Source organism: Sminthopsis crassicaudata, chromosome 5 (genome assembly GCF_048593235.1).
Source record: "Sminthopsis crassicaudata isolate SCR6 chromosome 5, ASM4859323v1, whole genome shotgun sequence".
NCBI lineage: Eukaryota > Metazoa > Chordata > Mammalia > Dasyuromorphia > Dasyuridae > Sminthopsis > Sminthopsis crassicaudata.
The window spans coordinates 88,632,553-88,776,731 of NC_133621.1; the positions used below are offsets into that span (position 1 = coordinate 88,632,553).

The 144,179-nt window shown below is 33.6% G+C and overlaps 1 protein-coding gene across 3 annotated transcripts; it reads right to left on the reverse strand.

Moving 5' to 3' along the window:
• Positions 1-17,757: 17,757 nt before the first annotated feature.
• On the reverse strand, positions 17,758-100,462 carry ACTR3B (actin related protein 3B). Of its 3 annotated transcripts, none has more exons than XM_074267407.1 (12): positions 100,158-100,462; positions 80,673-80,728; positions 72,316-72,440; positions 68,682-68,792; positions 64,829-64,924; positions 63,812-63,919; positions 56,240-56,383; positions 50,022-50,195; positions 45,517-45,609; positions 20,858-20,983; positions 19,385-19,468; positions 17,758-18,663 (listed from the first exon to the last, which is right to left on the reverse strand). In XM_074267407.1, exons 1-12 carry the CDS (start codon positions 100,199-100,201, stop codon positions 18,568-18,570), a joined length of 1,257 nt encoding a protein of 418 aa, XP_074123508.1. In that variant the 5' UTR covers positions 100,202-100,462; the 3' UTR covers positions 17,758-18,567. The 3 variants fall into 3 exon arrangements, with proteins under 3 accessions (XP_074123508.1, XP_074123510.1, XP_074123509.1); XM_074267409.1 differs by lacking the exon at positions 100,158-100,462 and adding an exon at positions 100,028-100,129; XM_074267408.1 differs by lacking the exons at positions 50,022-50,195; positions 56,240-56,383 and having other exon boundaries at positions 100,158-100,456.
• Positions 100,463-144,179: the final 43,717 nt, after the last annotated feature.

The following is a 144,179-nucleotide window of genomic DNA, read 5'->3' on the forward strand; positions in this document are numbered from 1 at the left end:
TTATAGAGTATTTAATGTATTTGTTCATTAGGTCTTATGTCCACAATAAATTAAGTGTTATGGGCAATCAACACATCTTTGCATGATATAATTAAAATGTTCTGGATGAGAGTTTTAAAATGTTTTTGCTATGGCATACATAACTTAAATTTCTCCTAATGACAAAGATTAACAGCATTATAAACTTTTTGGTTATGTGGCGCTCATATCTAAGTTGATTTATAATTTGGTGACTGTAAAGAGCTGATAGCACTTATGAGGAGATTTTTATGAATAGCATTATTTCCAAGTATGGAGGCAGCCACAAAACCATTCACAATGATACACAGTTTGATGTGACAATACTCTAGAAATTGTAAGATTTGTGATATAGCTAACCATAGGGATATATGATTCCACAAGAGAGTTTAGTGAATCAATTGCATGGAAATTGCCTAATAACCACAGAAGATCTTCCCACTCCATTTTTCCTTTCATTTTAGAATAATGCTGAAGTATCCAATTCAGTTTAACAAACATTTATTATATGCCTATCAATGACAAGGTACTATACTATACTATACTTTGACTATGTATAAAAGGGCAAAAGGTCTTTAGTATCTTTTATTCTTGGGGCAGCTAGGTGGCGCAGTGGATAGAGCACCAGCCTTGAATTCAGGAGGACCCGAGTTCAAATCTAGTCTCAGACACTTAATACATTGTAGCTATGTGACCCTAGGCAAGTCACTTAACCCCAGCCTATAAATAAAAAATAAATAAATAAATCTTTTATTCTTGAACTTTTGAAAGAGATAATCTACTTTATAGAAAAACAATTATTTGTTTGGGAAATTTTCTATGATATGAACAATGGAATTATATCTAGTCAGACCATAAGCAATAATATCTTAACTGTCACCAACATGATACTAGGAACTATGATACAATTTGAAATTATGCAAATAGTGTGACTAAAATGTCCAAACTCTTTGAACCAGAGAGTCCGTTGCTAGACTTATATCCCAAGGAAGTCTTTAATAAGAAAAAATTCCCAAAACGTTTTAAAATATTTATAGCAGCATTTTTTGTGATAGCAAAGAACTGAAAATAAAGCAGATGCCCATCAAGTGGGGAATGGTTTACTACATGAATATAATGGAATATTACTAAAAATAGAAGCTATATATGTTATAAATACAGAGAAGCATGGAGATCTATATGAACTGATGCAGAGTAAAGTAAGCAGAGCCAGAAAAATACAGCAACTACAACAATGTAAATAACAGCTACAAGCCAAAAAAAAGTAAGTGAATGAAAAGATATAAAAGGATACTCCCAATCTACCTCTTCACGGAGGTCCAAAAGTATTATATATTGCACGTGTTTTCAGACTTCAATAGTTTGATCAATTGTGCTGCTTTTTTTTCCTCTCTAAAAATACTATTTGTTTTAGGGAATGGCTCTCTGGGAAAAGGAAGAGAAGAAATACTTGGGGCAGCTATAATAGTATAAGAGACAAAATACCAATAAAAACTTATTTTGAAAAAGTATTATGTGATAGCTGAACATGAAGTTGGTATTACTGACTTACTGTTATTGAAGCATGGGTATGCTCCAAACTTCTCTGAAAATTACAGATGGAATAGCATTTAATTAGGAAGTCAAAAAATTTCACAATAAGAAGACACCTTTTCAGAGACCACTTAGTCTGACCCATATACCTGCAAAAAAATCTCCACTATAACATTACCAATAAGTGATCATCCAGACTTTGCTTGAAGACCTCCAGAGAGAAGAATAGTTACTGCCTCCTGTGGTAATCCCTGATAGTTCAGGATAGCTTTAATTATTAGGAAGTTTATTCTTTATGAAGCTGAAATCTCCTGTGTAACATGCATGTTTTATGGCTCTTTGTTCAGTTCTTTGGGACCTGGTAGAGTAAGTTTATTTCCTCCTATGTGATAATCTCAAAAGGGGTTCTGTTTCAATAAATGTAATTCATTAGGATTATTTGGAGAGAAAAAAACACAATTAAATAATCAATGGAACTATGTTTTCTTTGAAAAAAGCTGACCAGCAAAATCGTTGTGTAGTTAAAGGTTGTATAGATGACAGGAATTTCTAATCTTTTTATATTATGTACTCCTCTAGAAGCGTAATAAGCCACAGGCCCCTTTAATTTAAAGAATAAAATAAAATATGTGGGATTTAAAAAGAAAATCAATTGCATTGAAATACAGCTATAAAAAATTGTTTTTAAAGTTCATCAATCCTAGATTAAGAACTTGAGAGTTAAGAAAACTTAGTTTTCAGTTCCTGCGTCATCACATATTTAGTTTTGTGATCTTGGGTAAGTCATTAAGTCGTTGAAAGCCTCAGTTTCTTCATCTGTAAAGTTTTAAAACCAAGCAATTCAGTTGCAAGGCACTCTGTATGATCACTGGCACAAAATGAGGAGTGGCTAGTATTAAGAGAATGATGGTGACTTCCAGGAGCTGAGATGATAAAGTAGCAGTAAATCTCACATAGTCATCTTCAAACAATAATGCCCAAAAACAAATCCTGGAAAAACAGAACCAGCCAAAGTATGGGGTGAAACAAAAAACCCAAGAAAGCAGGAAGATGGGCAGGAAAGCTCTGTCTCCCTGAGGAAAAAGGGGAATACAGTCCAGGATAAGAAGCCCTTCCTCAGCAACCCCAGCAACAGATCCTGATTCCAGTGCTTTGGAGCGAGCAGACACCAACCCCAGGACTCCTCATATGCCGTAGCACAGGCTGGGGGAACAGGCAAGTTCCAGCTCTGAGGATCACCACCTGCTTCAGCGTAGCCCTGGGCAGACAGGCAATCTCCAATGGCCAGACTCTGTGCTTCAACAAAGCCCCAGGAAACACACAAACACTGGACCAGCTTCAGCATGTGCCAGACACCACCACTAGGATTTCCACAAGGCACCAGCTAAGCTGCCAAAGCCTTTAGGCGTCCAGCAGCTCCAGCCATTGGGAAACACCACGGGCCTCAGGGCAACCTCAGTGCAGCACCAAGTAAACAGCCGGGACAGCAGCCCCTGGCACAAAAAAAGATTGAGACAAGCACAAATGGCAGAGAGAAACCATGAAGTTCTTTGAGTTCCCCTTAGTTTTTCTCAACATTAAATCAAGCCTCTGAACAGATTCTGGGGTGACAAAACCCACAAGAAGATGGAGTGAAACAATTTTCTAGCTTAAGATAACTTGAAAGGACTTCAGGAAGGTCTGTCTCACCTGAGTAAAGGGGGAACACAGCCCAGCACAAAGTCTAAACAAGCCAGCAGGAGCCTCAGCAACAGCACAGAAGCAACTAAGGCTTCTTGATCCTAGCTCAGCATGTAAGTGGCACAGAAAACCAGATATGAAGCTTTAAGCCTCAGGGTAGAAGGCAAACTGTGACAGATAACAGGTGCAAGAAAGCTGGACCACTCCAGCAGAGTGGAGTACCTTAAATTGTGGCAAGGAAAGCTAGTGACCTGATCCCCAGCAAAGTTCAACTTTAAGTTACAAAAAATAAGCTTAAAAATGAATAAGAACTAGCTGTATGACCCTGAGTAAGTCACTTGACCCTAACTGCCTCAGCAAAAAAAAAAAAAAAAAAAAAAAAAAGAATAAGAAACAGAAACAGAAAAGATCCCTGATCCTAAAAGGCTATTATGGTGCCAGGACAGATCAATACACAAACTCAGAAGAGAACAACACTGTCAAAATGCCTATGTATGATACAAAGCAAAAGCAAATATGTAATGGTTTCAAGTCCAAAAAAGTCCTCTGGGAAGAGCTCAAAAAGGATTTTTAAAACTAAGAGAGAAGATATATTAAGAGAGTTATGCAGAAGTATGAAAATAGAGTTAACAGGATGAAAAGGAAGCACAAACATTGACTGAAGAAAACAACTTCTTTAAAAGTAGAATTAGCCAAATAGAAAAGGAGATGCAAAAGCTAATTGAAGAAAATACTTCCTTAAAAATTAAAAATAGGCACATGGAAGCTAATGATTCTATGAAACATCAAGAATCAGCCAAACAAAATCAAAAGGATGGAAAATATCCAATAGAAAAACAATTGACCTGGAAAACAGATTCAAGAAAAAGAATTTAAGAATTATTGGACTATGTGAGAGCCATGATCAAAAAAAGATCCCAAGATATCTTTCAAGAAAATATCAAGGAAAACTGTCCTGATATCCTAGAACCAGAGAGTAAAATAGCCATTAAAAAAATTCACCAATCACTTCCTGAAAAAGATGCTAGAATAAAAACTCCAAAGAGCATTATAACCAAATTCAAGAAATTTCAAGTCAAGGAAAAAATTCAGAAAGCAGCCAGAAAGAAACAATTCAAATATCAAGGAACACAGTTAGGATTAAACAGGATTTAAGCTGCTTTGACATTAAATTAGGCCTTGGAATATGATATTCTGGAAGACAAAGGAGATTAGACTAAAACCAAAAATCAATGATCCAATAAAATTGAGCATATTCTTTCAGGGGAAAAGATGAACATTAAATGACATAGGAGACTTTCAAATTTTCATTATGAAAAGACCAGAAGTGAACAGAAAATTTGATCTTCAAACACAAGACTCAAGAAAAGAATAAAAAGGCAAACAGAAAAGGAAAAAAGCCATATTATTCAATAAGATTTAACTGTTTATGTCTCTATATGGGATGATGATGATAAGAGAGAGACAGAGACAGATAAAAAAGAGAAAGACAGAGAGAGAGAAAGAGAGAGAGAGAGAGAGAGAGAGAGAGAGAGAGAGAGAGAGAGAGAAGCTGATTAACACAGCACTCCATGTAAGGCAAGTAACTAGGCAATATATGAATTTTTTTTTAATTGCTACTATGGCTACTACAATTGTACTTAACGGATTGTCACTAAAAGAATTGGACAGAGTTGATGAGAGGGGATACTCTATAGACTCATTCTTATTCCAAACCATGAAGTGAAGAATAAAATGGGAGAAGTTGAAGTTTCCAAAACAAAATTCTTTGATTTTTTTATATTATTTTGTATTGTGGAAAGAAAAGAAATGATAATGATTCTTTTTGGACCTTAGTGATAAATAATTAATGAAAATTTAGAGTTACAGATGGTGTTTTGGTTCTTTGTAGAAAGATGATATTGAGTATAATGGACATCTTTTCATCTAATTTTTCATTACTTTCCTGCATTCATCAATCATAGATTTTGCATGGGAAAAATCTAATCCATTTATGTTTACATCACATCACATTTTAGGACATCTTTTTCCATGATAAAATCCCAATGTATTGAAACTTTATTGCATTTATAAATAAAATTTTCAAAAGATAGAGAAATTAGAAATGCTAATGGCATGTATGGTGCTAATTGGATATATATTTGTATCGTGCTAATCACTATGGCATCTAGTTGCTATTTTTAAGGAAAACAGAATACTTCATGGAGCTAATAAAAACAAGAATGGCATGTGATACTGTGCTAAAAAATCTTCCTTTTTTTTTTTTTTTTTAAACAGAAACCATCATTTTCTTTATTTGATCCCAAGTCTTCTAAGTTAAATGCCTTCAAAATTTCTCAGTGAAAGCAATGGATTGCTGTCTTTTATGTCAGCAATTTGAGTAGCTGTCATATTTGGATAATAGCAGGATGAAGACTTACTTAATGTCATCCAGTTTTAATGTATTTTTGGACCTTTCCATGCCTTTCAATGTCAGAATTTGAAGAATACAGTGAATTATCAATTATTCAGGCTCTTTGGATTATTCAGAGACTATTTTCTTGCCTGTTTGTCCTTTGATTATTGCATTGGCCATTAGTGTTTCTAATAAAGCATAATAAGAAAAAATAAAAGGAGATGACCTTTAAACTGTTCTGATTTTTTTTCCTCCTCTTGGGTTCTGGGAAAAAAATATTTAGTGTAAAAGATTGACTACGATTTCAACCTAATCAGTCTCATGATCATTGTTTTTTCCTCCCCTGTGTTGGACTTTTGAGTCAGAAAGACCAAAATTTAAAACTGACCTGAAACACTAGATGTATTTAACCAGAGCAAGTCAATTAACCTTTCTTGATCTATTTCTTCATCTATAAATTAGGAATAAGAACACCTACCTCATAGGATTATTGTGAAAATAAAACATTTATAAAGTGCTTTGCAGACTTAAAGCATTATTTAAATGCTAGCTATTATTGTTTTTCAGTGGCTATCCCTACTTTTGGGGAAAGGCTCTTACAAGCTTTCCTGTTGCCCTTAGTTCCTTTTGCCCTTTTGGGAGTTTGGGATCACAAAACCAAGAGTCTGTGACAGAGGAGTCCTCTTGATAGGATGACAAGAATAAATTTAATAGTGCTTGGGTAATAGTAATCATTGATGTTTAAAGTACTAGTGAAGGAGCCAGTGAGTGATTGCCTGGATACTGGTTTCTACCCACCACTAGAGTTTATGAATATTCAACTTCTATTTCTCTTCTAAATCTCTCACACTGCCTCAGCTCACACCCTATCACCAGGAGGCGGCTTTCTGTATCCCTTCTCTGTGTGTGTCTGTCCTGTAGTAACTAATTTACATGACATCTTACCAATTACAGTGCAAGCTCTTGTAGTCAGAGACAGCTTTTATTATTACTGCTGTTATCCCAAGTAGCATACCTGGCAAAATCAGCTTTAGCCAAGTTCAAACTCTTCATGATCTATTTGGGGTTTTCTTGGCAGAAATAAGTGCTTTACCATTTCCTTCTCTGGTTCATTTTACAGAGAAAGAAATGGTGGCAAACAGAGTTAAATGACTTGCCCAGTAAGTATCTGAGGTCAAATTTGAACTCAGGAAGGTGTTTCCCGACTCTAGCCCCGGCACTCTATACTCTGAACCAGCTAGCTGCCCACCTGACAAATATAGAGCATACAGTAAATATTTGTTGACAGAATGTGAGACTGGTGAGGTGGGAATGGAGGCGCTCATGACTCCTTTTGACTTCCAGACATGCATACACTGGAATTAGTACTGAATGAACCATGGGAGATTAGAGAAAAGCTACTCATGAGCACTGTTAAAAACTTGGTCTTTCAAGAGGGATAAGGTCTACCAGAAAGATGATTAGGTCTTAGTGCTAGTCAGCTAAATAACCTAAAGGGGAGACTTACATGTTTGGTGGCAAAGGGATGGCTATCCTATTTCCTCCAAATTCCACTCCCTTTCTTTGGAACAGGGTGGGGATGTTGTGGGCCTCCCTTAGAGCAGATTGTCCCAGAGTCCTGGTGCTTCCAGTGAAGCCTGAGCTTAGCAGGATGTGGTTAAAAATCAGAGTAGTTCAGAAACAAACAAGACAACTTCTTCAAAAAAATTTGCCAAGCAGCCCTCTTTGTAGTGGCCAGAAACTGGAAACTGAATGGATGCCCATCAATTGGAGAATGACTGAATAAGTTGTGGTATAGGAATATTATGGAATACTCACTTCCAGTTGATCAATGATGGACAGAAATAACTACACCCAGAGAAGGAACACTGGGAAGTGAATGTAAATTGTTAGCACTACTGTCTATCTACCCAGGTTACTTATACCTTCGGAAGCTAATACTTAATGTGCAACAAGAAAATGGTATTTACACACATATATTGTATCTAGGTTATATTGTAACACATGTAAAATGTATGGGATTGCCTGTCATCGGGGAGAGGGAGTGGAGGGAGGGAGGGGATAATTTGGAAAAATGAATACAAGGGATAAAATTATTTTTTAAATTAATTAATTAATTAATTAATTTTTTTTAAAAAATTTTAAAAAAAAGGGAATATTATGGAATATTATTGTTCTGTAAGAAATGACCAGCAGGATGATTTTAGAAAGGCCTGGAGAGACTTACATGAACTGATGCTGAGTAAAATGAGCAGAACCAGGAGATCATTATATACTTCAATACCAATATTATATGATGATCAATTCTGATATATGTGGCTCTCTTCAACAATGAGATGAACCAAATCATCTCCAATAGAGCAGTAATGAACTGAACCAGCTACACTCAGCGAAAGAACTCTGGGACATGACTATGAACCACTACAAAGAATTCCCAATCCCTCTATTTTTGCCCACCTGCATTTTTTTATTTCCTTCACAGGCTAATTGTACACTATTTCAAAGTCTGATTCTTTGTGTACAGTAAAATAACTGTATGGGCATGTGTTTAATACAATATTGTATTTAAGTTATACTTTAACATATTTAATATGTATTGGTCTATCTACCATCTGGGGGAGGGGAGTGGGGGGAAGGAAAGGAAAAATTGGAAAAGGTTTTGCAATTGTCAATGCTAAAAAATTACCCATGCATATATCTTGTAAACAAAAAGCTATAATTTTTAAAAAATATTGTCAAGGAGGATTTCAGAAAAATCTGGGAAGACTTGTATGAACTGAAGACAAATGAAATGAACAGAACCAGAACATTGTCCAAAGTAACAGCAACATGGTGAAATGACCATTTATGATAGACTTAGCTCTTCTCAGCAATACAGTGATCAAAAAGAATTCCAAAAGACTTACGATAGAAAATGCTATCCATATCTAGAGAAAGAACTATGGAGTCTGAATGAAGATTGAAGCATATTGTTTTCCCTTTTGTTCTTCTTTTTTCACATGACTAATGTGGAAATTGTTTAATATGATTAACCTATGTGTAACCTATATCAAATTGCTTGCTCTCTTGGGGAAGGGGAGAACAAGGAGAGAGAAAAATTGGAACTCAAAATCTTATAAAAACAAATGTTGAAAATTATCTTCAAGTGAGGAGAAGAAAAATGTTGTCAAGAAAACAAAAACTTTTTCTCTAGAGAGAAAAGCAACTATAAAAATCCTTTCAGACTCTGATCAATGCAATAATAATCTCTGGATTCATAAAAATGAAGATGAACAATACTATTCCTTTCCTGCAAAAAAAATTGATAAATTTAAAAAATAGAGAGGGAAACACATTTTCTGGAGCCAATATGGCAAGAGATTTTGGTGGTCTAAGTATATTTGTGATGAAGGTTTTGTTTCTGATTTGATTTGGGAGAGGAGGGCTTTCAAATTTTTCATTTTTTTTGTTGTTAATGGGAAAGAGGAAAATGAGATTGTCCCAGATTATGAATTACCAAAAATAGAGAAATGTATTTGTTCATTTAAAAATAAATAAATACATTTGTTTCTTTGTTGAAATAAACAAAAAAGTAAAACAAGTTCAGGTCTAGCCCAGTACCCATTAGGTATTCAGTTTATGCTTAAGGATTTGAATTTTCCATTTGTCTAAGGAAAGCCAAGGAGGGGAAGGAAAGGAAAGAATAATGGAAATAAATAGAAAGGAAATAAAAAAGAGAAAGGAGTTATAGATTTAAATGATTTATTTAAGTGTATCTAACATATGTGAATGGAACCTCTTCCATAAAGATTTCCCTGACTGCTATCCTTCTTCAAATTTATTATAGCTATTTAAATCTGTCCTTTAAACAATCAACAAATTTTTATCAAGGCATTGATGTGCTTTACTAAGTGTTGGGAATACAAGGAAAGGGAAAAATCATAAGAAGCTTTTACTCTAATGGGGAACACAACTTCTAAATAACAAAAACATCAGTATCAATTAAAGGCAACCATAGAACAGAGTGCTCTATTTATAAAATTACCCATGCATCTATCTGGTAAATAAAAATTATTAAAATAAAAGAGAGTGCTCTGAAGGGTAGGGGAACAGAAATGTATCCCACAAAAGGGAATGTGGGATTCTTGGGTCCTTAGGGAAGCCAGAGATTCTAAAAAGTAGAGGTGATAAGGAAGAACATCCTAGACTGGATGAAATAGTCAATGCAAAGATACTGAGCTGGAAGGTAAAGTGTTGTAGGTACTGAATAAGCAAGTAGCAATATAGCTAGATCATAGAATGCAATCAAAATGTTTTTTTGCAATAGTCCAGGCAAGAGTTGATGAGACCTTCATTTAAGGTAAGGGGTCTTTGTGAGAGAAAAACAAGTAGGAAAAATTTTGTGAAGGTAGAAATGACAAGATTTGGCAAATTACTGGATATATGGGGTACATAAATAAGACTGAGGAGTCAACATTGACACCAACTTTAAGAGATTTGAAACTTAGATGACTAAAAAGATGATTGCCCTTGGCAGATGAAGAGGGAAGTGGGGCAAAAATATGAATTCTGATGATCAACAGGATGATTTCAGAAAGGCCCAGAGAGACTGACATGAACCGATCCTAAGTAAAGTGAGTAGAACCAAGAGAATATTTGTACACAGGAATTTCAATAGCAAGGCGATTCAGGTCAGTTCCTATGATCTTGTGATTGAAAGTCATCTGCACCCAGAGAAAGGACTATGGGAACTGAGTGTGGACCACAACATAGTATTTTCACTTTTTTGCCTGCATTTTGTTTTCTTTCTCATGTTTTTCCTTTGTGATTTAATTGTTTTTGTACAGAATAATTGTGGAAATATGTATAGAAGAATTGCATCTTTTTAACATATACCAGATTACTGCCATCTAGGGGAGGAAGGGGGAGGAACAGAATAAAAATTTGGAACAGCATTTTGCAAGGGTAAAAGTTGAAAATTATGCAGATTTTTTTGAAAATAAAAAGTTATAAGAAATATGAATTATTTTAGATGAGTCAGATAGACCTGTAGGACATTAAATTTAAAATATCTAGACAGTTGGTGATACAGGACTAGAGTTCAAAACTAAAAATATTTATCTGGGAATCATCTATATAGATATAATATCTAAAATCACAACAGCATCTAACATGTGAAAGATATAGTGCAGAGCACTGGGAATATAAAAAAGAGCAAAAGCTAGTCCCTGCCCTCAAGAGCCTGTACATGAGACATTACAAATATAGAACTGATAGGTGCTGGCAAAATATTGGATATGGGGGATGAGAGACAGCAAGGAGTTGTGATTGCAAACCTGAGGGACTAGAAGGATGGTTTTGCCCTGGAAAGTAATAGTGAAGTCTGGAGAAGAGTTGAGGTAAGGAGGAAAAATTAATAAGTTCAATTAATACCTTCAGGGTCCTTTTAGCTGGCTAACAACTGTGTTCTAAAAGAGCTTTTGGCAGTGAAGCAGAGAGGGAGACAAAGTCAGAGACAGAAACAGAGACAGATTGACAGACTCACAGACTCAGAGACAGAGAGAGAGAGTTTTAAAAGCTGAGATTCTGGTCTTGGAAAGAGAAGAGAACTTAAGAGAACATCTAGGACAACTAGATGACAGTGGATAGAATGCTGGCTGTGCATCAAGGAAAACATGGCTTCAAATCTAGTCTCAAACACTTATCAGTGATAAATCTGCCTCAGTTTCCTCATTTGTAAAATTAGAATAATAAATAGTACCTACCTCCAACACAGGCACAGGAAGCTTGGGAATAGAGGCATAGAGATGAGAGAGAGGAGAAAATACAAGGAGAAAATGGAGAGTATTACAGTTTGGCCATTATGTGAAATGGAAGCGTATGGGATAAAACAAGAAGGGCAGGCTTGAGCCAGATTGCAGAGACTTGAACATTAATAATGGCTAGCATTTATATGGTTAGCATTTATAGACTTTAAATTTACAAAATATCTTATACACATTATTTCATTTGATCCTCACTAATATCTGATGAGGTAGACTCTAGAGAGCATTCACTATATTCATGACCTGTTGAACTCCATCGAAGGTAGTGACATAAGACTGGTCAAGGAATCTAGTAAACATTTAATTATTCAGTCATACATAAAACAAAGAAAAATCTCAACTGAACTACAACTGCATCACAACAATTTTTATTCTTCCCTAATCAACAATCCAAGCTATTCCAAAACTTCTGTTCTCTTCTCAATCCCATCTATACCTTTCTTCCTCTCAACCAAGAATCTCACCTTCTACCTTCCTGGGAAAAAAGTCTATGGCATTTGCCCTGTCTTTCCTCTTTTCTCCAACTCCATAATCAAATTTTCTCTTTCTCATTCTCCATTATGTCCTATGCTATAATCTCAGAAGAAGCAGTGGTCCTTTTCCCCAAAGCTAGCCTCTCTACCTCTGGCTTTGATGTTTCCTCTTTCATGTTTTTTTCTTTGATCATTTTCATCAAATCTCATCCTCAATATTTCTTTATCAATTTCTCTTTTTTTTCTCCAACACACCTAGATCTCTTTCCATCCTTAAAAATATTCACTTCTCCCTGCCATCCCCTCTGGCTATTGTTTTATACTTCTTTTCACAGGCAAATTCATAGGGAGAAAAAAATTATACTGGATGCTCCCACTTCCTTATTTCTTACTGATATTCAAGTACCCGGCTTTTGATTCCACCATTCAATGAAGATGCTCTTGGCAATGTTACTGATAATATTGCTAAAATTAATCCTTCTCCTGAACTTCATTCTACTTGACCTCCATAAAGTTTTCCATATTACAAACTATATGTTATAGTCAAATAGAAACAGGAGCCACTAAGCCATACATACATATTCCTTGCAGCCACATATTAGCAATTTTGAAATGTAATGTTCTTTTATTGTATTTTTATTTGTTTTGTCAAATATTTTCAATCACATTTTAAGCTGGCTTCACAAACCAGGATTTGACAACTCTGCTGTATAGCACTCCTACTTCTTTGACATTCTTAAATCACCTTGACTTCCGTCCTACCACTTTTTCCTGGTTTTCTGATTACTCTATCTTTGCTAGATTTTCATTCATTCTCAACACCCTAAATGTAGGTGGCCCACAAAGCTCTTTCCTAGAGTTTCTCTCTTTACATTATCTCCCCTGATAATCTCATTTGTTCCCATGGATTCAATTTCCACCTCTGTTTAGGTAACACATATATATATATATATATATATATATATACATATATATATATATATATATATATATATATACATATATATATATATATACATATATATATGTATATATATATATATATGTGTGTGTGTGTGTGTATGTATTTATGTACATATGTAATCTCTCTCCAGAACTCCAATCCCCCTCCACTAATAGTCTATTGGACATCTCCACCTAGATATCTCATCACCATCTCAAATACAATGTAATCAAAATGGAACTCATCATGTGAGGCAGTGATAAATGTGATAAATGGTTAGAGCATTGTGTCTACTATAAGAAAAACAAATTTAAATGCTGCCTCAGACACTTACTAAGGCACGTCATTTATCTTCTGCCTCAGTTTCCTCAACTGCAAAATAGGGATAATAATAGCACTCACCCGCAGGTGGTTGTGAAGATCAAATGTGATATTTGTAAAGTAATTAAGTCCAGTGCTTTATAAATAGTGGGCTCTTAACATTCATTCCTTTATCCCTCCTTCTTTCCTACTCCATCCATCCATTTTATTTCTTTTGATGACATCACCATACTTCGACTGACTCAGATTCACAGTCATGGAATCATCCTAAAATCTTCCTGTACCTCAATCACCATAACCAATTGCTAGGTCTCATCCACAACATTTCTCCCATTCATTCCTTTCTCTCAGTACACAGTTAAGGTATTTTTCCCCTCTTATTTGGACAATTATAATAATTCTCTTGTTTCTCTATTGTCCTAATTGATTCTCCACGTTGCTGCCAAAATAATATTCCTTAGGCAGCAATATCACTGTTATTTCTCTGCTAAAAATCCTTTAAGTTCCCTATTATCTGAAATATAAATTTCTCAGCATGGTGTTTAGAGTCCTCAAGAATCCAACTCCAATCTATTTCCATTTTGTTGTACAGTCATTTTCAGTTGTATCCAACTCTTCATGACCCTATTTTGAGGTTTTCTTGACAAAAATAATGGAATGGTTTGTCATTTCCTTCTCTTGCTTATTTTACATATGAGAAGACTGAGACATACAGGGTTAAGTGATGTGCCCAGAGTCAAATAGCCAGTAAGTATTTGAAGCCAGGTTTGAACTTAAGATGAGGAACCTTCCTGACTCCAGGCCCAGCATTTTACCCACTGCACCACCCAGTTAGCCTAATTCATATCTCACTCCAATTAAAGTATCCATTCAACCAGAATAACTGCCCATTAACTTGACATTCCATCTCCCAATTCTACAATTTTACACAGGCTTAATAAATGCTTTCCAAACTGCAATAGCTATCTCCCATACCTGGACATATTCAATTCCTCCTCTTCAAATAACTTCTTTTTAAGACAGCTCAAATGCCATCTTCTCCTCCAAATCTTTTAATACTCTCTCCCTCCTCAGAATTATGTTGTATTGATTTACCTCTGAACTAGATGTATTTCACCAATAGAATATAAGTTCCTGGAGGATGTGCTTGAGGCTGTGTCTTGCAAATAGTAGACAATAAATGTTTGTTGAATCAAATGCCCATCCCAAAGTATAGATTTTTCAGCCTTAATAAAAAGGCTGTTATACTGGAATGAGCTCTGTACTTGGTTTCCAAAGATCTGTATTTCAAATAAAGGTTCTGATTTATTATTTCAATGACCTCTAGCAAACTAACCTTTCTGAACTTTAGTTTCTCCATCTGTTAAAATACGGATGTTATGTTAAGTGATGATCAAGGTACTTTTCAGTCCTTAATTTTATGATCATATCTGACTTAAACAAGTGAGACTGCTATCATTGTCAGTTTTAGTACTGAAACAATTATTTTTCCTCCAATTTTCATGTTCTAAGTAAAAGGCATTGCAGATAAAAGTTAACATTGTAAAATAATCTTCAATTAAATGGAGAGCTATTTAATAGATAAATATTTTTAATGAGGCTTTCCAGTGGTTTTAAATAAGATGTGCACTCAATCATTCTCACATGTTGCTTTGGCACAACCATATCTTTTACAAATGATTCAAGACAGAGTGATCATAAAAAAATGAATTAATCAGGAGGAGTCAAGATGGTGAAGGAACGTGAAAAAAGTATAGCTGAAATTTCTGTAACTCAACTTTGGCACAAAGATAGAGAAAATATACCAGACCCAACCTTGATCAGGCAATCTAAGAAAACAAAACATAGTGAATCATATTTCCAGTCTACGTCAGCACAGAGAAAAACAAGATCTCTATGGCTACAAGGGATGGGGTCTGAACAATAGTGCACAGCAATGGTGACTTGCAACTTAAAGGAACTGAAAGACATCTGAGACTGTACACCAAGGCAAGATGATATCCAGATTCATAGAGACTGAAAAAAAATAAAAGAAAATGTGAGGTATCATACAGAAAAACAGATGACCTGAAAAATAGATTTAGGAGAAAAAATTATACCTCTACAACTATCAGGGAACAGTCTAATTGGGATGTAGGATCTAGAAGGATATTCAAATCATATCCAGTTTGTTATCTTTCTGATCAGCTGAAAGAATAAGAAGGTTTAAAATGATTATCCCCAAATATAATACTTTTCCTTTTTCAGTTTAACCAAATGCTACAAAACACAAAGAGCAAGTCAAGAATCTATGATATCTATGATATCCATCTATGATGGATAGACATAATTGGCAAGTTAATCAAATTTGTAGATCGCACAAAATTGACAATGAGTTGCCAAAATTAACAGCTTTGTTTGCTTTCAAAGTGACCTGGAATATAGCATTGGTCTGACCACATCACACACACGCACACATAAAATCCTCATTTTATGTTCAGAGCTCATCTTAAACTGCCCTCCTCCCTACTTTTCTAGTTTTTTCTTATATCTTATATACCCCCATCATAAGCTCTGTGACCCAGTGATTTTGACTTCCTTGCTCCAGTCTGGGCATTTTGACTCAGCTTGTCCTCCCTCTCTAGAATGTTCTCCTTCATTATTTCCTATACCTCCTGGTTTCCCTAGATTCCATCAAGTTCCAGCTAAAATTTGGCTTCAAAAGGAAGCCTTTCTCAACCCTATAATTCTAGTACCTTCTCTTTGTTGATTAATTCAAATTTATCCTGGATATAGCTTATTTATACTTGGCTTTCTGCATGTTATCACCCCCATTTGGCTGTGAACTATTTGAAAGGAGGAACTATTTGAGAATCATTTGGAGGAGGGGGGATATCCCTAACACTTAGCATAGTTCCTGGAACATTGTTATGGTGGTTGTCTAGTTTTGTCTACTCTTCATGGCACTATTTGGGGTTTTCATGGTAGAGATACTGTACAGGTTTGCATTTCCTTCTCTAGCTCATCTTACGGATAAGAAAATTGACCAACAGGGTTAAATGTCTGAGACCAGATTTAAACTCAGGAAGATGAGTCTTCTTGTCTCTAGCACTCTATCCACTATGCCATCTAGCTACTTTTCTTCATCTCTCTCCCTTGCCAGCTGCCTATTAATAAAAAGTGCAGAAGGCACTTTTTAAATATTTATTGAATGATTGCAAAGTGCTTTGCAAACTCCATCTCATTTGCTCCCCACAACAATCTGATAATGTAAAAATAATAATAATAATTCTATTAAAATATTTTTAAAATTTTTTTTCAAAGGCAAAGAACCCCAATCTAGAAGATAATATTTCTGAAGTACTGTGTCTTGGTCAGAATATATTTGAAGTAAAATAAATGATTATGAATACCACATTTAATAGGGGATGTTGATAGGCTAAAAAAAACTCTGAACAGGAAAGTGAATGCCAGTAAATTGTGATGAAGTAGAATCAATTGAAGGAACTAAAGGTGATGATTATGAGTTGAAGCATATTTGAAAAAACCATGAAAGATATTCTCAAGTATCTGAAGTAAAGTCACGTGGAAGTGAGGTTAGATTTATTCTGCTTGGCCAGAGAGTATTACTAAGAGCAATGGGTGAAATTACAAAGAAACAAATTTAGACTTGATTACAAGAAAAACTTTATAATAATTAGAGCAATCTAAAACTGGAATGGGCTGCCTGAAGTAGTAATGGACTCTCTCTCATTACAAAAGCTAGCTGACCACCTGTTAGGTTTATTGTAGATGAGGAATGACTAGAACTAAATAGCATCTAAGAATCTTTTCAATTCAGATACTGATGGAGTAATGAATCACTCCAGTTCAGCCAATACTTAACTGTGTAGATCTACTATACTGTGAGAAAGAAAGAAATCGGCTGTCTCATTTACAGCAATAGGGAAATTGAGAAAGGACAGCTGTAAAGGGAAAGATTATGAGCTAAATTCTCAAACTCTCAGTTTGTGATGTTGTTAGGATACTTTTATTGTTTCCAAAAAGTATATGTTTCATTTTTCACACTTAAAGAACAAGACCAAATATTTCATAAAGAAGGAAATAGCTACCCAATGTGGTATTAATACAATGTCTATTACAGTAAAACAAAAGTGAATATAAATTATATGAGAAAAATGAAATAAAATGCAAGTCTGTGAAGCTATCCAAAATATCACAAATTAAAAAGCATACCTTTTGCACATGAGCACAAAATTTTAAAGTTAGCACTCTATTTTAAGAAAATTATAAAATTATTATTAACACTTTATAAAGAAAATCCTGATGAAAGAATTGAACTGAAAGGTCATTTAGCCCAAAAATCTACTGAGTGTGGGAATTTCCCCAACAAGCTCATGGATATATAGCCAACTATTCCTCACCTATATAATTCCAGGGATGGAAATGTCATTACTTAATAAAGCAGCCTATTTCATTTTTAGAAAGTTCATTCTGCAACTTAAAAAATAAGCTGTAAATATCCCCACATATGAATGATACCTGTGAGTGGATACACATACACACACACACACACACACACACACACACACACACACACACACACACACATTTGTAAAGATGTTAACAGCTTTTATTATAATAGTGCAACATCGTATTCACCCACCACTCATCAACATCAAAATGTTGTCTTCTATAAAACAGCTTCAGAAATTTCAAACAAGAAAACTAAAATAAATATCAGTTGCAATAACTTTTTATACAACACGGTATAGTATTTCAATTTCATATTACTCCAAACAAATCATAACATTCTCTAGCAGATGTGTAGCAAACATTTTTGCCCACTTTTGTTTTTTTGTCCACAAAGACACTGGCACATGCCTTACAATGAAAAACTCTTTAGAATAGAACTCCATAACAGGAATAACTCGTGCTCATAACTCATCATTCAGTTGTACCAAATATCATAAAATACAAAATGATATGAAATATAAACATCAATTTGCATTGTAATTTTTATTTACAAAAATAGGGTGTGGGAGAAAAGGTTTACATCCCCGTTTCCTTTCTAGGGGAAAGAAGATTGCCATTATATCATTTCTCTAACAATTATTTTAAACAATGTTTACCCTTTCTCAGAAAATGAGAGTTACTTTTAAACTAAAAGCCCACATTTAGGAAGGAAGGAATAGGTAGGCTTAAAACAGTCAGGACATCAATGGCTTTCCTTGAAATGATTTTGGATTGTATGTAGATTCAGTGCTTCATCAACTTTGTGATCCAAGCACTCCCATAGTTTATGGACATAAACATCTGATCATATCACTATTTACAGCAAACTTGTATCTTCAGTTTCAAAGGACACTTCTTGACCTAAAAGAGACTACCTGAATTACTTTTTTTTTCAAAAGGCAAACACTATGACATAACTCCAAAGACAGGATTGTGACGACAAATGCTAGGGCCATATTCTTCATAGTCTTTCTTGGTGTGGCAAACTTGAAAGAATTCCGGCTAAGAAAAACAAAAATAAATTCAGATTATAGACATGCTTCAATAAATAAAGTGAATAACTAAAGTAATAACTAAAGTAAATCCAAGTATTTGATCAGTAACAATTTATTCACATCCTTCTCTTTCCCCTTACTACTGTTGTTATTAGAAGCTTTTACTTATACATATAGAGTCTATAATACATAATATCATGAGTCTCACAATAAAACTGTTTGATACAGTGTCAAAATTATTCCCATTTTATAGATGATGAAACTAAGATTCAGAGTAAATCTGAAAAAACACAATTTATTAAGTGACAGAGCTGGGACTAGAATCCAGGTCTTATAACTTCAAGTACAAATCCACTACATGGATTTTTTAGTATATTTAATTTTTTTTCTTTTTTAGTAGTTTCACCAGATAATGGCTGAAGCAAATAGAAAGGGAATATGCTTGATGCTTGCAGCTTTGATTCACAAAGTGACTAAAACTAATGACTAACATGAGATTTTTATATCATTAATGGATTTCATTTCAGCTTTCCCTGTTCCCTAATTAATAAGGATATTGAAAGCTGACTAAGCTAAGATCATTAATGATATGACTCACTTTTATGAAGTACATAGTCAATTATATAAATACACAATTTGAACATTTTCAGAAGCATGCTGACAAAATATATTTAAAATCATAAAAGTTAGCATGGAATTTTCAAAAAGCATCTTTCAAATATACTTACAGTTGATGCAAGCATGGAACCTCCAAACCATACAGCATAGCGCTGCATATGGTGGGTTATAACTTGAACTTCTACAGGCTTAGGCTAGAAAATAAAATGTAAAACATTTAATTCAAACACTATAATTTTTATTCCGATAACACAAAAGATACTTCAGTCTGAAAACAAAAAAGGCTGGTCCCTAGTTTGTGTTCCCTTTTTCCTATTACAAGACACAATTTTTACCATTATAAAGTAATATTTCTTAGACATATCTGTTTTCAGAACCTGCTTCTTACTCTCTAACATGAATAAATCTAAAGAAATTAGTATATCTAGTACATAGTATATCTTCTTTGGGGTTATAAGCTTAGGCTTTCTCTCCAAAACTCTAACCAATTGAAAATGTAAAAAATTAAATCAAACTCTAACTGAATTGACCGGATGTAAAATCACAGAGAAAAATCACTGAATAATATTGCCCTGAACAAGCAGAGAAAATTAAATTCTAAGTGTCAGTATGTTCTTCTTGTTGTAAGTTTTTAATTACAGGTAGCATGTAAGATGGACAGCATTTAGAAGAGGACAATCAGGATGATTGGAAAAAGTATCAAGATCCTGCCATATAAAAATAATTAGTGAAGGAAACAGAGATGTTAGCTTAGAGGAGAGAAGACTTAGTGAGACCATAATATTTGTTTTCAAATCTATGAATGGATATCATAGACAAAAAGGATCAGATTTGTTCATTTGTCCTATGAGCACAGAATTAGGAAAAATTAATGGAAGCTGCAGAAAGACAACTCAATATTAGAAAATTTAGGTTTCATGTTAAGAAAAACTCTAAGAATTAGAGCTATACAGAAATGGAACCGGCTGCCTCAAGACTTTACTAGAGGTGTTCAAAGGGAAGCTTGATAAACTTACTGGGGCATGCTATGAAAAGAATTTTTGTTCAGGTATGGAATCAAGTGGATGACCTCTGAGGTCCTTTTTGACTTGGGATGGATACCGTATATGTGTTTCTTCCTAAGACCAGTAGCTCTGGTCAAAATCTCAAAGAAAGATAATAGAAAGTTATAAAGCATATCTTTGAGAAATATATTCTAACTCCCAAATTATTCTAATTTAAGAAAGTATTCTTAAAGGACTATATATTGCATGAATTTCCTTAGGATATTGGTCATTATCACTACATGCTTGCTATCCTTCAATATAAAAAAAGGGAATTGCCTTCAAATATGGGTCAGTGACAGTATAAAATTGTTGTTGCTGCATCACTTGATATATCACTCTTAATGGCATACTTGGAATACATTCAGACAATAAACCTCTGAATGCAATTTTATACTGTGAGTCAGAAAATGATAAAGATTTGTTTTTATTTCACGGTACCAAGCGAAGATTTTTCAGCTTCATGTTATAAGGTAAGAATCACTTATTTCCAACACAGACATTCTACTTATCACACATATAATTCTTATTTTTAACTACCTTTATCCTTCCACCACTGAGCTCCTCACTAAGTTTCAATCTGGCATCCACCACTCTTTTCAAATCTCTCTGTAATCGACGTCCAAAGTCTCTGAACATTGTGGATCCTCCTGAGAGAACAACATTCTAAAAGGGCAAAAAGAAAAGAGGAAGTCTTCATTTAGAACAAAATAAATGTTTATTGGGACAAATATAAATCACTTTAAAATAAATATTGCTACTTATCTCCCCTCAAAAAAAAAAACAACAACAACAACAACAAATTAACCATTTCATAGAATAGCATCTTAAAATTTTATAAAAGAATGTTCATTAGATTCAAAGTTAATGTCACTAAACTAATTTAAACTAATTTTATACCCCACAAATGTATATCTAGTTTATCTTCAGAAACTGCAAGGGCATAGTAGTTAGAAAGCTGGCCTTGGAATAAAAAAGACTTAAATTCAAATCTATCTCTGACGCATACTGGTTCTTTGACCTTGACTAAGTCCCTTAACTTAACTTAGGTAACTAATTTTTTATTTTCATTGTAATATGAACCATTGCAAACAGTCAGAAAACCCATGACAACTGTAATAAATGTTTTGAACATCATGAACTATTGATGATTTGATTTTAAGTGAAGAGCCATTGTTGTTGTAGAGTTTTTCTTCCCCAAATGTCAATGCTTTCTTTTTATAAAAATGCTTTAAAAACTGCCCACATAGACACAGGCATAAAGATATGGTAAGAATAAAATCTTTTTCAGACTTATATTCAAAAGAAACTTATAGTTCAGTAAAAGAAAGAGATCAAATAACTTTTCTACATTAAATTCCATTAATATATAGGACTGCTCCTTTTTCACACAATTTTATCACCCCAGAGCAACTCTGCTACATATACTATATTTTTTTCATGGTTAGCACTGTTAGTTTATTAGCTTTTCATGTCCAGTAAAATATGATAACAGGTTCCAGTTTCAGGAGAACAATGAACTTAGAAGTCTAATTCAATGAGAAGTGCTGGAGAATTAGAGCATTCCATAATATGCTACATATGATATAGGGAGAACATTATCACAATCTGAAATGAATTTTAAAGTTGTTCTGGGTTGCATAATGCTTCCTACAGAAGGAGATTTTTTTAGTAATTATGTAGAATAACCTATCTTAAGTATTCTTTTGTGGAAAAAAATAGAAAACAAAAGGAATTAATCAATTCTATAGAAAAATAAATATGAAATGAATAAATTTAAAATTTTTAAATGTTTCAAATATTTCTAAAAATTGTACTTACATTTTTCTCAAACAAATTACTAAAGGGAGGTTAAAAAACATTTTCAAGTAAATCTATAGGGTGATGAATATGTTTATCAGAAAGATTGGCACTTGAATTGTTTTTAATGGCATTTCTTATTTTTACATCCCCTTTATTTTACAAATATACCTTTCCTCTTTCCCTTTTCCAAAAATCAATCTTGAAACAAAAAACAATTTAAAAGGGAGAAGAGGGAAGGAAAAGTTTAGCAAAACTAACCAATACATTTACTCAATCTAATAAGGTATATAATGTTCTCTACCCACAATGTTTTATGCCTACTCCTGCAAAGAAGAGAGGAAAGTTTCCATTTACATTGTTATAGTATAAATAAAAAATAGAATTAGAGTTAGAGATAGAAATATTTCTGGTCTGCTTATTTTCCTTTTAGCAGTTTGTATGTCTTCCCACATTTTCCTTTATTGTTTACATTCAAAGTATAAGCCATTCCTCATTTAATGGGCTTTTACTTTTGTTTCCAGTTCTTAGCTATTACAAAACACTCTGCTTTAAAAATTTAGTGTATTGGGGACCTTATGTTTATTTCTAACATCCTTAGTCAAATATGACTGGCAATAGGATATCTGAGTCAAATAATAGGGACATTTTAGTCACTATCTTGTTATAATTCCAAAATTTATCTCCAGAATGCTTAAACTAATTCAACATTTTGCCAACAATGAATCAATACACTGTCTTTTTACAACCCCTCCAATGATGCTATAGAGTTTTTGATTAATGACAGAAAAACTGAAACTGAACTAGAATAAAAACAAAAATAGGACCAAGAGTTTTTCTATAAGCATTTAGTTGGTTTGCAACAATATCTCATATGAGAACAGTAATCTATTCCTTAACTTATATTCCCCACTATCCCCCATCACCTCAAAGGAAGATATTAAGGAAACTAAAGTTCTAGAGACTTTTGTTTAGAGTTATTCTAATTACCATCTTCCTTTAACTCCCTAAAGGTATATTTTCATAAAATGATTACTTTCAATGAGAAAATTAAATCAGTATATAGCTACTCCTAGAATAAAAATTGTAACTCAGTTTTATATTATAGTTAAATAGCATCTTATATGACTATATTTGACCTTCATAATAATTACGGAAATAGTGAAAGCATTTTCATCTCCATACTATACCTGATTAAGATAAGGTTCAAAAAGGCTGAGTTACTAGTAAGGGAAGGAGATCTTGTGCCTTGTATTACCAAATGTAGGAGTTTTCCAGTCCAGCACAACATTCTAAATAGTACCCTACTGATCTGAAAGATTAAATGCAGCTTTAAAAAATATATACTTTTTTCATGGGGAAATTTAGATGGTATAAATCATCATTAAGAATATCTTGTTAACATAATGAGATCAATTTTAGACATGTTTAATTTTAGGCACTAACAATGCACATTAGTGAGGGTGGCTTACAAATAACAAAAAATAATTGCCTGAAGAGAAGGGAAAGGTCAGCACTGAAGATTTTAAACTCTTTATTGTCATCAAAAAGAAGTATCTTTGGAAATATAATAGGCCTTTGCATGAACTGCATTTCACTAATAAGGCAAAATTATGCCATATTCACAAAACAGTCAGCTTCTTGACTAGTAGGGAAAAAAATGTCATCTGCCTCAAAGAAAAGCTAAAATTTTGGTATTTTTTAAAAATAACTGGAAAGCTAAAAAATGGGAAAGTGGTAGATAAAGATGATCACATATACACATTTTCAAACACCACAAATGTCATTCAAAATATAAAATCTAAAGCATTAGCAAAACAGACATTGAAATTTGTATGAAAGGATATTTATGAGGCAGCTACATGGCTGAGTGAATAAATTCAATGACCTAGAATAAAGCAGACCTGAATTCAAATCTAGTCTCAGATGTTACTAGCTATGTGACCCTGAGCAAGTAATTTTAACTACTGTTTCAGTTTCTTCATCTGTAAAAGGGAGATAACAATGGTATCTGCCTCCCAGGGCTATTATAAGAATATATTTGTAAAGTGCTCTACAAATCTTAAAGCTATATAAATACCATCTATCATATAAATACTATATAATATGTAAATGCCAGAAATTATTATTCTCAATTCCAAGAGTTAAATTTACAAGGCAGATCTTGTTTGTAAGAGTTCATTAAGTATTTCTTAATGAGGACTGGTTGCTTATGCACTATTATTAATTCACTATTACACTCTCAGAACTGATATAATAAAACAACTAACATATAGGTGGCTAACATCATAGGTTTCTCTTGTTTAGTATTGTAGAAGATCAAACACATAAGTAAGACTTGGTTAAGCGTGATGATGTTCATGCTGGGTCCTCGGCACATTACTCAAACAATAGAAGTCATGAAAAGGGCATATACAAAGCTCTTTGTGAGACTCTGGGGAGGAATGGGAAAGAAAAAGGGGAAAAAAAAGGTGGAAGGGCAGGGGAGGAGATGGGGTAAGAAGGAAGAAGAGAGATAGGGATGGAAGGAGGGAAAGCATTCTGACTTGGGCCCAGGTCAGAGGAAAGCAGGACTTTCTCCTTATAGTCCATAAGTTATCATAATTTCTATAATCTTATTAACAAAATCCAAGAGGAAAAGACAAAATGAGAAACTCCATTTAACATAACTGCAGAAAACAAAAAATACTGCTAAGACAAATCTAGTTACTATATGAACACAATTACAAAACACTTTCCAAACAATACAGACCTCAACATTTGGAGAAATATTACTTGCTCATGGGTAGGCCAAGGCAATATGATAAAAATTATATCCAAAATATACCCAGAAAATATCTACCTAAATCAGTTTTCTTATCCAGTGACATACCAATTAAATTACCAAAATCAAATTACCAAAGAATTATTTTATAGAGTAAAAGAAAAATTACAAAACTTATCACAAGAACAAAAGAACAACCTTAAAAAAAAGGTTGAGAATATGAAAGGAATCAATAAAAAAAACTGAAGGAAGAAAGCCCAGCAGCACTAGATTTCAAATATTGCAAAGTGTAGATCATCAAAACAATCTGGTCCTGGCAAAAAAAGAGAATAGTAGAGCGGTGGAACAGAATAGGTATATAATACATAGTAGTTAATAATCATAATAATCTACTATGTGATAAACCAAAAGATCCAAATTTGGGGGGCAAGAACTCATCATTTGACAAAAAGTGCTAGGAAAACTGCAAAGTGGTTTGATAGAAATTAGGCACAGAGGGACACTAATACATTGTTGGTGAGTTGTGAAAGAATCCAGCCATTCTGGAGAGCAATCTGGAACTATTCCCCAAAAGTGATCAAACTGTGCATACCCTTTGATCCAGCAGTGCTGCTACTGGGCTTATATCCCAAAGAAATACTAAAGAGGGGAAAGGGACCTGTATGTGCCAAAATGTTTGTGGTAGCTCTTTTCGTAGTGGCTAGAAACTGGAAGGTGAATGGATGCCCATCAATTGGAGAATGGTTGGGTAAATTATGGTATATGAAGGTTATGGAATATTATTGCTCTGTAAGAAATGACCAGCAGGAGGAATATAGAGAGGCTTGGAGAGACTTACATGAACTGATGCTGAGTGAAATGAGCAGAACCAAAAGATCACTATACACTTCAACAACAATACTGTAGGAAGATGTATTCTGATGGAAGTGGATATCTTCAACATAAAGAAGATCCAACTCACTTCCAGTTGATCAATGATGGACAGAAACAACTACACCCAGAGAAGGAACACTGGGAAGTGAATGTAAACTGTTAGCACTACTGTCTATCTACCCAGGTTACTTATACCTTTGGAATCAAATACTTAACATGCAACAAAAAAATTGGATTTACACACATATATTGTATCTAGGTTATACTGTAACACATGTAAAATGTATGGGGTTGCCTGTCATCTAGGGGAGGGAATAGAGGGAGGGAGGGGAAAATTTAGAAAAATGAATACAAGGGATAATGTTATAAAAAAAAATTACTCATGCATATATACTGTCAAAAAAATTTATAATTATAAAATTAATTTTAAAAAAAGAAAAGGAAGTAGGCACAGACAAGTATCTCATAACTCATGCCAAGATAAAGTCAAAATGTTTAAATGATTTAAACAAAAGGGGTGCTATCATAAGTGAATTAAGGGAACATAGAAAAATATATCTGTCATATCTATAAATTAGAGAAGAGTTTCTGACCAAATAAGAGTTAGAAAGATTCACAGGAAATAAAATAGATAATTTGAATTACATGAAATTTTTAAAAATGCACAAATAAAACCAGTGCAGCCAAGATTAAAAGGAAAATAAGAAACTGGATGGGGTGGGATGGATTATATAGCAACTTTCTCTGATAAAGGTCTTGTTTTTCAAATACATAGGGAATTGAATCACATTTATAATAAGAATTATTCTCTAACTGATAAATGTCAAAGTATTTGAACAGGAAGTTTTCAGAAGAAATCAAATAGTCAACAGACAAATAAAAACTGCTCTACATCAGTAATAATTAGAAAAAATCATATTAATATGACTCTGAGGTACCTTCTCACATCTATCAGATTGGCTAACATGGCAGAAAAAGAAAATGACAAATGCTAAAAGGGATGTGAGAAAACTATAACGTATAGTATAGTATAATATACTAATAAGATACACTAATTTGTGAAGTTGTGAAACTTATCCAACCACCCCAAAGAACAACTTGGCACTATGCTCAAAGAGCAAAATATACTCTATAATATCTCACTCCACTTAAATATAATGCTCATTTCAGCACACTAAGTTATTTTCAAACCACATCTATTCTAATGACTAATTTTTTTCTTGTAGGAAAGTTTTTAGTAAATAATAAATCACAGGAGTAAGTGTATGAAGCAAAATTATATAGGGTGACCCAAAAACTCTAGTGCATTTTTAAGCCATTAAAACTTAATTATCAAGCTATTAAAGCTTAAAACTACACTAAGACTTTTAGGACATTCTGTGTAATTATCTGTGGCAACCCCATTAGAACGCAGGATACCTTAGAATCAGCCAGAGTCAGGATAAGCAAAAGTCTTTATTCTTGGTCTTTAGCAGTAGAAGTGAAGGGGAGGGAAGCACCCAGAGTCTGGCTAGTCTCACTGCACCTCCTACTCTCTGCCACAATTCTCTGCATACACCAAATGATTGGGCCAGCTCAGGATAGTGGGAAGGGCCATTTTCCAAGCATATTCTTTTAGAGTATTGTCCAATCAGTAATTAGCCTCAAGTGCTCAATTGTCCAATCTCAATGCATTGACTCAAGAGTTTCAGCCTCTTACAATTATCAATGTAACTTTTCCAACAATCACTGGTTATTATAAAATAATAATTTTAGGGAACATTCAGAATTCCCTCCAATAGTATATTTGGAAAGCAAAACCTATTGGACCATGACTGAAATATCCTTCTCTTTAAGGGGTGCTATGGCAGTTACGAAGGTTACTTCTACTAAACAATTTATAAACTAATCTTCATAAAACAAAATATATGAGTAATAGTAAGTGTATACATTGCACACAGATGGCCTGGAGATCAAGGAGATATTAGAATGCATTACTTGGTCACCAATTTCAACAGTTTGAGGGCAGAGAGAGCTCATAGAATCATAGCTGTGGAGCTGGGGGAAGAGGAAGGACCACTCTGAAAGCCTCCTAGTCCAACCTCCTCATTTTACAGAGTAGAAAACTGAAGTTCAGCAAAGGGAAATAGTTTACCCAAGGTCAGACAGTAGTAAGTGGTGAACTCAGAAACTGAGCCAGGTTCTCGGATTCCACCTCCAATTCTGTTTCCATTGTGTCATAATGACTGTCTAGAATGCACATACATGCTGGATGAATGAAAAGATACTCATGAAACTCAGGACAGAAACACTCAACCCCACAGTACTGCCAGGTTAATCTGCACATCAAAACTGTAGTCCAGAGAAAAGAGCAGAAGTTTGTGATCTTCCTAAACCATACGGGAAAGAACTACATGCAGAAATTTTACCACACAATTCATGATAAAGAAAGGCAAGGGTAGAAGATATAGTGAGGGTAGTTTACTTCTTGAAAAATCCATCCATCCACACAGACAATATGTGGACCATTAAATGTGTAAGCTAGAACCCACAGGACCACAAATGACTGACATGAGACTGAAAATTCATTGGTTTAAGCCAATGGCCCAAATGTTCTGGCATATAAACACTAAGGACAAAAATCATCAATTACAGCATTTGGTGACATCTATATTTTCATCATGTCAATTAGGAATAGAGCTGCATCAATGGACACAATCCCAAAATTATACATACTAGTCAGGGGACAAATTCTCCAACCTCATATTCAGTGAGGGCCTCTAATTTTTTTTATGCAAACTCTTATCTTGTACCTATAGTAACTCTTCCACTCTATCCCAGTTGTTCTCTACTAAACACAATGGAATATTTCTTCCTGCAACCTTGCCTTTGATTATTCTGTCTTGATTGCCTTTTTAAAGGAAAGGGGAAAAAAGCAATGCAGCAGAATACTTGTTTTAAGACTTGGCTCAAAACGAATTTCACCATGCAATCTTCTCAGTTAGACTGGTCTTTTCCAGTTCTTAAGTCTACCATTTGTTTTAAGGATGCTGAACTGTGAATCAAGAACAAAAGACTGAGAGAAAAAAATCATTGAAAAGTGAATCATATCTAAAGAGTTCAAGATTTGAAGTCAGATGATCAGGGTTCAAATGCCTAGTTCTGTTACTTAATACACAGATGTTCTCAGGTAAATTACTTAGACTTTGTGAGCCTTAGTTTCTTCATCTGTAAAAAAGAGTATTCACATAGATGACTTTTAATCTTCCTTTTTCTAAATCACAGATTTAAATCATTTTACTAATTAGGAAAAGGATTACTACACTAACCAACTTATGCCCCCCATTAAAATCATCCACAGTTCTAATTTTTAAAATAATTATTTCCTAATACCACTGTAAGAGTATTAAAACAATACAATATAATATCCTCTAAATGGAACCCCATAAAAATTATTTCATTCATAAAGAAACAATTATCCTGAAGAATTTCTTTTATATCTCTCATCCTCAATAAATGTCTACCTAACTAATTACTTTCAAGTATGAAGAAGACAAAGCTCCAAGAGGAATCTCTAAGTTTGAAAAAAGACTTAGAAGATTATCATGAAAAAATGGGGAGAAGGGAATATCCCAAGGTAGTTTTTTCTAAAAAATAATTTAATTTAAACTGTAAGTGGTTTTCCATCATATAAAATTTTTACAATCAGTGTATCTTTTAAGAATTCCATCAATAGTCCCATTAAAAATATTTTTCCAATGCCTAATGTTAATCTTTTTAACAAATCTACTGAAGATTCTGACTTGAAATCTACTAATACTCAAATAACTATTTAATTAATAAAACATTTTGCCAGAAAGTATTTCTTTTACAAACTATATAATCAGAGATTCATCTAATTCATTAAAAATAGACATTAAATACAGTTTATCCAATTCATTTAAAGAGACATTAAATACAGTCTCATTTGTCACATCAAGTTAAAATAAAATATAAATTTTTACTTTTTTATTTTAAATTTTTTATTTAAATTTTAAATTTTTACTGCTTTACTTAAAGCAGAAGAATATCAAAAGTAAGCAACCAATAATATACAATTGAAAAACATGAACTTTATATAAAGTCCAATATAAAATTTTAAAATAATATATGTAAAAGTACTTTAAAATTATAAAGGATTATATAAAGTAGTACTATTACTCAGGTGATTAGGGATAATGATAGAAATATTACTATTCCATGTATGGATATTTTATTTTTAATTTGATCTTGGAACCATGAATAAAGTTCTAAGTATTTTCATTGTCATAATTGTCATAATAGGAAATCCCCCCACAATTTGACATCTTTGAGAAGTATAGGGATGAAATAAAAAGGCTGTTAAAATCAGCTTTGTGATTTGTTGCTATAAAAATTGTTCAGGTCCATCTGGCAATGGATATTTCAATAGGGTATGATTACATTATTCAATACTTAAATGAAAAATATTTGCTATTTTTCATAAAAGTGATAATAATGATTTAGCATCAACACCACTTACATTTTACAACTATTTGATTTGTATAGAGTTATTTACTCTCTGAAACCTTTTTTCCAATTCCCCTTGCTACAAAAAAGCACATATGTGCAAGAGAGCTGGTCTAAACCAAGAAAGGAACCAGTAGGCATAGAATACAGTGAAGTTTTACAGCTCCCATATGAAGCAACTGTAAGTTTATATCCTTATTAACTCAATTTTATCATCACTGAAGCAAGCCAGCCAGAGACATTACAAGCATGTGATGCTGCTCAAAGACCCACAGAAATTTTACAGCAGTTACAAATTGCTAAATGAAGACAGACCAGGACTTTGAACCCAAAAACTTTAGAAGAACAGTGCTCCCCAGACCATCACCCCTGCTTCAAATCCACTCCCCACAGTCAGAGTAGCAACTCTGGATACATGACCTGGTAACCATATCTGTAGGTGCTAACGTCCCCACCTCCTCAAGCAACTACAGTTTGTAAAGACAACCCCCCCAGCAAAAAATGTTGACCCTAAAGCACTATCAAATGATTCAACATCAGAAACAGATATAATTTCATCAATGGAAACAATTTTAATGAACATGTATTAACTATCAAGTGTTCATGAGTAGACTGAGCTAATATAATAAAAATGACAATTCTACCTAAATTGATCTAATTATTCAGTGCCATGCCAAACTGCCAAGAAATTACAGAGCTTGAAAAAATAATAATAAAATTCATCTAGAAGAAGAAAACATCAAGAATTTCAAGGGAATTAATGAAGAAAATGCAAATGAAAGTGTCCTGTTGTATCAGACCTAAAACTATACTACAAAGCAGCAGTCATCAAAATCATTTGGTACTGATTAAGAAATAAAGTACTGGTTCACAAGACACAGTAGTCAGATGACTATAGTATTCTAATGTTGGATAAACTCAAAGACCCCAGCTTCTGGGATAAGAACTCACTACTTGACAAAAATTTCTGGGAAAATTGGAAAATAGTATGGCAGAAATTAGGCATTGACCAACACCTAACATCCTACACACAAGATAAGGCCAAAAATGGGTTCATGATTTAGATAGAAATAATAATATTATAAGCAAATTAAGAGAACAAGGGATAGTCTACTTCTCAGATCTGTGGAGAAAGAAGGAATATTTGGCCAAAAACCTAGATGACTTATGAAATGCAAAATGGATAATTTTGATTATGTTAAATTAAAAGTTTTTATACAAACAAAACCAATGCAGCCAACATTAGAAAACTGGCGCAGGGGCGTGGGGGGAATATACAATCAAGACCTTTGATAAAAGCTTCATTTCTAAAATATATAGAGAATTGACACAAATTTATAAGAATACAAGCCATTCTCAATTGTTAAATGGTCAAAGGATATGAATAGACAATTTTCAAATGAAGAAATTAAAGTCATTTCTAGTCATATGAAAAAATGTTCTAAATCACTATTGATTAGAGAAATGCAAATTAAGAAAACTCTGAAATATCACTATGTCCCTCCTAGATTAGCTAAGATTATAGAAAAAGATAATGATAAATGCTGGAGAGGATGTGGGAAAACTGGGACACTAATACATTGTTGATGGAGTTGTGAACTGATCCACCCTTCTGGAGAAGAATCTGGAACTAAGCACAAAGGGCTATCAAATTGTGCATACCCTTTGATCCAGCAGTGTCTCTACTGGGTCTGTATCCCAAAGAGATCAAAAAAAAAGGGAAAAGGACCTACATGTGCAAAAAATGTTTGTAGCAGCTTTTTTGTAGTGGCAAGGAATTGGACACTGAGTGGATGCTCTTTTAGAAAGTGACTAAATGAGTTATGGTACATGAATGTTATGGAATATTATTGTTCTATAAGAAATGATCAGCAGAATAATTTCAAAAAGCCCTGGAGAGACTTACATGAACTGATGCTAAGTGAAGTGAACAGAACCAAGAGAAAATTGTACACAGCAACAAGGAGATTATGTGATGATTAACTGTGATGGACGTGGCTTTTTTCATCAGTGAGATGATTCAGACCAATTCTAATAGACTTTTGATGAAGAGAGCCATCTGCATCCAGAGAGAGAACTCTGGGGATTGAATGTGGATCACAACTTAGTATTTTCACTTTTTTGTTGTTATTGTTTGCTTGCTTATTTTTTCTTTCTCATTTTTACCTTTTTGATCTTATTTTTTTTGTGCAGCATGATAGATGTGGAAATATGTATAGAAGAATTGCACATGTTTAACATATATTGGATTATTTGCTGTCTAGGGAAGGAAATAGGGGAGGGAGGGAGAAAAATTTGGAACACAAGATTTTGCAAGAGTGAATACTGAAAACTATCTTTTCATGTATTTTGAAAATACCAAGCTATTATTAAAAAAAAAAAAAAGATGTATTACCATCTGTTTTTCTGCTGCACTTTATGGGCCATGGAATCTTTCCATTTGACTTGTATCTGGTATCTTTTCTACAGTGTACCTTCTATTAGAATGTGAGCTTCTTGACAGCTAGGTTCTTCACCATCTTTCTATTTGTATATACAATTCTTTTCCCATAGTAAGTGCTTAATAAATGTTCTTTCCTTCATTCATTCTTTTTGCCATAGAAGTCACTATCTATAGAGATCTACAAATTTGTACCACTCTTCTGTTTTTTTGAATATGTGAGAAATCAGAAGAGGTACAGAATAAGGACTTTATTATGGCTTCTACACTATTAGTAATAATATTAAACACTCCTTACAGTAAAATTCAGATTCAGAAGCCTCTACTTATCCTACAAGGAAGAAGAGCATTATAAAAAAGAACTAAGAGTTAGCTGAACTGTAAAACTAAATACGGTTATCCCCATAACATAACGTTCTCCATAGCATACTGCAGATCAACATAAAAAAATTAAATGAGAATTTTTAATGAATTTTGAAGAAGTTGCAGACAATATATGAAGCCCAGAAGATGACACAGAGCCTATGGCCAAATACCTAACCCAAATTTTACAATGATATACTGTAAACATACCATAGAAGAAAGAGAAAAAACAATTCAGACTTCTTCTTTGATACAAAGGTAAAGTCAAAAAGTTTTATGCAGATTTTCCAGATCATGCCTTTTACCCTTACAGTGTGGAAGGGATAACTGTATATACTTTTTAAATGGGTCTAAATCTATCAAGGACAAAAAAAATACTTTTAATAGACAAAGATCCCATCATATGTTTCAAAATGAACTTTTTATTAGGTCAAATGCCATTGCTCAAGGATCTGTGAACATTAACTAAACCCTAGAAGAAATCTTTTTGGAAAATATGAAATACAACAAGAATTAGGATCCTTTAAATAAATGATCCACTACTAAGATTATAAACTTTAGGGCAGCTAGGTGGCTCAGTGGATAGAGCACCGGCCTTGAATTCAGGAGGACCCGAGTTCAAATCTGGTCTCAGACACGTAACATTTCCTAGCTGTGTGATCCTGGGCAAGTCACTTCACCCCAGCCTCAGGAAAAACAAAAAAAAAAAAAAAAAAAAAAAAAAGATTATAAACTTTAAAGATATTAGCAAAAGGGGGGAAAGACTTATCTGTACAAAAATATACATGGCAGCTTAATTCTGTACTAAAAAAAAGATGAATGTATTACAAATTTCTAATGATTGAGGAACAGTTAGACAAGTGCTAATACATCAATCAAATGGTATATGTTAATATGATAAAATTAAAATATTTAGAATATGAAAAATTACATGAAATAATGCAGATGAAAAAGCAAAAATCAAAACAAAAATTGTCGATATAAAAAATATCAACAACAAACTTCAAAAAAGTTTTGAAAGTAAGTTAAGAAAATATTTTTTAAATAATAATGAAGCATTTATAGAGCTCCTACCCCAAGTCTTTACAAGTATTATCTCATCAGAGACTCATAACCACCTAAGAGGTAGATGCTATTATTCTCACTGAGACAAAGATTGCATAAGTACTAAGTGTCTGAGGTCACATCTGAGCTCAGCTTTTTCCAGACTTCTCTCTCTTGTGCCGGCTGGCTGCTGCCTCCTGGCTTCCCTTAAGTCTCAGCTAAAATCCCACCTTCCACAGAAGCATCTGTAATCCTTCTTCATTCCTGAGCTTTACCTCTTTGGGTTACTTCCAGGTTATCCTGCATGTACAGTATTTGTACTGTACATTGTTGACATGAGGCCTCTTTCATCAGGCTGTGAGCTCTTGGAGAGGCTGCCTTTGCCCTTTTTTTTTGGTATTCCTAGCACTTTGCACAGTTCTCATAAGCATTTAATAAATGCTTGTTGATTCACTATTTTCTACAATCTAAACTGATTTTTTTCAATTTCCTCTTAATAATCTTTTTATTTGTACTGCTGTGATATTGTGTATATATTGGTTTTGATCATTTCATTCTTCAGTAGTTCATATAAATCCTCTCATATTTCCCTGAATTCCTTAGATGTATCATTTCTTAGAGCCCAAAACTATACTATTACAGTCAAAGGTTTTTCTTCAGTCCCCCAAATGACAGATACTCACTTTGTTTATAGTTCTTTGTTCCCACAGGAAATATTCTAAAATATTCTGATCCTGGGTCTTTCGACTGCATTAGCATATATGCCTAATAAGTGAATCTCTTCTTGCAAATGGTAAGCTTCATGAGGGCACTTATGTCCTATACCACACCTTCTAACGTAAAGTTCTACATACAGCAGGAGCTTAAGAAATGCTAATCAAATTTAGCTATTTTTCAAAAACAAGATTATGATAGCACATGGTATATATAGTACCTTCATATAACAGATACACAAGTTAGTCTCTTCTTAGCTTTTCAATATTCTCACACTTTGCTCCCTCCCCCCAAAAGCCTCTATAATCCAATGAAACAAGTCTATTTGATGCCCCTCAAACACAAAGCTATTTCTCCTTTTTCCTACCTTTGTTCTATCTGTCCATAGTTCCTGGACAATGCTCTCCCTCATCTCTGCTTCTGACATTAATGGCTCTCTCAATACTCATTTCAATTGCAAGAGAGATCTTCCCAATCTCTCCTATAACTTAAGCATTCCCCTCTCAGATTACCTTCTATCTACTATAACTCTGATGAAGTGAATACTGATATATACCTTTTATAGACTGGATCAGCAAAGAAGCTTTACTCTTCCCCATTTCCAACCAGAGTCAATACACTCCTACTCATTCAGCCTTGTAGCCCCCTGCTTTCACAGTTTACATAGTGCAGACACTTAGTATAATACAGCTCAGAATTCCTAGGTCCAAATTATCCACCAAAATAAGACTCCTCAGAAGCAGAAATTATAAGTGGTGCCATCACTGCTGTTCACACCACTGTTTTAAGAACAAGACTTAAAAGAACAGGTGAAAAAATTATTTGAACATTTCAATTTGGTTCAAGAATTTACAAAAAGTAGAAGGTAGAAAAGCTAGGAATCTAAACTTCTGTGTTACATGGCTAGAATGTTAGCTCAAATGAGTCCAAAACTTAACTCATTCTTCCTAGTTGAGAAGTTGAACTATGAGCCATCATAGAGAGCAGAGCCTAAAAGATCTAAGTTCAAAAAACAGCCAAAGATCCTAATGAGCTATACAATCCTGGTCACTTGACCTAAATCTGTCTCAGTTTCCTCATCTGTAAAATGTGGATCACACTATCACCTACTTCCCAGGGTATACATATAAAATGATATAATATTTGTAAGCTCCCCTTGCCATCTCAATTTGCTCATCTATATTAAAAATAACACTACTTTACAGGGTTGTTATAAGGATAAAATGAATTCATTTATGTAAAAATAACATACAAACTTTTAAGTACATATGAATTGAAGTCAGAAGGCTTCGGCTTAAATCCTGGCCCTTCAATTTATTACCTATATATCCTTAAAAACTATATAAGATGTAGTTATCAAATCACTGATCCACCACTGAAATGTTAGGAAACAATAGGTAAGAGTGCTCTGTCAAGATTCTTTTGAGTACTTTTGTTAACAAGACCACTAATAAGTAAATCTGCCTAATATTGACTTCTATTAATTATTAGATAGCATTACAAAGTAAATTATTTAATTTCAATTCTAAAAAAGTAATCTCATGCAAGCCAATAATCCAGTAATGAATAATTAAAATACTCACATGTTTTACACATAAAAGGCACATAATATATATTCACTGAAATAGACATTCCATGTGATATATAAGTCCTTAGAGTAATATTAAGATAAGAGCTTAAGGTCCAAAACAATAACATTGTTCTAAATAGAGCACTTGAAGATTTATAAAGTGCTTAATACCTATTATCTTTTTTTTTTAATTCTCACAAAAACTCTGTGGTATGGGTCCAGAGGTATTATTATTATTATTATTATTATTATTTTTGCAGAGGCAATTGGGTTTAAGTGACTTGCCCAAGGTCACACAGCTACGAAGTGTTAAGTGTCTGAGGCCAACTTTGAACTCAGGTCCTTCTGACTTCAGAGCTAGTGCCACTTAGCTGCCCCACCAGAGGTGTTATTTATCCACTTTTTTAAAGAAAGGAAAACTCAAGTTCTGAGAGGTTTATATGACCTCTTCAAGGTCACACAATTAATAAGTGTGAGAGGTAGGATTCAAACTCGGGTCTCCTATTCTTTCCATTACACCAATGCTGCCAGGTCATACTTAAGATTTAGAAAAGTGATCTACTGTTTGAATATGTCCTATGTTTCTCTATTTGTAAAACATAGAGAAATAGATATTCCAATAATAACTATTTCAAATGGGCCATTGAAAGACTAAGCAAGATAATTTTTATACTACAAGGATCATTTCTAATAAAAGCATTACAGAGATCCTGATAGATTACTGTGAAGGAAAGAAAATTGATTCAGGAGATATAATAAAAAGCAAACTAGACTTACCACTATTATTGAGTTTAGTTTTTAAAAGCATTTAATCAGTATGATACAAATTAATATCTAATAAGATATAAATGTTTGGATAACAAGAATTCCAATAATTATGTGGTATTAAATTTCAGTTTAACTTTAGTGATTCCAATCCTTAGTTTAGCAAACATATACTGCCATCTACCTTCCATTCAGTATAATTGTAACTACTTCACGATTACTTATAAAAATCAAGATTTCATAGAAAATCCCTCTTTCTCCCTAGCTTTCCAGATTCCAGACTCATATATCACATGGAATGTCTATTTCAATGAATATATATTATGTGCCTTTTATGTGTAAAACACGGGAGTATTTTAATTATTCATTCCATTCACTATAAATTGAAAAGTTTCTATTAGAACCTTCAACCAATGAAATGAAGAGTTGGGAAACAGAACATCAAGGCTGGTACCCTTGGACCAATAAGATATTCATGCATCTTAAAGTGCAATAAAGTCAATTTTACTAAAAAGGAAGGAAATAAATGTGAGAAATACTGAAGAGGTATACAAGATATGATTTAGTAATTCATTAGATATGGAGGTGAGAGGAGTCAGAAATGGTACAAAGGTTTCAAGTGGGTGTTAGAGGGGACAATAATGCCACTGAGGAGAGAGGAATAAAAAGATTTTTAAAAAGATCATGAGTTTAATATGTTGATTCTGACGGGCTAAGGGATTTCAGCTGAAAGTGCATAACACAGAATCAGAAACTCAGGAAAGATATCAAGATTGAAGAAAACTGTTGGTGCCAACTGTTTTTACTTGATAGTTGAAGCAGTGAGAGTAGGTCATGTAACCCAGGGACAATGCAGAATAAAAAGAGAAGTTTGAGACAGAACAACGGGAAGAGAAAAAGTGAAACAAGCAGAGCTCATGAAGGAGCAGTCAGAGAAGTAACAGAAGATCCAATACTGCATCACAAAAGTCGAAGGCAGAAACTTTGAAGAAGGGGAAAATCAATAATGTTAAATGCAAAAGAAAGTTCAAGAAGAATTAGACCTGAAACAAGACTCCTGAATTTAGTGAGTCAGAGATTACCAATAGTTAAAAGTATCTCATCACTATCATTATAATGAAACACTTGAGAAAACAATTTCAATCCCTGCTCTCACTAGATTTCTACAACTTATCTATAGTTATCAAAATACAAAGGGTATCCTGCTACCTTTACTCTTTTTTTTGTTTGTTCGTTTGTTTGTTTTTCTTTTCCTGAGGCTGGGGTTAAGTGACTTGCTCAGGGTCACACAGCTAGGAAGTGTTGTGTCTGAGACCACATTTGAACTCAGGTCCTCCTGAATTCAAGGCTGGTGCTCTATCCACTGCGCCACCTAGCTGCCCCCCCACCTTTACTCTTTATGTGTATTTGTGCTTCTCCATTTCCCCAACTTGCATTCATATTAGAAAGCTAGGACTTCCTGGAGAAGTGGTTGCTACAACTATCCTCAGCGATCTAGGGGTAACCCTGGTAAATGGCATCACTCCCAAGCCCCTACCATTGTGTTTACCACTAACAGTCCAGATGATTCATGAACTCTTAACAAAACTATGTATTTAAAAGGCAAAATAAGGACAAAAATTATACAATATTCCACTTATAAATCCAGGGTGTACTCATCTACCAAGGAATACACTGTCTGTGAAGGAGAGTGGAAATAAAGCAAATTTTATGGCAGAGGAGTACAAGGAGCACACATTGTTTCTGCTTCTTCTTTCTTCTTCTTTTTCTTCTCAGGACCCTGACACTGCCAGTCTCAATGTTCTAAAGGGGCAATCTTCACCAAGATCCTTAACAGGTGTAGATCTACACTGGACCAGTCTGTAGTGGCTGCTCTACTACAAAGCTGGGCTGCGTTTCCTGCTGCTTACCTGCTCTGGCACTGTAGAGCCATACCATTCTATCTGGAGTGAACCTCTCCGCTGCCAGGTTAATGCTATACTCATCCATAAAGGCAGCCTACAATTTTCAGCAATTCCTCCAGTTCTGCTGCCTTGGCTAGGCTCTCAATGGTCTCTACTTCCTAAGCATCAGGTGGCAGGCAGATTATAGCCTTTCTTTTATAGGCTCTAAAGGGTGTTTTTTTTTTGACCCACCTTCCTTGATTCATGGCTGAATCCTTTATCCTAGCTTATGTTGCTCACCTAATATATTACCAAATTCTCATCTGAATTTACATATGGCTTCACTAATTCAGGGTTTCCCAGTTTTCTAGTTGGTCCTGAACAAATGGGAAGCTAAGAGGGTCTTTGCCTAGGGTGAGTGTATTGCCTCTGGGGATGGCTTACTTAAGGGTTCTTCACATGCAAATCACAAAACTGTTTTTGTCTTTTCCATTTCAATCAGCAAACTGAATTTGAAAGGAGAGTTTCCTTAAGATATATTCATGCGTGTATCATAGTATCTGCTTTTCCATTAGCAAATAAAAGGAATTTTTTTACTCCAGCCTTAATTTACTCATCAGAACAAATTTTTTTTAAAGGTTTTACTGTTTTTCATTATTTTTTAAAAATCTGTCTTTTTTTTTTTTTTCCTGAGGCTGGGGTTAAGTGACTTGCCCAGGGTCACACAGCTAGGAAGTATTAAGTGTCTGAGACCACATTTGAACTCAGGTCCTCTGAATTCAAGACTGGTACTTTATCCACTGTGCCACCTAGCTGCCCCCTAAATCTGTCTTAAGAATCATCAAAAATTAATTGACAAGTATTAAGTCCTTACTGAGTTGTCAAGCATTGGCCATACAAATGCAAAAGCTGAAACAATCTCATACCATAATATATTCAATTATGTGTTATTGTACCAAATCTTTGTTCAAGGTTCTCTCCTAAATGACTCATTAGCTCCTTGTTACTTCCTATTTAACTAAGATCACTCTACTCTACACAAGGCAAAAGGTTTATCATCACATGTTCACTTTTGTCTCAAAATCTTCTAATCCTTTCTACCAAATTACAACTCTTTTTTCAAATCCCAATTCAAGTTTTACTTTTTTTCCATGAAGTTTCCTCAGACTTTGTCCACTTAGTTCCAGTTATTCCAATACCACAGAACAGTTTATATTTCTTTCTGTACAATGTAAACGAATTTTTTATGTTTTATTCCTATGATATGTTACAGATTAGAACTGTGTTAGATGACTTCTCATTACATCATCATTCTCATTTGTCATGTTGAGAACAGAACACTCTCATTACTACAAAGTCCTCAAGGGAAAGGGCAGTGTGTACTGTTCATTGCAACTAGGTATTAAGATAATAGGCTCAATATAGGTTAAAATTCTGACTCTAACTCCAGGTGAGAGTTATATAAACTGATACTAAGTGAAATGAACAGAACCAGATCATTGTGATGCAGTTAGTGGCGGTGCAGAGTTGTGGGAATCCCCTTTTTTGGTCAGAGGTGCAGTTCCAACGTAAAAGAATTCACGAACCTGAAATATTAATGGCAAAAAAGGAAGTTTTATTGGCACTGAGAAGTCAGCTTTGCTAGGAAGGCAGACTTCTGAGTGGCAAAGTTCTGTTAGGGAAATAAAGGTTAGCACTGAGAAAAGAATGTCTTCACAGAGGGCAAGAATCCTAGTAGGCAGCTGGGCCAAGAGATCCCTTGGCAAAAGCATATTCCTACTCTAGACTTCTGCAAAGAAATGAGTTTAAAATTGCCTTTTTTGTAAGAGATCTAAGACTGAGGTTTCAATTGAATGAGATTCCTTCAATGTTGTCACTGCCCCAAGGCCTAGATTTCCAGTTGAATGAGACCACTTAAGTTCCAGTTATCAGGAGTGGTCCTGAACTAGTTTTCAACTCAATAGAGGGTGCAGCTAGTCACCACTAAGATAACAGAATGAAACCACTTATCTTGATTCCCTGAGGTGAGCCTCTCCCAGAGGAGAGTTAGAATTCACCCCCATGACTTTCCCCCTCATAGTCAGGGAGGAGAGTTTCATGGTTTCCCGGGTCAATTGTACACAGCAACAGAAAGATTATACAATGATTGATTCTGATGAACATGGCTCTTTTTAACAGTGAGATGATTCAGGCTAGTTCTATATGATCTTGTGATGAGAGCCATTTGCATCCAGAGAGAGAACTGTGGGGACTCAGTGTGGGTCACAACATAGAATTTTCACTTCTTTTGTTGTTGTTTGTGTGTTTTATTTTCTTTCTCATTTTTTTTCTTTTGGATCTGATTCTTCTTGTGCAGCAAGATAATTTTACAAATATGTATGCCTATACTGGATTTATATATATTTTTACCATGTTTAACATATATTGGATTACTGGCCATCTAGGAGAGGGGGTGGAGGGCAGGGAGGGAAATTGGAACACAAGATTGCAAGGGTCAATAGTGAAAAATTATCCTTGCATATGTTTGAAAATAACAAAAAAGATAACCAAAAAAAAAAAAAAAAAGCTTCAATAAAAATAAAATTCTGACTCTACTAGGTATGACTCTGAACAAATTATTCTCTGGTTTCAGTTTCCTAAATTCTAAAATAAGGAAGCTGAACCAGACAATCTAGGTAAAGTCCCTTCCAGCTCCAAATATATCATTTTATGACCTGTCCATACTGTCACATTATGGACTAAAGGAACTATATTACAAGTAACACAGGACATTTTCCAATGAATTAAGTGAAAGTTCTGAGGAGAAAAAGTTTATGATCAACATTTAAATGTGGATAGGCAAGTGATGAGGATGAACCTCTGAAAGAGGAGAACTGCCCCTTCAGAGCAGTTAAGTGGTCCCATTCAATTGGATATCGTGGCCAGGGACACAGTTGAACTCTCTATTGAGTTGAAGATTAGTCCAGAACCACTCTCAGTAGCTCAAACTCCCAAGATAAGTTCTCTTTTCAAATAGAGATCTAGGCCCAAGGCATTGTCAACCCTGATTCCCAATTAAGTAATCTCATTCAATTTTGAATTGAATTGAAGCCCCAGACAGTTAATAAAAGACAATTCTGAAAGTGAATCTTCCACAGAAGTCCTAAACAGGATCATGTTTAACAAGGAAGCTGTCTTCTTGTAAGCTGTCCTACCAGGACTTTTAGCCCACTGGTGAAGATAATCTCTTTTCAGTGTTAACCTTTGCTATCTTCCTAACAGGACCTTACCCACTAAGAAGTCTATCTTCCTAGCAAGCTGGCCTCTCAGTGCCAATAAATCCCTTTTTACCACACAGATTTCCAGTTTCTGAATGCTTTTGGAAGGGACCTGAGCCTCAGACCAGAGGGGATTTCCCACCCAAATTCTCACACCTCATCACAACTACCACTAAACTCATCATTTGCATCTTATCACAACTTCATTTCATTTGGAATACTATTGAAAAAAAAATTTTTAATGGTATATGCTTCAACCTCACACAAATTCTGCCTTTGTCACCTACTTGAAAAGCTTAGTTTAAATTAAGTACCGAACCATAGAATTATAGGATTCATCACTTGGTCTTAGTATGGAGCAAACAACTCAAAGGATTTGTAAAGCCTTTATTGATGGGACCCTGAATATTGTTTTGGACAAGAGAACAATTCTAAAGAATTGTTCCCTGAGGAAAGCAGGCAGAAGGTTCTGTTAGAGATCAGTTTAGCTCTGTGGTCCCAGCTTTTGAAGAGGTGGAGACCCACCCTCTGTAGAGGTTTGGAGCAGTCTCACCTTGCCATGTCCTGTCAGGAATTCCAATCATGTCCTTGAAACTAAAATTTCACTATAAAACCATTTATGGCCCATGACTTTGAGGCTACCTTCCTTTGGATCAGCCAGTCATGGCACTCTGCCTCATGGTGTCTTTCTTCTTAATCCTGCCCCCACCCCATACCTCATGGTATCTCCCCTAACTCTACTAGGCTTCCCAACCCCACTTCTCCTTACAGCTAACTGACTCTCAGGGTGCTGAGTCCCAATCAGGATTTAGCCTGCCAAAAGGCATGTCCCAACTTCATGCTCTCTTTCTCAAGTTCCACTGAGGAACTTGTCTTTCATCTGCTTTCCCACTCTATTTCATATTTACCATTTCCAGTGTCTACTGTATCCCTTCATTTTGTCTGTAACCTATTTCCTCTAAATAAACTTTTTGCCAGGGAGAAAAACCACTGTGAATTCTTCATATGGATTGAACCCCAATTTTTGGTGCCTGCCATTATTTGGTGACAAACTCCACACCATAGGTTACATCATTTATTACCTCAGTTTAAATTAGGTAGCTATGAGATCTATCCCAGCAAATATTAAAAAAAGAAGTATGGCTAAACTACTTGTCAGAACTTTATCCTTTTATTTGACTATAATATTGACTTAATTTTCTTACTATAAGTTTTAAAAGAATTACTACAGAAAGAAATTTAGGAAGAAAACACTGCTAGAACATTACTTATTCAAAAGTCCAATTAGGAACAAAGAAGCTAACAATTATTGTCTAATTCTAATATAAACAAAAGCTTATAAAACCATAAAAAATACAAGTTCAAATTATAATTAGAATATATAGGAAAATTGTAAAAAACATAATTATTTTTACCTTTTAGTTACATGTGTATGCCCATAATCCAATTTAAAATACAACTTTTCAGACAAAACAATAATGGAAAGTAATGTTCCTTATTTGCTATACTAAATAATTTCCAAATACAAAAGTCCTTTTCTATTTTGACTTCATTTACTGTAATAGGTAGTTAGGTAGTAAAGTGGATAGAAAACTGGACATTCAAATAAAAAGACCTGAATTCAAATTTTTCTTAAGGAGTATTTCTCTCAATTATATATATTTATATCTTCCAAGATATGTCATAGTTCTTTTAGAACTGTGTTAGGTGACTGTTTTATTACTCTGATTACTACAATTTCTTCAAGGAAGGGAGATAACTGGTTTCCCCTAGGCAAGTGACATTTAACCTTTATTAGTCTATTTTTTCATCTGTAATATGAGAATAAGAGCACTTATCTAAAAAGAGTTCTTATGAGGTATTTATAAAATGTTTAAAGTGCTATATAAAATGAGCTAGTATTATTACATTATTCCTCCCCCCAAAATTATACTCTTTAATTATAAGTGTGATCACCCTTTTATATATAATATATACCCTTATATATATAATATAATATCTATATAAGTCAGTGATAATCCACTGATTATCAATCCACTTAAAAAGTGATTAATTTTTCTTTTTTTTTTTCTTTATCATGGTTTTTCCCTTTTGATCTGATTTTTATTGCACAATATGATAGATATGGAAATTGTTTTTAAAAATTGCACATATGGGCTTAATACTTCCTGGCTGTGTGACCCTGGGCAAGTCACTTAACCCCAACTACCTCAGCAAAAACAAACAAACAAATAAAAATTTGCACATATGTAACCTATAACAAAAATTGCTTGTTGACTTGGGGAAGGGGGAAGTAAGGGAAGGAGAGAAAAAAATTTTGAATACAAGTATAACAAAAATGAATGTTGAAAACTATTTTTATATGTACTTGGGAAAATAAAATACTGTTTTTAAAGACTGAATGATTAACTTTGTCAGGTAAAAATACTTCTTAATTGAATTAGTCAAACAAAACAAGAATATGAACAGGACTTTGTACAGATCTTTGAATCAATCAGTGTCCATGTATAAGAGATTTGTTCATATGTTAAGATACGAGCATATATTTGAAAGAAACTATCTCAGGAGAACTAAATATAGAGATTCTATACATCTAGATTCAAGAGGATAGAGTAAACATGATCTTTTAGTACACCTTTGAAAAGTTAAGGTAGGATTGGGCTGTGGCAGATAACACTTCTATCAAGGAGAGTCCATTGTTCTAATGGCATGTCAGAGCAAAAGCCCCAGATAAAGGAAATCCTCTTTACAGGCTGTTTTTTTACTTAACTTTCCTTACCAATATCTACTTATTTACAGACACTATAATAGAATCTGCTATTTTATTTTCCAAACATTTCCAGTAAAGTCAACCTCAAAAAGGCCAAGGCTTAACTAAAAAATAAATATTAAATAAATATAAAACTAAATATAAATATAAAATTAGGCAGAGAGCCCAACCATTTGGAATTTTCCTAACTAGAATTCAAAGTAATTGTAGCTGAACTTTCTAGAACTTTCTACCTTAAAATAAATTCCCTAAACTGAAAAATGAAACATATGCATCTCAGGAGTAATTAAATCACCTCCTGAGCTTAAAACAAGTTCATTATTGTAACCAAGTGTTATGTAAGATTAATAGTTTTAATGGTATGCAGCATTTATATTTGTAAACATCCTAATAATTTCCATCTTTAAATCTCCTCCTGAAACCAAAGCATCTTACCCAAGCAGGTTTTACCTTATACAGTGGACGACGAACATCAATGGGACAGTTCTGAATAACTTCATCAACTACATCTGAAATGGACTCCATGAAATCTGGATTAGCAAACTAAAAAACGAATATAAGAAAATTTACATTATTGTTTCAGAAAAAATAAAAGAACAAAAAAATTCTCAAGAAAAGTACTCAATGATTTATATTAGGAAGAGAATGGATGAAACATCAAATTAAGCCCTAATTATATGTGAGTAATGTAAATAAAAAGTTGGCTTCCTCAAAGGATAAAATATGGGAATTTAGAACAGAATTTAAAAAGACAGATCAACAATGCATCATGAATAAGTAATGAGTCACCTTAATAAGAGAAATTAAAATATAAGTAACCTGAATAGGTAGCATTTCTTATAATATTTGTGGAGTATTAATATTATAAAACAATCGCTAAAACTGTGTCCAATAAAAGACTAGTGAAAAACTAGGTTAATAGGCTAAGAATTTTTTTTTCATTTTAGAGAGAAGCATTTTTAAATAGAAAAGCATTAATAGGTAGAATTAGCATTATCAAGAGAGGTAGTATATAGGAAAGGACAGAGTAGTGGAAATGAAGTCAAGATCTGAGTTCAAAATATCATTTCACAAAAATCCCAATTTTCTGTTCCTAGATAAGTCACCTTTCTCAACTTCTACTTCCTTATCTGTAAAGCGGAAATGAATCCACAAGCTTGAGCCATTCCCCAATTGACAAATGATCAAGGACATGAAAAGGAGGTTTTCAGAGGAAAAAATCAAAACCATTAATAAAATAATGATAAATGCAAATTAAAACAAATCTGAGTTGTATATCAAATTGCTTAAGATGACAGGGAAGGGAAATGACAAATATTGGAGTAGATGTAAAAAAATAGGCTTGTTAATGAATCATTACTGATGGAATTAGGAACTAGTACAACCACTCTGAAAAACAATCTGAAACTATGTACAAAAAGATATAACACTGTGCATACTTTTTGATCTAGAATACCACTACTGGATCTATAATCTAAAGAAATTGGGGTAGCTAGTTGGTGTAGTAGATAAGAGTACAACAGCTCTTTTAGGGAGGATGACAAAAAAATTAGACATTGGGAGGATATCCATCAATTGGAAAATGGCTGAACAAATTATGGTATATGAATGTGATGGAATGCTATTGTGCTCTAAAAAATGATAAAGGGGATGGTTTCTGAAAAATCAAGGAAGATTCATATGAATTTATGCAAAATTAAATGAGCAGAACTAAAAATAATCTATGTAGCAACAGTATTATTGTTAAGGATAATCCGCTGTGAAAAGTTTAGTAACTCATAACCCACAATAACTTCAAAGGATTTATGATGTAAAGGACTATAAACTTCCAGATAGAAAACTGGTAGGTTCAGAGTATAATCTGAAACATGTTTTTCTTTTTTTTCCCCTTTTCCTTCAATACTCTTTTGTTCCTCAAACATGGTTAATATAGAATTATGTTTTGCTTGGCTTCATATATGTGATGGGTATTGTATTTTCTTGTATTCTCAATGAGTGGAAAATAAATTGGAGGTTGGGAGAGACTTTGGACTTGAAAAGAAAATACAATTGAATTTTTTAAAAAATCAATCAACATGTTTTATTAAATGCCTATTATGTTCAAGGCACTGTTGTCAGGTTTAGAAAATAGACCCTAGGAACACAAAGACAAAGACAAAATAGAATGTACTTCAGGGTCTTGTCCTGGGATCCTGTTTTCTTCCCTCTTAAACCTCTTCACCCTCTAAACCCTGTATCAGTGATCTCATCAGCTCTCATGCATTCAATTATAATTTTTAAGCAGATAACTCCCAAACCCATGTATCCAGCCTCTCTCTCTCCTCATTTGCATTCCTGAAGATCCAACTGCCTTCTGGACATCTCCAACTTGATGCTTTATAAGTATCTCACACTCAAATATGTTCAAAACCAAATTTGTCATCTTTCCCCCTAAACCCAATCCTCCTCCAAACTTTCCTATTTCTGTCAACACTACCATTTTTCTAGTCACCCACTATTTCAAGAAAGAGTAATCTATTCTTCATTATCCCCCATGACTTTATCATCACACCCACTATCAAATCTTGTCAATCCCACCTCTTCACCATCTTTCAAATCTTTCTATTCACATCACAACCATCCTAGTTTTCTCCTAAATTATTGTAGTAGTCTCTGAATTGGCTCCCAGCTTCCAAATACTGCCCTAATTAATCCATTTTCCACCCAGCTCTGATAGGCAGAGGATGATAAAACAGGAAGAAGGCCCATCTAGCCTAGCCCCTTCATTTTACAAATGACGAAATGAAGTGCAGAGAAGTAAAATGATTTGGTCCTCGGTTACACAGACAGTAAGTGACAGAGCTAGGATTCAAACCCAGGTTCCCCTCGAGTGCCATGGTCTTTACACTATATCACAAATCTGATCATACCATAATCTTACACAAGAAGATTTAATGGCTCCCCAATATTTTTGGAATAAAAGACAAACTGTCATTTAAGGTTCTTCCCATTTGTTCACATATTATTCTTTCTCCAGTATTCGATATTCTAGCAAAACTGGCCAGAACTCCTGCTCTCATGCCTTTACATAGGCCATTCCCCCCATGGCTGGAATGTTCTTTTTATCATGTCCAGGGGGAAATGGCCTGCTGTCCTGACCAGTGACCACTATTTGAGGCAAATCACATCCATGGTTCACTTCATACCCTATTCACTGGTTATCTCCTCCACAGTCTTTCCAACCTACCTTACTACTGCATCTATTTTCCTCTCTTACTTCCCATACATTCCACTCTTTTGTAGAAGCACGAATCAACTTTGCCTTTGTTCTTGGATGAAATATATAAATCTAATCTCCACCATCACAACCCCACTGAACATCTTTGTATATTTCAGAATAAAAGTGCCCTTCCCAGGTCACAATTCTCTTGTGTGTTTTGTCTCCCTTATTAGAATGCAAGCAGTTTGAGACTAAGGGCTGTCGCTGCTTTTTGTATTTATATTCCCATTAATTAAACAAATTATATCCATTGTTTAAACAAATTAGGGAGCCAAAAGGATCACAAAAGATAAAGTGGACAATTCTGATTCTATAAAATATTAGTTTTTTAAATAAAGCTAATATTAAACCAGAAGAAAAATAAGTCAATGAGAAAAATCTTTGCAGCAAGTTTTTATGACAAAAATCTCATTTCTAATATATGTAGGGAACTGACTCAAATTTTTAAGAGTAATTGATAAATGATCAAAGGATATATGATTAGGCACTCTACTTTTCAGTAATGCTGGCTTACTTAAAAGTTCCTTGGATGTATCACTGCATTTCCCATCTCTACTATACTTGGCTGTCCTTCATGCCTGAAATGTCCTCCCACCCCCTCTAACTTTCCTGGCTTCCCTCAAGATTCAACTCAAATGCTGCCTTTCCTAGTCAATCCAGATCCTGGTATCTTATCCTCTCAAAATGTCTTCTATTCATTCTGTATCTATTTTCTATGTACCCTCTTATTTTCATGTAGTTTCCTTCGTTAGAATGTAAGCTTTTTGAGGGCAGGAATTGGTTTATCTTTCTTTGTATCACCAGCACTTAGCACAGTACCTGGTATATGGAAAGTACTTAATAATTATTTATTGACAAGCTGATTTACTGGGAGTACCAGGTAAGACCTCAAGAAAAAAGTGGTGTTTTAGTTGAATTTTAAAGAAACTCCAAGGGGCAGAAGTGAGGAGGGAAAGCATCCCAGACATGGAATGCCAAGATATGGAAACAGAAAATGGAATGTCACATGTAAGGAACAGTAAGAAAGCTAGTTTAACTGGATTGTAAAGTACCCATAAAGGAATATTATATAATAAATTACAAAAGGATGGGACCAGGTTTTCATAATCTGACTAAATGCAAACAGAGGAATTTATATTTGGTGCTAGAGATAATAGGAATCCTTTGGTATTTGAGGAAGGGGATAGTGACATGATCAGCACTTCATTCTAGGAAACTTACTTTGTTGGTGATACCTATACTGCCTATCTCATAAAGTTATTAAAATAATGTATGTGAAAAAATTCTATATATTATAAATGATGACATATGTACAGCATATTCTATTAACAGATGACATTTCTATAGCCTTTCAAGGTTTATTTATACTTTTTTCCCAGCAATTCTATAAGGTAAATACTATTATTTTGTAGATAAAGAGACAGAAACTCAGAATAATAAAATGACTTGCCTAAGAATAAATAATTAAGTGCTGGTCAGAACTAGAATGCAGATTTCCTGATTCCTAGACTACTGTTCCTTCTACTGTAGTAGACGTGTATACGTTTGAGGTGATTTTGCACATGTAGGTATAACAAGCCTTCACCAGATACCCAACTTTCTCCATTTGACACTTTGTTGAACATTTCTCTTTTCACAGTAGGTGGTGCTATTGCTCCAAATAACACAATGTACAGCTCATACAAAAAATTCTTACCTCTGGATGAAAGAAAATTTCAGGTCCAAGGAATCTTTCATAACCAACATCTATAATAAATTTCTTCTGGTTGATTGCATTGATGCCTGTATACTGTTTGATCCATTTTCGTGAGTCTATATCATACTTAGCAAATTCTTTAACTATGTCAGGGCAGATATAACAGTACTTCTCCTGTATAAAATATGAAGATCACCAGACATTAAGGACTAAAGTATAGTCCAATCAAAAAATGCAATACCACTAGGCAGCAACCAAATCTCTAACATGCAACCTATGACTAACAAAAAAATCAAAGGCTATAATAATTATCACCATATATTGTATTTAAAGATATTCCTTACAGTAATTTATCCAGTGCATAGGAATAATAGTCTGATATTCAACCAGCAAACTTTATGATAGCAAGTATCCTTTGATTTGTAGCTTGACCCTATAATTTTAGTTTAATGCCTCTATCCATCTGAGAATGCTGTCATGGAATTTGGTATCATTTCAAAGTACTGTTTCAACTATCCACATTACTGTGTCTCACTTTAGCTTCCCACACATCAAATGTTTAGATATCACTCTGTCATCGATTTTTCCAGTAGCAGCAAGCATTCCTTCCATGATGAAGATTGGTTGGAATCCAGCACTTCTTTGTTGGTGGTCTTGTCTGTTCACTATCATTCACAGAGGGCACCAATCAAACTATGACAGGTATAACATCTAGAGCATGGGTATATCTGAATATACTTTTGTCCTGATGTAGATTCTGCTCACACACTGCCTTCCAAACTCCCTGTTTTCTTGGCTATGTTTTCCAATACCTTGTCAATTAGTATCTTTGCAATCAGATAACAAATTGTTTCAGTAACAGAATTTGATAACAGGTTTAAAGCTTTACATTCTCAATAAAAAATTGGCCACATACTGAGTTTCCTAGGAAAAGGCTTACATATGAATTTTAACATGGTTTCTAGAATATGTAAAAAATCATCAGAAAGACATTCTTGAAGAATCTTCACCAACTGGATTTAAAATGTTTTAAAGTTTCAGAACTACCAACTAGTAGAATATAAGCATCTTGAGGGTAGGAACTATTTTTATTTTTATCTTTATATCTCCAGTGTCTGGATCAAGGTTGCAGTTTATTAAATTGAATTGAACTAAATCAGTTTCTCATGACATCCCAACCATCAAAAGGCCAGCACAAAAATGGTATTATCTTTAGATGGTGCTAAAAACCTTACAAAAGTTTATCAACTACTTACAGACATACATTTGTGTGTTACATTGTAATGAGGATTCTTTTTTTAGTATGATAAACTAGATTACCATTGAAATTCTTTGCAACTCTATGATTGTATGATTCTGAGTTTCAATTTGATGCAAATAGGATGGTTACATGAATAAATTTTAGTGATAATATTTTTTCTATTTTAATATGAAATTATGTTTTAAACATTAATTATATGGAGGGAGGTATGAAAAATTTTCTTAATTACCTTTATTTGCTTCTAAATTTACCTGATTCCAATGCTATATACCCTATCAATTATAATCTATAAGTGTTACTTTTAAGGGTGTTCGTCCCTTCTTTTCTCTATTACAATGAAAGATTTAGAAGGCATAAATAAAATTTTAATTTGAAAACAGAACAAAATATATGCTACACTACCCCAGACATACATCCTAAGAGTATTTCTAATCCCAGAGATCTCTCCATCTCCTCCCCAGAAAAACCCCTTACAAATTCCAAAAATTATAAACTCTGTCAATTTGCCCAACTCCCCAAATATTCCCATGACAAAATCAGTTTGGGAACCATAATATGAAGGTAGAGGTAGGAGGTTCAAAATAAAACACAAGAATTTTAATTAATTTAATTATTTAATTTATTTAATCTTTTATTTAATTAATTATTTTTTCACCTAATTAAAGATTAAGAGAAATTATTATTTGAGTCACATTTTAAAACAATTGTGAAAGTGAAATCCACATTAAGCTTTATGTAATTACTCTTCTAGAGTGAATTTTCTTTTCAGTTAAATACGCTAAATGCAACTGGTTTTCTATCTGATAAGGGCTATTTTACTTTCCAATTTGTATCTCCAGTACCTAAGTACAGTGCCTTCAATTTAATTAGTAAGAGCTAAAAAAGTCAGTCAATAATAATTTAATAAGTATTTTCTATATGGCAAGCAAGTATATATAAAGGCAAAAGACAGTCTCTGTCCTCAGGGAGTTCACAGTTTAATGAGAGAGACATGAAAATAACTGTGTAAAACAAGGTATATATTTGGAAATTATCAACAGAAGGAAAAGAGTGCCCTTAAGGGCAATCAGGAAAGGTTTCCTGAAGGTGGAATTTTAGCAGAGTACTGAAAAGAGGGTGGTGGAACATTGGGGTACAGGCAGTGACAAAACAGAGTTAAGAGATGGAAAATTAAGATAGCCAATGTCACTAGGCTACAAGATTTAAGTGAAAGGAGAGACTATAGGGAACGAAGGGGACCAGATGTCACAAGGGAGAGAGTGCTGAACATCAAGTCAGGAAGACTCATTTTCCTATGTTCATCTAGCCTCAGCCTTTTAATAGCTATGTGACCTTGAGTTTGCCTCAGTTTCCCCATCTGTAAAATGAGCTGGAAAATGAAATGGAATTATTATGCCTGAACGCCCCAAAAGAAATTTCAAATGCCATATAGGAACCAAGAAGAATTTTCACTCCTCTGAAATTAAACCAAACTCTTACAGATGGGTCAAGAGCAAAGGAGCCTCTTGATGAGAGTGGGAGAGGATGACTGCCCCACCATCTATAAGTCCATGCCAATTTGAAACACTTGGTATCCAATTGAGTTTAGAACAGAAAGTGGGACGGGAAGAGAGTTAAGACTCTCAAGAGAAAAATGGTGACAGTAAGAGAACAATTAGCAGCCTCTATAAACTCAGATACCTTGGTCTAGACAAATTATGTCTTCTGATACTGAAAGACCACAGAATGTGGATTTAGAGCTGGAAAGGATTTTAGAGGTCATCCAGGACAATTGATTCACTTTACAAATAAGGAAATAAAGGTCTCTGAGATTAAATGACAACTTTTTTCTCTCTCTTTTTTTTTAACCATAAGTATTCTCTCTCTCATCTTTCCCCAAGCAGGAAAAAGCAAACTGAAGCAAAACAAAATTATAACTGATATGCTAAAATGCAAAGATTTTATCAACTACCATATCACCTACTACTGCCTTACAACTCTTGGTAACATTGTGCAACAGTTTTTCAGAAGGTTTCTGCTGAGGTTTGGTTTTATTTTTACTAATTATTAAGTAACAAAGAAATGAGAAATGAGTGAAATAAGGGATAGTCATGATATAACTAGCAATTTGGTGTTCCTGCTCTGAAGGAAACAGCGTGCCACTTCTGATTGCCCAAACTCCTTGAAGACTTTCTGGGCCAGCACTAAAAAATGGCCATTATTACAGTTCCAACATTGTAGCCAACACTTCTGAGATCTCCCAGCTAGAAATCACTCAAGAAAGTGGACTCTTGCCTTTAGAATAAGAATAGAAATAAATGTCTTTCTATCAACTCCTTCTTATTGAGGACCAATTGCCTAATGGCCCAAGAAGACTGCACCCAGAAGCCAAACCTCTAGGGATATTGATTATCTTGTTGATCAATGATTACGAAACTTCCACCTGGTCATAATCTCCCCACCCTGATAATTTTGAATTCCCACCTGTCATTATTCAAATTCATCCCTTTTTATCTGCTCTATTATTGTCATTCCTCATAAACCCTGCCTCTCATTCACCTCCAGTATCCTGCTCAAAAACTATCCACTCTTTTTCACGGCCTTGAAACGTGCACTCTCCAAAGGTAAAAATCTTTATCTTTCCTACTCCTTTTATCTTCAGGCTTACACTGAGACCTGGTTTTATCCTGAATAACACAGCTTCTTTGATGACTCTTTTCAGTACTGGTTGTTCCAGTATTTTCTCTCATTCCCCTAATTCACTGGTTGAGATGGAATTGGAAATATTCTTTGCTCCCCTTTGCCACTTCCAAGCTCTCCTGTCATCATAATTCAATAACTTCTTATTTGAGGTTCATTCAACCCATGGCTATCCTCCAATCAAAATTCTGTTAACTGCTGTGTACTGACTTCCAGGATATTCCCTCCTTTTTTTCCCTCAAAGAGCTCAATGTCTGGCTCTCTTTTTTAACTAATGCTCTTATACTAAGAGATTTCAACATAGATATTAATATTCCCTCAAATACCCTAACCTCTGAGTTCCTTAATTTATTAATTTCCTATGACCTACTTTTTTTCAGACACAGAGAGATGATCACAGCCCTGATTTTGTCATTATTCCATTAATACACTATTTTTATGTTTATGAACTCTGAAATTTATCTGAATAAAAATTATCCCCAGGTTCCCATAATTTTTACACAAGCAACTATGGAACTCTCCCATTCATGTGGAATTTCCAAAAACACAATTTGAGAAATCTAGGAAATTATAGTTACTCTTCTTCATTTATATTCTCAGTAACATCCCATGCTTTTTTTCTCCTCAAGGACAATCCTACTTTTGCTAATGGTGGATCAACAGCTGTTATTATCAATTCATATCCCGGGACTAATTGCCATAATAACCACCTATATCTGAATAATTTCATTTTGGGACTTTTTTTTGAGAAGCTAAGACAAAAGAAACTAAAGATTGTACATGCCAATATCTAAAGTCCCTTCCAGCTTAAGCTTCCTTTCTCAACTCCAACAATTATTCTTCCACCTTTGTTATGAATGAAAAAAAAATGTTTAAAGGGCTTCCTGTGTTTTTAAATAAGAAAAATTGAGTACTATATAAATTAATATTTTTCTTTAAAACTATTTTTGTTGTTTTCCCTTCCAAATAAAAGCTTTATTTTCAAAATACATGCAAAGATAATTTTCAACACACCCTTGTAAAACCTTGTGTTTAAAACTATTTTTATCTTTTTTTTAGCTATCTAAAAAGATGACACCTTTAAAAAGTGAGTCAGCAAAGAAAAATATCACACACTGGAATGCCAGCCTTACAATTAATTTTGTTTGAATGAGAGCTGACCAAAAAAACTATGTTCTTCAAATCTTATTATAAAAAGATTTTCTAAAATGTAGTAGATTCCTATTCCTCCCTTAATAATGAAGTCCAATGGACATAATCAATTCTTTTTGCAACGAATGTCAACACAGATAATTTTTGTGTAACAGTGGAAATGCCAGCAATTATGCAACATGGTAGAACATATATTAATTCCAGAAGTATTCTGAAAGTAAAAATACTTTGTTGAACTAAACATGATGTTAGCTTTTTTTTCCATTTGTCTTTTTCCTTAAATGTGCTGAAAAAAATCCCAATGAATTGAAAGTTATAATTTCATTAGGACTCATGTAGGTCAAGTTCCAATATGTGTGTTCTTATTCATACTAATGATTACAGTGTCCTGCTTCAAACTTGCACTACTAATTTTAGTTCCTTAATTTGATTTTTATTTAACACTCTAAAAGAATTCTTTTTAACTTCAGTTTAACCTGGAAAAGAAGCCAGGTAACGTATAGAAAACTGACCTACAAGCCAAGAAGACCTGAATTCAAGTCCTATCTCTTTAACAACTATCTCTGTGACTTTCAGAAAATCACTTAAACTTTTTTACCCTCATTTTAAAGCTTTTACTTTTAAATGTACTTAAGTCAGGTGATAAATTCAGTGCATCTATATATAACTTTCAATTCTTCTTCCTCCCCATTCTGTATTATTTCCATTAATAAGATTGATATTTGTGTAGCATACTTGCTTATTCCACTCTCTTAGGACTAAGAGGTAGTAAAGAGTAGAGAGGAGGGAGAGACAAGGCTAGAGCTTAGGATTCAGAACTCTGAGATACAGTTCAGAGAAGTTTAAGGCTACTAACTATTTTAAGTTTTGGGGTTTTTTCCTGGTCTAGCCTGGAACCCTGACCACCATTTAAAAATTTTTTGTAGAAAATACATTTTGAATTCCAAACAACAGACAGAAAAATAAATTTTTAGAATGCAAGCCACCTACACTTATTATTACTTATAGTTACTAAAAAATGGAAAATATAAGAGAAGCATAATTCAGAAGGAAAAATTATAAACCCCCCAAAACCCAAAACCCATCTCTGTCATCCCCAAACTGACCAATTTTACATTAATTTTACCTTAATGGCTTTTGCTGTCTCCAGTGATTGCTCAGGAGGAATTCCCACCTCCCTCTCCCTTAGGAGCTGTTGAATGAAATATGTAATATCTCTACCTGCAATAGGGATGTGTTTGATGCAGCTTCCAATTACATAACCTTCTGCCTAAGAGAAAAGAAATGACTTGGTTAAAAAAAAAATCCTTTTAAAGTTCTTCTATTCGATACACACGCTTAGTTTACTTAGTCATCAATCATTTACTAAACTCACACTATGTGCAAAGTATTATATTAGGTGCCTTAAAAATTATCTTATAAAAATTGTTTTATGAGCAAAACTAATTATAATTATAATTATTATAATCATAACCTGAGCCATTAAAAATATTTCCATTATGGATATTTAAACAAAAACTATGTAAGATATTCCATTACTTACAAGATAAAATATCCAGCATATATAAGTTTTTTTCTTATTAAAAATAAAAGTGTTCTGCTTTAAAAATGTTAATTCAATTGACTGTACATCTACTATTGATTATACTTGATATAGTTGAGAAGCCACTATATTTAGGAAAAATCCTGGGTTCTAGCTTCGAACTAAAACTCTTACTACTTATTTTACCTTTCTGAGATTCAGTTTCTTCTGCTATAAAAATGGAATAGTAGTCCTTAAATTATCTAGTTCACAAGGTTGTTTCAGGAATCAAATGAGATATGGTATGATGAAGTTTTATAAATTATTATAGAAATATGAGCAATTATTATTAATAATAACAAAACTGATAACAATCATTCAAAATATAAATAACCCCAAATACTAAGAAATGATGTTTTCTATTTAAAACAATGAGTCAATGTTACCTTAAGCTTTTTTTGGTTGGTTTTTTTCCAATCATGTCTGACTCTTCATACCATTTGGGGTTTTCTTGGCAAATATACTGGAATAGTTTGCCATTTCCTTCCCTAGCTTATTTCACAGATGAGAAAACTGAAGTAAACAGGGTTAAATGATATGCCTAGGGTCACACAGCCCCATTTCAACTCAGGTCTTCTGACTCTTTGCCCAACACTCTATCCACTATGTCCCCCAACTGCCCAATGGTACCTTAACAAAAGTGGTCCCACACTTAAAAAGATTCCCTAGGCACCTTATTGTGCCATCTATGTATGGGAACTATTATCTATAATACATGAGAAAAAAAAGGAAGACATGAAACCTCACAATGCATTAACAAAAGTTCCTCAATTTTTAAACACTACTGCTTATAGTAGTAGCCAGTGCTGATTCCAAAACAGTAGCATTAGCAATAATCCAAAGTTAGTACCAAAAATATCGAAAAATGCAAAGGCATCTCTCCAATCAGAATTCAAGTTAAATAATGTTAGATGAGGAAATATTTAAAGTGTCTCCACATTGCTCTCAATCAGAGAAACTTAACCAATAATAGGTATCTGGAAGAACCCATGAATTTGAATTGAAAAAAATGCATCTTTATTTTCACTCACCTCTGATTTTCTTTGAAATACTGTGTATTTTATTTTAAAGGGGCAGAAACAAGATGGTGAAATATAGGCCAGGACCCAGCTGAACTCTCCTACCAATTCCCTCCAAACAACTTTAAAATAATGCCTAAAATAAAATATTGGAATGGCAGAACCAACAGAAGTTAAAGTTCAGAGGGTTAGGATAGAGTTTTTTAGAAAGTCTGCAGGAGAGGTTGGTACAGGCCCGGGAGTACAGCAGGAGCATTAGTAGTGGGCCACAACAGCAGCAGCAACAGCAGCTTCAGGAAATCTCACCCAAAGGAGAGAAGGAGTTCAGACAATTAGTCAGAAAAAGCTTAAAAAGGATCCTTTGTTGCCCTGGATACAACCAATACTCATTGACAACTCAACTGCCCTTAAGCAGTTCTAGGTCACAGTTCCCAGTAGAAAGCAGCACGAACACTTGCAACTATAGTGGAACAAGGTAAAGACCATGACAGAGACTGGAAGCACCATGACAACATGTCTTCCCAGAAGACACCACCTTGGAAGCAATGAAAATTTAATAGAACTAGTTCTGAAAACAGCCGCATGAAAAAGCTTGATGTTTGACACAGTGCTTCCCCACACCAAAGGTGAACATAGCCCAACTTTAACATAAAGTTCAAAGTCAAGAAACAAACTGGAAAAATGAGAAAATCACAAAAAAAATTAATTTGACCAAAAAAAGGTACTAAAGTGACAAGAAAGATCTTGACGTAAATCTAGAAGACAACAATGTGAAAACAGTTACAAAGCAAATCCTCAAAGAAATCCAATAAGAATTCCTGGAAGACTTAAAGAAAGCAATAAGATATTGAGAAGATGGAAAAAATTGGGGTAATGTAAGAAAGTTATTTAAAAAAAAAACAGTTAAGAGCTTAATAAAAGAGGTACAAACAACCCCCCCAAAAAAATTTTTAATACTACAAAAACCAGAATTGACCAAATGGCAAAAGAGGCATAAAAATTTACTGAGGAAAAGAACTTCTTAAAAAGCAGAATTGGCCAAATGAAAAAAGCACAAAAGTTCACTAAATAAAATAATTTCTTAAAAAGTAGGATTGAGCAAGTGGGAACCACTGATCCCTTGGGACTTTAGGATACAATTAAACAAAGTTAATAGAATGAAAAAAAAAATTAAAGAATGTAAATCATGTTGTTGGAAAAACAACAGACTTGGAATATTGATTGAGGAGCAATAAATTAAGAAATACTTAACTATCTAAAAGCCATGATTAAAAAAAAAAGAGGGGAGGGGACTAGATATGATATTTCAAGAAACTATAAAAGAAAACAGTCCCTATATCTTAAATACAGATATAATAGAAATTGAAAGAATTCACTATTTAATTTAGTGAAAACCCAGAGGAATATTTTAGCCAAATTCCAAAGCTCCCAGGTCAAGAAGAAAATACTACAAACATTTAGAAACAATTCAAATATCATGAAGCCACAGTCAAGATCACTCAAGATTTAGCAGCTCTCGAATATGGAACAGAGAAAATCTGGAAGGAAGAGGGAACTAGGATAACAACAAAGAAACCGAGTATAATCCTTCCGGGAAAATGGACATTTAATGAAATAAAGGATTTTCAAATATTCCTGATGAAAAAACCAGAGATAATAGAAAATTTGATATTCAAACAGAAGACTCAAGAGAAGAATAAAAAGATAAGTTTGAAAGAATAATCATAATGGACTCAATAAACTGTTTAAATTCCTGTATAGGAAAATGATACATGTAACTTCTAAGAACGTTATTATTATTAGGACAGTTAAGAGAGGCCTACATACAAGGCATAGGTATAAGTTGATTTTATTAGGATGATCTCAAAAAAAAAATAGAAAACATGAGGTGAGAAAGAGGGATGCACTAGAAGAAAGGGGAAGGGAGAGATGGGGAAATTTTTTTTCCACACAAAAGAAGCATATAAGGAAGAGGTTTATAGTGGAGGAATGGGGGGGAGAAGGGGATAGCCAAGCAATGTTTGAACTTCACTCTCATCAAAATTATTTCAAAGAGGGAAGAAAATATAAACAAAGACATAAATGTATATATTTACACACTAAATTGAGTATAAAAATATATTTACCTAATAGGGAAATAGTAAGATAAGAGGATAAGAGATATTGCAGGTGGGGAGGGAAGTGAGGAAGGAAGAGAGGAAATGTTGAGGATGATAAAAGGCAAGATGGATTAAAGGAGGGTGGTCAAGAGCAAAACAGACTATTGAGGAGAGACAGGGAAAAAACAGAGAGAAGGATAAACAGAAGAAAATAGAATGGAGGGAAGTTAGTGATCATACACAGTTGGTAATATTAATTGTGAATATGAATAGAATGAGCCAACCTGTAAAATAGAAGCAGGAAGCACAATTGATTAGAAACCAGAATCCAACAATATGTTGTATACAAAAGACACACTTAAACATAAAGATACACACAGAGTTAAAATAAAGAGCTGAAGCAGACTCTTATGCTTCAGCTAAAGTTTAAAAAAAAAAGGGGGGGCAAGGATAACAATCATTTTCTCAGGCAAAGAAAAAGCAAAAATAAATCTAATTAAAAGATAATCAAGGGCACTACATTTTGTTTTTAAAAAGTACCATAGACAATAAAATAAATATAAAAAAATTTTCAGCAAGTTTCTCTAAAAAAGTCCTTATTTCTCAAATATATAGGGCATAAAAGTCAATATTTTTAAAAATAAGAGCCATTCCCCAATTGATAAATAGACAAAAGATATGAACAGACTGTTTTCAGAAGAAATTAAAGCTACCTATGAAAATATATAAAATATATAGTATATAAAAAATTCTCTAAATTATTATTAAAAAGAAAAAAATTTCAGAGATGACAAATGCTGAGGAAATGAAGAAAAATAAATAAATTTACTTATAAGTTTATAAACTGATGGTGAAGTAATGAACTAGAGTTCAAACATTCTGAAGAATAGTCTGGAACTGTACACCAAGAGCTATAAAACTGTGCATACCTTTTAATCCAGTAATACTTCAAAGGGATCCCAAAATTAATAATACTCCTAGGTCAATACCCCAAAGATATCAAAAAAAAAAAAAAAAGGAAAAAGGAAAAAGACCCATATGTACAGAAATATTTATGGCAGCTCTTTGTGTTGTGGCAAAGAATTAGAAATTGAGGGGGGTGTTCATCAATTGGGGAAGGGCTGAACAAGTTATGGTTTATAATTGTGAAGGAATACTATTGTGCTATAGGAAATGAGAGGATTTTCAGAAAAACACAAAACCTGTATGAACTTATAAAAAGTGATATAAGAAGAACCAGGACATCACTGTGCATAATAATAGCACTATTGAAAGACTATGCTTGCTCTGATCAATACAATAATCTAAGATAATTCCAAATGATTCATGATGAAAAAATGCTATCCTCCTTCAGAGAGAGAACTAATGAACATTAAGTGCAAAGTGAAGGATAATTTTCTAACTCTCATTTTGTTTGCTTTTTTTGCAATATGGCTAATATGGAAATGTGTTTTTCATGATTTCATGTGTACTGTTGATATATTGCCTTTTCAGTGGGTGAAAAAGGTATAGGACGTAGGGAAAGAATCTAGAACTCTAAACTTAAGAAAAAAAAGTTAAAAATAAAAAGTATAATAAAATTTAAAACTGAAAAATAAAAACAAAAAAATACCTTATTTTGGAAAAGGGACCATAGGCTTCACCAAACAGCCAAAGAGGGTCATGACACAGAAAAGATGAAGAGTCTCTGTACTAAACACTCTGAAGACTTGACACCATTAGGTAAATACTAAATGTAAAGGTAAATACTAAATGTAAATGATTACAACAAACTGTTCCAAAATGTTAGCAACTTTCTAATATCAAAATTGTTAGTTATAATGTCTATACACTAACATATTAACAAATATATTCTTAATAATTGTCAATATTAATATATATTTATGTAAACATTAAAATACCAGAATGATCACAGAACAAATTAAACAGAAAAAAATTTAATCAGAATAATTTTTTAGATTTTAGAGCCTAGGAGAAAAATGTGATATAACACATTAAATAATTCCTTGATAATTCCTAGATAATTCCTTCAAGATTCCTTGGGGGGAAAAGTGTATTTTTTATTGCTTATAAGGAACAGAGAGTAATACTATCTGAATGTCCCCTATCACCTGCCTCTCCTTTGGCTTCAATAATATTTTGTAAGAATTACAGATCAAGAAATCAGAAAAACAGCCCAAACCTTGAACTGGCGGACACATGTATGCACACACACACACACACACACACACAAAATCTATGTTGGTCACAGCCATGTAGTTAGTAAAGGTTTATAAAAAGGATTGAAGAGCTTTTTGATGTATTTTAAAATTTTCACATTCCATAACTACTTCCTTAAAGGGATAAATGGCAAAAATCAAAGCGAAATTTATACTTTTATCTTTAAGTTTTATAATACTTACTGTGGACTAATTAGAGAATCTAGAGACTTTAAACCAACTTTAGAGATCTCTGTTCTATTATTTAAGGAAAAAATAACTATCAAAACCAATAGTAATTTTATGTACAGTGACATATATAGCTAGGAAAAATTTTAGTTTTCTTTTATGTTATTACTCTCTGTATCTTAAAATATTTGATAAATTGAAAAAATACACTATTATATAAAGCAACCAATTAAAACTTTTTCCACTTTTTTGAGTAGACAAAAAAGAAAAACAATTATAAAATGACCAAAACTACTTTTGCCCCCAAACCTATATTCAAAGAGCATACCTTTAATTTCTTGAAATCACATAAGAAACAATGGTTTTCTTCAGGGAAAACACTGGGAGTTAAGGTTTGGGACCTAAATATCCTAAACCACCATGAGAGATATTTATCATCATAAGATTGTCAAAATGACAAAGTATCATCCTTTCTTTACCACAAACCAGAGTTTTATATGATTCTTACTACTTTTTTTATTCTGTTTTTTCTTTGTGCATTGGGAGACCACAGGCTGATAGGGTAATAAACAGGTGGGCCAGAGAAGATAGGATCTGGTGATATTCACATTTTAATTTCATTGTTTAAGAAAATTTCAAATATGGAAGTTCCTTCAAAGATGAAAAATTCCTAGAAAATTTAGTCTTAAAACAATTGACTGGAATCAGTGAAAGGTTGTGACTTGTCCAAGATCACAAAGCTAATGGAAGTGATAGGCTATCTATCTTTCAGCCTTCCTGAATCTACTACACCATGTTGCCTCCCTTTTCAGTATTTTAGGATTAAAGGAAGGAGAAAAAAAGTTAAAAAAAAAAAAACCCTTAGCATTTAAAGAAGTATTCATCAATTATGGAAAGAATGAATAAATTCCGTAAATGAATATAATTATTAACCAGCATAAAATCACAAAAGAGATCATTTTGGAGAATTCTGAATACTATTTACTAAGTAAAAAAGGTAAAAAAAATTAAGAGAACAATAAACACAAAACAACATCTTAAATGAAAAAAAAAAGAAAGATTTTAAGAACTTTGTTCAATGCAAAAATCACTCAAAGTCTCTAAAAGATCCTCAATGAAGGATATTACTCTTATGACAGAACAATGATAGACTGAAGATATAGGAAAAGAAACATACATTTTTTGGACATAGCCATTTTATAGATTCATTTTGCTTAACTATTTTTATGAGTCATAAGGATTGGGGATTTTTTTGTTTTTTATTTGGGGAAAAACGGAAACAGAAATATAAAGAAATACACAGATAAGCAGGTCAGGTTTTAAGTAATGTGGAATTCAATATAATTTTTAAATATGCAAGTGGTATTAAATGGAGATTCAAAATTTCATATATTATTTTCTTTTGGTGTTCTGTTGTGTATGTGAAAATGTTCTTTCTTTAGTGGTTGAGAATTTTTTTAAAGAGTGCTACTATAAATAAATAAAAGACATCTGAAAAAATATCTTTCATTTTAAGGAAAATTTTAGTGAGGTTTTTCCCCAATTTCTCCTCCTACCCCAATCAAAGAGCCTATTTACCAATATTAGAACATATTAGAACAATGTACTTACCACTGGGATGACATGAGTTACTCCATCCCCACTGTCAATGACTATTCCTGTCAAGGTACGCTCACCAACTTGCCGAGATGTCCAAGATGCTGCTAAAGCTAACACTGCCTAAAATAATGAAAGAAAAGTTAATGGATTATGGGGAAGAGAAAAAAGCATACTTAGCCTGCTTTTCCACAAGATTAGTTACACGTAGTTTCTCCTGTGATAGCAGTGCTATCAAAGAGTCTTTCCTTTCTTAATCACTCTATTCCTCAAAATCTCAGTTCAAATTTAGTCAATAACATCCTGATCAACTGCATAATGATATTATTTATCATGGGCCCAACTTTCAATAAACACAAGATCAAGAATTCTACAATTTGTACAACATCCTTCACAACATTCTTTACAAGATGAAATTTATACACCAAAATATCAGAGATGCAACAGAGAGAAAAATCTTTTTCTCTTGCTTAACTACAGAATGAGAGAAGATCAAGCTTGATTTAATCTAATGCTCTAAATTTTAATCAGCATTTCTAACATAAGATCAAAAATACAAGTTGGGAAAATGGACTAAAAGACGCCCCCCATAAAATAAACATGAGTTTTCTTGGTCCTAGGATCTCCAAGAAATAACAAAAGAAAAAAATAAAAACTATACAAGTAAACCAACATAGAAAAAAAATTTATCAGCATTTTCAACATTTGTAGTTGCATTGCTTCTGATAGGAGAAAAAATAAGGAGCACCTTTGTCTTGGTACACATAATTAGATGCTATACTTCCCTGCATTCACCAAGACAAAGCTGGATAAAGAAAGATAATATGCCATCAAAAGGTACATCAGCAGAGTGAAATGTTCCAGAAAGTATAATTTATAGGACATGTTTACAAAAAAAGTCCAATCACACTTTTACACTTTTCTTCTACCCTAAAGATAAACAAAAAAATAAATCTTCTAATTATGATGCTTTGAAATTCACCATATTTTATAGATTTAAGATTTAAGACAACAAAGAACACATTTTTTTACCTGAACTGCAATGTATAGTCCTGGTACATTAAATGATTCAAACATGATTTCTGCAAGGTACTCTCTATTTTCTGGTGTGTTCAGTGGAGGTTCTGTCTGTAAAAGAATCACTTTAATAGATATACTCTCTTTCCTCCAAATCTCATACAATTAAAATAATAAGATTTTAGAACTAGAATAATAACTTTAAAGTGACTAACACTCTCTCAATATAAATGTATGGCTTAGGTAATTTAACTATGAGCTCACCTCCCATTTGACTATTACAGGGATTCCTATACAGAAACTAGCTTGATATCCTATGGAATATCCCTGGAAGTAAGATTTACTCCCTATAAATAGAATTTATTTATTTCCTGATCATAGGAGAAGTAGTAAACCTTTTAAGTTATAAAGGTTATTAAAGCTATATTTTAAAAAGCTAATACATAGTGATGGCCTAAAAGTTCTTAGCCAAATATTGTTTAACTTTTAAGATTAATTTCACATAATGAACATACATATATGTGTGTATATACATATTTTTTCATGTATTTATATACACATATGAAATAGATTCTGACTACAATGATTATACTATTTATCATAATGTTTGGTGAAAATAAGCTTCAAATTTAAAAAACTTTAAATACTCTAAGTAGATACATTAGACTTCATCAACAGAAACCTCTCATCTTAATTACAAATATAAAAATTAGAATTGGTTACAAGAAGGTAACCAAAGCTAATAACAAAAAACAAATTCTATAATAATTTCTTTAAACTATAGAGGTTTAATTCTTCTTAGGAAAGCTAAAGCAAGCATGAAGATTTGAAAAACCATAAATATTGGGCAAGAAAACTTTCCTACCAGTCAAAAGCTAACAAATTCCTACTTTAGCTGGGGCCTCTAATTTAAAGTTCAGTAAGCAACTATATAGCTCAACTATGTTATGATAAAGTAACAAGTAAAATTTGGAAGGAATTAGCTAGAATTAAATTTTCATTCTCCAAGTTTAGATTCCTTAAATAAAAATTTCCCCTAGTCAAGACCCAGGCCATCAAGAAGCTTCAGACCAGACCCAAAGATAAGGGAACAGCAGATAGCCAAATCTTGTGAGTACGAGGCCAGGTTATTATATTTTACAGTTTGTTTCCACCAAAAAACACCTGCTTAAAATTTGTAGCTCTAGTCTCTTCTAATGTCACATGTTTTTTATTCCTCCTCCATGTTGTTCATAACTTTTGGTCCCAGAAATGCTGGCTTAATCATATTAAAGAGATATTTATAAACTGAAATGAATGAAATGATTAACAAATAGAAATTTAATAAGGGAATATCATAATGTTCATAAAGGCAACCATAAAATAATTTATTTAATATTATATTCGGAAATTTTTAGTAGTAATCAAATCTTTTAGAGGTAGCATGATATATAGAATATTTACCTCAGAGTTCCAGTATTGCCTCTGACACTTATAAGCTGTATAGCTTTGGACCTTATGCCCTCAAGGACCTCTTTAAATCCCTAAATTGGGTCAACAGCTACTAACCTACATATAAAGGGCAACTTTTCTCACTAGGGTGCTCTTATATACTTCATATACTTATGAAATCTCAGGTCAAGATCTTCCCTTACCTCCCCACAAAAAGTAAGTTGTATTTCTAAGCATGATAATGAGAAACAAGGAACAACAACAACAACTAGAATCCACAAATAACCTCAAATTTTATTCTATTGCTTCTTATGGTCTCCAACAAACTTAAATAGCAATGATTATAATGACTATTTTTTTCCCTATTCTCGCTTCTGCTGCTCAGCACTAATATAAGGAGCAAAAGAGAAGTGATAAGAACAAATGGAGAAATAAGAAGGAAAAAAGGCAAGCAATTTATGAAGTAGAGGGGGAAATTGCATAAAACAGCCTGTGAGACTTCAAGAGTATGTTTTATTGTAATAGCCCAGGTTTTACAGGTGTGGCAACAACTTTGAAATTTAGTGATTCTGTGGGGCTTTCAGCTTCATTACAAATAGTAGAAGATGTCAAACCTGAACAGATTAAGTCTTACCCTTGGGTTAAAAAAAAAAAAAACATTTCTCTACTATAGAAAAGTGAAGGGATTTAAAAAGCAGCTCATGTTTAAAATATATATATGTTTTAGTGGAACAAAGTTTCTAATAGTCTAGAGTTTGATATAGGATAGTGTCCAGAAATAAGGATGAATGTTCCACACTGCGCCCTAATATTCTAAATCCCATATTTTAAGAAAGAATAATAGGCTAAAGAACATGTAGAAGAAAGTGGCCAGAAGGTTGAAAGGTCTCACCTCATGTCATATGAGGACCAACCTCTTTCTCTCTTACAATGTATATACATCATAGATATGAGAGAATAAAAGATTAGATTTAGGCCCAAAAAGCAAACTAAATATTTAGCTTAAAGATCTTTGTAGTGTAAAAAGATGTTAAAAATCAGATTATCCTTAAAGAAAAATCAGTGAAAGTGATAATGAGCATAAAGATTTATTAGTTATAACAATATCACTATAAACATTTAATGATAAAATAAAATGCCATAAGTTCTAACATTAGAAAATAAAAATTAGAAACTTAAACTTGAAATATCTAACAATATACCTACATGGGAAAAATGCAATAATAAATTATGGGTAGAGCTAGACTTTGAGTCAAAAGTCCTGCGATTCAAATTCTATCTCCAACTTAAATGTCTAGAGAGGGCAGGTCACTTGCCCTCTCTAAGTCTGAGTCTTCTCATATAGAGAAATTAAGAAATGAACCCAGATGGATTATAAATTCATTCTAGCTCCAAATCTCTTGTTTTAAGATCATATCTCATTTTAAATATTTGGATCCTATTACATGAACTTACATTCTATAACATAAGCATTTTTTCATCATGAAGCTAATTTTATCCTCAAAAAGATATTTCACGTCCATACGTAATTTTGCATATGATTGTTAGATCTTCTATTATCAAACTAAAATCCTCTCGTTTCTCTGTAATTTTTTTATTTTGTTTAAGCAAAAGGAGTCAGGAACATATTCATATCTTAACAAACTCAGTATATATTCTGAATGAAAGATATTTTAACAACTATTTTCAAGTACATAATAATGTATTTGATTCCAATTGCTAAAATTAATAGAACTATAATTGTAAATAAATTTTAAAACGAGATTTTAACTGTTACTCAATAAAATCTCTCATTTGCATTTTTCTGTGGGAAATATAGTGGGAAAGTATAAATTGAGAAAAACTACAACTAAGTAGTAAAGAAAAGTAAAGAAGGATACCAAGGAGCTTTCCCAAATATTATGAGGAATAAGATATAAAAAATACATTAATAATAATACAAAAAATTTGATTGGTTTGAGGAAAATGTAAAAATTACAGAAAGCATAAATTTCTGTTAGGTAAGAAGGGTTTCAGGGAATATAAAACTTGACAAAAAGTGCTTAAAAATAAGCAAATTCCTAAATAAATAAATAAATGACTCCTTATGAGAACATGGAAAAATCTTATTACAAAGGATAAGTCTAATTTTTTTTTATTTAAAAAGGGATAATTTTCTGAGTAGGGAAAGAGTATATTTAAAAATTAGGATAATTTAAAAACAAAGATATCACTTTTTTAAGGTTTAAGAAAATGTGAAAATGACCTCTTGCCTCAGTTTCCTTTACTGTAAAAATATAAAAAATTCCTGTCATTCCCATTAGGATGCCCTTAATATATGCCTTTAATATATCCTCAAAATTTCTCTGAAGCTTTTTAAAATTTCATGTCATCTTAAAATTTGTATAGTTTAGTATTCATAAAAATAATTTCATTTCCCTTCATTCAAAATACTCACCATTAAAAAATAGTGATCTTCAGGTTCAGCTCGAAGGTATTTAAAAATTACTTGTTCCATGAATCTTTCCATGAGATCCCAATCTTCAATTATACCATGTCTTATAGGCCACTGATGGAAGATAAAGTAAAAATATGCAAAATTTTAGTTCATATTATTGAACAATTGCCTAAAAATAATAATATAAAAAGTTGTTTATGAAAAAGCCAAAAGGCTATTTTGTGAAAATTAAATTTATATATGAGAATATGTAAAAGTCATCAAAAACAAATTATCTATATAACCAGATTTATTCTATCTACTTCTATGTTCTCCCTCATCTTCTCAGCACCAAGTTTTATTATATATGCAGTGACAACAGAAACTAGCATAGTCCTAAGGTAAAAGCAACCCTTCTTTCTTTTAAATTATTAAAGAAAATTTGTCATTTCTTCATGTTCAGCAAATATTTAAATCTATGAAGCCAATTTTACCTGCAATCATAAATAAACTCTTCAAAAGTAAGAGAAAGTGAGTTTAAATATCTCCGTAATTCCTAGCAGAGATAATGTAATGGTGACACTCAAATGTTTATTAATTAATTGAACCAGATAAGAATCATAAATCATATTAGTTAACAGCATATAAGGTTGAAATAACATATTAAAAAGATACCTTAAAAAAACACAATTCATCTTCCCCCAAAACAATGACACTTTTATCTAATTTCCCTATTTCTGATGAAGGTAACTACCATTCATCCAACGGCCCAGGCTTAGAACCTCAGAGTAACCATTTCATTCTCCCTTCCTTCCCACCACTCTCCAATCCACTGTCAAATCCTGTTCTTCATAAGTTCTATGAACTTAATGCTCACATATATTTAACCCAACCTTCTTCAGCTCTCATTTCTAGGATAAATATAAAATTTTCCATTAGTCATTTAAGGTCCTTCATAATATGATTCCAACCTAATTTTTCCTATTTTTTCATATTATTTCACCTCACACACTCTATATTCCTATTAAACTAGCCTATTTGTTGTGTGTGTGTGTGTGTGTGTGTGTGTGTGTGTGTATATATGTATATATATATATATATATATATATATATATATATATATATATATATATATATATATATATACACACATATATACATATATAAAGGAATTAAGGAATATTCCAGAGGAACACACTAATATTGTGATGAAGATCATTGAAAAACTAAATGAAATGGCTCAGAACCTTTGAAATAAGATCAGAATTGAAAATTTCTCTGATAAACATCAATAATAAGAGAATAAATGCATTGATGTTTAACAGAGAAATTCAAGATAATTAACTTAGGATAAAGCAAAGCAAACAAATAAATAAAAAACACACAAGTTGGGGAATAAATAATTCCAAAGCATGACATAAAAAAGATAATTTTAAAATAATTAATAATAACTAGTAGTTACATAGCCATTTTAATGTACCACATACTATGTTAAGTACTTTACAATTATTATTTCTTTTGATCCTCACAACTACCCTGGGAGATAGGTGCTATTATTATCCTCACTTGACTTTACTAAGCCTCAGTTTCTTCATTGTAAACTGAAAAACTAAGGAAAACAGAGGTTAAGTAACTTGCGCAGAGTCACCCAACCAATCTGAGTTCACATGTGAATTCAGGTCTTCCTGATTCCAAGCCCCATATTCCATCCATTCTGTCATCTAGCTGACTTACAACTAGAGATATATAAGTACACAATATAATAAAATGGTTGTAATAAGGTGACCATTATAAATTCATTTATAAGTCACTAATCATTTGCCCTAAAACACCTATATACATATGGTAAAAAGTGATATAACATACTTGACTAAAATACAAGTGCTATTTCTGTCTCTTAATATTACTGAAACTGTTTTTAAAAACAAAGAATGAAACCAGGCTATATAAAGATTAGAATACATATCATTAAAAAAAAAAAATCAACAAATATTTAAGCACTAATCATGCACTAACTACTAAGAAAACAAAGAAATGAAAAAAACAAAAACAGTCCCTCACCTCAAAGAAGTTATTTCCTAATAGGAGAGATGACATATAAACAAATAATACAATATATATAATAAGTAGAAAAGTAATCCACTAAACTAAATACTTGTCATGCATTTTAGTCTTTTCTAGGATCCACAATTAGATAAAACACAAAGAAATAAATACATTAAAGAATTGCATAATAAAATCTGTGAAAAAAAAATGCAAAAGAAATCAGGATTAATGGTCCCAGAGAATAAAGAGAGAATTTTAAAATACCCTCAAATATATAAAATAATAATGAATAGATATTGATTAAAATATTCTAGTTCTCTACTGTAGCATTGTCATAAAACAGAATTTAAAATAGTCTATTTTGAATGCTATTCAAAAATGTTTGATTCCTAAAGACTCAATCAAAAGGAATTTGATAAAGTAAAGTTTATATAAAGTCTCATATGTCACAGATTTTTTTTAAATAACATTAGAGAGAATCTGGATTTGCTCATTTTTTAAAGAGGAAAAAGTAAAATCAGGAAAGTATTTAGATATCACATGGAAATTCTACACTAGAAGAGTTACTTGTCACTGAAATGTTTTGGCAAAAGTTACTAAATAGTTACTAAAAAGATATCTGAAGATTTAGCCTAGAAATAAAAGTTAATCACTTGCAATCACTCATTTTCAAACCTCTGATACTCTCACCTTGCAATGATTATCCAACTCAACAAGCAAGTTGATCAAACTTCAGGTCAGAGTATGACTACACAAAATACTAACCACTTCAATTCTACCAAGAATCCTCTCAGGCCAGAAGCAAAATTTTAGTAGGATAACATAGTTTAGAGGGGATAACTTTGAAAAGAACAAAACATTTTTTCAAGAGGCTGTTGGTTATTTAACTAAGGCAGAAGTAAATATGCATGATATTTCTTCAAAGTAAGAAAATGAAAAATTATTTATACACATATAAAAGTAAGTTTATATTATTATGTTGGCAAATAAGCCTTCTAGAAGATGCTACTATCGGTCAACCATACAGAGATATAATGTGATGTGGAGGGAAAGCCCTGGATTTGGAAACAGGATTTGTATTCAAATCAGTTTGTCTAGACCAGAAAGTGAAAGAGATCTTATAAAAATCACTTAATCTGCTTAAATCTGTTTCCTCATCTATAAAAAGAATATCGGATTAGATGACCTCTGCACGGTCCCTTCCCCTCTAAGGCTATAAGCAAGCCTATGATAAACAAAAAAATATATATCGACTAGAAATCCTAGAAGCTCACAGAGAAATCCATCTGGCTTAAAACTTAAATTATATCTATTGTGTTTTTTCAAATAAAATTTTTTTCTTTTTATTTATGTTTATTATTGAAATGGTCAGTTTTGAACTAACCACGTAAGTGGAATAACATGCTTCATGATCTTATTGTTAGTGTTATTTCCTAAGTGAGATATACATATTTTTAAAAAATAATTATAATAAACATTTCAAATTCTCCCCAAGATTCCCCCAAAATTACCTACCATTTGGCATCAATCATTCTCTGGTTCCCTTCCATTAATGTAATCAGGAATCAACTCCACACTTGAAATAAGTAAGCTTTTGTTTCAATTTTACCTTTGTAGCATATGTAGGTTTATCTATGGCTTCATCTCCTATGAAAAAGTCAAGGTCATCAACTCCTCTCAGTACTCGTCTTTGGGCCTGGTCAACTACTTTTGCTGACTCTCTGATAGCAATACCTTAAAACAAAAGCATAAAAATGTCTAGTATGAACATTAGTCACTTAAATGAATAAAATAATACAATATAATTTTTAAATGCAATGTGTAATTTCAATACATTACATTTCAAACATCATTCTTTTTCTTTCCCCTTACAATCAACCCCTCCTCCAAAAGAAAAATCACTCAGAAAACATGCTACAAGAGGTTCATGAAAATTATCTGTTATTTTTTGTATAGTTCAAAAGGACTAATCCAGTCAGCTGCTATTAATGTTGACAGAAGACACACAGTTGAATCTCCCATTATTATTCTGAAAATTTCCTTATAACAAGTAAAAGTTCCTGGGTTATAATGCATCAAGCAAGCTAGAAAATAAAAATACAAGATGAATCAGAGTATGCAAAGGATAAATAACGAGAAAAAATTTTTTGAAAATCACCGTCAAGTATGATTCTGAGCAAATCCAAACCAATATAAGCTTTTAGTGTAATTTCCCAAAAAACCCCTCCATTTTAAAGAAAAGGCCCAGACCAGCCATGTCTTCTTTTCTCTCTAGACTGTACTCCAGACTCTCAGATTTTCTTCACAAGGCATTACAACAAGTAACTTCATCTTTACTACCCAACCCCTTTTCATCTCCTTTTTATGTATTAATTTCCCCCTTTAGAGTGAAAACTTCTTGAGATCAGGGACAGTCTTTCTGATCATATTTGTATTCCCAACCTTTAAAGCACAGTGATTGGCATATATTATGCAGTACTTAATAAATTTGCTTGCTGACTTGACCTAAACCTATGTATGTGTAGAAATTTCCCATTAAAAAGAAATAATAGCACAACACCGGCAAGAGGGTTTTAAGCCACCAATAATCCAAGATAAACAACACTCTAAAGTACTGTACTATATAAATGCATTGTTATTTCTAGTTTCATGACATTATTTTAAATAGGCTATTAATTCCATGCATATATCTCTTTGTAAAACATCTCTGGTGTAAAACAAACTGATTTGAATAAAAATCTAGCATTTAAAACCTGCCTATCTCCTCTTCATACTCCTTCCTACTCTTTCAAATTCTATTCCTGACTCTCCAGATTTTGTTCTCTATAATGTCCCAGCAGCCCTCTCAACCAGCAAAATCCCTGGTCCTCTCAAGCCTCTTCTGCTCCATCATAAGGAAGTGCCCTAGTCAGCCATTTTCGCTCTTCATTCCTCTCCAAGCTTGGCTCTTGACTCTATGAATTTTACTTCGTTCCATATTCCAAATCCATATCAGTGTCCTTTTTAAACCTTATCTTTTCCCATTTGAATGAAAGCTCCATGAGGGGAGGAATTATCATTTTTATTTGCAGTTTTTGTATACTTAATGCATAGTGCAGTGTGTTGAACATAAATATTTAATAAGTACTGCCTTAACTCCACCTGGTTTCATGGCCTTATTTCACACTATGTTCCTTCATACACTAAATATCTCAAATAGTATCACCCTTGCCTTGATTTTATCTCACACTTCTCTACCTCCACAGAGTGCACATATGGACATCCTTTTCCACTTTGCCTGCTTCAATCCACTCCTTTTGAGGCTCAGTTTGAGAATCCTCATGATCCATATATATTTGTTCTTATCCCCTGAACTACCAGCTGAAAAAAGCTCTCTGCCAAAATTGGTCAAAAACACATTTGTTCTCTACAACATTTTACACTTAATCATACTTTAACATGTCCTGCTCCAAATATTCCTCTCCAAATGGGTTGGTTGAGGATAGTAAGGATTTTAAAAAAAAACAACAAAACTTTGTCACAATGTAGCATACTATGTAGATAATTAGTGTTTTAAATTAAGCCACTATGTGAGAATTCTTTAACTGGCCCCAAACAAAAGATGTCAAATGATTTTATAAAGTCAAAGTACTCTGTCTGACTGGAAAGCATTGCAATAATATTTAACTTTAATTAATCACTACCTTTAACAATCAAGCCGATTTTGGTTTCCCATATTCCTGGGAGATTTGATTTGTGGTTGTGGATTTGGGATTTGTTTGCTTGTTTTTCATATTGTCCACTATTTATTCAGATTTAAAGATCTAGATCAAAGAGAATATTGGCTGAACACTAAATTTTTTTATCACAAAGAGAATTATTAAGTCATATTTCTGCTTGCGTTCTCTGCTAGCACAAAGTACATCAAAAATCTATTCACCCCTGCAGAATCATCTGTCTAGTGGAAAGTTTTTAATGCAAACTTCAGAACTGCCTGACACACAGTAAGTGTCAAACTTACTCACTATTGTTAGCTATTACTGAGCCAAATGAGATGATAATTGGATCATACTTTGAAATAACTTTATAAAACATTTTTCTAAAAAACAAATTTCAAGGGCATGAAAAAATTGCTAGGTTATCTTAAATTTTCCATTTCATCAAGGTTAACTATTCACTTAAAGGGAAAAAATTAGGGGAAATTAAAGACTTCCTGACCAGAAGGAAAAAAAAGTATCATAAAGTGAGTAAGAAGAATGGGAAAGAGGAAGAACAAAAATTCCCCAGCCTAATGCCCCCTTCACTATAGCCTCTCAATGTACTACTATTTCTATATTCTTTGAGATTTAGATCTGAAAGACTGGGGAGGCAACAAGTAAGGATATATGAGTTGGACAGTGAGTGTAGTGCCTAAATAAAGAGAGACAGTAAAGTGATGCAGTGGATAGAATACTAGGCCTCGGATCAGGAGGCCCCATCTTCATGAATTCAGACCTAGCTTCAGGTACTTACTAGCTATGTGATCCCGGGCAAATGACTTACTCCTGTTTGCCTCAATTTCCTCATCTATATATCATATGAGCTGGGGAAGGAAAGTATCAAAGCATTCCAGCCTCTTGCCAAGAAAATTCTAAATGGGGTCACAAAGAATCAACAGAACCAGACATGACAACAAGGGATATACTAATGAGAGTGGTGGAAGAAGTTAGTGCCAGGAATTAGTCTAGAAAGCTGGACTGAAAAATAAGATTTAAATCAGAAATTGGTTGGAGGGTACAGAAAACAAGACTTATAGAGAAAAGAGAACACTCAAAATTACTGGCAAATTATTGGCTAAAGTGATCTACTGAATAAAAATCAAAAGATACATATAAAGTGGTCATTCCATTCAGTGACAAAGAACTTGTGACAGACACTAACCAACTAGAACATAAGCTCAAATTAAATTTCTCTGTTAATATTTTGTAGAGCAGTTATTTTCAAATATTTTAAGACATTTTCATTCTAATTTAAAACAAATTTTTCAATATGCAGTTCCAATAACAAATATTTATTTGTAAATTATATATGCACCACTGTATTATGAATTAAAATTATAAAATATACACAAAACATACATTTAGAAAAGATAAAATTAAATAATGTCTTCTATTTTAATGTGTTTAATTTAAATTTTAAAAATTAATGTGTTCTCTTTTGGACATAGAAAGTTTGAGATACCTATGGGACATCCAGTTTAAGATGTACAAAATACAGCTTTTGACATAGTTACATATATATATATATATATATATATATATATATATATATATATATATATATATATATACACATATATATATACATATATATATATATACACACACATATATATATGTATATATATGTATATATACATATGTATAACCTAACTTTTAACATAACTATATATGTGTGTGTGTGTGTTTTAAATATATATATATAAAGCTATAATTCACAAGAGAAACTATTTACTGGATGTAAAGATCTAGGAATCATATGCATAGAAATGTTAGTTGAACCCACTGGAGTTGATAAGATCACTGAATAAGTTAATATAGCTGAACAAGAACCCAAGACAGCTTGAAAAAATAGTTGGCATGACACAGAAGAATCATAAAAAGAACAAAAGAAATAGTCAGGAAAAAAAAGGAGAACTAGCAGAAAGCAGTGTCACAAAAATCAAAACAACACAGAGGTAAAAAAAAAAATTGGAAAATATCCTTTGAAGTGTCTTCTAACTTCTGTTTCTAAATCCCATAAATAAGAAGCTAAAAAGAACAAGAGCTCAGAAGTAGCAAATTCTCTTAAAATACATAGAACTCAATTAAAATTTTCACGAATTCATAATAAAAGTTCTGCATCACAGATTTGATATGACAATAAAAAATAAAGTTTCACCTACAAAGCCAATATGTTTATTCATTAGATACTTGCTTCTATCTCCAGAAATGCTAAGACAAATTTCTCCAAAAGATAAATTGTAATTTTCCCAAAATGACAACTGTTCAAAGAGCTATAAGAAAATAAGCATATTAATAAAATGTTGATAGAGCTGGAACTGGTCCAATTATTAAAGAGAGCAATTGGAACCTCAAACCCCAAATTACTAAACAGTGACCCAGATATAGGCATATACCCTAATGTGATCAAAACCAAAAAGGAAAAAGGACACATATCTACAAAAATATTCATAACCACATTTTGTTATGGAAAAGAGCTAAAACCTAAGGAGAAAGGGATTAACTAGAGAATGGCAAATGACTATAATGGAATCTTACTGTGCTGTAATAAATAATTATAAGGGATAGTTTCAAACATACCTGGGAAAGCTTATAGGAACTGATGGATAACTAGGAGAACAATTAAACAATAACAACACTACAAAGACAAGCAATTTTGATTAAGAACTCTGATTAACTTAATGAGTAGTCATAATTCCAAAGGCCCAATGAGTGACAGACTCAAGATGTAAACTTCAATAAGCAAAAACCTGCACTGGATTTCAGAATACCCTTTATCTTAGGACATAGCCAATGTGGAGATTTTTTTTTTTTTGACTATGTTTATTTGTTGTTGTTATTGGGTTTTTGGTTTTTTGTTTATGCTGAGACAATTGGGGTTAAGTGACTTGCCCACGGTCACACAACTAGGAAGTGTTAAGTGTCTGAGACCAGATTGAAACTCAGGTCCTCCTGTCTTCAGGGATGGTGCTCTATTCATTGCACTACCTAAATGCCCCAACTATATTTATTTGTTACAAGGGGTTTTGATTTTCTTTTTTCCTTTTCTAATGGAGGGGGAAAGGAGAGAAAGAAAAATACAGGTTATTTAATTTAAAAATAATAATGTTTGGGGTTTTTTTCAATTTTTCAATGGAAGGGTCAGAATAGGGTAGTCAAAAAAAAAAAAGAACATTACCAAACATATTTAAATACACAGAAGAGAACAGAAGGGCAGAAATAATCAAAGACAAGCAGGACAACTTCAAAAGTTATATGCTGAATTTATTATATATTTAAAATGAAAAAAACAAACTGTACAAAATAGAGACTTGCAGTTTCTGGTACAATCTTCTTTTTTTGTTCTGTCCTTTATTTCCAAATATAAATTCTCATTTTATTTGATGTTTTTTAAATTCAGAAATTTTAAAAAATAAATTTAAATTTAAAAGAAGTTAACAAAATAAAACAATGTAAAGATATCATATCAAGCTCTTTTAAGTTAGGCTTCACAAGGGAACTGCAACCTGGAGGATTTGCTATGGTCATGCATCTCTCATCTTCCAATCTGCAGAAATTCAAAAATTCAATTTTATCAGCTTAAAATAGATATTAGTCACCAGGTAATTGACAATGATACTGTGATAACCAACCTTACAAGAAATTGATTTATAAACTCAATTATCAATTTGTTCATTTACAATGAGGATATGTCTTTCTGGTTACCAAAATATTAATATGTACTACACAAGGCACATTTGCTAAGAACCCAAATAACTACGAAACCAAACTACCAATTAGATGATATGGTTAGCAAGGAAGCAGAATAAAGAGAACTAAATGTTCAAAAGGGATATATCATCTCTATACTATATGAGAGTTCATTGAATTACATTAGGCTCCAATGTAAACATGATTTTTCCTGACTAGACCATTCAGGTTTATCACATGAGATGTCTTTCCCTTAGCTAAGCAGTGACAAAATTTTGTTCTTTAACTTTTTTTTCAAAATCTTTATGTCAAATGTATTTTCTCCTTTAATGTACAAAGGAGATACAATCTTCAGGGCCTCTATCTGTGAGAGTCTATATTCATCAATAAATACTACCTTTCCAATAGCTAAACAACAATGGTGACCACTCACCCCATCATCTACAATTGTATAATGCTCTCCAGGGCCACAAATGTTTGTAAGAAATTTACCTGACTTGTGTATCACTAGTACGGGTAGCCTAGATCCAAAAATTAATATTGGTAAACCTGGTCAAAACCTCAAAATGTAACCCTTATGTTAGCTAGAGGTCCCAGACCCAACTATTTTGTTAGAAGTACCAAGTTAAATCTTATGGACTTTCCTCTGATAAAAACTTCAATTAACTCATGTTTGATCTGAACATCCATTGATGTCTTAGAAAGATGAGCAAATATCTCCTATAAATGTGCTAGGCCTTCCCATTGGCCCTCCCAATGTGTTCTCTAAACTACCATTCTTTGCCATCTAGCCTGCTCATGTACCCTTGAGAAAGCAAGGCCTTGTTATTCATTCGTCTACACAGCCCTTAAAGATGACCACATAGGGTCATTCACCACACTGCTCTATCACAAGTCTGGGCTCTAGACCCCCCGGGAACACCTGAAAGATCTACAGGTATCACTGTATACTGTCTTGCAGCTGTACCATCCTATATCCTCCTTATTAAGATGTGAGCTCCTTGAGGACAGAAGCTATCTCACTTTTGTATTTTTAATTCCAGCACTTAGCACAGAATTTGACACACAATAAGTGCTTGATAAGTATTTTTCATTAATTTATTCATTATTTTCTTTGCTCCCATTTAGTCACTGTAAACATCTAAATCTGAGCCATTTCTAGTTCTCCCATAGTAGAGATCAGTCTTTTTGCCATCAATACTCCTCCAAAGAACATCTGGTTATATATATAATTTGATGCTATTAGACCCAGGTACCTAACACACCACTCTCCAAAAGCCCTTTGGAAAAAGGCAAAGGAAGAAAAGAAGCTCCTTCCCTCACCAAAGAATGTCAAGACAAGTTGTATCCTTCATCTCAAGCCTTACTTGCAAATCAAAATACATTTTTTGTTACTTACATTTTAAGTACTTCTACTTCAACATTTATCTCTAAATAATTAATTATTTAAAAAACAGAACTTTGGTAAAATCTGGCTAGTTTATCAGAATAACTAATGTTCTTCACTATATAAGGAATGGTTCTTGTTCTTTTAATTCAATAAACATTTATTAAGTACCTCCTATGTGCTAGGCACTACACTACTAAGTGCTGCCACTTTACTAAGCTAATTACAAAGCGTTGCTGATTTTATCCCTAAAACAGAAAGGTCTATCTATTGTTGTTGTCACTGTTGTACTATTGTTATTTAGTCATTTCAATCCTGTTTTAAGATTGCTGAACAATGAAGCCTGTTTGGCTCTTCATGACCCATTTGGGCTTTTCTTGGCAAAGATTCTAGAATGGTTTGCCATTTCCTTCTCCAGCTGATTTTACAGATGAGGAAATTAAGACTTACAAGATTAAGTGACTTGCCCAAGGTCTAAAATAGTGTGTCTAAGTCTTCTCAACTCCAGACTTGGTACACTAGTCACTATCCCACTTAACTGGACAGAAAGTTCTATGGGCCCTCTTAAATTTACTGACTAAACGTAAATATGAATATGTCTGTGTGTGTGTGTGTGTGTGTGTGTGTGTAAGGACAGAGGAAGACAGACACTGAGGGAAAGAGAGAAAAAGAAAATACACTAATCTAAGAGTGTAAGAGTTCCTTCAATTGGGTAAGCAGTGCAAACTAGACAATTTGGGTCAAAAATTTATTATAGAAAAGATAATTATTTTTTAATTTAAAGTTACCAGTTCATTTCAAGAATAAGTAAACAAATTTTTCAGGTCTTATAAGTAATTCTAACTGAAATTACTGGTATTTCTAATCAAACCCTAATTTAATTTATAGGTTGAATTCATAGAAATCACGATTAAGGACAACTGAAACAGAAGTAAAGAAAAAATTAGGAAACTATCTCTAAAGAGTACTTATAAGATACTAAGGGTAAATTCAGGATAAAAAAGAGCCAGGAAAAAATACTACTTTTTAGCTACCAAAATAATATATAGGAAAATGCAGATTTAATTAGTTCATTTGAAAACTAGTATATTCAAAATATTTTCAGAAAAAATAATCTTCATGAGTGTAAAATTTTAAGTTTCTACTTACATGATGGTATAATGAACTGGGGTTCGGTGTTGCCTGCATAGCCAAGCTTGGTATACCTACAAGCACAAAATCATTGAAATATGTTTAAAGGACAACCATTTTCACATTTCCATACCTCTGAAATTCTAAGACTTAACTCTACAATGAAACAGGTAAAATATTTGATCTCAAATTTTTAGACACTTATAAAAACCAAAAATGTTATTCTACTAATTTTTAATTTTATCCTAATAAATTTTCTTATTTCATATACTTCATTATTTTGTGAATCTTCTATTAAATGAATTTATAATATTGTATCTAATTTAATGGGACAGATAGGTGAGTAAAATGCTAGGCCTAGAATCAGAAAGATTCCTCTTCCTGAGTTCAAACCTGGCCTTAAGATACTTATGAGCTACATAAGCCTGAGCAAGTCACTTAATCCTGTTTGCCTCTGTTTCCTCATCTGCAAACCCAAATGAACAATAAAATTTAATCTATTAAATAAGTCTAGAATATACTAGAAACATTTCTTTCTTACCTAACTCATTTCAGAATTACATACAAGTTTCTATTCAGAAACTCCATAAAAGAAACTAAAGGAATTTTAACTAAAATAAAATGTTAATATACTACACCTTATTCCATAAACATTTGTTCAATTCAAAAGTGTGTGTGTATATATATCTCTTTTTAAATGGGACCATCTGCTAGATATAAGTTGGAAAACAAAAAGTAAATTGGAAAGCCTCATCAGCTGTTTCCTTCTTATTAGGACTTTTGCAGTTTATAACAATACTTAAAGAGTTCTAGACAATGATCTGTCATTCTTTACTAATGTTTGGAATGTATAAAAATTTGTCACAGAAGCCATATATGAAACTAACTATATAATTAACTCCATTCTGCAAGTAATAACTTGCAAATATATGTTTCAAAATATGTTTCACTAAATTCTAAAATATGGTAACATTATAATCTACCCTATACATGATTCTTTAGAAAATAATATAGATGCAGCCTTGAATTCAGGAGGACCCTAGTTCAAATCTGGTCTCAGACACTTAACACTTCCTAGCTGTGTGACCCTGGGCAAGTCACCTAACCCCAGCCTCAGAAAGAAAAAAAAAAAAAAAGAAAGAAAGAAAATAATACAGACATTCTGAGCTAAAATAGCAGAGTAGAGATAGCATCACAGCTGAATCCTCCCAACATTCCCCTCCAAACAACTTTAAATTAATATGTCAAATACAATTCTGGAGCAGCAAAGTCAACAAATGGTTTTAGAGAGACATTTTTCCAGCCCCAGACACCTTAGAAGATCAGAAGAGGTCTGTGACATCAGTGTAGGGACCCAGTCTAGAGTCCAACATGTTGAGAACAGCAGCGGCGGACTTTGAAGGTAACTCATAAACTCAGAGACAGTAAGGGGGTGGGCCAAATGGTCGGAAAGAAATTATAAGGGACCCTGAACTGACACTGGGCATAGGTAACACCACTGCCTAGATGCATTTAGGATCCTATTCTAGAATGAAAAGGAACACTTGTGGTCAGTCACAAAAGTGGCAGTAGTACTTGTGGCTTCAGCAGAGCCTAGGCTCTTGCTGGGTAAAGACTAGAGCACAAGCCAGAAGAATCCCACCCTCTCCTAAAAAAATGCCACCTGGGAAGCACCAAAAACGTGCAGACCCCTAGAACTAGCTCTGAAAACAGCAGTCTGGAAACGCCTGAAGCTTGGCACAAAGCTTCCCCATCCCTAGGTGAACCAGGCCCAACTTTAACATAAAGTTCCAAGTCAAATGAGCAAACGAAAAGAACTTGACCATCAGAAGCTACTATGGTGTCTAGGAAAATCAAAATGCCTCCTCAGAATGTGAAAATAGCTACAAAACAAAACCTCAAAGAAAATTGCAATTTGGACACAAGATTTTCCAGAAGAATTAAAGAAAATGATAGGAAAACAAGAGGTAGGGAAAGACTTAACTGCTCTGTTCAATTCAATGATCCAAACCAAGACCAAATGACTCCTAATGAAAAATTCTATCCACCTCCCAAGAACTGATGAATTCTAAGTACAAACTGAAATATAATTTTTTGTTTTATTTTCTTGCTACTTGGCTAATATGGAAACATATTTTGCATGATTTCAAAGGTATAATTGATAGCATATTGTCTTCTCAGTAGACGGGGAGGCTCATGAGGGAGAGATTTAAAACAAAAAATGTTTTAAAAGAATATTAAATAATATTTTCTGAAAATAATGTGGGATTTTAAAATGTACTTAGTGATCCACTGTTGTTAATAATTTTAAAAAATATTTTTAAATAAAGGTTTATTAATAGGGAAAAACAAGCTAATTCCAGTTATGAAAATAGTCATCACACCCCCCCCAAAAAAAACATAGTAATCTTAATTCTCACTTAGCACTCTAAAGTGTACACAGTATTAAGAGTCATACTCACTCCAAGAGAGTTCTATTCTTGACCTGGTCTATATAGGCAAATTGAAAATATTAAGGAAGACAGTTCAATTCTACACCTATTCTAATCAACTTCTAAGAACATTCTACAATAAACAAAAAAAAAAAAAAAGAAAAAGAAAAAGAAAAAGAAAATTTTATCTCAAATAACTTGGTTTATCTCACAATTTGGTTTAAGCAGCCAGAGTTGCCACACTTTTTAAAGCTCAAAAAATAATACTCTAAATCACTACTTATTAGAAAAATGAAAATTCAAGTTATTTTACAGAACTAGAAAAAAATAATAAAATTCATCTGGAAGAACAAAATGTCAAGAATATCAAGGGAATCAATAAAAATAAATAAATAAAGAGGATGGTGCTTAGCAGTACCAAACCTAAAACTATATTATAAAGCAGCAGTCATCAAAACCATATGGCATTGACTAATAAATAGACTGCTAGATCAGGAGAATAGATTAGATACACACAACACAATATCAAGCCCTATAATAATCTAGTATTTGATAAATCCTCAAACTCCAGCTTCTAGAATAAGAACTCACTATTTGACAAAAATTGCTGGGAGAATGGAAAATAATGTTGGAAAATAGATTTAACATCTCACACCCTCTACCAAAATAAGGTCAAAATGAGAATATGATTTGGACATAAAGAATGATACCATAAACAAATTAGGAGAGCAAAGGATAATTTACCTATCAGATCTTTGGAGAAGGGAGGAATTTATGACCAAAGAAGAGCTAGAGAACATTATGAAAGGCAAAATGGACAACGGTGATTATATTTAATTAAAAGGTTTTTCACAAATAAATCCAACAGAAACACAATTCAAAGGGAAGTACAAAGCTGGGGAAAAAATCTTTACAACCAGTGTTTCTGATAAAAGTCTCATTTCTAAAATATATAAAGAACTGTGTCAAATTTACAAGAATACAAATCATCCCCCCATTGACAAGTGGTCAAAAGATATGAACAGACAATTTTCAAATGACAAAATTAAACCCATCTAAAATCACATGAAAAAATGCTCTAAATCACTTTGATTAGAGAAATGCAAATTAAAATAACTCTGAGGTACCACCTCTTATCTCTCAGATTGGCTAAGATGAAAGGAAAAAATAATGATAAATGTTGGAGGAGTATGGGAAAACTGGGACACTAATGCATTGTTAGTGCAATTGTAAAATGATCCAACCATTCTGGACAGCAATCTGCAACTATGCCCAAAGGGCTATAAACCTGAGCATTCCCTTTGACCCAGGAGTGCCATTATTGGGTCTGTATCCCAAAGAAATTATAAAGGAGAGAAAAGGACCCACATGTTCAAAAATGTTTGTAGCAGTTCTTTTTGTGTTAGCAAAAAATTGGAAAATGAGTAGATGCCCATCAATTGGGGAATAGCTAAATAAGTTGTGATATATAAAGGTAATGGAATATTATTGTTCTATAAGAAAATGATGAACAATCTGAATTTAGAAAGGCCTGGAAAGATTTACAGGAACTAATGCTGAGTGAAACAAGCAGAACCAGGAATATATTATACATAATAAAAGAAAGAATGTGCAATGATCAACCATGAAAGACTTGATTCTTCTCAGGGGTTTCAGTGATCTAAAGCAATTCCAATAGACTTTGGACAGAAAATGCCATCTGCATCCAGAACAAGAACTAAGGAGACTAAATATAAATCAATATACGCTATGTTCACTTCTTTTTTTTCTCTCCCATGGTTTTTCCCTTTTGCTCTGACTTTTTTCCCCCAACATAATTCATAAATCAATATGTATTAAAAATAAATAAATTTTTAAAAATTAAATTTAAAAAAATACACTCAGCTAATTCTCTGTATCTATGTATATAAGAGTATCAAACACTTCCAGAAAATAAAGAAATATCAATTTACTGGGCAGGGTAGGCAGCATTTCAAAAACCAAAACAACATATTTCTATCAGTCAAAAAGCATTGAAGTGCTTACTCTGTACCAGACACTGTGCATATGTATTTTAAATGGGCTATTCCAGCCACAGAAAAGTAATTTCTTTGCTCAGTCACCCAATCCAAAAGTAGATTATCCACTAATACAGAAGTTTTCTCACCCATTTCAGAAGTGAGACAATCACTACTTCTTCAGAAGGAAGACTAATCTTGCTTAGACATTTGAAAGCAGAGGTCTTGCTAGTAATCCTGCAAGGACCAAGTAGATAAAAGGAAATGAAAGGGAACTTGAAAATACTTGTTGACTCAGAAGACCCAATTATTGAGCACAACAAAAATATCTCAAATCACTTCACACACACACAGAGCTCAAAAGAAGCAAATGAGAGATATGTATTTGGACTATTTTTACTCATACATCACTAATATCTAAGAAATGATGACAATAATATTTGTGGGGTTTTGATAATAATATTTGTGATAATGGGAGGGAAGAAGTAGGAATGAGAAATAGATTTTTGTTAAATGAAATTATTTTCTAATTCATGACAATTATGTCCAGGTAGAGCTGCTGCAAATTCTAGCTTCTAGAATCAAAAACATCATCCAAGCTGACCGTCCAACTAGCCATTGAATCACATTACTGCTTTGTATTAAACTACCCAGAGCAGGGCAAATGTGTTCCATGACTGCTCTACAACAATATTGAGAATAAGCATTCTTACAGCATAATAAATTTATACAAATATTTATTTACCCTTCCTTTCAAGACAAATGCAAAAATGGTCTTGCTTAAAAGAGATTAAACTGGGAAACTAAATTACGCCAAAAGGCATGAGATGATTAATATCAATACTTAACATGTATGCACCAAATACTACAGGAAAAGCTAAATAAGGTAGAGAGAGAAGTAAACAGTATTATTCTTACAGTGCTGAACCTCTATATGCCCCATTTCTAAGGTAGACAATTCTAAAAGTAATAATAACAAAAATAAGTAAAGGGTCTGAATAGAATTTTAGAAAAGTTGAACATACCAGATCTCTGTAATCATAGAATGGGAAAAGAAAGAAGTATATTTACTTTCCAACTTGGAAAGGCACATTTATAAAAATTGTACATATATCAAAGCATAAAAACCTCAAAATGCAGAAAATACCAAACATTCATTATAAGCCAAAATTCAATAAAAATTATATTCAATGGGGGAGAAAACGTTAAAAAATAATTTAAAATTAATCAGAGACTAAATAACTTAGTCGTAAGGAATTTGTGGGTCAAAAAACAAATGAAAAAATCATCAAACAACTTCATCAAAGAAAATAACAATAAGGAAACATCATATCAAAATATATGGGAACAAGTAAAAGCAGTCATTAAGGGAAACTATATCTCTAAACATTTTCATCAAATAAAAGAACAATTTGTTAGACAAGCAACTAAAAATATAAGAAAAGCAACAAACGTTAAAACCCCAATTAAACACTAAAATAAAAATTCTGAAAATCAAAAAATATTATAAAAAGTGAAAGTTTTTTTCTTTTTTAAGTAGCAAGATGGGTTATTTTGTTTTATTTTCATTGGGGGAAGGGGGAAGTTTGGAGTCAAAAAGATAAACCATAAGCTACCAATGAAATGTTTACTATTTATGTTATGACTCTATTGTCCTATGTTCTTCTTATATGCTGAGACCATCTTCTTCTCTTCCATTCATCTACCATTTTATAAGACCCAATCTCTGCAGCAAACTTCTTAGATAAAGGTTTCATATCTAAGATATATATATGGAACTAAGTCAAATTTACAAGAATGAGCATCATTCCCCCAGATCCAAGGATATAAAGTTTTCAGAAAAGAAATAAAAGTTATGAATAGCCATATGAAAAAATGCTCTAAATCACTAATAATTAGAGAAACATAAGTTAAAACAACTAATACCCATGAGAACTTGATTAAGACAAATACAAAAGGAAGAATAAAAATGCTAGAGTACATGGGGAAAGTAAGTTACATTAAAGACACCTAGTATAGGTAAGAACTTGTTCAATCATTCTGGAAAACAATTTGGAACTATGCACAAAAGGCTATAAAACTGTGCTAGTCCTTTGTCCAAGGTACTATCCCAAAGGGATCAATGAAAAAAGAAAAGAACACATACATACAACAATATAAGAGCTCTTTTTATAATGAAAACTAACTGGAAATAGAGGGGATGTCCATCATCTCCAAATTGGCTAGGGTATGTATATAATTGTGACGAATTACTACCGTGTCCTATAAGAAATGAAGAGGATGATTTCAGTAACTCAGGGAAGACTTGTATGAAGTGATACAAAGCAAAATGAGCAGAACTAGGAGAATAATTTATACAATAATAGCAATATTATAAAGATAAACAACTATTCAAGAGTTAATAATTCTGATCAACCAGAATTCCAAAATACTAATGAAAAACACTTCTTCCAAATGCATAGCTAATGAATTCAGATTGAAATTTGAAGCACATTTTATACTGTCTTTCTTTACCTTTATTTTTTTGTTTTTGACATGGATAATGCAGGAATTTAATTTGTATTAACTATACATAGGTGTAATAGATTTGGATTTTCTTGCTTTATCAATAGGTAGGGGAAGTAAATAATTCAGAACTGAAAATACAGTAAAACTTTTAAAAAGACAATGTGTTATAAACTATTTATTCCCACTATTCAAAATAAAATGGATAACCATTCAAGTCAAAAGGATTTATTAAGGAGTACACTTTGAAAAAACTGAATGATAGTTCACATGAGAAAATAGGAAAGCTCCAAAACTTTCACAGGTTAGGATCAAACTAGAAATTTGGCAGGCAAGCCAAACAAAAATGACAATTCCTTTTTTTGTTTGTTTTGTGGGTTTTTTGGCCCACTGATTTAGTTCTTTATTTTTCTCCAATTATATGTAAGAACATTTTTAACATTCATTTTTAAAACTTTTGAGTTCCAAATTCTCTCCCTTCCTCCTTTCCTACTCTTAGTCTCTACTCCCATTGAAAAGGCAAACCATTGGATATATAATGATACAAGACAACTCTGCAGAACTTATAATGAAAAATGCTATCCATTTCCAGAGAAAAATGCTATCCATTCTGCCTGAACACAGAATGAAACATACTTTTTTTTTTACTTTATATTTTTTGAGGGGCTTTTTGGTTTATGTTTTCTTTAATACTACCATAGAAATGTTTTGCATGACTAAACATGTATAATGGAGAAGAGAAGGTAAAGGTGAGAAAGGAGGAAGGAAACTTATTTGGAACTCTCAAATTTTTAAATGAGTGTTAAAAAAAAATTTTTTTACATGTGACTGGAGAAAAAGTAAAGTATTAAATCAATGAGCCAAAATGGAAAAAAAATTGTCATTCTTGTTAGGCCTGCCAAATTTCTGGGAGCATCCTATTCATCTTTTCTTATAGCACAGCAGTGTTCCATCATAATCACGTACCACAATTTCTTCAACCATTCCTCAGTTGTGGGATATTCCCTTAATGTCTAATCTTTGCTGTCCCAAAAAGAGCCACTATAAATATTTATATATATATATATATATATATATATATATATATATATATATATATATATATATATATATATATATATATATATAGGTCATCTTTCTTTTTGTTTTTTTAACCTCTTTTGAGAGAATTACAATTTTTACAAAAGACAAAAAAAATTGAGCAGCTATTTAAATATATTAAGAGAATGAAAGCTGGAAAAAAGAAGTAGTGATACCCATGTAATGATGACAGTACAAGATTGATAGATTTTTTTAAAGATTGCAGCAAATGAGTTGTGACTGAAGCTGTCATGACTGAAAAAGATACTGGGTCATGAGATATTTAAGGAGACATAGACTGTACAAGGATAGTTTTGTTAACTTTTTTTGTGCAACAGGTTATACAGATCAAAATCAAGATGGGTAAATATTTTGGAAAAAAAAACAGAAAATTCAGGAAGAGAAAATAAATCATTTTTAGCAATGATTCCTAATCATGATTGCCTGTAAGCCTCAACTATTTTGCAAATTTCTTGATCACAGAATTCACATCTACTTTCATCTTTTTATCCCAATGCCTAACACAAAGCTTTATACATATTAGGCACTTGCCTGTATAACTTAATTCAAACGTTTATTCTTTTATAGTCCTATATGTGTGGCAAAATACAAGTTTTTCAGAGATAAATTTTTATAATATTTTTTATTTTTCAAAATATATACAAAGATAGTTCCCAACCCTTGAAAAACCTTGTGTTCCTTATCTCTCCCCTTTCTTCCCTTCCTCCTCTTTTACAAAGCAAGTAATCCAATACAGGTTAAACATCTACAATTCTTCTACATATATTTCCATATTTATCATACTGCACAAGAAAAATCAGGTCAAAAAGGAAAAAGGAATGAAAAAAACAAACCAAGCAAATAACCAAAAAAAAAAAAAAAAAAGAAAAGAAAATATTATGTTGTGATCCATACTCAGTTACCACAGTTCTCTCTCTGGGTGTAAATGGCTCTCTTCATCACAAGACCATTGGAATTGGCTTCAATCACCTCACTGTTGAAAAGAGCCATGTTCATCAAAATTGATCGTCATATAATCTTATTGTATCTCCTGGTTCTGCTCATTTCACTTAGCATCAGTTCATATAAGTCTCTCCAAGCCTCTCTGAAATCATCCTGCTGATTGTTTCTTACATAACAATAATATTCCATAACATTCATATGCCATAATTTATTCAGCCATTCTCCAATTGATGGGCATCCATCAGTATTTTGTTTCTAGCCACTACAAGAGGCTACCACAAACATTTTTTGCATATGTGGGTCCCTTTCCCTCCTTTAAGATCTCTTTGGGATATAGATCTAGTAGAAACACTGCTGAATCAAAGACTATGCACAGTTTGATAACTTTTTGAGCATAGTTCCAAATTACTCTCCAGAATGGTTGAATCCGTTCACAGTTCCATCAACAATGTATCAGTGTCCCAATTTTCCCACATTCCCTCCAAAATTCTTCATTATCTTTTCTTATCATCTTGGCCAATCTGAGAGGTGTGTAGTGGTATCTCAGAATTGTCTTAATTTGCATTTCTCTGATCAATAGTTTCAATTTCTTCATCTGAAAACTGTCTGTTCATAGCCTTCAAAGAGATCAATTTGATATGAATATTTGCTTTACAAAAGGATTCAGACACATGATTACTTTCAATGATAAAATCTTAACACATTTAGAATTATTCCCTTAAAATCTACTCAAGAAAGTGTTAGGGACAGAACAATTATGTAAATAGGATCTCTATTCACAATGAAACATAATTATTACTAATCATCTTTTTTCATAGCTGTAAGAAATGAAAGATTTTTAGAGTGCCATTAAAATTATGTAGCCATGGATTATATACTGGTAAACAATTACATATGCTACAGGAAAACTGCTAAAACATTATTATTTTAAGCCAAAGAGAGGTTAAGAAAACATTTACTGCTTAGATTAGGTAGAAAGCTCTCATCAAATAGTCCAAAATACTATTACTTCTAAATGTAAAGTTTTCAAGATAAATTTTTAAAAACCTATTTTCTTACTAAGCCCTTGTTATAATTATTCAAGTAGTTTCTTTATCTTATACAAAATCTTTAAACATGTTTGAACTCCTTGGTACTTATTATATTTCAAAGAATAAAAGTAATGGCAAAAATAGTTGACTTTTAGATGACTATTTTCAGGTTAAAGATTCTAATGGTGTACTTCAGTTACAATATAGATGAAAGGAGTTTCCATTTTGATACATTATATTTGCAAAATTTTCCAAAGTTCTGATAAGAACTACAAAACCCATTCTTTCAAGAAACTCACTATGATTGAAATTATAAAAATAGTAAAAAACGTATAATGAAGTATCATATAGGAATGTAGCAAAGTTCACTGGGCTACACTTCAATCAATGCTTTCAAGAATTTCAAAAAGCAAAAATAAACAAATAAATGTGTAAATAAAGAAATGAATGAATGAATAAGAATTTCAAAAAGCAGACACAAATATTAAATGGATTTCCAAAGTTTTATTTTTCAGAAATAGTTCACAAACTCAAAAGCATTATTTGTATCAGTTTTGTCAGACTATTTAAAATTCTTAAAACAAGATTAGTTTCATTTATTCCAAATTGAACCTTACAAACTTATTTTTAAAAAAAAAAAACATTATTTACAATAGTTTTGTTGAACTAAAAAAAAAAAAATTAGGAAATTGGAAGAACAAGCAAGTGGTAATTTGTAAGCCATACAAGAAAATTAACATATTAAAATCATATCTACTCACTGAAAACTAAAAGCACAAATGAGAAACCCATTGAAAGTAATGCAAAGAGAACTTCATTTTGATGCTCAGATATATCTGCGACATTATTGGTACTAGATGATTCTACCAGCACAAACTAAAATTCCTCCTAAAGAAATCCTACTTGTTTGAATGTTTGGTAAATTTTCAAGAGAATCCACTCAAATACTTTGAAGTTCTTGCTGAAAATATTCTGTTCTGTTTTTTAATTTGAGTGTTAACACTGTAGCAATAAGGCTGTCATACTATATCTTTGTTACACAAATTGGTTGGTCTCTTTTTCTGGTTATACTTGACTTTGATATATCCTTTTTACCCTTCCTTAAGATAGTACCTATTACTAATTATACCATAGCTTATTCTGAGCCACCATTTCATCTTTCTCTTGTACTTTAAATCTTTCTGAAATCCTTTTTTTAACTTAATAAAATTAATAACCATCAACCAATAAAAATTCAGACCTTTAGCATTTAACAAGTTAGAATCAAATGAATTAAGAAAACAAAACATTTTGAGTGTTCCACTTTTGGTGTATCTCAAGCTTAACTATCTCTGGCATTTTCTTGATTCTTCTATAAAATGGTTACAAACAATGTGTGCAGAGTACTGATCCTGCTGATCTCACTTTGTACTACTTTATTTCCTTGTATCTCATAATTTATTATTCTTTTTGACACAGGCATCTTCTATCACATTATCATACCATAATTTATTCAACCTTTTTCCAAATGCTGGATATTTAGATGTTGGAGTCCAGCTCCTGTAGTGAATTAAGGTTGTGAATTTACCAGGGCCAGGTGGAGAAGTTTGAATTATGAACTCTTCAAATTTTATTGATCACAGAGACAAATATTATACCTCAAATGCTCATAGACAATACAAAGTACACTCTTCGAAGTTCCTATAGTCTTCTTTAACAAACAAGTTCTACTGAAATATAAATGATTAAGCCCAGAATCTTGGTTACTTAAACAGAGATGCAAATAGTTGAGATACACATCAGGGTAAAATTTATCATACCACTGTCTCAAGTATATTTCTCGCAAATGCCTTTAGTCTCTATTGTGGGCTGTTTTTCCTATCCTAAGTTCAAAGATTTAACTATAATCCAAAAAGCAGTATTTACATTTTGCTTCAGTCACTAAATTATTAATTTATTATATTGACAAAGGAAAGGAAATTTTGGTGAACCAAGTTACTGTAAGATTCAAGACCTGGAATGGATTCCGGGCCCTCTACATTTAGACTAACAATTTTTTTTCACCATTACAAATAGAACAGCAATGAATATTTTTGTCAAAGACCCTGTGATGGAAGAAACATCCTCAGCGTTCTCTCTCATGCAATATAGGGTAGTTAATTTTTTTTTTTCCTCAATTGGCTTTAAATCTATTCTTGAGGCTCAAGGGACTTTAGGCCTGGGCTGTTCACCTCACTTTCTGGTCATTTAAATTTTTTTTAAAAAACATTCCCACAAGGAGCTCCAGGTAATTCTAAAGCTTGGCTGGCAGATCACCACGTTTAACTCATAGACAAGGGAGTTTCATTTAGCTATATGAACTGGAATCTTCTTGACCCATGGATATCCATCCCTGCTGCATATTTTCTGCTATAGTTAATTTTTGAATGACAGAGTCTCAATCTGTTCCAGTATTGAACATAAATTACCAGGGGGCAACCTGAATCAGGCTCAGAATATAGTATGCTCTTCTTTCCTTTTTATGGTACTTTCAACAATAAAATCACTGGATCAAAAAGGATTACAAGGTTTTTATTTTACTGCAAATAACTCTATTGCTCTACAAAATATTCATATCTATATAAAGTCCTCCCAACAAAAAAAAAAAACCTCCTTGGATTTTTTTTATATTTATCATCTCATTATTTTATATTTATCATTTAACATGGATTTTGGCTTAGAAAGTACTATATATGTATGTATATGTATATATGTACAATATGCCACACTTTATTCTGCTATTCTTCAAATTATGGTCCCAGAATGGTTTAAATTTTTTGTTATTATAAATAATGAAGTCATGAACATTTGATCACAGAATATGTCCTTATCTGGTCTTTTTTTTTTTTTTTTTTAGATAAGAGTCCTAGGAATGGATTGTGGCATTAGCTATTGCTTTCCAAAGTTTATAGCAGTCTATAGTTATACCAACAATTTATTAAAGTATTGTTTCCCTATACCTCTACCAACATTATTTGATCAGAAAGTTTACAAATTGTTTATATGATTACTAGTCGTCTGTGTATTTTTCTTCATAAATCTCTTTGTGTCTTTTAATCACTGCCCCACCAAAGAGTATGTATTACTAGCCCCATAGGTCACTATCACCATACAGGAAACAGCATGGTACTTGAGTTGATATCCCATCTCTTCTGTTTACTGCCTGTGTTAGGTTGAATATATCACTTAATGTCTCTGGTTCTGTTTTTTCATTTGTAAAAAGAGGAATTTAAATTTAATAACCTCTTAAGACCCTTTTAGTTTTAAATCTATAAGCCTATGCAATATGTGTTAATTATTTATGGATTCTGGCTATCTGACTTTACCTGATATATTTATAAAAAATATTTTTCTAAGAAATTTCTTTATATTTTAAACATAATTTTGTTTATATAATTAAAGTCAAATACTGTTGGCAATGATTTCTATTTTTGATTGATTACAAACACTTTGCTTTTCCATAAATTAAAAAAATTTATCTCCTTTTCCATAAAAAAAAATTTACATTATTTATATAATCACCTATGACTCATCTGCTATTGCAGTCATTATTTAAAATGTTCTGTGAAATATAATAGTGTAGGGTACGATAGAAGATGTGAATCTAAACTAATTTTTTCCAATTCAACTATCCAGTTTTCCCAGCAGTTTTTATTAATTTTATTACCAGCTATAATAACAGTTCTACTGTTTTACCTTATTTTTTTTTAAAGCAACTAAAAACAAACACAATAGGATCTTATATTTACTATACTTTAAAGTGAGCTGTATGATTGTAGAGGTATGGTGTGTTACAGAAAATATCTTTAAAAATCTACCTATCATTTTCTTATGCTTCCAAGAATGCCCTCATGCAGAGACCATTTCCATATAAAAATCTCAATGAGCAGAATATGTTTAGATGAATTGCACATGTTTAACCTAGATTGGATTACTTACTGTCTAGGGAAAGGAGGAAGGAAGGAGGGAGGGAGAAAAATATGGAACACAAGGTTTTACAAGAATGATTGTTGAAAACTATCTGCATGTATTTTCAAAAATAAAAAACTATTATTAAAAAAAAATCTCAAGGAGACAAGGCAGTAGGTAAGTGGGTCAGTAATTACAGTAGAGCACCTTTCCACTGTCCAGATAATCAGGAAAAATGAAGTTTTCTTATACAGAGAGAGAGATGGGTAAGAGATAGAGGAAGGTAGGGAGGGGTTTAAATGTCAACAAAAACAAAACAAATTATTTTAAGAGGTAGGAAAAATCCTAACTAAAATCAGAAAAACTAAGGGTGAAATGAAATCATATAAAGGGAAAAGGGAAGAAGAAAAGGACCCTGGAACATATGAGGCTAAAAAATGGATACAAGATTGCTCTCATAAAACTCTGGAGCAAGTTCTAGAGAGTAACAACTACTTGTATTCTAAGGATTGATAATGTGGGTCCATAAAAATTGTTCAGTATGAAATTATATAATAAGAGTCAAATGAAGAAGAGATTTGTGGTGATAGTTAAAGACTCCTAATTTAGGGGGATTAAAGTAACTGTGTAAACCATATAACAAAAGAGATGTCTACTGCCTTCTTGGGAAAAGATATCCATTATTAATAGGGAACTCCTAAAGATATGTCAAAGTAAATTACTACTATATATTTCCAAAAAGTGACATGGTACAATTGATTCTGCCTGAAAAAATCCAGAAAAATATTGCTAAAAATTATAATGCTGGATAAGAAACATGGGAACATAAAAGGGACTTTAATCATTGTTGCCCATCAAAAGTAAAAACTTCAAAAGAGAAAGAAAGATCTAAAAGTTAACATCTCCTTAGGAAGAAAGAGGATAAAAATAGGATATGGATTTCTGGACCATAGCTAAAAAAAAAAAAACCCAGGAATGACTATACAGGGATAGTTTGCATCTAACAAGGGCAGGTAAAACAGCACTGACTTTTAAATGTAATCAAAAAGATTTTAACTGAAATGGGGAAAAGAGATAGAAGGAGAAAAAGGGATAATGAGGAGACACAAGAAAAGAGCAAGGGAAAAGGAGAGGAGAGAGAAACAGGGAGGGAAGGAGGGAGAAAGAGAAAGGAAGAAAAAGGAAGAAAGAAAAAGGGAGGAAGAGAGAAAGAGGAAAGGAGAATAAGAAGGAATAAAGAAGAGAGGGAAAAGGGTGAGAGGGAGAAAGAGAGGAAGGGAGAGAGAAAAGGGGGTGGGAAGGAAAGAGAAGGAAGAAGAACGGGAAGAAGAGGAGGAATAGAAAACTGTAGGCAACAATAACTTAGGATCTGTGGACTTCTTAAAAGAGTTATTTTAATTGCATTTTAATTGAATTTTAGTTTTATTTCTAATTCTACATATTTTGTGAATTTTAAAACATTATTCTGAGAAAGGATCCATCAACTTCATCAGACATCCAAATGGATTCAAAACATCCAAAAAAGGTTAAGAATCTCTACCATAAATTATTAACTACCAGGTAGAAAGAAAAATGTACAAATAGTCAAAAACTCAGAACTAGCAAAATCAAGGAAAAGAAGCAAGGAAAAAAGACATGGTTCCCGTGTCTACAAACAAATGCACAAAATAATCTGATAATGGTTTTGAAAGGTATTGCTAGAAACCTCTAATTCATTCCCTCCAATATTTTAATAGCTTTTTTCTACAATGTCTCTTTAACAGTAATAACATATTGCTTCTTTAATTCTGCAGTGTCAAGTGGATTATTCTAACTGCTGTCAACTCAACATAATTTATACATAACTGGAATGCTTCCCACAACCATGTACAAGGTAACTTGAAGTTAACTCAAATCATTGCTGTTCAGAAATCAAAGTGTAACTTCTTTAATCTAGACATAAAAAGAATAATATGATTACAAAAGAAAACTTTCCTTGTTTAATAGATTCAAAAAGTAATCACCCACTATTTAGGGGGAAATTAGTGAAGGAACAACTAGTCATTAACTGTAGATGCACAGGGGAATCAACTAATATAAAAATTCAATTATAATTCTACTTTGAAATAAAAAATTTTTATTCAATATTTTCTTTGCCTTATGGATTTAAAAATATGTACCGCATAGACTGTCATAGAATGGTCCTTTAGGCAGTCTTAAATTCCTTCCAGTATTAAAATAATAATTCATATATTATATGAAAATGTTAACATATTCTTTTATAGGTATCTTTGATGTTGACGGTGGGCTGAAAAGAAAACTGAGAAATCATTTGAACTCTCTCTAATACATATATACACATATACCTATAGTTATATACCTATAACTCATGGTTATCACTGTTTTCATTCCTCTAATTGTCCTCTAAGGTACTACAATATTTTATTCTTGAACTCAAAGGCTGAGAAAAGATTAAGTTGCCATACTAAATAAAGTGAAACAGATGTAAGGTTCAATTAAAACATTCATCCTAGAAAAGATAAAAAGTTTTAGCAGTTTTGGAAATATAATGCTAGATGGGAATTCACAAAAATCCACACTGGTTACCAAAACTGTGTGTCTATTTCAAATCCTCTGGGGAAAACTCTGACATTATTTACTTCTGGGCACTAAAATACACAGCTTTATTTATTCATTAAAATAGTACAGCTCACATCTTCTTGATTATTTTTTCACAATAACAAAAACCATAAGTAAGTAGTACAGTTTGGGTATTTGAAGCAATTAAACTGAAACTATTTTTCTGGTAGTAACATGCATTCCCCTTCCCCCCCCCAAAAAAAAATTCACATTTTGAAATTTTACTTCATCCAAAAAAAAAACTGGAAGTGGATAGTTAACAAGAAATTAAGGCATTAAACGTCTACAAGTAGACTCCACTGCTATCTTCCATTAATGGTTTGTGATGGAAGTATTACAAATCCAAAAATAAAATCAAAGTTCTCAAAAACAAATGCTAAATAGTTAAAGACCTTTTACTATTGTCTTCATTCTTTAAGTCTGATCTCCACTAAGAATAACAACACTCCAAGGGAAAATAAAAGAAAGAGAAAACCAATCATTTCCTCCCAGGAGTTTTAACAATACTGACCTATATTTGTGTTTTGCATACCAAATTAACTTTTGAAAAGAAAAGGAAAAAGAAAAAAAAAAAAAAAACCTGCAAAAATTCCCAGTACACAGTATTTCAGGGATAATTACTAATATAGATAGTATTCAAAAACACAAGTACTAGTTTTAAAATCTAAAGAAAATTATGATCAGATTGAAACAAATTGTAGAAAATTTTATAAAAATTGTATCTCCGTAAGTTGAAAGAAAATCGAAAGGAATCAGACCTATTTAGTGACAAAAATGACTTAAAACTTCCTTAAAGTTCTTTAAATGTTTATTTAATACCAGGCTATTTTATCACAAGCCTCATTCTTATGTAAGAATATAAACTGGAATTTTCAAATTACCAAATTTGAATATATTTATATTTGAATATGTATGTCTATACATATGTACATATGTACATATATGCATATATAGATACACGTGTGTGAAAACCAAGAGAATGAGAATTTACTTTTAGCACTTCATCTGTCTAACTCAGACTATATCAGGCAAGTAAAAATACATGAATTCCTTAGAATTTAAATGAGTTGAGTTCTTATGAACTCATATATAGAATCTTCTTACCAGTACTATTTTAGGAGAAGTAATAACACTGAAAGTTTAAAAAAAAAAACTAATAAAAAGAGCTTTCACAAATGTAGATTTCCCCAAAAATGGAATATGTCATTTTCACCCACTACATTTTAAGGTGCTCAAAAGCATTTTAAATAAATCTAAGACAGGAGCACTGTAATAACCTATCTTTAGAGTATGTGGTTTTAATATTGAACCAAAAATAGATTAGAATATGTTGTTTTAATACTGGAATTGAATGATGGGGGGAGGGAAGGGAGAGTAAGGAATAGCTTGATATGTTTATGTCATTGGAAGAGTAGAGGACAGGAAAAAATTATTATTAGGAAAAAATGTGTGGTACAATGAAAAAAATTAATGCCGAATTTAGAGTCAGAATCTGCATTCAAATCCCAACTCTGTCACTACTATCTGTGGGACCTTAATGAAGTCACTTCACTTTCAGTTTCTTCATCTGCAAAAGGAAGGACTGTCTCACTAAATCTATTAAGGATCCTGCAGTTAGGGTAAGTTAGGTGACCATGTTACCCAAGATGCTTTTGGGGGTAGGGGAGAAGCAGAAACTGCAACTTAGTCCATAAGAGAGGGAGAAAATAAGGCAGAGAAATAACACAAGCAGAAGTGATTCATGCTGCGACTGAATGGACAGCAATCCAATGATGACAACATCTTTCCTACTCGGTGAATGAACAGGACTAGTGAGGGGTCACTGCTTTCGGGGGTTATAAGAACTTTCAGCACCCCCAAAATCTTCAGATGAAGAAACCGAGGCTGGGGGAGATAATGGCCTTCCAAGGTCAAAGGGGCAGTAAGTACCAGAGCTGGATTTCTGACTCAAGTTCACCATCTCCTAAATAATAGCATCTTCTCACCTTGAACAAGATGAGAAAAGAATGCGCTAAAAAGACCAGCTCTCTTTATTCCAGAGGTTCTTAATCCTTTCTGTATATAACTTTAGCAGTTAGGTGAAACCCTCAGAATAATGTGGCTAAATGCCCAATCAAAATACATATAATTACAAAGGAATTCAATTATACTGGAAAAGTCATCAAAATGTTAAAAAATAAATAAATAAGACTCCAGGTGAAGATCCCTTTCTTTGATCCTATGTGATCCATTAAGAGGTGGGGGAAAGGACACCATGTAGGCACAGGTACTATCTCACTACATTTCGGACCTAATACATTTTTTTCTCTCCACGTGGTCCAGTGAATGCCCTTTTCCAATGGCCATAGGAATGGCATGTGTAAGAATTGGGGGGGGGGGGGGGTAATTAAGTTCCTGGTGAAAGGGAGGTTAAAAAACTGTGGGAGAGGAAGGGTTACTTTTCAGCTTCCCCGTGTGTTTAGGTGACCGGAAGGCAGAGGACTGGGGATGGAGATGGGGAGGGCCGGGATGAAGGACAGGGGTTAGGGGATGGGGTGAAGGTCTCCCTGAGGGAGCGGAGAACAAGGAAATAGAGGTGAAGACGAGGACGGGGTGGGAGCGCGTGGGAGTGGGGAGGGAGACGGGGCACTGGGGATGAGGGAAGAAGATGAGGGATGAGAGGCAAGGATGAGGATAACACGGGGATGGGGAGAAGGGAACGAGTGGAGGATGGGAGCGGGGTGAGGCTGGGGATGGGAACGAAATGGGGGCGGGATGGAAGAGGGGACGGGATGGAGGAGGAGCGGGGGCGCCGCTAAGTGACGGTCCCGGCCCCTCACCTGACGCCTCGGGCTGCAGATTGGGGCCGAAGGACCAGGGAAAAGCGGCGCGGCGAGGTGAGGGGCAGGGAGCGCGGGGAAGGCCCGGGGACGGCGGGGGCGAGGATGGGCGAGGACGAGCGGCTCTTACCCGGTGCCACAGTCCACCACGCAGGGAGGCAGGTAGCTCGCCATGCTCGCCAGGCGCTGTCACCGCACGCGCCTCGCCCAGCAGCCGGGTAGCCGACCGCCGCCGGGGATCCCGGGCAGGTTTAGCCGACAGCCTCCCTGCCCGCCGCCGGGCAAGATTCGCTCCTCTCCTCAGCCCGCCCCCTTCCTTCCCTTCCCCTCGGGGTCGAACACCCCCGAGCCGCCCAGCGCTGCCACAGGCGAGGCCGCACGGGAGCCCGGATGAATCCTGCTCGCGCCGGTACCACGTGACATTCCGCTCCGCCCCGTCCTCCCCCAGCCGGCGGGAGGTGGGGCCCGCGTGAAGCCAGAATAGCCATCTCACTTGAGGGCAAGAAAAGCGCTTTGCCCGTATCTTTACTGACTTCTTGCACGGGAAGGATGATGGGTCTCTATAGTAATGAAGATCCCTTTTGTTTCAGAATCTTCGTAAAACAGTCATCGTAAAACATCTGTATCCGCCCCAAAATATATCCACCAAAAGCCTCTATGTATTTCCATCTTTAATACCTCTTTTTGATGAAGAGAGCTTCTGCCTTGAAATCAGGGTTCAAACCCCGCCTGGAAAACGTGCTAATTCTACGGCCTCCCCCTTTTTACTGTACATATCTTGTACGGTCCTAGGTGTTCATATGTCGCCTCCCCAATTCGAATCGGAAGTCAAAAGGAGGACCCATGTTACTGTCTGTTCTAAATCCAAGGCTCTGGTCCTTGGCAAATAGTGAGTGAGCACTTAAAGAGTATTTTTTGACTGACCACAGACAAGTCACTTCATTTCTCAGTGAATTAAAAAAAAAAATCTAAGATTAAACTACTTGTGTTGCCAAACTGTGCACGGAGTTTCTACACTGGAAATCCACTTATGAAATCAAGGTTCCTAACCCACCCCCACCCCCCACCCCCACAAAAGGTATTTAAAGTCTTTCTGAAGGAAAACAGCATTGTAACGAAAAGAGAAGTGGACGGGAAGATATTAGAGCATGAGCATATCCTGCTACTCACGTGACTTCTAAGTCACCAAGTCCCTCTATTTCCACTTACTCAACAGTGGAATGAGGGCCTTGGACTAGGTCATCCCTAAGATTTCTAGCCGTTTTGATGGTGAATTTGACTTAATGCATCATGCTACCTAAAGCCGGAATGGAGTCCGGAAGAGCCAGCACCAAACTCCTTCCAGGAGCTGCACGTCCCTCAGGTGTCTGCACTGCTGTGTACTCTGAAAACTTCTCCCACTGAAAGTTCACTGAAACACCAACCACTGCGCCTTTGCGTATCAGTGTTACAGGGGAAGCAGCTTAGACCTTCAGGGAAGGTTTTACTCGAGGCTTACCAAAGGCCAGCCTTGCCCATCGTACATTTGTTCAGATACCACGGAGCATGCAGATTATTCCTATAAGATTCCTATAAGAGTATTCCCACAAATGAGTGTAAACGGTTTGCATTTTGTTTTTCTCCCCAGATTATTTTTACCTTCTGAATCCAATCCTTCCTTTGCAACAACAACAAAATTCTGCACATATATATTGTACCTAGGATATACTATAAGATATTTAATATGTATGGGGAATGCCTGCCATCTAGGGGAGGGGGTGCAGGGAAGGAGGGGAAAAATTCGGAACGGAAGGGAGTACAAGGGATAATGTTGTAAAAAACTACCCATGCATATGTACTGTGAAAAAATTATAATTTATAAAATTAATTTAAAAAAAAAATTTTAAGAGTATTCCCACACCACATGAGTGCTCAGCAGAAAATGAGCGCTCGATTAATGTGATAATATTATTGATAACGAATGGATCTCGGAGCTCATCCATTTCTGTACTCTCACCAAAAGAAGCAATCATAACTCACTCATACTTTCTCTTTTTGTGCAACTTCTCCTGCCGTCCAGAGTAAATCTTCAGGGCTCCAGCTAATCTGCTAGAGGCATATCTTACTGTATTAATCACTGACCTCCTTTAGCAATCATGCAGCTATTTGGTGGTGCATTTTATGACAACTTTGCTCACAATTTTAACTGTTATAAACACAAATTTGAATCCTTAGAAATCATAATGTTCCGTTATCCACAATATGTGAATTACATGTGTGTATCTAAGCCAATCAGCACACTATATATAGAGATATATGCATACATATATTTAGCCCCTAGGTGTCACTATAGTGTCTGGTTATCTGTGTCCTCACTCCTGTCCCTCCCAACTAGAATAAGCCAGAGTCAAAAACCTTCTGGACCGTTTGGGGCAGGACTATGTCGTCCAGTCCCCTCCTCTCTTACCATCCTATCTGAATTCCCACCCGCATTTCTCTCTCTTTCTCTGTCTCTGTCTCTGTTTCTGTCACTGTCTGTCTGTCTCTCTATCTGTCTCTCTCTCTGTGCCTGTGGGTGTGTGTGTGTGTGTGTGTGTGTCTCTCTCTCTCTCTGTGTCTCCACACAAATAAACATACACAGACCCATCAACTTCTTTCTCTTACACTGAGCTATACCTGATAATTACAACCAAAAAATGAAAGACAAACTTATTTAAAAGGAAGACAAGAAAAGAAGCCGCAGGTTCCTTGAAATTCTGCTCTTATGAGTATAGCTATGAAGCATATAGAATAAAATAACTCAAAAAATATACCCTGAGGTGGTACCCTTGACTATCAAGTCAGGAACAGAGTCCTAGCTGAAATATTATGTGAAATATAAAGCTACTTCAAAGCTGCCTCCCCATCACATTATCATACTAGGACCATATTTTCTGTTATGCTCAGCAAACAATGGAACAAATTCCTTATTTGAATGAATTAAGATTAATTCATTAATTAATCATTACACAGTGAAAGATTTGTAAAGGGAGTAAAAAGCTCTAAGTGGGAAAAAATGTCTTGGGAAAATATGAAGGGAAGCAAAAGAGTGAAAAACGCAGGCAGTAGCCCCCCTTAAGATTCCTTTCTGATCTCCAACCTCCTTTGGGATTGACCTTTGATTTACAAGATCTGGTCAAAACTACCCTTTTGTATTCCAAGGGGAGAGATCAGTATCTGAGCTAACTTGGGCTGTACCCAGCCCCCATTCTAATGATCTGCTCAGATTTCCCAACTCCCACCTGGTGGGTTCTGGCCCTGGAGGAATCAATCTAGGACTCCACCCATAGGCCCCTTCAAGCAAATAAAAGAGCCAAGCTGGAATCATCCCTTGGCAGAGGGTCCAAACATGCAAACACTATGCTTTGCATCACAGACTCTCTGTCCACCACTGTTGGTGTATTTCTTCCTCTATCTAATACCTTTTACTAACCACACTTTAACCTTACTTCCAAACCCTACATAAACCTTTTTTTATCAATCTAGGTTTTTGGGCCTGTAAATTCCTTTACTGGGGACTCTTTCGCCGCCATTAGAACTCAGAACTGTATCCTTGCACCAAATCCAAAAGGGTTGCAGGGGAGCTCCATTTGACTCCCTGTATCCCAAACCTGCCACTAGACCTCAATTAATCCTAATTTTATTTAGGTATCCCAATTCTAGACCTCATCATTTGGTTAGAGCTCATCAAAATCACTCCTATTCCTGATCCATTCTGGTTGCCAGTGATCTCTGTCTAATTGGAAAGTTGAACTCATTTTAACTATTTCTGATTTGTCTTCACCACTGATGGCTTGGTACTTCCACTTTTCACACAATGACAAGATTTCATACTCTCTAGCTCAAACCCTGTACATTTTCAATTGTAAACTCCCTTCTCCTAGAGTACTAACCCCTTAGTCGCTGAAAGATTGTGGGAGGAGCTAAATATAAGTATATAAGCATCATGAAAGGATAATATTTTTTTTAATTTTTAAAATTTTGTTATAAAAATAAGTTTGGAATAAGTGAAAATATTATTCAATTCCTCAAATGCAAGACAAAATTTTTTGGCTGTTCAAATCTAGTTCCATATAATCTGCAATGTCTTTTCAAGATGTATATCCTGAAAGCCAATTTTACAGACTATCCATCCACCTGCTTATAATAGTCCAGACAAGAGGCATTCTTCATCTACTCATTTTTTCCTATGTAGATAGTTATACTGAACTTTTCTGGTTAGGAATCTCACTTGGGAGTTTCAATGTCAGGCATTCTCAACCTGAGGTCCATTTCAGGGTTAGAATTTCAGCGTGAGAAAAATATTATTTTTATTTCCATTGATCTCTTAACTAAATTTAACATCTTCTCCAATTATTTAAAAACCTTATCTTGAGAGAGGATTCAAAGACTTCACTAAACTACCAAAGTGTTCCATGTCACCAAAAAAAAAAAAAAAAAAAAAAAGGCAGTTTAGAACTCCTACTCCACAGTGTTCTGATGCTTGATGAAATCAGAACAATGTCATGTGCACCAGGAGCATCTGGAAAGCCTCACTATGTGAATCAGACATCTTCCATGATAACAGCAAATGATTTGATGAACATATGTCTCTCTGGAGTTTCACTAGTTACCAATGATCGTCACTAATTATAATGATTCTCTAGTTTAGCTCTTCTCAGCAATACGGTGATCCAAGACAATTCCAATAGAGTTGAGATGGAAAAAGCCACTCTCATTCAGAAAGAGAAATTTATAGAGACTGAAAGTGAATTGAAGCATAGTATTTCATCCTTTTGTTTGTTTACTTTTTCTTTCTCACAGTTTTTCCCTTATGATCTGATTTTTCTTGGAAGACATGACAAATATGGAAATATATTTAAAAGGACTGTACATGTATAACCTATGTCAGTGTTTGCTTGGTGTCTTGGAAAGAGATGAGGTAAGGGAGGGAGGGAGGGAGGGAGAAAAAATTTGGAACACACAATCTTACAATGAATGATGAAAACTATCTTTACATGTATTTGAATGAAAATACTATTGAGAAAAACATTTAACTCAATAATTTTATAAAATAAAACATATGTTGCTTAACAGTTTTCAAAGTATTCTAAAACCATAAAATGATTTTTTTTTAATCTTAGTGATCATGTAGTCCAGCCCTATAGTTTTACAGAGGAAGACACTGAAGCCTAAAGCCATGCAGCTCAGTAGTGATAGAAACAGGACTGGCTTTCACATACATTATTGCATGCCATCCTCTAAACAACCCTGAAACAAGTATTATTAATTATGTGTTACAGAAAAAGAAATTGAAACTCAAAAAATCTAAGTGACTTAACCAAGATTACATAGGTATTAATAATGATGGAAATGAAAATAGAACTTGGACTTTCCATGCTACTCTATGGTGCTTCTTAATTATACTACAATACTGTCTTTATTTGTAAATGATGCTGCTTCCCCTCTCCTCCCAATCATAATCATTTCTTTTTTGCTCTAACCCTCTATTTTCTCCTACAAGTGATAATCAACTTCTACTGATTAGAGAAATGAAATTAATTTAAGAATACTTTGATGATCCTGTGCCTGAGGTATGTATAAGAGGCCAATAGCAGAATTCCAAGCAGGCATTTTTATTTTTAATTAGCAGTGGTTTAGGACCAGGAATTCATTAACTTGACTAGCTAGCATTGACTTAATAAAGATCTTCCATAAGCTTGGCGAGAATCATGTCAACAAATGGGAAAAGTATTGTTTTTTTCAAATGACTAATTATGGTGAAAGAAAAGGACCTTTTCATTCAAATATATAAGAACCAAACACTTTAATCTTCATTCCAGACTGACCAAGTCTCCAGAGATAAGTAAATTTAAGTCCAAGACATCTATAAATTATAAAGTCCAGCTGAGTACTCTTCAAGAGAACATCATCTTTAAAAGCACCCATACACTGTTGCATAAGTGAGCTTGTCACACTTCCATAGCTTTATGATAATATGTGAGAGATCAATGGCTTTTCAGCATTCCTATAATATTTTTGTGCTTCTATTACATGTTTTGTTTTGGAGTGTTTTGGGGGGGCAGTGAATTCAAAAATTAATGTTTGAATTTAGCTTTCAGAAAGCTAACAAATCAGCTCACTATACACAGAATACAATTATATAGTATGCTGGGCAGCTAGGTGGCACAGTGACGAGAATGCCAAGCCAAAAGGTAGGAAAACTCATCTTCTTGAGCTCAATACTGACCTCTGACACTAGGTTACTGTGTGACTCTGGGCAAATCACTTAATCCTGTTTGCCTCATTTTCCCATCTATAAAATGAGATGGAAATGGAAATGACAAACCACTCCAGTATCTTTACCAAGAAAAGCCTAAATGGGATCAGGAAGAATTGCACACAACTCTGAATAATAAATATATATACTACATAGTATACTTACCTAAGTAAGCATTTAACAAATGCTTTCCCTTCCTCCTTAAATTTTCCTAGGACACTTTGTACAGATCTGTCATTTGTGCCTCTTATGCTCTACTCCTACTATATTTTTCTGTGTGCAAATATAATATTCTCCCTAGGAAAATGTTAGTTCCTTGAGGGTATTGACTAGTTCATTTTTAATTTTGAATTCTCAATGCCCTGACTATAGAAGGTACTGAGTAAACGTTTGTTGTTGGTTAAGATTTTGGTAAAATTAAAAAAAAAAAAAAACCTGCATACAAAATTGAAAAGTAAAAAAATGAGGCTTACATATCCTCCGGTCTAATACTATTCAGACATGAAAAGCCAGGCAATTTCCTTATGTCTATCTGAGCTGGGCCAAGAAGGAAGGAGACATCAAAAGCTAAAGTCTCCCTTCAAAAAAGGCTGAGCCACCAGCACTGAAAATCTTAAATCTTAGAGCTGTGAGCTGTAGCACTTTGTGTGTTCTCAGTTGCCATGAGGATGCATGCAAAGCTAAGTGATCTCTAAGGCAACCAAGGTCTACTCATCTAAGAAGTGGCCCTGAGTACCCCATTCTTTTCAAAGCAGTTGGCATCTAGTACTGTCAAAGGAGGGCGGAACTGTCACAGGCCACAATGAACTGTGCCAGTAGCTCTCGGCAACAGTGAGGGGCAAGGATCCAATGTGCAGGATATTGTCCCATTCAATAACTCCTGAACCTTGTTTAGTGTTGGTTGAAAATCAGAGAGATAATTTAGGCCAAGAGCTACAAGGCAATGAATTGCTGAGAAAAACAAGACTTTGTCTATGTTACTTGGCCCTCAACAACATCCTTCATTAAACTCAAAACAATTCCTTAAGTCCAGGACTTACTTAAAGTGCAATTTTTACCTAAAATTAGATCAACTACTCAGAAAATTAATTCAAAACAATTTCTCAAGCACCTCTAGTTTGCTCAGTCCTATGCCATAGAAAATTCAAAGTTTAGATAAATAGATATCAATGTAGATAGAACAATTTAGATTTACAAGTGCTTTCCTTCCCAACAAACCTAGGAAGTAATTTTAAGTACTACTTTCCACTTTTTGATAGATGAGGGAATTGAGACTCCTAAAAGTAAAGTCACTTACCCATAATTACACAACTAAAGAACATTTAGCTGGAATTCAAAGCTACATTTCCCTATATGGAAATATAGAATTCTTTCTACTGGTACAGTAGAAATTTTTTCTCATAGAGCCTATTGATTTAAATGAGTGTGTCATATATACACATATCAATATTGTTCAATATAATATATGAAAAGTATATTAAGTATTTACCAAGAAAGTGAGAGAGTAAAAGATTAGGACCAAATCAAAATTTTCCTACCTTTACCCCCTTCGAAATAAAAAATTCTCCAAATAAGGTAAAAGAACAACACTTAAAAGGAAGAAATAGGAAGAAATTCCAATCTAGTAATCTCTAAAGGAAATTAAAAGAGAAGAAGAAAAAAAAAAAAAAAGATATTGTGTTTAGTCCCATACTTTTCCATATAGCTCTCTTATATTTTCCCTGGCCTTCAACCCAGATTCTGGCTCCTGGCTGGCTATAGTAGCTGCTGAATCAAAAACATTTTGAAAGTAACTACAGATGATAGGAACCATTACTAAGAATCTTCACCAAGAACTCCAGAGTCATTATGACAAAGCAGATCAAGTATTGGATTTAAAAGGAAGAAGACAGGTTCATACACTGCTTCACATTCTTACTAGCTGTGTGAACCTGAGTATATCAGCCTTTCTGAGTCTCAGTTATTTCATTTGTAAAATGGAAATAACAATAGTATCTATCTTAAAGGATCATTGATCAACGATGAGACAATTCAAACCAGTTCCAATTGTTCAATAATGAAGAGAGCCATCCACACCCAGAGAGAGGACTATGGGAACAGAGTGTGGACCACAACATAGCATTTTCACTCTTATTGTTATTGTTTGCTTGCATTTTTGTTTTCCTTCTCAGGTTTTTTTCTTTCCGGATTCATTTTTTCTTGTGCAGCAAGATAACTGTATAAATATGTGTACATATATTGGATTTAACATATATTTTTTAGAGGAGAAGTTGGGAGGAAGGAGGGGAAATTTTGGAACAGAAGGGTGTTGTTTTTTTTTTTTATTATTATTATACCTTTTTATTTACAAGATGTATGGGTGGGTAATTTTTCAGCACTGACAATTGCAAAACCTTTTGTTCCAATTTTTCCACTCCTTCCCTCAGATGGCAGGTAGACCAATACATGTTAAATATGTTAAAGTATATGTTAAATACAATATATGTGTGTCTGTATGTGTGTATATATATATATATATCCATAGTTATTTTGCTGCACAAGAAAAATCGGACTTTGAAATAATGTACAATAAACCTGTGAAGGAAATCAAAAATGCAGGTGGACAAAAACAGAGGGATTAGAAATGCTATGTAATAGTTCACACTCATTTCCCAGAGTTCTTTCACTGGGTGTAGCTAGTTCTATTCATATTGAACGAATGGAACTGATTTGGTTCATCTCATTGTTGAAGAGAGCCCTGGAACAGAAGGTTTTTACAAGGGTCAAGGTTGAAAGATTACCCATGCATATGTTTTGTAAATAAAAAGCTATAATAAAATAAAAATTTTAAAAGGGTTATTGAGAGGAATAAATGAGATAAAACACTCTGCAAATCTTAAAGTACTATATAAATCTGTGAATTATTATTGAAGTCAGGAACTCTACTTAATTCACTCTATTTAAATATGAATTTCCTTACTTTGATTAATTCAATAGCCACTGATTAAAAGAAAGATTGAAATTATCTGCTGGCAAAGTAAACACCAACCAAAGGCCTTTACCAATCATTCTTATTAGAGTTTTCTCTCAAAAGCAATTCATTTGGAGTTCTTCACCCTTCAAGGGGTAGAGAACATAGCAATAAATACTCTGAAAAAATAATAGACAAAACAAAACTAAAAAAAGTGAGTCATACAAGAAAAATCAGCGCAAAATAAAACGAAGAAAGGCCAGGACCAAACCTTTGTGCCTGTGGAACTGATTAAAGTCCATCTAAGCATTTTCAGTGCTTTGCTTTAGTTAAGCTATACAAACTAAGAAATAGAAATTTTACAAAATTTGAATTTATATACTATGTCAGTATTAAAAATTTTTGCACTTTTTTTTCTGATTTAAAAAAAAACTTATTAAAAAAAATCTTGTATGATGTTTTATAGTATCTTCTAGTATATTTGTACTCTTAATAATTTATAGTCAGTAGCGTTGAATAATAGCTTGGGTAAGTTTAAGGTGAACCAGTTATTATTACATGCGTGTTAGTACCTATTTCTCCGCGGTATATTTATACCATACTAGGATGTGGTGTAATGGGAGCACAAAGGGTTTTGAGTTCTTTAATAAAGGTTCGAATCCTATTTTCCTAGAAACAAGGGGATTTGCACCCCTATTTTTTATCTTATCAAGATAACTCTTTTATCAGACATATTTCTATTTTCTATATTTGTGGCGGGATACATGATAGAGTGATGGGTAAGGAGATGTATCATAGGCAAATTGCTAATGTTAATGGAAGAAAGTTTTTTCATAGGAGTATTAAGCTGATCGTAGTGAAATCGTGGGTATGAAACTCGGACTCATAGGAAAGCCTCAGTAAGAAATAGTGTTTTTAGTATGAAAGAGATGGAGTCGATGTGGGTGAGGTTGGTGGTAAGGGAGGATCCTAAGAATAAAATTGTTGTGATAGCATTTATTGCAATAATATTTGCGTATTCAGCTAGAAAGAATATAGCGAAAGGACCGGCTGCGTATTCTACATTGAAACCGGATACTAGTTCAGATTCTCCTTCAGTTAGATCGAAGGGTGCTGGATTGGTTTCTGCTAGTGTGGAGATGTATCATATTATGGCTAAAGGTCATGTTGTAATAATTAGTCATCAGTTTTCTTGGGTGGTGGAAAGAATTTTTAAAGTAAAAGATCTAGTGATTAATATTCCAGATAGGAGGATGATAGCGAGTGACACTTCATATGAAATTGTTTGTGCAACTGCTTCTAAGGCTCCAATTAGTGCATATTTTGAATTTGATGCTCATTCCGATCATAGGATTGAGTATACTGAGAGTCCTGATAGCGAGAGGATAAAAAGAAGTCCTAGATTTAGGTCTAGGAGTGTATTTGTTTTGGGTAGCGGGGTTCAAATTGTTAAGGCAATAGAGAGGACTAAAATAGGGGCGAGAATAAATATTAAGAGGGAGGAGGTTGGGGTCGTAGAGGTTCTTTGGTAAATAGCTTTACCGCATCAGCAAATGGTTGTCGGAGGCCGTAGGGTCCTACGATGTTGGGTCCTTTTCGAAATTGCCTTTAGCCTAACACTTTACTTTCGATAAGAGTAAGGAAGGCTACTGCTAGGAGAATTGGGATAATGTATAGTAGTAGGTTTAAAATAAACATTTATTAAGAAGAGGGTTTGAACGTCTGGGATTAAAGGCTTAAGCTTTATGCAATTACCAACTCTGCCATCTTAACAGCCCTGTTCTTGGGAGGAAATAAATTGAATTAGAATATTAAGATGAATTCATATGTTAGTTCTAGGGCTCATTAGGGATGTTGGCCCCATTTCTCTTGTCCTTTCGTACGGGGAGAAATTACAGATAGAAACCGACCTGGATTTCTCCGGTCCGAACTCAAAACGCGTAGGACTTTAATCGTTGAACAAACGAATCGTTAATAGAGGTTGCACCATTTGGATGTCCTGATCCAACATAGGGGTCGTAAACCCTAATTTTCGATATGGGCTCTCAAATAGGATTGCGCTGTTATCTCTGGGGTAACTTGTTCCGTTGATCAAAAGATGGATCAATTACTGGTATTCATACATTATGAAATAAGTCTACGCCAACGATCATCATCATTCTCCTAACACTTTTATCCTTAGGAGGCCTTTTACCACTCACCGGATTCATACCTAAATGACTCATCCTACAAGAACTTATTACTAACGGTAACATCACAATCGCCACCATTACAGCTCTTTCAGCCCTACTAAACCTATTCTTCTATATACGAATTATCTATGCACCTAGCCTCACCATATTTCCATCTACTAACAACTCAAAAATACAATGGTATAATAACTCAATAAAACCTACCACTCTCATCCCTACAACTACAATTATTTCTTCCCTTCTACTCCCACTAACCCACCATGTTCTACACACTAACATAACTAAGAACTACAAGACTTTATCTTGCATCACTCAAATGCAAATCGAGCACTTTAATTAAGCTAAGCTCTCACCTAAGCTTTGGCTGCATTTAAGCTACTTCTTTGAATTTGCAATTCAATGTAATGTATACTTCAAAGCCAATCTAAAGGCTTAGGTTCAAACTTGACCCCAGGCCTTCCAAGCCTTAAGCAGGTGTTAAACCACCTGGCCTTTGTATACAACCAGAGACTCCGCTCCTTGTAAGAAAAAAAGGCCTGGAGTCCAGGGGTAGTCTCAATAAATCACCCCTTTAAACTGGAGGGTATTTATCCCACTAACTCTTAGTTAACAGCTAAGCGCCTAGACATTTGGCTTCAGTTTACTGGTAAAAAGAGATATCTAGTCTCTGTCTTTGAATTTACAATCCAATGCTTACACTCAGCCATTTTACCTATGTTCATTACCCGATACTATTTTCTACTAATCACAAAGATATTGGTACTCTTTATTAAGGTAAGAAAAATTAGAATATGTTATATATCTCATTAAAAATAAGTGACTTGATTTAAATAGATGCAATGGAGAGAGCCATCAGCATCCAGAAAGAGGACTGTGGGGATTGAATGTAGATCACAACGTAATATTTTCACCTTTTTGTTGTTGTTTTGCTTACTTTTCTTTCTTTTTCATTTTTTTTTTCATTTTGATCTTATTTTTCTTGGGCGGCATGATAAATGTGGAATTATGTATGGAAGAATTGCATATGTTTAACATATATTGGATTATTTGCTATCTAGGGGAGAGGATGGGGGAAAGAAGGGAAAAAAGTTGGAACACAAGGTTTTTTTATTTTTGTTTTTGTTTTTTTTAATTAATTTTATAATTATAATTTTTTCGACAGTACATATACATGGGTAATTTTTTTTACAACATTATCCCTTGTATTCACTTTTCCAAATTTTCCCCTCCCTCCCTCCTTCTAACTCCCTCTCCTAGATGACAGGCAGTCCCATACATGCTAAATGTGTTACAGTATATCCTAGATACATTATCTGGAACACAAGGTTTTTCAAGAGTGAATGTTGAAAACTATCTTTGCATTGATTTTGAAAATAAAAAACTATTATCAAATAAGAAAAGAAAAAAAGATCTAATCAGGAACACTATGCTTTCCTTAAACACTCTATAGATTTAAAAAATATATATGAAATTTACATATAATACACGGCATTTAGAGGAAAAGATAACTGAAATGTAAAAAAGCCTGAGACACAAAAATAAATATTATAATAAGATACTTAAAGATGCCTCTAACAGAACATAACACATAAAGCAGAAAGATAATGAAAGTATCAAATGAGATTTAATAATTTAGCTGGAAAAACTATATACAAATAATAAAGAATGTTGTATTCCTATTAAAAAATAAGTGACTTGTAAAGCAGGGCATAGAAATACATATATAATATAGAAAATCATATATATATTACATATATATGTAATATGATATAATATATGTAGAAATATATAAGAGAAAATCATCAAACTTCCAGTAGAGCTTAAATTTTTAAAACCTTAAATAAGCTATCTCAAAAAAATCATAAAAGAAAATATTGCATCAGACAAAATGTGAATTGGTAAAATACTCCAATTACTTCAGATAAATATCCTTATGAAGTGTCATCTAAAGCTTCCAGGTCAAAGAAAAAAAATTTTGAAGCATCTGAGAAGAGATTAAATTACCATTTATTCCTATTAATTATGATATAAAATTGCATATTAATTAAAAAAGGAAAGCTAAGATTGTAATATGATGATGTAAAAGTCCAAGTTAATTGATTTCCAACCAGTAATAGATTAGCCTGCAAAGTCTAGGATAAATTCATAGGGAAAAAGTGAACTCGGAATAGCATCAATTACTTCCAAGCTTTCCTGTTGACAAAACCAAAACTGGATCAAGACTTCAATGGATAAGAGAAAAGGAAAAAATAAACTTAAGAAAAGTTGAAAGTTTGAACAACTCAAAAAAACTAAATCATGATTAAGCACATCCAGCCTCCAAAGGGAAAAAGAGATTGTCTCTAACAGTTATTGAGGAAACAGAAAGCATATGTATAAGCAATAGTGTCAAATTCAAATTTTCAAAGTATGAAAATTCAAATCAAAGTATGACTTCTCATTCTTAAACATGAAGTGAATAGAAGAGTGAAAAGAAAGGCTTAATTTTTTTAATTATGAAAATAAGTTAAAGGGAAATAATAGCCAAAATGAAATTAAGTTGGAGAGTAGCCTTTAACAGGAAGAAGAGAAGAATTTAAAAGACATTCTGAAGAAGACTTAAGCAAGGGGGTGGAGGGAAAAGAAAAAATTTAACAGGATTTAAAGGAGATAAAAATAAGTTTAACAAAAATAATTGTGTTGCTAATGAGAGAAAGGAAAGGGGGAACCCCATTTCTCGGCGCATAGATAGTAAGATAATCCCATGAGGGGCAGTGTCCCCTTTAAAATGAATTTACAGGCTCAAAAACCTAGATTGATAAATAAAAGGTTTATTGTAAAAATTTGGAAGTAAAACTCTGTTAGAAAGACGCCAGGGCCAGAGGTGGCTGCTGGGCAGGCAGGAACCCCTACATAGCTGGAAGGATACCATGGGTTTGCTGGGAGGGCTTCTGCAAAGAGACAGTTCTGGCTCGTTTCTTTTATATATAGAAGATGATGGGCGGTATCCCCCAAGTTCTTGGTGGGCTTTTCAGTTAGCTCAGATCAGGTGAGAGCTGGGGGGAAGCTGAGCTGATAGTGGGACTGGGCCCAGATATTCAAAGGGTGCCTTTGACTAGGATTTGTGAATCAAGGTCAGCCATGGGTTGGGCAATTAGAAAGGAATCTTAAAGGGACCTCAACCCCCATCATTGCCAAGCATGGTAACACATGATTGTAATTGCTGCCACTGTGGATGGCAGATGCTTGTGGATTGCTTGAGTTCAGGAGTTTTGATTTTCAGTAGTAATAAAGCTAATCAAGTATCAGGACTAAGTCTAGCACAAAGAAAGGGTGCCCCAGGATGTGGGAGAAGATAGAAAGTGGGGAAGGGGAGTTCTAAGGAAGAAAAAACAGACTCAGGTAGGAGGGGGAAAAAAAAGGCAGAGTAAAGCTTCTATGACAATCCATATTAGGATAAAACAAGTGAGTGACCACTATATTTCTAGCCTGAGCAAATGTTAGCTTTAACAATAAGAAAAGAAAAAAATTGAAAGAATTATAATATACAATGAGAAAACAAAACTATCACTCTTCATAAATGATATGATGGTATACTTAGAGAATGCTAGAGCAACAACCAAAAAATTACTTAAAATAATAACTTTAGCAAAGTTGCAAAGACAAACTACAAAAATCATTTTTTATACAACCAATAAAGTCCAGCAGCAAGAAAGAGGGGGGAAATCCATTTAAAATAATTGTAAATATTAAAAAATATTTTTGAGCATAACACTTTTCACACAAATAAAGTCAGATCTAAACAACTGGGAAACAATTAGAAGGAAAGCTGGAAACAATCTTTATAGGACGTATTTCTGATAAAGATAATTTCTTAAATTTATAGAGAATGGAGTCAAATTTATAAGAATACAATCCATTCCCCAATTAATAAATGGCCAAAGGATATGAATAGAAAAAAATCGAATATGAAAGGATATGATTTTTAGATAAAACAAAGCTATCTATAGACATATGAAGAATGTTCTAACTCACTTTTCATTAGAGAAATGCAAATGAAAGCAATTCTGAGAAACCAACTCATACCTATTAGATTGGCTAATATGACAAAAAAAGGGAAATGATAAATATTGGAGAAGATGTGTAAAAATCAGGACCCTAATGCATTGTAGGTGGAATTGTAAACTGATCCAACCATACTGAAGAGTTAAGAACTTTGCTAAAGGGCAATCAAACTATGAACACCCTTTGATCCAGTCTATACTCCAAAGAAATTATAAAAAAGGGGGAAAGACCTACATGTGGAAAAATATATACAGCAGCCTTTTTTTTTTTTTTTTTTTTTTTTTTTTTTTTTTTTTTTTAGGTATTAAAATACTGGCAATTTTAGGGGAATGGCTGTCCAAACTGTAGTATATGGATGTAATGAAATATACTATAGTACAATAAGAAATGGTGAGCAGATTTCAGAAAAACTTGGAAAGACCTATATGAACTGATACAAAGTAAAATGAGCAGAATCAGAAAACATTATACACAGTATCAGCAACATTATATGAAGATCAACTGTGAATGGCTAAGATCTTCTCAGTAACATAATGATCCAAGACAAATAAAGGATTTAATGGAGATCAATGCCATCCATATCCAGATAAAGAACTGATAAACTATAAATGAGAAGAAAGCATTTTTAATAGTATATTTTTAAGATTCCCCCCCCCCCGCTTTTGATCTATTTCTTCTTTCACAACTGTGAATAACATGGAAATATTTTATCTGATAGCACATGTATAAACTACGTGAAATTGCCTGCCATCTTCAAAAAGGGCAAAGGAGGAAGGGAGGGGGGAAAAATTGGAACTCAACGTCTAAATGCTAAAAATTTTCTTGATACTAGCTGTGAAGGGGGCGGGGGTGAGTAACAAAATGTTATTTTAAAAGGAAAAAAAATTAATAAACTATGTGTACCTTCTCCCAGTATCTTATTGCCTCAACAAATAATCCCAAGGAATCAATGAAAGGGAAAAAAAAAAAGAAAGTTTCCACAAATTTAAAAAAAAAAATTATGCATTGCATAGCACTTTTTGTGAGAGGAAAAATCTAGAAACAAAGTGAATGACCATGCATTGATTGGGGACTGATTCAACACCCCATACAAACTGCACTATATGAAAGTTATTGTATTATAGAAAAAGACAGGAATATTTTTATGAATTAAAACAAAGCAAAGAAAGCAAATACAAATGTGTATGTATATTTGATATAAATGAAAATAAGACTGAAAAGAAGAGGGACCCAATTTACAACTAAACTGAATTCTTATTTCAATTATACGGAAAGCTATGGACTTGGTTGAGCTAGTCAAAAACAAGTTGAAATTTGTTTAACCAATGGCTCTCTTTCAAAGTTTAAGAGAGTATTACTTTCAGTATTCCATAGCATTCTGGCATCATAGGGGTGTAACAATACTTTCTTAATTCTCTTTATGTATTATTTGTGCTATGTTTTGTTTTGGTCTTTTCCCCTACTTCATTCTTATCTTGTTAATTGGGCAATAAGTATCAAAAAGATAAGAGAAAAAAACATTCCCTTCTTCCCCAGCTACACTTCTTTATCTGGCTCAGTGAGTTTTAATTTTTCTGAAATCATGACAGCCTACTGCTGTTTAATTTTGTAATACAAGAGTATTCCTTTCATTATTACAAGGAGCTGGATTCAATTTCTTTTAAGTAATATAAAGAAAAAAAATTTTTTTTTTTTTTTTCTGCAGAGCTAGTTGTTTAACATTTGCAAGCACACTACCTTAACATCTGCTTGGGATAACTAGAGCTATCCAAGAATGTTGCAATAACAAGAGTTTTCGGTGTAATGTGAGTGTCCCAGACTTTTAGGAATGAAAAGGAACATAGAAATTGTGCATTGTCACATGCAGTCTTTTTACAACTTCAAATATGCTTTTCTGGTTTTGAGATATTAACAATGATTTTTCTATTTCTACTAGCATGTACTCTATAATTAAATCAGGGATTTCTATATATTTTAGACACTGAGTTGTGCCCAATAAAAATCAAATTCTGCCACTGGAAGAATAATATTGCTGAGTAATGTAGTTAGACTCCATGCAATGTGGACAGAGATTAGTTCCCAAAACTAATTCTCAATATTTTTTGTCATTGTATAATCTCAAAAAAAATAAGTTTCAAAGGCAAGAAATTCCCTGGGAAACTTTTCTATCTTTCCATCAATTCTAAAACACTTTTAGCAATGATAACAGCAAGAGCTATCACATGATTATGATTGAGTGAATGAAGCAAAACTTTGCTATGATAGAACATCTTTACTAGATAGCAGCAATTCATTCCTTTCATTCAATAAAAGAATGGAAGGTAACCAAAGAGGTTAGGCAGGTATGGCCTATATACCGAAATTGTTGACATTAATATGTAATGTGTTGTAGTCTAACATTAGACATAAAATGGTAGAATTCCTGTCTCAGTACCTTGTACATGGAAGACATATAAAATATTATTTTGATTTTCCTTTTTTTTTTTTTTTGCTGAGGCAATTGAGATTAAATGACTTGCCCAGAGTCACAGCCAGGAAGTGTTGTGTCTGAGGCTAGATTTGAACTCAGGTTCTCATGATTTCAAGGCTGGTACTCTATGCACTGTGTCCCTTAGCTGCCCCTAAAATATTCTTTTATTTGATATGTTTCATTTTATACAAAATGTCATTATTTCTATAACAATCACTAAAACATATCATAAATACGTTAGATTGAGCATATCCAAAAAATGGGGGAATCACAGAATTCTAAAACAAGATTGAGAAAGAAAAATCGAAGTGAGGAGATACATGATACTCTAAAGTTCAACATCAAATTATTTGGCATAACCGATTAGCTGGAAAATCAAAGTAAATCAGTAAATAATTGTTCTGCTGCTAAAATGTTAGATCTTTTCAAGCAAAAACAACCAGTAGACTAAGACCTAGAGACAAAGTCTCCAAGAACCAATATCTGCTAAAATTATAGGCAAAGTCTCAAACCATAGGCCAATTGTTCATGAGTACTCAGTGTGACTCTGGTCTCACTTTTCCATGGGCATATTTAAATAATCAACATCAGTAGCATAAACTTTGAATGGGATTACTCACACATTATTATAATAATCGTTGCAATTTATCTAGTATTTACAGTTTATGAAGCAAGCATTTTCATCATAAACCTCCAGGGTAGGTATTTCCCTTATTACATATAATACTCATAAAAATGAGGATGAGTAAATGGAGGCACAGAAAGCTTAAACACCCTGCTCCTGGCCAAAAACCTAGCAGCTGTTGGAGCTAAAGGTTTATGTCAGGTGTCCTCACATTTGTGGTTCCAAGTTCACTGATCTTGCCACTCACTGTATAACTCTGCATAGGGAGCCTATGCAATGTCAGAATATCATGTTCAATTCCCAGCTCTGATATTCTGGGGCATATCAACCCTGATTAAGTGAGTCAACTTTCGTTTGCTTCATTTTCTTACTTTATAAAATGGGAATGATAATAATAATAAACAAAGCAGTTTGGGCCCAACCTTCTGAAAAAGTTTTTGTGACCTTTAAAATCATTAGGGCTATTAGCATAAACTTGAAGCAAACAAAGTAAGCAACCCTTTTCCCCCTAATTGTGGATGGTTGCTTTTAGAAACTCATTACAGGTTTAAAGTGTGAATATTTTAAGTACCTGTTAATGAGATAATTGCCTAGTTTAGAGCTAGTCAAAAACAAGTTGAAATTTGTTTAACCAATGGCTCTCTTTCAAAGTGTGTTGACACTTCATTTTGTTTTAAATGGCCCTAAATCAGCAATGAATGGAAATGTCAAGAGGCATCCTTCTGAGAAAGGGAGAATGTTTACCTGAAAAGGAAAAGAAAGATTTCTGTAGAGAGTTGCTGGCTGAAGAAAAAGATGATGGAAATGAAATTGGTCAGCAAGTTGGAGGTGTAAGTGAGTGTTATTATTAGAATTTGGGATTGCTTTAAAACATAGGTGATTTCTGTTTTCTGGGGAAAGAAATATAACATGTGTTATCAAACAGGGTTATTTGCTGAATGATTTTGTTTAACCAATTTTCTTTGTATTGAGGGATGAACATATATATTAGGAAGCGAAAGGGGGGAGGGAAATGCATAAATAAAATTCAAAAAAACAAAAAACCTTTGTGTCTCCACTCCAAGGGTCTTTCCTAAGGCATCTTTTCCTTCTACTTTCTTTCCCTTGGTGATCTTTTGAGCTCTCAAGGATTTAATTATGGTCTCTCTGCACATACTTCCCAGATTTATCCATTCAAACCTAGCCTTTCTATTGATTTTCACTCCCATATCACCAATTACCTACTGGACATTTCCAAATAGCTATCCATAGAAATCCCAAACTCAATATATCTAAAACAGAACTTATTGTCTTTCCTCCCCAAACTCTAATTTTCCTTCTATCATATAGCAATTTCCTGAGGAAACAAAAAAAAAGAGAAAGCATTTATTTAGTCCCTGCAGGGAGAGGCCCAGACAGACATCCCAGCTCCCAATATGTGCTCCTCGACCTGACCATCAGGAAGCAGTTTAACTGGTTAAATAACAAAAGAACCAAGCCATCATTGACCAGTAGGTGCTTAATAGATGCATGTTAATTGACAGGTTCTTTGCTTTTTTTTTTTTTTTTTTTTTTTTTTTTTTTTTTCTTTTTCCTGAGGCAACTGGGGTTAAGTGTCAGATCAAATTTGAACTCAGGTCCTCCTGACTTCAGGACTGTTGCTCTATCCACTGCACCACCCTGCTGCCCCTCTTTACTCCTCTTTTAAAATAAAAGTTTTTAGCTTTCTTACTTACTTCCACCCATAATACAACCTTCTCTCCTAGGTTCTGTGACCTTCCCCATCAATCATTTCCTATCTATCTTGTATCTTTAATCTTTTCTACAAATTCTCCTTGGCTGATAAATATGGTCAGATGTCTTCTGTCCTGAAAAAGTTTTTGGTACAGAGTCGGTATCTAACAACTAAGACTAAACAAAATGGGATAAATTAATGTCAAAGAATGCAACCACATTATAAGAAATAATGAATAGGACTCATAGCAACATGAAAAGACTTGTATGGACTAAGACAGAGCAAAATAAACAAAATAAATAGGGGCCGCTGGCACAATGGATAGAGTACCAACTGTGGAGTCAGTAGGACCTTCAAATGTGGACTCAGACACTGAATACTCACTAATTGGCTGACCTTGGGCAAGTCACTTAACCTCAACTGCTTCTCAAGAAAAAAAAAAAAAAAAAAGCAAAATAAATACAATAATGGAAATAATAACCAAAGGCAAATAAATCCTCAGCAGCATAGTTCCAGAGCTGAAGGAACCTCAGAAGCCCATTCTTTTATAGATGAAGAAATCAAGACTCCTCAAGGGAGGTAAGTGATTTGCTGCAGGTGACACAGAGAATAAGTGGATGTAGAGTTTGAATTGAGGTCCTCTGATTCCACTGTGCCAAAGGGTGTTCTGGTAAATGTTTAACACAGGCTCTGGGGGTGAGGAAAGTGTGGGGACAGTCTAGACACAGGACATACTTTTCAAATTTAACTTACGCAATTGACGTTTTCTTCATCACTTTTTTATGCATAAACAATCAACAAAACAATGGAGCCTTGATTTATATCATTTGCTTATACCCAAAGTGCAAATACTTATAATGAAAACTTGACAATCATCACAAAATACATATATAATGTATATATATAATTTATTAATATTGTTTGCAGTTGTATCTAGAAATTGTCTAACCCAAAACATACAGTAGAGGTCAGGCTGACCTCAGAGATGTTCCAAGGAAGTTGGAAATTGCCTTGAGGAGTGTTTGGTTGGGTCCCCCCAAAAGATGCTGTTTGGGTTGGTTCACCTACGTCTTCCTTTCAGTCCACCCAAACCTTGTGTTTTGGCTTTGCTCAAATTACATTGTTGTATATATTAAATTGCCTCTTTCTGGAAAATAACTGGGGCCAACCAGGCAGTTGTCCTTATTTTATATAATATAATCTTCCAGAAGCTGGAAGAGAGCCATCCCATTTCCAAGAGACTTGTGATGGAAAATACTGATCACATACAGAAAAAGAACTACGGAGCTTGAATGCAGATTCAAGTATACTATTTTCACTTTTTTTGTTCTTTTTTTTCTTTCTTGTGGTTTTTTCCTTTTTTGTTCTGGGTGTTCTTCTTTCACAGCAAAACTAATGTGGAAATATGTTTACCTGATTGTATGTGTATAACCTACATCAGATTGCTTATTCTCTTGGGGAGGGAAGAAAAATTGAAAGCTCAAAAATCTTACAAAGATGAATGTTGAAAACTTTACATATAAATTAGGAGGAAAAATGCTATTAAGTTGAAAAAATTACAAACTCAATTGCCATGAAACTTTCTCTAATTCTTCCTCCTCTGACCCCTTAGCACTTTATTTTTGCCTTTCTTATTTCTTTTTTACATTCTATTTGGTATTTATGGCTATAGTACAACACTAGTTGATCACAGGGTGATGAATGTTTTACCTACTTTGACTCTCATAGACCATTTATGAATAGAAAAGATGCCATCTTCATTGATAGAATACTTGTGCAGACAAAATTAGAGATCTTTCAAGTATTATAGTTAACAGAATAATAAATGTAAAGCTGGAAGATACCTTATAGGTTATCCAGTCTATAATCCTCAGTTTTAAAGATAAAGATACTAAAGATAAAGAAACTAAAGCCTAAGACAGATATGACTTACCTAAAATGATACAAGTCAGGATTTGAACTCAGGCTCTCTAGAGTTTGGATTCTGACCCTTTCCACTATATTGTGTGCGCCTAATATCAGATATCTTTTCTCTATTATGAGATTATAAATTCTTTGAGAAAAGATGTTTTAGCATCTACCCCAGCACCTAATTTGCTGGTAGGTACTTATAGTCTTTTTGTGTCAATTCTCTCAAATGTAAAAATGGGGGTAAGAATAGCATCTACCTCACCAGGTTGTTGTAAGGATCAATGGGCAAATCCATGGAAATGGGAGATTTTATGTCAAAAGAGAACAGCTGAAAATGTAAGCTGAGGGCAGATTTTATAGTCAATCAGTCAATAAACAATTGTTAAATGTACCTTATGCTAAGGGCTTTTGATAAACATATACAGAGCTTTAAGTACAAAGGGTCTTTTTGTTTGGTTGGTTTTGTTGCATTTATCTTATAGGAGAATCACTAAAAGTTACTGAACAAGAAAAGTTACATAGTTAGAATTGTGCCTTAGGAGAAAGGGGAAAGGAATAAGCATTTTGTAAGCACCATGTGCCAGGCACTATATGAAGTGCTTTGCAATTATCTCATTTGATTCTCATAACAGTCTTTCAAAGTAAACACCAGTATTATCCTCATTTACTCCATATTCCTCAGTTTTAAAGGTAAAGAAATCATTTGGTGGTTGTTGTCTCTTTTTTCCTCTAACACCTTCTACAATGCTTGGCACAAGGTAGGAACTTAATAAAGCCATTTTTTAAAAAATTTGCCAAAATGTTTGTGGCAGCCCTTTTCATAGTGGCTAGAAACTGGAAAATGAATGGATGTCCATCAATTGGAGAATGGTTGGGTAAATTGTGGTATATGAAGGTTATGGAATATTATTGCTCTGTAAGAAATGACCAGCAGGATGAATACAGAGAGGCTTGGAGAGACTTACATGAACTAATGCTAAGTGAAATGAGCAGAACCAGGAGATCATTATACACTTCAACAACAATGCTGTATGAGGATGTATTCTGATGGAAGTGGATATCTTCAACATAGAGAAGATCGAATTCAGTTCCAATTGATCAATGATGGACAGAATCAGCTACACCCAGAAAAGGAGCACTGGGAAATGAATGTGGACTACTTGCATTTTTGTTCTTCTTCCCAAGTTATTTTTACCTTCTGAATCTGATTCTTCTTGTGCAACAAGAGAACTATACCGTTAGGCACACATATATTGTATCTACGATGTACTATAACATTTTTAACATGTATAAGACTGCATACCATCTAGGGGAGGGGGTGGAGGGAGGGAAGGGAAAAGTCGGAACAGAAGTGAGTGCAAGGGATAATATTGTAAAAAAATTACCCACGCATATGTTCTGCCAATAAAAAGTTATAATACTAAAAAAAATAATAATAAAATAAATAAATAAATGACCAGCAGGATGAATACAGAGAAGCTTGGAGAGACTTACATGAACTGATGCTGAGTGAAATGAGCAGAACCAGAACATCATTATATACTTCAACAACAAAACTTGTATGAGGATGTATTCTGATGGAAGTGGATATCTTCAACAAAGAGAAGATTCAATTCAGTTCCAATTGATCAGTGATGAATAGAACCAGCTATACCCAAAGAAAGAACACTGGGAAATGAATGTGAACTGCTTGCATTTTTGTTTTTCTTCCCAGTTTATTTTTACCTTCTGAATCCAATTTTTCTTGTGCAACAAAAGAACTGTATAAATATGTACACATATTGTATTTAAGATATACTTTAACATGTTTAACATGTATGAGACTGCCTGCCATCTAGGGGAGGGGGTGAAGGGAGGGAAGGGAAAAATTGGAACAGAAGTGATTGCAAGGAACGATGTTTAAAAAACATGCATATGTTCTGTCAATAAAAAGCTATAATTTTTTTTTTAAAAAGTAAAGTCTTAATGACAAACAGTGGCTGTCCATTAGGTGATGGATTCTTTGGCTGTTGTTACCCAAGTCAACAAAAAAATAGAACAATAACCCTACTTTCCATTTTAAAAATTTTAATATTTTCAGTATGATACCATGTTTTTTGGGGGGTGGTATTTTTTTTAATTTCTAAATAGTAGTTTATTTCCCCACATGCATGTAAAGATAGTTTTCAACATTCATTTTTTATTCATTTTTATAATTATAATTTTTGACAGTATGCATGACTAATTTTTTTTATAACATTATCCCTTGTACTCACTTCTTTTCCGAATTTTCCCCTCTCTCCCTCTACCCCCTCCCCTAGATGACAGGCAATCCCATACATGTTAAATGAGTTACAGTATAACCTAGATACAATATATGTGTGTAAAACCAAATTTCTTATTGCACGATAAGAATTGGATTCCGAAGGTAAAAGTAACCTGGGAAGAAAGACAATAGTGCAAACAGTTTACACTCAATTCCCAGTGTTCCTTCTTTGGGTGTAGCTGTTTCTGTCCATCATTGATCAACTAGAACTGGATTAGATCTTCTCTATATTAAAGATATCCACTTCAATCAGAACACATCTTCATACAGTATCATTGTTGAAGTGTATGATGATCTCCTGGTTCTGCTCATTTCACTCAGCATCAGTTGATGTAAGTCTCTTCAAGCCTCTCTGTATTCCTCCTGCTGGTCATTTCTTACAGAGCAATAATATTCCATAACATTCATATACCATTTATTCAGCCATTCTCCAATTGATGGGCATCCACTCATTTTCTAGTTTCTAGCCACTACAAAAAGGGCTGCCACAAATATTTTGGCACATACAGGTCCCTTTCCCTCCTTTAGTATTTCTTTGGGATATAAGCCCAAGTAGTAGCACTGTTGGATCAAAGGGTATGCACAGTTTAATAACTTTTTGGGCACAGTTCCAAACTGCTCTCCAGAATGGTTGGATTCTTTCACAACTCCACCAACAATGTATTAGTGTCCCAGTTTTCCCACATCCCCTCCAATATTCATCATTATTTTTTCCTGTCATCTTAGCCAATCTGACAGTTGTATAGTGGTATCTCAGAGTTGTCTTAATTTGCATTTCTCTGATCAATAGTGATTTGGAACACTCTTTCATATGTGTGGAAATAGTTTCAATTTCATCATCTGAAAATTGTCTGTTCATATCCTTTGACCATTAATCAATTGGAGAATGGTTTGATTTCTTATAAATTAGAGTCAGTTCTCTATATATCTTGGAAATGAGGCCTTTATCAGAGCCTTTAACTGTAAAAATATTTTCCCAATTTGTTACTTCCCTTCTAATCTTGTTTGAATTAATTTTGTTTGTACAAAAGCTTTTTAATTTGATGTAATCAAAATCTTCTATTTTGTGATCAATAATGATCTCTAGTTCTCCCTTGGCCACAAACTCCTTCCTCCTCCACAAGTCTAAGAGGTAAACTATCCTATATTCCTCTAATCTATTTATGATTTCATTCTTTATGCCTAAATCATGGATCCATTTTGATTTTATCTTGGTATATGGTGTTAAGTGTGGGTCCATATCTAATTTCTGCCATACTAATTTCCAGTTTTCCCAACAGTTTTTTTCAAATAATGAATTCTTATCCCAAAAGTTGGTATCTTTGGCTTTGTCAAACACTAGATTGCTATTTTTATTCACTATCTGTGAACCTAACCTATTCCACTGATCAACTAGTCTATTTCTTAGGCAATAGCAAATGGTTTTGGTGACTGCTGCTTTATAATATAGTTTTAAATCCAACATTCATTTTCGTAAGATTTTGTATTCCAAATATTTTCTCATTCTCTGCCTTGCCTCCCCCCTCACTAAAATAGGAAGCAATCTTATATAGGTTATACCTGTTCTATACTTTTAAACATATTTCCATATTTGTCATGTTGCACAAGAAAAATCAGACCAGAAGGAAAAAGTCATGAAAAAGAAAAACAAATGACAACAACAAAACAAAAAAAGGTGAAAATAGTATGCTTCAATCCACATTCAGTTTCCATTTCTAGATGCAGATATCATTTTCTATCCAAAGTCTTTTGGAATTGTCTTGGATTACTGTATTGCTGAGAAGAGCTAAGTCTATCATAACTGATGGTCACGCAGTCTTGCTGTTACTGTATACAGTGTTCTCTTGGTTCTGCTTACTTCACTCAGCATCAGTTCATGTGTCTTTCCAAGCTTTGCTGAAATCAGCTTTCTCATCATTTCTTATAGAATAATAACATTACATCACATTCATATGTGATAACTTATTCAGCCTTCCCCAATTAGTGGGCATCCATTCATTTTCCAATTCCTTTATACCACAAAAAGGGCTGCTACAACATTTTTGCACATATGAATATATTCCCCTCTTTTATGATATCTTTGTGATTCAAACATAGTAATGACATTGCTGGATCAAGGGACATGCACAATTTTATAGCCCTTTGGGCATAGTTCCAATTTGTTTTCCAGAATGACTGGATCAATTCACAACTCTATCAGCAATGCATTAGTGTCCCAGTTTTCCCACATATCCTCCTGCATTCATCTTTATCTCTTCCTGTCACCTTAGCAAATCTGATAGGTGTACCTCAGAGTTATTTTAATTTGCATTTCTCTAACCAATAGTGATTCAGAGCATTTTTTATATGGTTTTAATTCAACAGAAAATTATCTGTACATATTCTTTTATCACTTAGCAATTGGGGAATGACTTGTATTCTTACAAATTTGACTCCATTCTCCAAATATTTTTATTAAGCTTTTTATTTATAAAACATATGCATGGATAATTTTTCAACATTGACCCTTGCAAAACTTTCTGTTCCAAATTTTTCCCTCCTTCCCTCCACTCTCTCCCCTAGATGGCAGGTAGTCCAATACATGTTAAATATGTTAAAATATATGTTAAACACAATATATGTATACATATTTATACAGTTATTTTACAACACAGAAAAATTGGATCTAGAAAGCAAAAATAAAACCTGAAAAGGAAATCAAAATGCAAGCAAAATTGCAACAAAAAGCATGAAAATGCTGTATTGTGTTCCACACTCAGTTCCCACAGGCCTCTCTCTGGGTGTACATGGCTTTTTTCATCACTGAACAATTGGGACTGGTTTGAATCATCTCAATGTTGAAGAGAGCCATGTCCATCAGAATTGATCATTGTATAGTCTTGTTGCCATCTCCATACATTTTAAAAATGAGGTCTTGATCAGAAACACTGACAATAAAAATTGTTTCCCAGTTTTCTACCTCTTTTTTTTTGTGGGGGGAGGGGGGGAGGGAGATGGTTAGTCAACAAAACAAACCATCAATAAAGTTTTTTATGGAAGTGGCTTTAATACCAGCATTCTCTTAGTTCACAGTTGATTTTGGGATGAAATGAGATGCTTACAAGTAATTGAATAGTTAACAAAAAAGGATATCATTTGCCCTAAAACAGCTAGACAGTACAACCAAATATATTGGTATTAAGCTTCTCTGGATGGAGCTCCCTTTGTTTCCATATGGAAATGTGTCTGATCACAAGAACAGGATATGATGAAAGAAATGGTGACTCATGAGTTTCTCAGAAATAAAAGTTGAAAAATTGTACATTGTGTTGAGCAGTAATGAACTGAACCAGCCACACCCAGGGAAAGAACTCTGGGAGAGGACTATAAACCATTACATGGAATTCCCAATCCCTCTAATTTTGTCCACCTGCATTTTGGATTTCCTTCACAGGTTAATTGTACACTGTTTCAAAGTCCGATTCTTTTTGTACAGCAAAACAACCGTTTGGACATGTATACATATATTGTATTTAACTTACACTTTAATATATTTAACATGTATTGGTCAACCTGCCATCTGGGGGGAGAGGGGGGAAGGAGGGGGAAAATTAGAACAAAAGGTTTGGCAATTGTCAATGTTGTAAAATTACCCATGTATATATCTGGTAAATAAAAACTATTAAATAAGAAAAAGAAAGAAAAATTATACATTGTGTAGGATTTTTTATTCCCTTAGGTGACTAGGAAGATGCATCAAGGAAATAGGACAATCAGGGGCTGGGCATTTCTTTCTTTTTTTAGGGAAGACTAATCCCTCTCACAAGAGGAAAAAAGGAGTGGGTGAATTTAATCCATGTTGTATGCAGGGAAGTACTGGTACATAGTAGTCCTATTACAACATGAAATTGTGGTGTTGGGGCTCTAGAAGGTTTAAATCTACCATTGGTTCCAAAGACAAGCCTGTGTCTAAATAGCCAACTATCAGTAATGGTGAAATAAATAGAATGCTTTCATAACTCAATTATGTTTGAAGTCAGTAATTTACAATAATAGGAGACTTTTAAAAAAAAATGTATTTTACTTCTCTCTTGACAGGCATTTGTGTTCCCGTTAACAGTTGTTGCTTTCTTCTGGTAATTTCCCTGAATATTGAACTTGACTGAGTCTATGGCATGTATCCCAGTTTACTAGTTCTTTCTTCAACTGAATGCAATCCATATAAAAAGGAAGGAATGAATTAAGCTTCTCCAAAGATGGTTGTACAGATCTTGGGTACAGAAACCCAACCTCAATAGGGTTAAAGATGCAAGTTGTTTATTAATATTGGAGTTAGCTCCTACTGAGCCATCCACACTCTCTTGCCAGGTCTATCTTGTAATTAACAATGCTCATTTGACAGCTTGGGCTATATATGATTATAGATTGTAACCCTGAAATAGAGATTTTCTCAAACAATACAAGGATAAATTGACAGCCTTTGTCTAATCTGCACTGTCCTTTAAACCACTGAACTAATTAAGCACCAACAATATAAATGAACACTGACAAACCAGATTTTTTCCCTAAACTTCTCGTTCCAAGAGAGTTGCAACACTACTAGCTTTCCAAAAAAAAGGGGAAAAAAAACAAGGCAAAACTTGTTTTTTTGATGATTAAGAATCACAGAGAGTTGTTTGTTCCTTTTGCATTTCTCAAGTCAGTGCCTTCTTGGCACAGGTTTTAGCTCCCACTGTTAAGAGATATCATGAATACAGTCTCACAATTTCAAGTTGGCCAAAACTCCCAGATACAATCCAATCTGTCAAATGTCTAGGAAGTTTGTGAATTTTCAGGTAAAATGAATGTCCTTATGTACACACACAAAAAAATATATATGCACACACACATTTCTCAATATCCTGACTCTTTTTAATTTTTTTGACTAAAACATATTTATTATTAATTTCTGAATGTATCCTATAAATAAAATTCTATTAAAAAAATACAAGTTTTTCTTCAATAAAACAGTTGTAGTTTCCTTTTAGGGGATAATGAGGGATAGTTGTGTTGGCGATTTAAGTTACCTTGAGGTTATTTGACAATACTTAGTTATAGCACAATCCAGAAGAGGAAATGCATGCAGTTCCATCAACTTTTTTTTAAAAGTTTTTAAACTTTAAAAAAAAACCAAATATATATCTAGATGAGAAGTCAAATCAAAATAAAGACAATTTACATGATTTTTTCCAAGAACTCATTAATTTACAAAGGCTATACAAGAAAAGCTCATTCTCTTAACAAAAACAAAAATGGAAGCATATGACTTCAACTAATTTTCTAGTAACTCACCTCATGGCAATGATTCTATATATTCATGTCCTCTAAATTATATTTACTACAATAAATAAAAATAATACTAAAATAAGTGGCTGCAAAAAATGAATCCTGACATTTTTAACTTGTTTGTTTTTAAACAGGAGATTAGAAATTATCTTCATTAACTCCATTAAGTAAATTTACATGACAGAAAAGTCTTTCTCATGAAAGAATATTTTGATGGAATAATATTTTAATGCACATATCATTCTACTATACACAGCAAATACTCTTTGATCCATTTCACAGAACTGAAAAAAGTTCTTGTGAAAAGCCCAAGAAATGAATAAGGCATGATAGAACTTTTGCCTAAGATCACAGACTAAAAAGGTTAAACTTCTATAAGGAAAAATAAAATATAAAAAAAGATGGAGAAAAAGTCTACAAATACAAAAATGATTTGTAGAATTTAATAGCTCTTTACCAAATCCTTGAGTACTACAATGACTAAGAACCTTTGATGAACTACAAAATGAGGAATTTGGACCACATAATCTTTTTATTCAATTCCAGTTTTGATAATTGGAGGTAAATTTTGGTTCAAATTAAAGAAAAACTTTGTAACACAATGGACATGACAACAATGGAATAGAATGAAATGGAACATGACTTGCTCAAGAAGCAAAGGGTTGCTTTTCATTAGGCATCATCAGGGCCTGATGAAGTTGTGGAGGATATTTAGATTTTGACATATGTATATAATGGAGTATCATTGAACTATAAGAAATTAAGGGAAAAAAAGTTCAAAAAGACTTATATGAACTGATGCAAAATGAAGTAGAACTAGAAGAACAATTACAACAATATTTTTAAAATAGACAATTTTAAAGATTGATATGTTGAAGAAGAATGAAATGAAAAGAAACATGACAATTGATAGATTTTAGAGTACCAAATGAGACATACACTTTTGAATGTAGCCATTGAGGGAATTTGTTTTGCTTGACAATGCATAATTGTTACAATAAATTCACTTTTCTTTTCTTTTCTTTCCTTTTTCATTAGGGTAAAGGCTAAGAGAGAGAAGAGATACATTTGTAATAATTTTTAAAAGAGAGACAAGGGGTGTTACATATTTGAAATATGAAATTTTTCAGATACAGTTACTTTATTGTAGTCAAGTATTTTACTTTGTTAAAGAAAACTCCTTAATGTGAGAATAATCTACTTTTATAATACAAAGATGAAATACTAATAAAACTTTTTTAAAGATTGTGATCTATGTTTAGGGCAAAAGTTGGACTAGATGATCATTAAGAGTCCTTTTAAATTTGAGATTTCATAATTCTAAGTAATTTTAGGAAAAATACACAGTGAATACACACATAGTATAGATAACACTCACCTTTGGATTCATATGGACTAGTAGTTCAGAATGGGGCATAAATAAGTGCCTATACTAGCTCAGCTGGGAACCTCTAAAATCATCTACTCTGTTTGAATCAGACTAACAAATTAGATAAGCATTATCCATTTTTAAAAGTAAAAATAATTAAGAATAAAACAATTAGCAAAGAAAAAAGGAAAGTAGTGTTTATATATGTAATCCAGAAATTAGGATCATATCCTGGAGGAGACAATCTATTGGGAAATTTATGACTTCTCTCTTCTCTCTCAAACTGAAATGAGTTGAACAGACTTGTTTAAAGACTATCTGAAGCTTAGGGATGATTTATCTCTCCTTCTTCTGTGGAATCTCAAGAATCTGTTAGGACTTCTATGATTTTAGAATCCTAGATTCTAGGAATCATGACAATTTATACACCACATGGGTCTTCATTCTTCTCAAGTCTCTTTGTCCTACTGGCACAATCAGTCTATGTCAAGAGTGCACATCCAGAGAAACTGAAGTCCTAGGAACTTCAATCAGGTACATCCTTGAGGTTTAAAACTTCAGAGGAAATTTCAGTTTTAGTTTGCCCTCAGATATGTCTCAATTACAATAAACATAGGAAATTTCAGAATGGTGTTACATAATTTGTTTTATATAGAATTTGTAATAATTAGCTTTATCATTAAAAATAATAAAACTCTTTAATCATCTTCTCTTCCTGAGTCTCTATGATATCTCCAAGCACCTCAATAGTCATTCACATAGAGAAGCAACTTGATATAAACTTCATAAAGTAACATTCCAAATTATATGGACTATATTTTCTTCTGACAGAAATCAAGAAAGGTTTTCTAACTTTCTTTGGGAGAAAGAGAGAGAGAGAGAGAGAGAGAGAGAGAGAGAGAGAGAGAGAGAGAGAGGAGAGAGAGAGAGAGAGCAATGAAAAGAACACTAAACATCATCAGAAATCATACTTTAAATACTCTGACTGTAGAAATCATATAACCTCTCTAAGTCTCAATTTTCTAATTTATAAAATAGGAACAATATCAGTTCTACTTCACAGAGTTCTTTCAAAAGAACACCTAATTGTTTTACTTGGATCTTTAAATTAGCCTTTTATTTTGAGTGAAATATTTCATCTAAAGCAATATAAAATATAAATTATAATCAGATATTATCATCTAAAGGATAGACATCTTTAATGGAAGAGGAAGGAGAAATCCCACTAGTTTGTTTTTGTGATGGTTGTGAACATTATGAATGGAGTATGTGTGTCACATACATACATACATACACACACACACATATATGGAAGGAAAGGAAATAAACATTTTTAAGTGCCTACTTTCTACCAACTACAGTGTTAAGAACTTTATAATGCTATCTCAATTTGATCCTTGCAACAACCCTTGGAGGTGGGTGTTATTATTATCATATTAATATGATTTATTATTATTATTGTTAATAATTGTGATTCATATTATAATAATTATCCTCATTCTAAAGATGAAGAAACTGAGGCAGACAGAGATGAAGTGGCCTGCCTAGTATCACACAGCTCATAAGAAAATGAGGCAGGACTTAATCTCTGGTCTTCCTGACTCCAGCCCCAATGCTCTATCCATCTTCTTACTTAGCTGCATCTTTCTTTTATATAAGCTAACTTGGCTTCTCCCCTATATGATTACTTCCCAGGGTCATGGCCAAATGGCCAGGTCCTGATTAATGTATAAGAAAGGTCCAGAATTATCACCCCATTTTACATTCCCTAGTGATTCCTCTTGTCAGAGGGCATAGCATATGAGAAACTTAGGTGGAGAGAAGTACTAGGGATTTGTAATCTTAACATGGAGCGTGTTTTGGGATGTGTTCCAAAGCAGAGCAAAATAAGACCTTCTTCCTTTCCTGTGGCTCATTGTGGGTAGTAAATGTCCCACATGATAACAGGCTGTGCAAAAAGTGCCCTCTCTAAGGGATCCAGAATGTAATTTTGGCTATCTTGATAGCTTTGTGCAGAAGTCTTTCCCTCATGTCATGGGGTAAGCTCTTCATTTCAACACACAACATTGCTTTCCTTTTCAACTTATTACATATGACCAGTATCTAAGTCATTATGCCCACAGGCTTGCTGCTGTAGTGTGATTGAAGGAAGCTTTACCCAGCAGTATAATAAACAGTCACATCAATTGTATGATTTGAAGGGTACCAGGAAGGTGTCTCTGCACTTAGTAAGAACCTAACATGACCTGACATGATGCTTCCTTTGAGTTAAGGCAGTGTTTTCCAATCAGGCTGCTTTCATCTTCACATCATTTCCCACATGTGCATTTCCTTCTCTCCATTCACATAGCCATCACTGGTCTACTCTACTACTGAGCCAGGACCAAGAGTCTCAGTTGCTGATCTGTTGTGATTAAGACCCTCTCACTGGCTTTCCCAGACTCTGTCTAAGCTGGGCTGGACACCCTTTTCACCCCAGTGAGACTGGCCTTTCTTGAACTTTTTCCAATCAGTCTTGAGCTAGAGAGTCATTTTATTCCATCAGACTGTTCAGAAGCTTGGTTTCATGTGTTTTTTGAGGGAAACTGGGAGAGCTCAAGCAGCTACTTGGCTTCATTCTATCTTGGTTCCTCAAACTTATTTTCCTAAAGCCAGGTCTGTTCTTGTCACTCCTGCTTTAAAAAATACAGAAGTCCCCTATTATCTCCAGAATAAAATTTAAGGTCCTCTGACACTTAAAGTCTTTCACAACTTCCCTCTACTAACCCACCAAACTTTTGCTATTTATACTTTACTCTTCTCCATTTACTCCATGATTAACCTCACTTGCTTATTTGCTGTTTCTCACAAAGAATATCCTATCTACCAATCCTAAATTTGTACTAGCTACCCCCCAGGCCTGAAATACTTGATTTTCTTGACTCCCTTCAAGACCCAACTCAAGCCCATTGACTACAAGAGGTCTTTCCTAGTTCCCTCAGATAGCAGTGCCTTCCTTATCAAGATTACCTTTTATTTATACTGTATATCTTTTGTGAACATAGTCAAGCATGTTTTCTCTCCAATTAAAATGTGAGCTCAAAGTGAACAGGGATTACCTTTTTTTTTTTTTTCATTTCTTTTATTCCCCTCACTTAGCTCAGTGCCAGGCACATAGTACACACTTAATAAATGCTTGCTTACTCTGTTCTCTGATTCTCTAGGTGTTCCGTGTGTCACCAGAGAATCTCTATTAATTAGGCAAGCAAATAATCAATAAATCAAAGCCAGTGGTTTCTTTTGGTGAAAAAAGACGAAAAAGAAGTATTTGGTTCAACTTTAATCTGGTGCTTTACTTTTGAAGGGGACATATGAAACTCTGATTGGCGGATATTTAATGAGTTCTCAACTCTTCCTCTTAAGAAGAAGAGTAAAGGCTGAGAACTGTTGTTTGTTATGAGAATCAAACGATCCTTAACAATTGGGGCAAAAAGAGCTACCTCAGTCAAAATGTTCTTGTTTAAGTTTCTCCTTCAAGGCCAGATTGCCCCCAAATCTGATGAAGGGAACAAGGACACACTAGAGTTGCTGACCAGCTCAGTTTGGTTTCTATTACAGGATAAACAAAACTACCCAGCCCAGGTCTTCTGAGAGGCAGGAATGGGATGACATTCTTCAGTTAGAATTTCTCTATAAGCTAGGTATGAGATGGCCTTTTCAGTCAAGAAAGGAATATCACAAATTAATAATAATCAACTGATACAGCATTAAAATTAATTTTCCTCATTTCCCTCTTTAAAACACTGAGAAACCTGTTCTCTTAATGAATCATTAACTGGTATGACGATTATAAATCTCAGGTTTGACTCACCAAGATCTGAGGGCATTTAATACTTCTAGGGTTTTTTAAGTATGAGATTTATCATGATGGGGATAGCATGATGGAGAGAAAGGAAGTGAGATTGACCAACATGTAGAAAGGAACTACTGGGGGCAGTCCCTTTAGAAAAGCAGGCCTTACAAAGAACTATGAGTTATAGGGGAGGAATGAGAGAGAAGAAGAGTAAACCATGTCTTTCTCAGTAACCCATTTCCACCATCCATTTCATTAGTTTATCATCTCTTCATCTGGAGCAGCTATCTGAACATCTCCTGCTGTACCTGTTTGGTTTTCTGGAAGTCTTTTCTCTTAAACATTATGGAATAGGCTGGTTCTCAGAGCAGCTTCCAGCATATCTGTTTCTCTAGTTCAGATCATTTGTAGAGATTCCCTTTCTGTTAAAATTTCTTGCAAAATAGATCTTAATACAATTTAATTAGCTTTGCCAATAACTAAGTCATGTGGAATAAACCTAGTTTAAACCTTATGGCTCTAATAATACATACATATTACACACACACACACCCCTTTTAGCGCTTCAGCCTTTTGACTGAGGCTCACCAAGTTGCAATATGTGATTCTAATAAACGTTGAAAATAGTCCTTCTTGGAAAGTAACAAATTGGGAAAATATTTTTAAAGTTAAAGGTTCTGACAAAGGTCTCATTTCCCAAATATATAGAGAACTGACCCTAATTTATAAGAAATCAAACCATTCTCCAATTGATAAATGGTCAAAGGATATGAACAGACAATTCTCAGATGATGAAATTGAAACTATATCCACTCATATGAAAGAGTGTTCCAAATCACTACTGATTAGAGAAATGCAAATTAAGACAACTTTGAGATACCACTATATACCTGTCAGATTGGCTAAGATGACAGGAACAAATAATGATGAATGTTGGAGGGGATGTGGGAAAACTGGGACACTGATACATTGTTGGTGGAGTTGTGAAAGAATCCAGCCATTCTGGAGAGCAATTTGGAACTATGCCCAAAAAGTTATCAAACTGTGCATACCCTTTGACCCAGCCGTACTACTACTGGGCTTATATCCCAAAGAAATACTAAAGAAGGGAAAGGGACCTGTATGTGCCAAAATGTTTGTGGCAGCTCTTTTTGTTGTGGCTGGAAACTGGAAGATGAATGGATGTCCATCAATTGGAGAATGGTTGGGTAAATTATGGTATATGAAGGTTATGGAATACTATTGTTCTATAAGAAATGACCAGCAGGAGGAATACAGAGAGGCTTGGAGAGACTTACATCAACTGATGCTGAGTGAAATGAATAGAACCAGAAGATCGCTGTACATTTCAATGTTGTATGAGGATGTATTCTGATGGAAGTGGATATCTTCAACATAGAGAAGATCGAATTCAGTTCCAATTGATCAATGATGAACAGAAACAACTACACCCAGAGAAGGAACACTGGGAAGTGAATGTAAATTGTTAGCACTACTGTCTATCTACCCAGGTTACTTATACCTTCGGAATCTAATGCTTAATGTTCAACAAGAAAGTTGGATTTACACACATATATTGTATCTAGGTTTTATTGTAACACATATAAAAGTATGGGCTTGCCTGTCATCTGGGGGAGGGAAGGAAGAGAGGGGGGGATAATTTGGAAAAATGAATACAAGGGATAATATTATAAAAAAATTACTCATACATATATACTGTGAAAAAAAATCTAAATAAAATAAAATAAAATAAAAAGAAAATAGTCCTTCTCCACCACAATATAATTATTACCTTTACATGAATGTGTACTTACTTAAGTAATCTCATGCCAGTGGACCTTAGCAGCCTTTGTGCCTTTGTGTTTGTTCTTCTGATTGTAGCTCACTAAATAACAACCTCAAAATGAATATGTCCAGGCAACAATTCTGTAAGTTCCAAAAGGTCAAGATGTCCTGAGAAGTTTGCAAGGTATTGATAACAACATATACTAGAGAAAGGCTTCTTAAACTTTTTCCATTTATGATTCCTTTTTGCCAAAAAATTTTTATGTGACCCTAGTAATATAAGTATGTAAAATAGGTATGCAAATCAAAATTTTATAATTTAAAATTAAAATGATGAAAAATTATAATTTTGTGACCTTCACAAAAGTTATCCAACCCCATATGGGATCATGACCTACAGTTTAAGACACTATGTATTAGAGCAATAATGACATCTAACATAGTGTCAGTGGATAGCAACAAGGGAAGTTCTTACATCTGAGAATTTGGCCCTTATCAGAAAAGAAACCAGGGGGGAAAAGAGCAAGATTGTCAAATAGAGAATGTAAAAGACAGACAAAATCTAAAAGTAGTTAATTAGGATCCCTTCCAATAACCAGCCTCCTAGCAAACTATATTGACATTATAACTAGTTACCAAATTCTGCCCTAATCATTCTGTTTGTGTACTCTAAGATTAATTTATTGTTATAATTTTCTATGTAGGGATAAACTTTCTGTTCCCTACTGGATTTATATTTTGCATTGGATAGCTCCTCTTTTGGGGGAAACTGGAGCCTTTCAAAAGAAAAATGAACATGGAATAATGGGTGAGAATGTGCATATGAATGGAGAGATTATTTTCCTGAATTATTGGTCAGGCTTCCACATGAATAAATACAGAACAAATGACGGGAAGTAGTGCAAGGTATCAGTCCTAATAAGTTTCAGCCATGTAATGCCTCAGTATCAAATATACAACAGAAGAAGAAGAAAATGATAAACCTTGGATTTGTGCTATCTCATATTATGGAGTGGACCATCCAGGCCCTTGCTTGACAGAGAAGGATGATATTTAAAACTGGATGATTAGAGGTGACTTAGTCCAACCCTCTCATTTTGCACTTAAAATTGAGATCCAGGAATTTCAGGTAAGTTACATAAGGTCACATAGGCAACAAATGGGCAGACTGGGATTTGAATCCAGATCCTCTGAAAAAAATATCTAGTAAACTTTCCATTGTACCATTTAAAATAATAAATAGTGTTAACAAATGCTTACAGATCCTGACCCTGAGGAACAATGAAAGCTAGTCATTGGTAAGAACATGAGACAAAGAGAGAGAGTCTCATGCAAAAATATCTCTTACATAAGAAGGGTATAAGGGAAAAGAAGGGAATAAGAATTTATTGTTTTCCAGTTCTAAATTTAATTTTCAATTCCCAATTTTTCCCCTCTACCTTCCCTTGATACTCTGATACAGCAATTCTTCTCTGAGATTCATATCCCAAAGAGAACAAAGAAATAAGATCTATATGTCTATATGTACAAAAATAATTATAACATCTCTTTTTATAGTGGCATAGAGAATTGAGAGAATGATAGAAATTGATAGTATGCCTATTAATTGAGGAATTGTTGAACAAATTATGATATATGAATGTGGAATGCAAGTAATAATGAAAGCATTGGTTTCATAGAAATCTGAGAAAATTTGTATGAACTAATGCAAAATGAAGTGAGAAGGACCAGGAGAACAATTTACACAGTTATAGAAACACTGTAAAGATGATTAACTATGAAAGACTTAGCAATTGATCCAAATAATACAACCACAATTCTAAAATATTCAACATAAAACATGCTATCCACTTCTAATTAGAGAATTAAATGAAGGGAATAATGTGAACTCCACATATTTAAGGCACACACATATTTTTGCATGTATATACACATTGGTATGTATGTCATACTCTGTTTTGAGAAGCAGATTGGTGTAGTAAAGACCTAACCTCCAATACACAATACTGAAATTTGTATTCTGAATTTCTGAATATCTCACACCCTAGCACAATGTCTGAATTTTTTCATCTTGCTTTTTGCACTCACTAAAATTTCATCAATTTTCTCTTTTAAAAAAATGTATGTACCCTAAGGATTGTTGATAGACCCCTAACTAGAGCTTGCAGGTAGGATTTTGCCCTTGGAAGAATTTATATATTACCAAGCTGGCCTTTTCAAAGATGATGGGGGTAGAGATGGGGTGAGAATGACCATAGGCAAAAGACAAGGAATTGCCAGCATTATAGATGATCCTTGGGAATTAGTGAAATTCTAAGCCAGGAATCTACTCCTCCCCAGTCTCCATATAAGCTTGGGCTAGAAGGAATCATAAAAATGGGAATAAGCTGAGGCCCCCAATTGTAACTTCCCATTACAAGGAGAGCTCCTGCTGGTCTAAGGAAGTAAGGTATCAAAGTTGAGAGGACCAAAAATATGGCATTATCTCCCTTCTAAGTCAGACTCCAGTTGGAGTTCCAGTCTGATCTCTTTCTGGAAATGGAAGAAAGATCTGAACCAAGCAGTATATCAAAATCTTAGGATTCCCTAAATATTGGGCCCCTTGCCATGATTGAAAGTGTGATGAGAGAGTATCTTGGTAGCACTGGAAGAAGTAGTCATATTTTCTCATGAATCATCTTTGTCTCTTCCCAATTCACACAACCAACACCCTATTTCAATATCTCATCACCTCTTTTCTGGGCTATTGTAATAGTTTCTTAATTGGTAAACCTGAATAAAGGTTATGTGGATTTTTCACATAGTTGGAAAAAATAATCCTTTTTAGTTAGAGTTCTAACACTATTATTCCCCTAGTCCAAAATCTTCACTAACTCCCTATTACCTCTAGGATAAAATGCAAACTTCAGAATTTGGTATTTAAACCTTTCTACAATTTGTTCCCAGTATAATTTTTTAGCATTATCTCATATTATTCCTTTTTACAAACTTTTATGTTCAAATCAAATTGTTTTTGGAACTTTACATGCCATTTCCCAACCCTATGCCTTTGTATAAACTACTCTCCCTCCACATATATTGAATGCAGTCCTACTCATCTCTTATGCTGGAATCCTTATCACTCTGCTCCAACTCTTATAAAACCTTTTCTGATGCTATCCCCAGTTAATTATTAATGTTTTTTCTCCTCAGATTACCTTACATTTATTTGGACATGTTCATCCTCCTCCAACAAAATATAAGTTTCTTGAGGCTACAGAACATTTCACATTTGTCTTTGTATCCCCAGCAGCTACTGAATGGTAGTACTTGAAGCACATTAAGCTTTTGGTCAAATGGAATTGAATGAAAAACAAAGTTCTAACTCAATTGTAACTATATGACAGAGAAATGAATGAGAACAGACAAACATTGCTCATAGAGATCTAGAAGTACTAGATGAAAAGTTGTGATATTTTATAAACTGATAATAATTCTTTATAATGTAAATAGCTTCTAAATTAACTTATTTCATTATATTTATTTTCTATACTAAGTATACAGTAATAATTATTTTTTAAAAAACATAAAATGACATCCCAAGATGGAGAATAACATTTCTGAAAAAAATTTTGGCAGAGGAGAAGAGTAAAACTGCTATGTATCACCTCTTACCTATCTCAGATTTTACCATGATTATTTTAGGGATGATAATTAACCAAAGCTCAAGTCCCCACATGCTGTGTTATTCCTCTTGCTAGGTATACCCGATAAACATACATTCAATGGCAAAAGATTCAATTAAAACTTGAAACATGGAAGGGAATCAAAGAGTAAAAAAACATTTTCTGTATCTTTATGCAAAATAGGTCTTTATTCCCTATATCTCCCAGGAAGTTGTGATTTTATTCCCTTCTTAGTCCTCTAATTTACCAAAATAGTATAGTCACTTCTTTGTAACTCTTACTCTTTGTGATGGAATCTTATAACCACTGAAATAAATGGGCTCTTGTTTCTTTATAGATACCCTCAAGACCCAGACAGGATTCTTGAGTTCAGGACATGCTAACTGTTCTCTTAAAGGGTTATCATTTCTTTGTCTACCCCAAACATTGCTTTGTGTCTTATTGCTCCTTTCTGCTTGTCTCCATCATTCTTGTACCACTTTTTGAACCTACTTTAGCATTCTCACCAATCAGAGTTCTTGTATGGTGACGCTTGACAGATGCTCCTTGTAGGAAAGTAAATCCTACAGATATAAACTTTATATATGTAACACTTCACATTCCTTCTTTGGAATCTGAGGAACTTTGTCTTAAGATATTAAATAGTTTATCACCTAGAGCATTACTACAGGAAGAAGAATCCTCAAAAGGCATTTCATACAGCCTACAGCAATAGAAGACCTCACAGCAATTCAGATATAGCTAAGACCTTCATTATACTTGTGTTCACTTGAAGAAAGAGAAAGAATAATTCAAGCTATTAGGTATGTTAACTAAAAGGAATTACACACTTAGATATATTGCCTTTTAAAATTTATATCTGATACTTTTTTGGATATAAGGAAAAGAGACTGAATGGAATGAAGGAAATCTTTGGAAAAATATCAGAAACTGATAGGGAGAAGATATAATCTATGAAAACTAGTTTATTATAAAACTGAAAGCAAGGTGATATTTTTTTAAAGTTTTTGTTTTTACACAACAGTTCTTTCCCCTTTACTCATCCTTCTTTCCCTTCATTAAATTTCTCTAAATTTTTCTCCCACCTTGTAACAAAAAAAAAAACTTTTAAACAACAAATTGATACAGTGATCACATCTGGCAGTATATGTCATATTGCACATCAATAGTCTTTACCTAAGGAGTATAGTATGTTTCCTTCTCAGTTCTCTAAGAGAGAAATTGTCCTTTACAACAACACTATGAATCTATTAAGCTCTGATGAATTACAATGACCAATTTCTCTGGGAAGTTCAAATGGGATAAGATTGAAAAACTAGTTGCAAACCCTAAAACTTGAATAAATATCAGTGGTTTCTGTTGTTGCTAAAGATAGTCAAGAAAAGTTTCAAAGAAGACTGAACAAAAATGAATATGAAAAATTTTACATGTAATTAGACACAAAATAAAATATTACATAAAAATCAAAAGACAAAAATGCAAGATATATACATATATAAACATTTACATATAATACATGTACATATATGTATATATATATATATATATATATATATATATTTATCCTACATCATCTTCTAGAAATCTCTAGAAATAGACATCTCAAACTCAACATGTCCAAAATGTATGATTATATTTTTCTCAAACCTCTTTCAAATAGCTCTGGTTTTGTTGCTAGAACCACCAACTTTCAGGCACCCAAATTTTCAAGCTTGATGTCACTCTTGATTCTTTTCTCCCACTTGATTCTTATATTCCTTCATTTGCCCAGTTTTGCTGATGCTATCCCCCTGCAATGTTTCATGCCTTTCTTCTCTCTATTCATAGAACCTCTATTCTACTTTAACTTCATCCTCTCCCACTTGGACTATGTCAATAAATTGGTCTCCCTGCTGCAAACCTCTCATATCTCCAAACCATTCTCCACATAACTATTTCCATACCAATACCCTAAAACACACCATCCTGTCCCACTCAAAAATCTTTAATAGATCTTTATTGCCTCCAAGATAAAGTTCAAACTCACTCTAGCAGTTGAAGACCTTAGCAATATGAATCCCATCTACCTTGTTTTAGTTTTTGTCACTATCTTCCCTATATAGTATGTTGCAGTATGCTGGCCTGCTAACTAATCCTTATATAAAACATTCTAGTGTTTGCCATCATGCCTTTGAACAAATGGTCCCTCTTCTCAAGTAGTTTTCATTTATGATTTCTTGAAATATAGTTCTGGGGAAAAAAAAAAAAAAAAAACAGGCTTTGAAAAAGCCCATTGTGATTCAAATGGAACTACTAGACTGTGCCTTTAAACCCAAATCACTGGCTTTCATTGATTGATCAACCAGAGGTCCCAATTTAGGCCTCTCTTGTCATTGGGTTTTGATGGCCCAGAGTAAGTATACAAAACAATTGTTTTTTGTTCTGGCCAGAAACTCTTAGAATCTTTCCCTTCCAGACTGATTCTTTGGCAATTCTTTAATTACTGAATGGATGTTACCTCAGAAAAACCAAGACTTGGGAAAGACTTTAACTTCGAACAAACTCTCCCACTGCATTCTGGGATATACCAGTTGTCTTGACTTATGTCTTGTCACAGAACCCCAGTCAATCTGGAGGAAAGAATAAGACTGATGATTTTGCACAATTTAGCCTAATTTAAATCCAATTCACTTGCAGGTTCTGGGAACAGGGATTACAGATATGCATCACTAAATTTTTCAAACTAGTTTTGGCCTTTTTAACGCTGTATTATTAATCAACAAAGTCACAGAAAAAAATGAATGTGATATTTTGGGTTACATTTCCAGTACTGGGTTGTTTCATCATCTATACTCTCTCTAGATCTTTTCATAAACAGAACTACATATTTGTGAGCTATCTGACTGGGATTAAGTTCTGTACATTTCTGTGAAACAGACAGATCATCAAAATTCTAAGATCACATCTTATTTAGATCAGGAGGCCTGGAGATGGCTCTAGATGCAGTGGGAGACTTTGATCTTTTTAAGCTAAGGTCTTCAACAGGTCTCAGTTTGATTGAGGCCACACCCGTTTAGTGAATAAAGCTAGGTAAGCAATTGAAGCAAAGAATCTCCTCTTTTACCTAGTCAAAAAAAAAAAAAAAAAAATCTAAATAAATAAATATGAGAAGGGAATACCCTCAGGATTTCTGGCCAAAGCAGAAATGATTGCTATTTACATTCAAGACCCAAACTATAACCAAATTAAAGTGTTTTTTTTTTTTCTTTTGGATCTCTGAACCCTCCCAAGATAAATTGGGATATACTGACTAGATTTCTTTCTTAAGGACCATACCAGATGGGTTAATGTGAGATATTTACATTTCTATCTTCAACTACTTCCCAAAAGGCTTAAGTATTTAATTATGAGAATTTTAGACACCATGAGAGGCCAATAAAGGAAATATTTTGGAGGAGGCAAAACTGCTGGGGTCATTCAAATCATCCTACATGATCAGCTACCTACTGTGTGTGAAATGAGTCCTGTTTTGAAGAATTATAAGATTTATGTGCTGATCCTAGCTCTGCCACAAACTATGTAATGTTAGGTGAGGCACATAACATTCCTGTGACTCAGTTTCCTCATATGTAGAATGAGAGAGCAATTAAATATAAATATAATTAATATAAAATTCTGTTGTTTTTTCCTGATTCTATAATATGTCAGCATCAGTAAAAATGTAGTCATC

Bases quoted from the DNA above. Each gene is read 5' to 3' on its own strand.
- ACTR3B (XM_074267407.1), bottom strand. From the start codon at position 100,201: ATGGCGAGCTACCTGCCTCCCTGCGTGGTGGACTGTGGCACCGG. The intron at 56,384-63,811 runs GTAAGTACATTG...CTTTTCTCTTAG, and splicing joins TAACTCATGTCATCCCAGTG to GCAGAAGGTTATGTAATTGG. The intron at 18,664-19,384 runs GTAAGTATATTT...TGTTTTTCTTAG, and splicing joins GTTCCATGCTTGCATCAACT to CCGGAATTCTTTCAAGTTTG.